General features: G+C 33.4%; 4 protein-coding genes and 1 pseudogene across 4 annotated transcripts; 2 read left to right on the forward strand and 3 right to left on the reverse strand.

Annotated features, from left to right (window-relative positions):
* The first annotated feature begins 21,819 nt into the window (after positions 1-21,819).
* Positions 21,820-23,185, forward strand: LOC133193245 (uncharacterized; annotated as a pseudogene).
* Positions 23,186-28,491: 5,306 nt separating this feature from the next.
* LOC133193246 (uncharacterized) lies at positions 28,492-30,103 on the reverse strand. The gene is made up of 3 exons (XM_061329205.1): positions 30,063-30,103; positions 29,202-29,312; positions 28,492-28,684 (listed from the first exon to the last, which is right to left on the reverse strand). Exons 1-3 carry the CDS (start codon positions 30,101-30,103, stop codon positions 28,492-28,494), a joined length of 345 nt encoding a protein of 114 aa, XP_061185189.1.
* A 240-nt stretch (positions 30,104-30,343) lies between these two features.
* Positions 30,344-95,905, forward strand: LOC133193247 (receptor-type tyrosine-protein phosphatase epsilon-like). Its single transcript, XM_061329206.1, has 29 exons — positions 30,344-30,356; positions 30,582-30,811; positions 32,707-32,953; positions 58,167-58,409; positions 60,388-60,627; positions 75,114-75,248; positions 75,341-75,481; positions 75,633-75,773; positions 75,882-76,022; positions 76,145-76,276; positions 76,621-76,758; positions 77,032-77,152; positions 77,311-77,405; positions 78,039-78,202; positions 78,467-78,554; positions 78,660-78,757; positions 79,079-79,115; positions 79,242-79,339; positions 81,981-82,109; positions 84,612-84,757; positions 89,518-89,653; positions 92,768-92,926; positions 93,184-93,277; positions 93,612-93,682; positions 93,988-94,122; positions 94,690-94,809; positions 94,896-95,044; positions 95,307-95,442; positions 95,677-95,905. The coding sequence occupies exons 1-29, from the start codon at positions 30,344-30,346 to the stop codon at positions 95,746-95,748; spliced, it is 3,849 nt and encodes a 1,282-aa protein (XP_061185190.1). The 3' UTR covers positions 95,749-95,905.
* A 5,845-nt stretch (positions 95,906-101,750) lies between these two features.
* LOC133193248 (uncharacterized protein K02A2.6-like) lies at positions 101,751-102,263 on the reverse strand. The gene has a single exon (XM_061329207.1). The coding sequence runs from the start codon at positions 102,261-102,263 to the stop codon at positions 101,751-101,753; it is 513 nt and encodes a 170-aa protein (XP_061185191.1).
* A 19,761-nt stretch (positions 102,264-122,024) lies between these two features.
* Positions 122,025-128,942, reverse strand: LOC133193250 (serine/threonine-protein phosphatase 6 regulatory ankyrin repeat subunit C-like). Its single transcript, XM_061329208.1, is given in 5 exon segments — positions 122,025-123,519; positions 123,521-123,548; positions 123,551-126,589; positions 128,303-128,438; positions 128,441-128,942. Coding segments are annotated over 5 exon segments (5,172 nt in total). The 5' UTR covers positions 128,915-128,942.
* Positions 128,943-144,179: the final 15,237 nt, after the last annotated feature.

The raw sequence follows: 144,179 nt of genomic DNA on the forward strand, positions 1-144,179 counted from the left end.
TGAATATATTGTTTTAATGTATCAATTTCAACCCCCCAAAAAGGGGAGGGCGAAGTTTATTCCTGTGAATGCATATACATTGTAAAAAAAATCTATTTTCTAACAAAATGCTTGTACACCGTGTAAGCAAGAATATGCTGAAAAGCAATTCATAAGGTTACACAAAAACAATATCGGAACTGTGTGCAGTTAGCATTGGTTAGTATCACTGTTTTGTCCTCGGTAGATCTAGTACATGTATACACAGTGTACATGTAGCTACATGGACTAATCTTGGTCTCCTTAGTAACTGTGTATTGTGTGCGTTCAAGCGGAGAAAGATTTCCTGTCACTGTGTTGGATATAATTTCACACCTTTGTGAAAGACAAAGGTTTTGGATTAAGTCTTATTGCAGCCCGGAGGACCGGGCTGCTCTATACATATAAGTTTAAGTGTTGGTATATGGGGATTGAGGTGGGAGAAGTTATTCAGAATTCAAGGTTTTCTAAACATTAAAAAGATTGTTAATCAGAATGTTCTTTCCCTTTATAAATTACGAGATACACAATATATTTAATTCCATAAAGTGAATCTGTAAAAATATATATGTTTTTCATATTTAATATATAAAGTTGCTTATCATTTACTATCGAAAAAACGACAGGTCCCTTTTTTTAGAACATCGAATTTTACTTATCGCATAAAAACGTTAAAAAAGTACTTTACACAGTCCGTGTTTTATATTCTTTAAGTGAAAGACATTTTTGAAAATAGGTGATGCATGTGTCTGATTTCAAATTATATTTTATGCAGCCAACATTTACTTGAGGAATTGATAAAGTTTAAAAGGGTATCGTTTTTGTTCGATTTTCATCCGACTATAAGTTTTCAAAATATTCTCGACTATCGTCTCCATCATTTAGACGCATGCCATCGAAGCGGTTTGATGATCAAGACTCATTTACATTGTTTACTTTATTTATTTCCCGGGCGACAATTGATGGTTACATCAATGTTTTCTTGTTTTATTTTTGCAACATATTGACAGTTGTTAATATAAAATCATAGACCGGGAGGATTGTGTTTTCCAACCAACCAACCCCCCCCCCCCCCCCCCCTGAGTTCTCCACTGCCGCCTGAACTTCATATTATTTTTTCACTCTCTCGAGAATTTTTCACTCATATGGAGACGCCACCACTTGCCGGTGGAGAGCTGCAAATTTTGTCCTATACTCGGCACTTACGGCCATTGAGCAGTGAGGGGTCTTTTTCGTGCCAGTACCTACTGCGACACGGGACCTCGGTTTATACGGTCTCATCCGAAGGACCGGTCTCCACGTCCCACAGTGGGATTCGAACCCGCGGCGTAAGGATCAACTCCTTACTTCGCGACTCTAGAGCAGACGCTCTAACCACTGCGCCACGCGGGCGAGCTAAGTAAAACTGTAAAACAATATTTCTACTAACCAGTATTTTCAGCTAAGACACGCTTCTGATGACAACGGTTACTTACATGAAGTTACCTGGGTAATGCGTTCAAGCGGAAAGTTCAAATTGAACTATGCTGATTAAAAAAAAAAGCCATGATAATTGATACAAGAGAGAGAGAGAGAGAGAGAGAGAGAGAGAGAGAGAGATTTACTGCACATCCCTAAACATATTTCAGAATATTTAACTTTTCCATTTATCGAATATTTATCGAAACATGTACGCGTTTCATAAAAAAAATAATGATACGGAATTATGGAAACAATGTTTATGCTTATGTCGAATAATTTAATTTATTATTTAAAAAAATATTTTAACACATTGATCAAACAGAATACTTTTGAAAAACAATCCTACACAACTAAACTTCATCTCAGAAAATCTTCGTTAGTAGTTACATTGTATATATTTTTTTTTTAAATAGCATAACCATTTATACTCAAATCCTGCAATACAGACCGAACAAGAAGCAGTTATAGATGTTATACGGTCGTACAGGTAAAATAAATCCCGATGTGCTTGTCAACGGTAAGTCACACCGCCGCGGTCTATACATGTACCTGGTTACAGGTAGGACCGCGATAAACTAACCGCGGGGGTGTATCGCGGAAAGGATTAACACACCGCGGGGGGGGGGGGTATAATGCATAATCCGCGTTGCCCGAACTGTATATTGCTTAAGAAATAAAATATAACTAAGGGAAAAAAAGTTTGTGACTATCTTTTCAGTTAATCACCGTTATTATTACTAACGCATTCCAAAATCAAAACAGAAAATCTTTTTTTCTGTTTTAGGCATTTTGCCCTTAGGTATTGACAAAATCTAACAAAAAACACAGTTTTATAAGATATTTATTCATAAGATTGTGAAAAATCAGCATTTCTCTAATGGAAACACGATCTAGAGTCACAAATAAACTTAAATGTAAATATTTGGAGGAACTATTGACAATTTTGCAAGACTTTACGGGGTAAATTTCCCCCGAAAGAAAATCACTGATTCACATCTTAAACATAGCAAAAACCAACAGGGTAAATTTCCTCTCAAAAAATGACATTGAAACAGTGTACCTACAGTAATTCAAAACAAAAGCAACCATCTTTTAGATAGCAAGACTTTACAGGGTAAATTTCCCCCCAAAGAAAATAACTGATAAAGTATTCACTACTCTTATAAAAAGCGAACATTACACTTCGAAAATCGCAGAACCCTACAGGGTAAATTTCCTCTCAAAAATATGACATTGATTCAGTTTATATACAGTGTTTCAAAGCAAAAGCAACCATCTTGATGATAGCAAGACTTTACGGGGTAAATTTCCCCCCAGAGAAAATCACTATTACAGTATTTATGATTCGCAAACATCGTGAAGATGGCAACAATCTAAAGAGTAATTTTTCTCTCAAAAATGATATTGATGCAGTTTATACACAATATTTCTAAGCAAAACACCAATCTTGTAGATAGCAAGATTTTACGGGGTAAATTTCCCCCCCAAAGAATATCACTGATGCAGTATTCACTACTCTTATAAAAGCGAACATTACACTTTGAAAATTGCAGAACTCTACAGGGTAAATTTCTTCTCAAAAATGACATTGATTCAGTTTATATACAGTGTGTGAAACAAAAGCAACCATCTTGATGATAGCAAGACTTTACGGGGTAAATTTCCTCCAAAAGAAAATCACTAATACAGTATTTATGATTCGTAAACATCGTGAAGATGGCAAAAATCTACGGGGTAATTTTTCTCTCAAAAATGACATTGATCCAGTTTATACACGGTATTTCAAAGCAAAAACACCCAAATTTTAGATAGCAAGACTTTACAGGGTAAATTTCCCCCCGAAGAATATCACTCATACAGAATTTATGCTTCACAATATCTTGGCGGTAACAAAAATCTACAGGGTAAATTTCCTCTTAAAATAGTTATTGATATAGTTTATCTTATAGGTAGAAAAAGCGAACATTACACTTTGAAAATCGCAGAACTCTACAGGGTAAAATTCCTCTCAGAGATGATATTGATACAGTTTATATACAGTAATTAAAAGCAAAAACACCCATCGTTCAGATAGCAAGACTTTACGGGGTAAATTTCCCCCTAAAGAAGGTATCACTGATACAGTATTCACTACTCTTATAAAAAGCGAACATTACACTTTGAAAATCGCAGAACTTTAGAGGGTAAATTTCCTCTCAAAACTGACATTGATTCAGTTTATATACAGTGTTGAAAGCAAAGATAACCATCTTGATGATAGCAAGACTTTACGGGGTAAATTTCCCCCCAAAGAAAATCACTGACACAGTATTTTTGATTCGCAAACATCTATAAGATGGCAACAATCTATAAGGTAATTTTCCTCTTAAAAATGACATTGATACAGTTTATATACAGTATTTCAAAGCAAAAACACCCATCTTTAAGATAGCAAGACTTTACGGGGTAAATTTCCCCCAAAGAAAATCACTGATACAGAATTTATGCTTTGCAATATCTTGGAGGTAGTAAAAATTTACGGGGTAAATTTCCTCTAAAAAATATTACTGATACAGTATACATCATACTTAGAAAAAGCAAACATTAAACTTTGATAATAGCAAGTATGTACGCGGTAAATCCCTCCCTCCCGAAGAGTATCAATAATACAGTTTATATTATTCAAAGCATGAACAAACACTTCAACTCGATGATAGCAAGACTTTACGGGGTAACCCCCCCCCCCCCACACACACACACAAAGAATATCACTGATGCAGTTTATATAATTCACAGAATAAAACAAATATTACTTTTTGAAAAAAGCAGAACTTTTCAAGGTAAATTTCCTCTCATAAAATAAACTAATTCTGTATATATTGTTTACAGAAAAAGCATACATTACATCTTGATGACAAAAAGACTCGGGGTAAATTTCATATCAAAAAATATTAATAATATATTTTTATATTACAAACGATACTTTTATCTAAATATCATGCAAGCTGGAAAAGCTAAATATTAAAGTTAACATAATATTAAACCTTCTTAACATAGAAAAACATATAAAAACAAAAAAAAAAACCTCTGATATCTTTCTTTCTCTGTTAAAGGTATAAGATTGCTTTGTGACCCGTTACACTTTCTTTATTTAAACAGCGTCCTCCTTTACTATCTTTGACCGAAGTTCCACTACTATGCTTTTCTCTTGGTTGATACAATAGACAGATTGTAGAGTGCATCTGGCAACCATATTCTGAACCAATTAATAGTCGACCTATGGATGAAAATTTTAAGTCTCATAAACTTCAATTTTCCAAAGCCTTAGGCATTTATATATGATTTCATGACAGATATGACTGGTTTAATATTGCGCACTAGAGTAAAGAAGCACCTGCCTGCTCCGAATTTTTGTAAAACAGTTTTTCTGTTTATATTGTATGGAAATTGCATTCATCTAAAGATCCCCCCACCACACACTCATATACACACATACATTGATACATGTTTCTGAGAATAATGCTCATTCGTGATATGGGTCTACATCGTAAGATAATCAAAAAAGTTAAATGCACTTACTATAGTATTGTATTTGTATTGTACATGTATTACTGATGCCCTCTAGGTCCATCATGGACGTTTTTTTAAGGGGAAGTGAGAGAGGTAACTGATAGCATATGCAGATAGTTTTACTGCAACCTAAATGTTGATTAAAGTTTAACATTTCAGCTTCAGTTATTTCACGCAATAATTAAAGAAAGTAACCAAGTTCCGAAATCTTTATGCTGCGCAATGGAATTGTAGATCAGGAACGATTTCAAATGCAGATACTGCCTAAAAAGTACATATATCGTGACATATATAAAATTGTATATATACCTTGTTTGTTCAAGATTTGGACTTGAATTTGTAGTTCAGTTCCAGCACAAAGCAGTCTCTTTTGTATCGAATCGTCCATAAAAGTACACTTTTGAGCATTCTTAAAGTACTTGCGTCCACAAAACTGAGAGGTCATCTAGCTTGGTTTCCTTTCCCTAATTTGCTTAGTGTTCTCTGTGACCTTTGGCGTGGATGAGCCAGGGAACAAGGCAAATGAACGCCGGCCAATAATATTTAAATTCCCAACTCACTATTCATCATGTAGCGTATATTACAAGGAAACGGACACATTGCTTTCAAGTAAAATGAATGAATTTATCAATGGGTGGTTGCGAGAAAGAAATTTAGGTGATTTGGTTCTCATCACTTTACTGTTTACTCTTTCGCTGCGTGAATTCCAGATGTTAATCAACCCTTTTATTGGATAGCATTGCGGTCATGTCATAAATCTGACCTAAGTTAAAATAATTTCTACATTTTCTAAGCATCCATATCTTGATCTATAAAAAGCACAGGTTGCCCTCCTTAAAACTTGGTGACATTTTACATATACTGTACTGCAGTTGCATATACATCATCTTTTCATGTGGCAGTTATTATTATTTTACTAGATATGTGGTTTTAAAGATGTTAAAAAATAATGAACAGTTATTCTTTTTTCAGTTGATCTTTCTATATACTGACACAACCTTAGGTTGAAAAAGAGAGAAAAAAAATATAGCTAATGAAAAGCAATATTGATAGAACGTATTATTGACTTTAAAACTCGAATATATTGTACATTATTTTAAAAATTAAAGAAAAAAATATCCAATTTCTAATTACTTTCTATATGCCAGTGTTTACCTTTTCTAGCTGTATTCTTTGCGGAGTATCGGATGTCAAGTGCAAAAATTAATGAAAGAATGATAGACAAAAAATTTTAACATAGGATTTTTTTAAGTACCATAATTACAGTGACGAAATCTATCTACTTCTGTTGTTTATATTTTTATCTTTTACATGTCTTTTTTTCCGAAATTATAACACGTTATATTTTGTATGCATGTGAATATGTGTATGTACAGATTAAGAGAAATGTACATGTATAAAAAAAAAAAAAAACTACAGGTATACATGGTAGAGGCCGTGTTCCATTATTTCCAACAGGCTCATATCGGCAATCGTACATTTGATAAGTAGAAAGAAGAAAAAAGGAATTCCCCGAGTGTTTTTCGAGTATTAATCTCATCTAACTTCTTATGATAACATTTTTTTGTGATTCATTTTAACAATTGAATATTTGAACACTGCACATATAGGCAGAATTATTTATGAAAATTTTCAAAGAACAGAATTGTTACTTAGCAGACATTTTCGACAATCAATTATGTTGGAAATGTCCGAGATGATTGCGATTGTCATAGTCAAGCTAAGGTCATTCTATTTTAGTTCAAAAACATATCCTTTACAATGACTTTCTCTATTCCACGTTACACAAAGCAACCCCGCTCAGCCAAGTATAGATGGCTATCAGATTTTCAACCCATTAGTTCACGATTAATAGCAATGTGTGCTCAGCATGTATGCTTTAGGTACTCGAAGGCAATGATATCGCATTGCCCATCCTGCAGAAGTCGCCATGCAATTTAGTCAATTAATTAGAAGAAAAAAAAATTCTTTTACACTCTATTGCTTAGCATGATATTACAAGATATAAAGAAATACACAAAGAATGCTTCAAGAACTTTTGTATTGTTGAAGATTTGGTCTTGAATTTGTAATTGTTCCATTTAGCGTAAAACAGTCACTTTTGTATCGAATCGTCATAAAAATACTCTTTTGAAACACTCCTTAAATACGTGTGTTCAGAAAACTGAGAGGTCATCTAGCCTGGTTTGTTTTCCCTAATTTGCTTTGTGTTCTCTGTGACCTTGGCGTGGATGAGCCAAGGAAGAAGGAAAACGGACGCCGCGCATATCAATAAGGCCAATAATATTTAAATTACCAACGCACAATCCATCAAGTATGAATGTAGGGTATATTACAAGGAAACGAACAAAATCAACTTTTTAACACAAAAATTAAAATAAACACATTGCTTTAAAGAAAATTATTAAACATATTGAATTGAGTTGATCTGTCCCTCATTATTTTACTGTTTACTTTCCCGCTGCGTGAAGTCCTGTTTATTCAACCCGGGCTTGTATTGGATAGCATTACGGCTGTGTCATAAATCTGACCTTAGGCTGTTATATATTTCTAATTTTCTCAGCAACTAAATCTGTTATCTATCAAACTTAAGGGATTTTGGAAGAAATTCTGTGGATTTTCTCCGGGGTAGCTTTAGACTGAATTTAATCAAAGTGCAATTAACGCTAATCTTTATATTACCTATGAGAGACAAATGATGTCAGCAGTGTTGAGGGAAGGATCCAAAACTTTTACAGATTTTAAAAATTAAAGCTTTAAAACTTAATTTTCAGAGAACAATTTGAGGTCCAATTTTTATTGGGGGGAGGGGAGAGGGGAGGGGGAGGGCATGATTTCAATATCCTACGCGCTCAATAATAATAATAATTTTAAAATGAAACATATAATTATAGGAAATAAACGAGTTAACAATAAACAAAGTAAGACAAAAAGGAAATTAAAATAAATGTTCGAATCTGTAACCCTTAATTCGATGGTAGACGGTATAAGTATGTCATAGGTTACTAATTTTACCCCATTTCATTGACCACGCAAGTAGTGCCAATTAAAAACACAGTTTCCCCCTTAAATATTTCTAATGATGTATACGGGGTGGATTGGCCTGATTTTAAGGCATAGAACGGAAGGAGAGTGTGTTGGGAAAAGAATTAATATTGAAATTTAAATTTTTGAGAAATGTTGCCTTTGAATGCTTAGTAGGAAGGGTGTAAAAAGGTCATGTTTACCTTCTTCTCAAGGGGTAAGTGAAATATGCATCGTATGGGGTACATGTAACTCGCTGTGTCCTAGAGGGACTTGCACACTATGGATTCACCTTAGTTTCAGAAATATTTAAAGGCTATAATAAAAAAAAACCCCGCTATATTCCAAGAAAAAATTAATTAATTCTAAATAAACTTGTAGTAAATTCTACATGCCAAAATATAGAAGAATGCGTGGTAGCAAAATAATTAATCATATCAAAGGAAATAAATGCTAAAATTATCAATGACATCCGAGGAAAAAGAAATCTAAAAGTATTTTTCCCCCTTGGATCCACCTCTCCAAGATTCCGACATCAATTGTCTCGAATCACTCGTAGGGGAATATTACATGTAGTGATTAGCGTTAATAGCACTTGTATTGAGTTCAGCTCACAGCTAAATCGGACGGGATTTCTTGCGAAGCACAAGCTGCCCTCTTTGAATTTGTTGATTTTTTAATGTCACTGAATTTCATTCCATTATACTAAGTTACTTGATTTACATGTATTCAACTGCAATCGCATATGCATAATTCATTCATATGGCAGTAATTATTGCACTGTTGAAAATGTTTGTTTTTTCAAGATGTTTCAAAAATCGTGAACAGTTATTCTTTTCCTATGAAAGTTCATCTATCTATACTGCTACTCCTTTAAGTTATAAAAAGATAGAAAATTAAATTTAAAAAAATAGCTATTAAAAAGGCAATATTGATAGAACTTTATTCCGAACTTTAAAAAAAATGAATTTATGAGTACATCATTTTTAACATAAAAAAAACTATGCATTCTTTGTGTATTTCTTTATATCTTGTAATACCATGCTAAGCAATATAGTGTAAAATATTTTTTTTCTTCTAATTAATTGACTGAATTGCATGGCGCCTTCTGCAGGATGGGGAATGCAATATCATTGCCTTCGAGTACCTAAAGCATACATGCTGAGCACACATTGCTACTAATCGTGAACTAATGGGTTGAAAATCTGATAGCCATCTATACTTGGCTGCGCGGGGTTGTTTCGTGTAACGTGGAATAGAGAAAGTCATTGTAAAGTATACATTTTTGAACTAAAATAGAATGACCTTGACTATGACAATCGCAATCATCTCGGACATTTCCGGTATAGTTGATTGTCGAAAATGTCTACTAAGTAACAATTCTGTTCTTTGAAAATTTTCATAAATAATTCTGCCTATATGTGCAGTGTTTAGATATTCAATTATTAAAATTAATCACAAAAAAATGTTATCATAAGAAGTTAGATAAGATTAATACTCGAAAAATACTCGGGGAATTCCTTTTTTTCTTCTTTCTACTTATCAAATGTACGATTGCCGATGTGAGCCTGTTGGAAATAATGGTACACGGCCTCTACCATGTATACCTCTAGTTTTATTTATTTTTTTTTATACATGTACATTTCTCTTAATCTGTACATACACATATTCACATGTATACAAAATATAACGTGTTATAATTTCGGAAAAAAAGACATGTAAAAGATAAAAATATAATCTACAGATAGATTTCGTCACTGTAATTATGGTACATGAAAAATCTTATGTTTAAACTTTTTGTCTATCATTCTTTCATTAATTTTTGCACTTGACATCCGATACTCCGCAAAGAATACAGCTAGAAAAGGTAAACACTGGCATATAGAAAGTAATTAGAAGGTGGATACTTTTTTCTTTAATTTTTAAAATAATGTACAATATATTCGAGTTTTAAAGTCAATAATACGTTCTATCAATATTGCTTTTCATTAGCTATATTTTTTTCCTCTCATTTTCAACCTAAGTTGTCAGTGTAGAAAGATCAACTGAAAAAAGAATAACTGTTCATTATTTTTTCACATCTTTGTAACCACATATTTAGTAAAATAATAATAACTGCCGCATGAAAAGATGATGTATATGCAACTGCAGTACATTATATGTAAAATGTCACCAAGTTTTAAGGAGGGCAACCTGTGCTTTTTATAGATCAAGATATGGATGCTTAGAAAATGTAGAAATTATTTTAACTTAGGTCAGATTTATGACATGACCGCAATGCTATCCAATAAAAGGGTTGATTAACATCTGGAATTCACGCAGCGAAAGAGTAAACAGTAAAGTGATGAGAAACAAATCACCTAAATTTCTTTCTCGCAACCACCCATTGATGCATTTTCCTTGAAAGCAATGTGTCCGTTTCCTTGTAATATACGCTACATGATGAATAGTGAGTTGGGATTTTAAATATTATAGGCCGTATTGATATGGCCGGCGTTCATTTGCCTTGTTCCCTGGCTCATCCACGGCAAAGGTCACAGAGAACACTAAGCAAATTAGGGAAAGGAAACCAAGCTAGATGACCTCTCAGTTTTGTGGACGCAAGTACTTTAAGAATGCTCAAAAGTGTACTTTTATGGACGATTCGATACAAAAGAGACTGCTTTGTGCTGGAACTGAACTACAAATTCAAGTCCAAATCTTGAACAAACAAGGTATATATACAATTTTATATATGTCACGATATATGTATTTTTTAGGCAGTATCTGCATTTGAAATCGTTCCTGATCTACAATTCCATTGCGCAGCATAAGGATTTCGGAACTTGGTTACTTTCTTTAATTATTGCGTGAAATAACTGAAGCTGAAATGTTAAACTTTAATCAACATTTAGGTTGCAGTAAAACTATCTGCATATGCTATCAGTTACCTCTCTCACTTCCCCTTAAAAAAACGTCCATGATGGACCTAGAGGGCATCAGTAATACATGTACAATACAAAAGCAATACTATAGTAAGTGCATTTAACTTTTTTGATTATCTTACGATGTAGACCCATATCACGAATGAGCATTATTCTCAGAAACATATATAAATGTATTTGTGTATATGAGTGTGTGTTGGGGGGGGGTCTTTAGATGAAAGCAATTTCCATGCAATATAAACAGAAAGACTGTTTTACAAAAATTCGGAGCAGGCAGGTGCTTCTTTACTCTAGTGCGCAATATTAAACCAGTCATATCTGTCATGAAATCATATATAAATGCCTAAGGCTTTGGAAAGTTGTAGTTTATGAGACTTAAAATTTTCATCCATAGGTCGACTATTAATTGGTTCAGAATATGGTTGCCAGATTTCCTTTGGAAAATTTACTATACATTCTGTCGTCTATTGTATCAGCCAAGAGAAAAGCATAGTAGTGGAACTTTGGGACACAAAGAAATCTTATACCTTTAACAGAGAAAGAAAGATGTCAGAGGGTTTTTTTTTATGTTTTTGTATGTTTTTCTATGTTTAGAAGGTTTAATATTATGTTAACTTTAATATTTAGCTTTTCCAGCTTGCGTGATATTTAGATAAAAGTATCGTTTGTAATATAAAAATAATATATTATTAATATTCTTCGATATGAAATTTACCCCGAGTCTTTTTGTCATCAAGATGTATTTGTATGCTTTTTCTGTAAACAATATATACGAAATTAGTTTATTTTATGAGAGGAAATTTACCTTGAAAAGTTCTGCTTTTTTCAAAAGGTACCCCCTACGTACTTGCTATTTTCAAAGTTTAATGTTTGCTTTTTCTTAGTATGATGTAAACTGTATCAGTAATATTTTTAGAGGAAATTTACCCCGTAAATTTTTACTACCTCCAAGATATTGCAAAGCATACATTCTGTATCAGTGATTTTCTTTTGGGGGAAATTTACCCCGTAAAGTCTTGCTATCTTAAGGAAGGGGGTTTTTTGCTTTGAAATACTGTATATAAACTGTATCAATGTCATTTTTAAGAGGAAAATTACCTTATAGACTGTTGCCATCTTATAGATGTTTGCGAATAAAAATACTGTATCAGTGATATTCTTTGGGGGGAAATTTACCCCGTAAAGTCTTGCTATCTGATCGATGGATGTTTTTGCTTTTAATTACTGTATATAAACTGTATCAATATCATCTCTGAGAGGAAATTTACCCTGTAGATTTTTGTTACCGCCAAGATATTGTGAAGCATAAATTCTGTATGAGTGATATTCTTTGGGGGGAAATTTACCCTGTAAAGTCTTGCTATCTAAAATTTGGGTGTTTTTGCTTTGAAATACCGTGTATAAACTGCATCAATGTCACTTTTGAGAGAAAAATTACCCCGTAGATTTTTGCCATCTTCACGATGTTTACGAATCATAAATATTGTATTAGTGATTTTCTTGGGGGGGGGGGGGGGATTTACCCCGTAAAGTCTTGCTATCATCAAGATGGTTGCTTTTGCTTTCATACACTGTATATAAACTGAATCAATGTCATTTTTGAGAGGAAATCTACCCTGTAGAGTTCTGCAATTTTCAAAGCGTAATGTTCGCTTTTATAAGAGTAGTGAATACTGCATCAGTGATATTCTTTGGGGGGAAATTTACCCCGTAAAGTCTTGCTATCTAAAATATGGGTGTTTTTTTGCTATGAAATACCGTGTATAAACTGTATCAATATCATTTTTGAGAGAAAAATTACTCTGTAGATTATTGCCATCTTCACGATGTTTGCGAATCATAAATACTGTATTAGCGATTTTCTTTGGGGGAAATTTACCCCGTAAAGTCTTGCTATCATCAAGATGGTTGCATTTGCTTTCAAACACTGTATATAAACTGAATCAATGTCATTTTTGAGAGGAAATTTACCCTGTAGAGTTCTGCAATTTTCAAAATGTAATGTTTGCTTTTATAAGAGTAGTGAATACTGTATCAGCTACTGATATTCTTTGGGGGGAAATTTACCCCGTAAAATCTTGCTATCTACAAGATTGTTGTTTTGCTTTGAAATATACTGTGTATAAACTGTATCAAAATCATTTTTGAGAGAAAAATTACTCTGTAGATTATTGCCATCTTCACGATGTTTACGAATCATAAATACTGTAATAGTGATTTTCTTTGGGGGGAAATTTACCCCGTAAAGTCTTGCTATCATCAAGATTGTTGCTTTTGCTTTCAAACATTGTAGATAAACTGAACCAATGTCATATTTTTGAGAGGAAATTTACCCTTTAGGGTTCTGCGATTTTCAAAGTGTAATGTTCGCTTTTTATAAGAGTAGTGAATACTGTATTAGTGATATTCTTTGGGGGGGAAATTTACCCCGTAAAGTCTTGCTATCTAAAAAATGGTTGCTTTTGTTTTGAATTACTGTAGGTACACTGCTTCAATCTTATTTTTGAGAGGAAATTTCCCCTTTAGATTTTTGCTATCTTTAAGATGTGAATCAGTGATTTTCTTTCGGGGGAAATTTACCCCGTAAAGTCTTACTAAATTGTCAGTAGTTCCTCCAAATATTTACATTTCAGTTTATCGTGTTTCCATTAGAAAAAAGCTGATTTTTCACAATCTTATGAATAAATATCTTATAAAACTGTGTTTTTTGTTAGATTTTGTCAATACCCGAGGGCAAAATGCCTAAAACAGAAAAAAAGATTTTCTGTTTTAATTTTGGAATACGTTTACTTTTTAAATACAACCTGTCTGAAAAAAAAAGCAATGTATGATAATTTTCAAGATGCCTTGAGAAATAAGAAAATTGATGTTTTGAGGGTTCCGGTAATTGAAGAGAGCAAAGCGAACGTTGAGTAGACAGCTCCGTAGACAACTAGCAATATTTTTGGTATAGTACCCACTTTAAACTTAAAAAGTACTAGATGAAATCCCGCGCAAGCGCGGGTAATTGAATTTATACCACTACCGACAGAAAATATATTGCAGTTTCTACTGACAGCCTACAGGCTTATAGCAGGAAGAAATATTTCGTTCAAAATCCCGCATGTGCGTCTCCAACCCCCACCCCACCCCCTTTTGTAAAAACTTGAAAAAATAACAATTTCATTAATTTATGTTTATTGTGAAACCTGTTATACTATGTTATGGATATTGTAATTCAGATGTTCTTATTTCATTTCCGTCAAGGATAAAAGCAACGAATATGCACATTTTACTGATAAATTGACTGGTTTTTTTTTTTTTTTTTTTTTTTTTTTTTTTTTTTTTTGTTTGTTTTTTTTTTTTTTTTTTTTTGTGGGGGGGGGGGGGCTAAAAATTCACAGGTACTTGGGTATTGGTTTATAAATATGTATGTACCTTATTGATATGTAAAAAATGTACTTTACGTTTTTTATACTTAGTAATAAAATTGCTCACATGAAAAGAGAAAAAAATTAATGAATAAGATCTTGCTCAAATACAATTAAAGCTGTAAAATTTTGTGCTTTAATCAATACATTTCATTTTTTTTCTGAATACAGTCTTTTGTATCAAATACTCGGTCTATTCATAGGGGTTAAAAGCTAATTTTTACACCTGTCAGGTACTTCCGTCTTGGTTTAAATACAGAAATTGTACTTCGGGTTCGTTGCCACAATGCTCTCAGTGAGGAATATATACACATTTTACCAATAAATTTACAGTTGTATTAGGAAAACCTACTACATATATGTAATAGTCTTTCGATATATAAATATATTCACAACTTATAGTGTTATCAATGATTTATCATTATTTCAATGCCCATTCACACATAAGCTTTTTTTTATGTTTCTGCAGCTATAATTATCTCGTTTTTCTTTTTAACATCGGGCTCGATGCTATAAGATGTTCTAGAAGCTTCCGTCAATATTAAGATCGGTGAATGACAAAATTAATTTGCACATTTCCCTTTTTAATTGGTTATCACAACTTATTTCTTTTATGGCATTTTAATCAAGTATTGATTGAATAATTCAGTGATGACGTTTTATTGAAATAAACAAACGATTGCCTGTTGTCAGTTTCATTGAAAATTGCCAGAAACTTAGATCCGCCAACCGGAAACTCCACCGTACTCACGTTTTTGCTATTTCATGGCTGTTTATAGAAAATAAAAGAAGACTTTTAATTTAATGTACTATACTTACAATGCGAGTGAAATCTAAATATAGTTTACGGACATCATATTGTATCTAGTGTATTCTTAGAGGAGTAAGTAAAAACTCAGGTGCATCTGTTTCGGAGTTTATTTGCAAAATTTATTAATTTATAAGTATAGATGTAACAATTTTAGAGTTTACAGAAAGCTATATTGCTGTAAGTCATTATGGTTATTTATTGTTTGTGGGACATAAATTTATGGAGATGTTCGTGTAATGTTCATCAGTGTTGAGTGTAGTACAGTATACATATTACCAGTGCTTTAAAACTCTTTTTCAAAAAATGTCCGGAAGTCAAGGTCCTATCCTAATGAAAATGAAAAACGATACAGCCAAGACCAGGATTATGATACATAGATCAACAATGAAGAAAAAACACGAATTCTTCGATTAGCCTCCGTGACAAATGACCTCTTTGTTTGTTTGTTTGTATGTTGTTTAACGTCCCTCTCGAGAATTTTTCACTCATGTGGAGACGCCACCACTTGCCGATGGAGAGCTACAAATTTTGACCTATACTTGGCACTTACGGCCATTGAGCAGTGAAGGATATCTTTTTCGTGCCAACACCTACTGCGACACGGAACCTCGGTTTATACGGTCTCATCCGAAGGACCGGTCTCCACGTCCCACAGTGGGATTCGAACCCGCGACGTAAGGACCAGCTCCTTACTTCGCGACTCTAGAGCAGACGATCTAACCACTGCGCCACGCGGGCGACTATGACCTCTTTGAATAGCCAACATATACTGAGCAAAATAAGTTTAGCAATTAAAGATATTTAATGTAACACATAGCAAAAAAAATAGACACAGCATTTATAATGAAATTGAAATGTGAAATTGTCATCACAAAACAAAAAAAAAGGCAAATGTTATCGACAATCTTGTGCTGCTTTGTAAGAAATAGCGTGAAAGTGATAACGGATACGGGTTGTAAAGTCACATTTAATTTCAGTATTTTGTATGACCTCCATGTGCAGCAAAAACAGCCACACAACGGCGTCTCATGTTCCTTATAAGGTTTGGTATCTCAAGCATGGTGACCTGTTTCCACTCACGCTGCAGGGCAAGGGTCAGTTTCGCTACGTTGTTGACGTTATCTCGCTGTCTTAAACGACGACCAAGAATGTCCCAAACGTGTTCAATTGGGGACAAATCTGGCGATCTCGCGGGCCAATCCAAGATCTCAACATTATTCTGATGAAGGACATCTTGTGTGTGTCGTGCGGTGTGCGGACGGGCCTTGTCTTCCTGGAAAATGCTCGCATTTCCTCGAAGCAGGAAGGGAACAACAACAGGAACGACGATCTCGTCACAGTATCTCTGAGAATTCAATGTTCCATTTATTGTCACAAGGTCAGTTTTACCCTGTTGGCTTATTCCACCCCAAACCATTACACTTCCGCCACCGTAACGGTCACGTTGGATGATGTTTTCGGGGTCATATCTCTCATTTCTGCGTCTCCAAACACGAATTCTTCCATCTGCAAAATCGACGTTAAAACGTGTCTCATCCGTAAGCAATAGTTCGTTCCATTGTCGTTGAATCCAGTGAGTGTTGGCTCATGCGAGGCGGGATTGTCGACGACGTTGAATTAGTGGTACTGCTGTGAGAGGTCTTCGAGCTCGAAGATTTGCTGAATGTAGCCGGTTTCTTATACTTTGTCCACATAATCTCACTCCAGTTGGACGGCGTAATTCGTCTGCAACTGTAGGAGCAGCCATGAAACGGTTACGTCTCAAAGTTGTAACAATGAAACGATCTTGTCTAATCGTCGTTTTTCCTGGACGTCCTGAGCGCTGCCGGTCAATAACATCGGTTTATAAGTCGACATATGGTGGACGGATGCACATGAAAGTGTTCAGCGACATCTTTTTGTAAGCAACCAGCGGTTAGCATCCCTATAGGCCTTTGACGTTCAATTTCGGAAAGTCCTGGTCGTTTCCCCATTTGACATTTTTGCAATTTCTCACCGGTTTTCTTTAACTAGCGTGCTCGAAAGGTTTTTCCAGTAAAAAAAAAATCATCCCGGACCGTGTGCGTTCTAGCATAACCTATTGTATTGTTGAATTGTGACAACGTTGGACGACACGATTTCCGCGCGTCAAATTTAAAAAAACAAGTTTGTCTTTTGTTACCTTTATCTCTATTGATTTCAAGTAGAAACAAAATAAAACAATTAAGAAAAATATTTTAAAATTATACCTATGGAAAAACAATTGCTAAACTTATTTTGCTCAGTATATAAACGATCTTCTCGAAAACCCCAGAATCGAGGCTGCGTGGTATTTTAATGTGCACATCTATGGTCAAGTGGGGAATGAAAAGGTTGTGTTTGACATTTTTGATGATATTGAGGAAAAAATAAACTTCAAAGTCGACCAAGAGTGAGACCTCTAATCTGGAAATTATTACGCACGGGCTCTGTATATATTATAATATTCAGATAAACAACCGGTTGTGAGCTATAGTCAGTGGTATGAAATTAGCCAAAGCAATCTTCTACAGACATTACTGTGACGCGAAATATTTTATTTTCTTTTTCTTTCATGTTTTCTTTCTCTTACTTTCTTTTCCGTTCCCTTTTTTATGGTATGTTTTCAGAATAAGAATGGTAACAAACATTTATACAGAATGAATTCCAGTTGGTGTCTATAATCTATGTAGGTACTCTTTTTTATGGAAGTTAAAATATTAATAGATTATCACATGTCCTTCAAAATGGAGGGCCAGTTTATGATTTATCCCTCCACATAAAATCCGCCAGGAAACTGGTCGACTACATATATGTAGACATACAAGGTCAAATTCAAATACGCAACGGTACTACGTGCCCGGTCAAATAAAAGTCAAACACGTTTCTTTGAATTGAAAAATGGACTTCGGTATTCATTATTTTCATGAGTATCATGCTTTATAAATATAGAACCAGACCACAGGAATTATTAAAATACATGCGGGATGTACGAATAGCGGCATCCCGATCCCCCGGCTGGTTTAAATACGATGAACAGTTTCCTTTACTCAAAAGCCAAACATAATTCTTCCTTGGGACAAATTAACCGCGAGTTGTGGTTATTATATATCACAAACAACAGTCTAACACGGGCTCCAGCCCTCAAGGCAATGTTAGTTTATCTAGTACCCAAATCCCAGCCACACAAACCATTTTATCTTCTAGTACTAATGCTACTCAATACTGCCATTATTATAATGCGGGTTAATTATGCAGGTTTTACCCAAATTGTAGGTTCAACCACGCATGCAACTCGTGTGGCGGAAGACATTCAGGTGCAAGAGCATTAAACAGTTGTAGCCTTGTCGCATCAACTGGTTCACTGGGAAAACCCAAGTTTATGTCCACATACTGTTTAATTACTTACATAATTATAAAGGAAAAAGGGTTATTTAAACGGTTTTAAAATTGTTTCAACTTACAGTAAAATAGCCCCCCGATTTTACAGGGAGGCAAACAGTCTTAAAAAGTATTTATCAACATACAAATATTGCACAAGAAAAGAAAAACAAAGAAGTTTCCTTCGAAGGGGTCATTCACATTTTCCCTCTTTATGGATTTCACCTTTGGGTTTTGTCCCCCCTAAAAGATGGTGACTACCGTCTGATCCATCACTGATCATGCCCAGAATTTAATTCCATAAATCATTTCATTATATACCCAAATGTGAATCATTCAAGTTTAATGTTGATTTCACGCAATCACGTGACGAGGTGATCCGACATTCCGGATCACCACACCGTGGTTTTTTTGAATTCGTATTATCTCTCCCTGAAACTGATTACGTAGTACAAAGTATACATACAGGACAAGCAGTGACTTCAGATTTCACTCTTTATCCCTTGAAAAAAGACTTGATGCTTTCACGTCTCATCAAATTTAACGACAAACCTGAATTCTAACCGTCTTGGAAAGCAACCTTAAAATCTGTTATGAGAGACTTTGACTTTCTTATCAAATTCACTAGTCTATCAACAGAACAACAGATTATCAGCATTAAAGCCGCAAGTGCGAGCAATCCAGTGCATGGACATGAGAGAATTTTGCAAAGATTAGAGGAGAGATTTGGTTGTCCTGAAATAGTAGAATCTGCGTTAAAAACGAAACTGAACTCATTTGCTCCTATTACATCAAAAGACTATCGTCGTCTCTATGACTTCTCTGATATTTTGGATGAAATCCTAAATGTAGCTGCAAAAGAAGATATCCGTTACTAGTCATTACTTGCATACTTCGATGCGTCGACAGGAGTGACATTTATCGTCATGAAGCTTCCATAACAACTTCAAGAAAAATGGACCAATACAGCAGTGAAATACATAAGTGAACATCATGTTGTGTTTCCCCCATTTCATGTGTTTGTAAACTTTATTCGTGAGCAAAGCCATATCAAGAACAAACCCAGTTTTGCTTATACAGAGAAACTTAAACATGCAGAAACACTGTGACAAAAATTTCAAGCAGGAAAACAGCTGTGTCTCGACAACCACAGATTCTTCGTTACTCGGGAAAAGAAAACCAGTGTCCACTACATAAGACAAACCATTCCTTAGAACGATGCAGAACTTTCAGAACAAAACCATTTGATGACCAGAGGAAGATCCTGAAAGATAAAAAATTGTATTTTAGATGTTGTTGAAAAGATCATGAACAAGAAGAGTGTCATTCTGATGTGCAGTGTGGAGAATGTGGAAGCAAACACACATCCCCATTACATGTGACCAGGACAATAGTTAAAGGTCAACTGAAAAGATTTTTCACGTTCATTTAATTTACCCCTTGTTATCTTCAAGTAAATCACAGAATTTAAAGGATATTAGTTATTCGGTTATATGTTAATGTATTTCCGATATATTTACGGTAAAAGTTGTCACACCTGAAATCTGACCTAAAATATTGTGCGAGTTATGCCCCTTGACTCGAATCCGCCATATTGAAACTACAGACGCTGAAACGTCATGCTTCAGACGATAGGGGATTGAAAAATAAAATATGGTGCTGTGTGAAGCACCAAACTGTAATATCCGATACGGACAGGGTGTGTCTATGTTTGCTTTCCCCGAGGATCCCAAATTATGGCCTTTAATGGAAACATTAATTATTGGCCATCCAAACATTCAAAGCTTTCCGAGCGGCATTTACCACAGACTGTTTTATAATTGAGTCTTCCAGAGCGCAATGCATGGGGGTATAGTCGACTCCAGTTTAAAAAAATGCCATATCTAGCATGTTTGACTATACTCTATTGAATACTATAGCCATTAAAGGCCATAAAAGGAAAACAACAGATGTAGATGTGTCCTATGTACCAAAACAAGGCGGGGCATCGAAAGTTCTGGAGAAAAGTGCACTCACAGAAGTTTTTTTTTTTAAGTTTTGAAATGGATTACGGAATTTTAATGCATCCATATTTTTTTAAATAATAAGTCTTGGTGTAGAAAGTAGATTAGTCCAAATTTGTCTAAATAACGATACCTGCATGAATTACATATATAATGAAAACATACAGTGTTGATAATGAACTTTACTCTTGCCCTATGAGGCCTTGGTGAATAAACGAATTGAAATATATCTATATCTATATATATATATATATATATATATATATATATATATATATATATATATATATATATATATATAACGTTACCCGTACTGAAAAAATTATCACTATATGGTAAACTTTAATAACATTTGTAATCTTAATCAGGCTCAGAACCTTAATGAAGATGCAGAGATTATTCTTACTCCTCCTAGCCAGTTTCAGGACAGCCCAGAGACTCTAAACACAAAAGCAAGCTGTCAAAGTGGAGCAAACTCAATGACTTTTGAAATGTCTATACAGACTACTTACGGGTTGGTGGTAAGTTTTGTTTCATTTGTATTGATTTGCTATTGATTGAAACAGAACATTTTGAATTTATCAATTTATAATAGAGATAATATTTTAATTAAATAATAATTTTCAAAAGTCTCATTTTGATTTTACTTCATGAATTTTAGAAACGCAGGCATTTCTCTATACAGACAGAGATTCAACCCGGTACAATATCCACTGGTACCAAAACTGAAATACTGTTTTCATTGAATGCACCTGAGGACCTTGATGAGAGCTTCGAGTCACTGGTCAGCACAGTATTGTATTTGAAGAATGTTTAGACCAGCTTCTCCAGATTTGTTCAATGTGTGGACAGAAGTGTGACATTAAGAAAACCATAGTTGGAACTCTGTTGATTGTGACCAGGGTATGTATCTGTGGGGAGACTTTCACATGGGGATCACAACCCTTCACTGGATCAATTCTACTGGAAACTTGGTCTTATCAGCAGCAATTCTGATTAGTAGCAGTAGCACAAATCAAAGTTTGACCATGTTTCAACATGCTAATATATCCTGTTTCTCAGAGAGAACTTATCACAACATCCAACAGCATTTTCTTGTACCAGCTGTTGAAAGGGCTTGGTAAGCACATCAAGATGCAATATTTGATGTAATAAGACAACAAAATGTATCTGTAGTTGTTGGGGGAGATGCTAGATGTTGTTCACGAGGACACACAGCTAAATATGGATCATATAGTTTGATGAATCTGGAGCTGAGACAGATACTTGATATTAAACTAGTTCAATTAAGTAGAATGCGAAACCTTTTATTGTTATTTTTTACTTTACTGCTCTTGCATGCATATATTTATTGCCCAAAAGTAAAAATATTGACATTCAACACTGAATACTGAATATCATGCCATGTTTAAAATGAGTTTAAGTTTTCAAAACAATATATCCTTAACTTTTTAAGAGCAATGAAGTCAGAAGTTCATATTTGATGGAAATGGAAGGTTTGGCGAGGTGCCTTAAGAGAGTGGAAAAGGAGGGAGTAGTTATTAGTGACCTTGTTACTGACAGACATCCCCAGATTAAAGCTTACATGAGAAAAGAAAGAAGTAACATCAGCCATTGGTTTGATGTGTGGCATATGGCCAAAGGTAAACTCAGTTTACATGATGAATTATTGTTTTATACAATTCATTAATGCATTAGGTACATGTATTCCTCATTAAAGTTATATACCTGAATAGCTATATATACTTATCATTTAAAAATTATTTGTTTTTTGTAGGGGTGTTTAAAAAGTTGGAATCTATGGGAAGAAAAAGAAGTACAAGCAAGTGGGTGATTGGGCCCGGTCAGTTTCAACCACCTGTAATGGTGTGCGGCATCTAGTGAATGAGGTGGTGAATTGGTGTCTGTGAAATGGTTGTCTATCCTCAACCATATCACTGCTGTTCATGAGGGTCATGGAAACCGATTCCCCAATTGCTTACATGGTGACCTGGAGGATTGGAGATTGGATCAAGAAAGGTAACTACATAAGCATGGGCTTGAAAAAGAAAATCTTTTTGAGCCTCTACTTTGCATACATACGGTATAAATATACGACATATATATTCTACAATACATAAATGTATGAAAGTCTGTACATTGTTATGAAGCAATATTGATCTAAACTACAAAAATGTATCCTTATTTCAGGTAGTCTAGCTTTCCAGGAGATGGAAAAAGTTGTTAAGGGCAGACTGTTGGTGCAAGACATTAAGAAACCCTCCCCTGCAGAGCAAACTTCAGCACTTGAAGCCTGCCACAATGTAGTGTGTCATTTTGAACCTGAATCCTTGCATTTTTTTAATGCTACAATGAAGGCCCGGTAAGTATTTTTTCTTTTATTCAAAACTCAAATGCTAATAACTTTCTTCATGATTTTAATCATAAATCACGAATTCCACTGTTCTTCTCTTTTCCAGACTATACATTGCAGCCCTGCACTTCAATGAAAACTCCAGCCGGGATCAAGCTGTAAACAAAAGTGGAGAGCTAATATATTCTGTGTCACATCCAGAAGGCAGAAATGGAGCTGGCATTCCATGCTTACTTTGTAGAGAATCTAAATGATATAAAGAATTAATTTAATAATTCAGTTGTTTAAAATTCGTTGTCGCGACCACCTGTTTTACTTTTCGTTTTCATTCCAGGCAAGGACAATCCGGAACAAGCAAAACATACTTACATATACAATGTATACATATAACGTCTAAATCTTAGAAAGTGTGTTGTAAAAGGGTATAATTGAAATGTTATTGTGGTTGATGATTTTTTATAAAGACATCTTATGTGGATTTTAAGGCAAAAACCTAACGTCTCTAGGTTGTATAGCTAACTCTAAATATAGACGTCGTCATTGTTTACATTAACAACGTACAGTGACGTGCCAAAAGTTTTCTCCATATTTTGGTATTTCGTTTGATATTTCACTATAAACAATACCGTTGTTTAATCAAGCATTTATAAAAAAAATATTAAGAAATTTCATAGTAAAAGAAAACAGCGCTCAGATGTAATATATCTCAAATTTACGTCTGTAAAAATACATGTACTGGAAAGTTTACATTTTTCAATGCAAAGGTGATTTTTTAAAATATTTTAGCACTAACCACCCTTTTTCCGAAAGCTTTATTTGTACAAGAATATACCTAGTATAAATGAAAATCCTTGAATTAAATTCATATACATATTATACATCAGTTAGAAATCCATTTATTATGATTTTTTGTCTTTTCAAAAATACAACTGAAGTGATACTTAGTTGAGAACAGTAGAGTATATAAATATATATGTTCCTAAAAACAATGAAAAAATGAGGGTAAATTGAAGGAGAAAGAGTAAGGGGGAATTAAATTTACCTATAAAGTTTTCCTTTAGAAAATTTAAGATGAAAATAATAAATGACTAAAATTATACCCATTATAATGGAAACTTCTGAATGCGACAATTTCATGTAGTTTTAAGAAATTCTAAAATGCTGAAAAAAATATATATTAATAATATTATATATTCATATTATCTTTATTTGCACAAGTCTTTGAATTCTAACTCAGTCATTACACCCTCCCCCTTTTTGGATAGTAAAAACTCTCCAAAATATAAATCCATTGACTCTTACTTAATCAAAATATATTGATAATAAAAATATCTTCTTATATTATATAGTTATATAATTTGATACTCATTTGTAGGAGGGGGCGCCTGGCTGTCCCGTTTAGGTTATTGTCATTCTTGATATTCTTAATTTTAGCAAATAAAATATACAAAATATTGTATATTTAATTTCATTTGCAAAAATAAAGTTAACCAGGAAGGACACTATTTATAAGCTTATGTATCATACTGAAAATCTCAGAAATAGGGGAAGTAAAACTACTGGGGATCTGCAGGTGCCCCGAACGACCCTTGCTTTTGAAATCCCCTATCGCCACCAACTCAGGTGATGTACTTTCCAGGAAGATATTTTCCATTTAAGAGAGAGATGAAAATAGTTAGCATTATAAAATTTATAATCCACAAATACATACAGACATAATTTTTACCATAGCAAATGTTCATTGAAGTGTCCCCCATCTTTTTGTTGCAGTGCAGTTAAATAAAAAAAAATGGTACTGTAAAAAGTTATCCCCCCCCTCCACGAAATAACATTTTCGATAGTGTACATTTTTTTTTTGCTCGTCAAGTTTCTTTCGGGTAAGTTGAAAAGTTGAAAAAAAAATTCTCAGGCTGCCGTCCCCCCCCCCCCTCCCCTACACACACTTTCAAAAACAATGCTACGTCACAAAAATACTCAGATTTCAAATTATAATTTCTTGGTGTTGTTTGTCCCCAAATGACCAACAGTCAGGCTCTAAATCTGAAACCACCAGAGGAATAAATTCAACATGAACCTGATTGATACATGTACGTGTATTAATGTTGAGGAGTATTGATACTATAAACTTTAATGTTCCATCTCCATTCGAGGTCGATGTATAAAAGATGGACTCGTGTTGCATAGTAGATCTAATTTATTCTAAAAAGATTTTTATGCCCCGCCATGAACAGGGCCGGGGCATATAGTGTTTGTCCTGTCCGTCTTCCGTCCTACCGTCCTTCCGTCTGTCCTTCCGTCACACTTTGCGTTAAGCTCTGTTCAAAGAAACTATCCAAGATATTTTTTATCAAACTTCATGTGCTGATAGATATTGATGAGAGCTATGCAACTGCATCACCATTTCTTGACCTTGACCTTTCTTTTGACCTTGACTTCACTTTTCTTAAATTAGTTTTTAGCTCAGTTTTAAAGATGCCATTCAAGATAGTGCTATCAAACTTCATATGCTGATACATACTGATGAGAGCTATTCAACTGCATCAATATTTTTTGACCTTGACCTTTCCTTTGACCTTGACCTACTTTTCTTTAATTAGTGTTTAGATCAGTTTTAAAGAAACCATAATATTTTTATCAAACTTCATATACTTATACATACTGATGTAACCTTATCAACTGCATCAACAATTTTTGACCTTGACCTGTCCTTGACCTCACTTTTCTTAAATTAGTGTCAAACTTCATATGCTGATACATACTAATGTAAGCTATTCATCTGCATCAATATTTTTTCACCTTGACCTTTCCTCTGACATTGACCTCACTTTTCTCAATTTGTGTTTAAATGTTGCATTACTAATATACCCTCGGCGGGGCATTCATGTCCTATGGACATATTTCTAGTTTGTTAATAGCATCAACGAATATAGACTTGACAATTTATAACTTTAACATCATTTGTGACAAAAAGACTGTATTCTTTTTTCTTTGGCTCTTAATTGAAAATTCATTTGTTTTTCCTTAAACTTCATGTACATGTTAATTAATTTAAAATGCCGTTACTTTTTTTCTGTACACAAACAATTTCAACTATGATGAATATGTAACTAAGTTTGCGCCATTCGTGTCAATAATGCTGTATACAAGGGTTGTTAAAAAAGTCTTTGGACAATGGTGTTTTTATTTGTTATGAAATTCAAAATACAAAAGTCAGATTAGTATTTTTTATTAATTATAAAAATCAAAGTCAGATTAGTTATTTTTTTTCATTGTTGAAAATCACTGATGAAGTTAGGAAGATGATTTTGATTTATTCTTCGTTAGTTGACACCTTTGTCAGTGGTCCAGATTCAAAGATCAATTTGTAAGGTCATCGTATATTAAAAGAAAATACTGGTGACAATGATGAAGGCATGTCACCTAGAGCCTCTGACTCTAACCTATAATATGTTTTTACTATAAACAAACCTTGGAGTTTAGAATTTTAGGATTCTAAAGTCAATGATCTTTACTAGATATTTCTTAAGTTGCAGACACATAGTATCGATTTAAATAAAAAAGGGGGGTCAAAATCAAACTCGAAAATCCTATCTGGTGGGGGACGACTTCTCAACTTCCTCCACAATCATTTTTTTTCATACATTACCACTTAACTCCGATTTTAACTAAGCTGCAACAAACAGTGGGGGGGGGGGGGGGGGGCTAATAGCCTTTCAGTGAACACTCTCAATAGTAAAAGGTAATGACTAAAAAAGGGGGGACAACCCCCCACCCACCCACCCCCCGATACGTCGTGCCTGAGTTGTTAGTAATACATGTATCATTAAATCCTGATTATATACATGTAATTCCTGTCCATTTTTTTGGTTGCCCATTGTTGTATTTTGCATGAATAATTTAATATTGTTTTCAATTGTTGTTTTTAATCTCGAAAAGGGCGATTTTTGGTATTTTAATATTATAATTTGAACCTAAGTGCAAATAGGTCAAAATTAATGCTAAAGAAAGTTATATTTTACTGTTCTTGTTTGTTAATAAAATTAAATTTCAATGATCTTTTTGCATTGTCTATCTTTTATTTAACGTTCCGGGGAAAAAATTAAAAACAAAATTGTGGAGAAAAACGGACTGCACAGTAAGCAAGCAATTTTGACTGCAGATATGATATTCAGATGAATCGACACTATGGAGGTCATAAATTCTTTCAATTAAAACGTTCTTTTTGTGCAATATTTTCTTTGAAGTAAATAAACAATGTAATGTACGTAAAAAGTTTAACATCTTTTACATATAAAATACAATGGTACAAAAAAGTTTTTTTTTTAAATATAAAGCAAAATTGACGGCATCAATGACGTCATAGTGCTCAAAGCGGTTAAATGCAATAAAGTACATTCCCATCTTCAGAGGGTTATTGCAACTAAACTATAAAAGATAGATAAGAATTGTTAATATATTTATAAAGTGTACATTCTCAAGTCATTTCTTTATGATTATTTTTAATTTTCAAAGAAGGGCCAAATTGCACTACTAATGTACCTGGCTCTTTATTTCTCTGTTTATTTAAAGATTATGCAATGGTTTTGATGCAAGAAGTGATCAAAGTGAGATTGGAGTTTGGTTCGTACAGTGCGTTCAGAAAGAGACGCGTTAGCCTGCCATGGTGAACTGCTCTGCTCCAACTGCATCCTCATACCAATATGTCCCAAAATCAGAACTTGTGGAGCGCCATATCTGTTGGTTTAATAAAAAATGTTAGCTTACCATACAATCATGAACAAAGTGCTCAAATGTAAATAACTTTCTAAACTTGTAAACATCAATAATTTCCTAAGCTTGTAAAAATAAAATTATGTCTTTTGGGTCATGAATACAGGGATAATGAAGTTGCTTGTTTATATTACAATCCTTTAAAAAGATTCCATTGGGTTTTTTCCCCAAATATGTGTACCTAGGACATTACTGTTGGATACCTAAACCCACTATTGCTGAAATGGAAAAGCAGTTCTAATCTTTGTTACTTCACATGATGGCAAGATTTTCCTGTTGTTTTTCCCCAAACATTGCTATATCCATCGCACAAATCGTCGATATGTTAGATGCCTGTAAACACTAAGAACAGAAAAAAAAAATAAAAAATAATCAGAACTAACAACACTTGCACAGTTAGATTCAGTGATTTTTTTGTTTTTGTTTTTGTTTTAAATAAACTATTATTTGAAAAGTATAATCTATAATACATGTCTTTACAGTTGCAGTACCAGGTACACCCCCCCCCCCCTTCCACACACAAACATTCATGCTTACACGTAAACAATTGCTTAATTTTATTCCAAATCTTTTGACATAAAATCATGATCATTAAAAAGATGGCAATTAAAATATTTTCTAGAATTATAAAGTATATCTGTCATTATTTCTGACAGTATTAAATATTCCTTTCAATCAGAATGACCAGAGGTATTTACATGCATGTAATAGTACTTCTTTATTTGTATTATCAAGATTAAATTTTAAAAAAAAAACCTACTTTTGTACTAATTCATTTTCTTCAAGTGGGTCAATGTTCTTCTAGATATTCATAAAAGGATGTCTCTAAAACCCATCTGTTGAGACAGTTTGCTGCAAAACCCTCATGTTCTGTGATGCAGGTCTCTCCTCTCTCTTCCAACCTTGACTCAATAGCAGCATAAAAAAGGCAACATTTGCATTCTTTTGCAGTTGGCATAGTAATACAATTTTTACAGGAACACCTGCATCCCAAAATCAAAGAAGTAACCACCCATACTTGCAATTTTTTAGCATTCATGTAAATAAAGTATACTTTTCATGAATATAACGATATAAATCATATTTCATATATAATACCTAGTAGTAAATGTCATCCGATTTAACAATTAAATTTCTTTAAATTCATACTATCTTTTATATCTCCATAGGCTTTGAAACCCTAATTTTTTTTTAAATTTATTCTCGTCCTTCACCAGCTGTCCTATTGAGTTTACATGTAGGACCTATACCAATATGTACATGAAGTACTAAATCCTAAATTCAGTATACTTAAAATGTACCTCTAAATACAAGGTTCTTAAACTTTTTTATGCTTTTTTAACTTTTTTATGCTGATCATTTCATATAATTTTAGTTACTACTTTGTTAAAATACATGTATGACTTTTTACCAGTGCATGTCTGACGGCAGTCGTTAAGAGATTTCATCATCACTATGGACGCTGCCTTGTGCCCGACTGCCCCGAGTCACTTTCATCGTCATTGTCTTGTTGTTTCTTGTCTTTTAATTGGCTCGTATTGATACGGCTGCACAGTCAGTTTAAGGGTTGAATCTATTTCAGGTATACTTTCGTGCCACAGGCACTTGTTTCTGTAGTAAATTTTTGACCCACATAGTATAATAATAACACAAGGTATCCAACTCCGTATTACACGGAGTACCCCCCTCCCTCAGAATCGCACTCATTTACAATTTCAGAGGACATGCACTGGCAAACTGTTTATACCTATGTCTTCTACGATAATTTATCTACACAACCATATATAGCATGCGTGTCTTTATTTTCTTTTATCCCCGTAAACAGCGTCAAAACTCTGATCGCCGAGTGGAAAAGTCGAACTCAACCATGAAATGGTATGTGCTAATCCCGGGCAGAGATTTTGATTGGCTAAAAATCTGTTTTTTAAAATTACATCGGAAAAATATCGTAGTGCTTTAAAGGAAATTGAGAGGTAAACAAATTGTATTTATTCACTGCAATATTTAAACACTGGAATTGAATTTTTAAACTCACTCATTCTTTAATTTTGCTCTCTGCCCGGGATTAGCACATACCATTTCATGGTTGAGTTCGACTTTTCCACTCGGCGATCAGAGTTTTGACGCTGTTTACGGGGATAAAAGAAAACGCATGCTACATGCATATATGGTTGTGTAGATAAATTATCGTAGAAGACATAGGTATAAACAGTTTGCCAGTGCATGTCCTCTGAAATTGTAAATGAGTGCGATTCCGAGGGAGGGGGGTACTCCGTGTAATACGAAGTTGGATACCTTGTGTTATTATACTATATAGGTCAAAAATTTATTACAGAAACAAGTGCTGCTTGTGTTTCGTACGTGTCACTTTCGTTAGACTTGTACATTATGGGCGTCGCCATGTTCCACTAAAGGGCAGATAACTCGTATCGGACCGTTTTACCTGAGCTTCGGATTTGAGAAATTTTTACCTGTTTTTCAACGGGGTAAAAAAAATAATCATTATTTAGGTATCAACTTCCTAAATAAGTAGTTTAAACAGACTCTGAGAACCTTTTCAGTTCACCTTTAAGACTTCATACCCTTTAAGAAACTATGGCGGGGAGAATTTCACTGAGAGACAAGTTTTAGACTCTGAAAACATGATCAACCTAGGTGTGAATTCTTAGTGTACACAAGTCTGTGGACAAGCATTTGGAGGAAAGTCTTGTGCTAAAACCATTCTAGTGCATGTGTACCCAAGACACTGTTCGCAAAAATCTGTGAAAATTTATGAAGTGATTGATGACCAGTCAGACAGAACACTTGCTAAACCAGAACTCTTTGATCTTATGGACACTCATGGAAATATGACAAATTATTTGTTAACATCTTGTTCAGGAAAAGTTAAAAGGTCAGGACGTAAAGTTCATGGATTAGTTGTCGAGTCATTAGATGGACAAAACTGTACAGATATACCTACCATCATTGAGTGTGATGAAATTCCTGAAGTCAGAGAGGAAATTTCTACCCCAGACATAGCCCTACATTATAAACATTTGCATGACATTGCTGATCACATATCTCCAATTGATCCTAATGCAGAAATCCTGTTACTGATGGGAAGGGATGTAACCAAAGCACATCACGTTTAAGACCAACGCATTGGATTTGGAAATCAATACTATGCCCAAAAACTGTCCCTTAGTTGGACTATCATTGGTTAGACTTGTTTGGGAAAAACCCATAAACCAGATGTCATTTATGTCATGAAAACTTGTGTTCTACCTGATGGCCGTCCAACTCTGATGCTACCTTGCAACAGTAACTTACAGGCCAAGGAAAAATCCTAAATGAAACCTCAACAAACATGTGTACAAAGACTGAAATTGGTGAAAGTGTTTTTCAAAGAGAGAGAGAGAAAAAAAAAATGATATAAAAAGGGGGGCACTTTCTATGGATGATCATATCCTGATGGACATTGGCAAGCTCCACTTCCTTTTTGTAAGGACCGTCAAAGACTAATAAACAACTATGATCAAGCTAGTAAGAGAGCAAAATAGTTAGATTACACTTTGCAGAAGTATTCTACAAAAAAAACATTTTGTGGAATTTATGGATGCATTGTTCAAGAATCATCATGCAGAAATAGCACCGTCTCTACAGAATGGAGAAGAGTGTTGGTACTTACCATTGTTTGGAGTTTACAAACCAAAGAAACCAAGCAAAATTCGAGTCGTGTTTGATTCCTCAGCAAAATGCACAATCTTATCGCAAAACTTCAACATGTAGCACATTCATTTAAACAAAGAGACAGTAAATGTTCTGGTTGGCATATCAGGGGTTGACAAATTCCATTGGCCAACGCCTGGGACTAGTGAATTTTGGGGATGGGCAAGTGAATTTTTATTAACCACTTGTCCGAGGGCAAGTGACTTTTTCAAAAAAAAAAAATAAGTATTAGTTTTAAGTGGAAATTGGCACTTGTACTAATCACTTTTTGTCTTCCTATTTTCATAGTTTATGGTGGGGCAAGTTAAAATTCAGGTAGGGCAAGTGCATTTTTACAATGTACTTGCCCATGGGCAAGTACTTGAAAAATCTATTTGTCAGCCCCTGCATGTGTGTGAAGATTCAAGAACTGTGGAAAATTTCGACAGAGCAGAAAACCTAATCATCAAAATTGTGCAGAATGAAGTGTATTTAGAAGAAATTCAGTGCATATTGAAAGAAAAACCTCTACCAGTAACCTAGATAGTAACATTTTACCTCTTTCACCATTCTTGGATAAAGATGGAATACTGGGAGTCGGTGGACGTCTCAACAAAAATTCTTTACCAATCAATGAGAAAGTCCAGTGATAATACCCAGAAGACATATGGCCTTGTTGATTGTTCGTTACTCTCATGAACTCTGTAAACATCAAGGTCGCCACTTAACAGCAGGAGCGATTCGTAGTGCTGGATTCTGGATAATAGGAGCCAGAAAATTAGTTTCATCCATACTTCACAACTGTGTCAAATGCAGAAAATTACGTGGAAAGCTATTGTGTCAAAAAATGTCAGACCTTCCCGCTGATCGTTTGGATCCTAGTCCACTTTCACTTACATTGGCCTAGATACGTTTGGTCCATGGGAGGTAGTTACTCGTCGGACACATGGAGGATCTGCAAACTCGAAAAGATGGGTGATCTTATTTACCTGCCTTACAACTAGAGGAAGTCACATTGAAGTTGAGGAGGAGTTAAGCTCTTCATCATTTATCAATGCCTTTAAGCGGTTTGAAGCCATTCGAGGAAAAGTTACCCAAATTCATTCAGATCAAGAAACCAATTCCGTGGGTGCTATGAACTGAAAATCGCTTCAACTGGACTCACCTTAGAAGATGGTAAAATCAAAAACTTCCTTTATGAGTGTGGAACTACTTGGAAGTTTAATCCACCCCGGCCCACTCTTCGCATATGGGTGGCGCATGGGAACGCCTCATTGGAATAGTAAGACATGTGATTGATGCAGTTATGTTATAGATACCAGCTAGATCTCTAACTCATGATATTCTGACGATATTTACGGCAGAAGTTTCAGCATTCGTAAATGCGAGACCATTAGTCCCTTTATCGGAAGATGAAGATGAACAATGCCATCTAATCCCTTCCATGATACTTACCCAGAAAACTCCTGTGATCGTCGACTTTCCTGTTGACAAGATGAACAAGGCCAGTGGAAACACGTACAGCATATGGCAGATTTATTCTGGACGCGCTGGAGAAAAGAGTATCTTCATACTTTACAGATTCTTCTAAAGTGGACGCGTAGTGAAAGAAACATTACACAAGGTGACAGCTTGTTACTTCGCGATAAAGATGTTTATCGTAACCTTTGGCCTATGGGTGTCATTGTGAAAGTGTTTTCCAGTGATGACGGAAAAGTTCGTAAGCTGAAATTCGTGTCGTGAAACGCGGTTGCCAGTCGTCAACATTCATTCGTCCAGTTACAGAGATGGTGTTGCTACTGTCCAATGACATTGGTAATTGAATATGTGATGTTAGAAACATCAGACGGGGAGTGTGCTGTCACAGTTCTTATTTTTCATTTATTTTGATCTGATTTTTGTTTAGTTATACGGTATGAAATATTTGTATTATTTAACAGATATCATATTGAGTTATCCTTCTTTGTAAATTTTTGAATTATCTTCCCTAAGTGGAAATCTTTTGTGTCAGGAGTTATCTCCCTCATTATCTCGTGCACGTTTTCATTCAGTCTGCCATTAAAGTTCCATCCGTGATGATGTATATGTAACATTCTTCATACCTTCTTATGATTTATGGCCTATTACCATGCAAGTTTTTTTTTTTAGGAAACTTTGTAACTTTATACTTATTATTTATAAAGTTGATTGGTAATTATTTATAGAATATTTGTGTATTGAAAACTTTTTTACCTCACTCGCTCACTCACTATTCGACACTTCTCATTTTGATATGAATTCGCTCTTCTAATAAATATGGAATCAATTTCATCATGGGTTCTTCAGGGATCAAGTGTGAGACAACATACCCGCTGTGATATATTGTAATCAGTCATGCGCGCATACGTACGTAAATATAACAGCATTTACGTCTGTATCAGTCTGATAAATGGTTTTTCTCTGTATATACTAACATGCACTTACATGTAAACGTATATCTGATTATTAATCCCGTTGTTATGGGACTCATATATTATCTAAGCATAGTACTGCAGTTACATGTTTATGCATTGTCGTAATCACGGAATACCTTAATTCAGCTTTTCCCTACAAATGTATGAAATTGACGTATCTAAACTTTTTTATGAGCACGTTTCTTAAAATTAAAATAGGTGCACTTTTTTCTTATTTGCAATATCTGTAAATTCTTTTTCTTACATAAATATTTAGGCCTGTCATTTACTTAGACTATGCATTGCATTTTTAAATCTACTCCATGCTCAATTTGTAGGTTAAAACTGTATTTTCAACCTTTCTCTCATTTTCACAACATAATGCATTTAATCGAGGACACTCTCTTTGCGGCTGTTTTTAGTTGTATATATTAATATGCCCCTGCCGCGCTGACTATGAGGAGTTGATTAAATCAACTCCCAAAATAATCCAATTTTTCAAAAATCAGAAACATCAAAACGTATGACTTTTCAACATTTTATACAACCATTCTTCATGAAAAAATTGAAACTTTGCTTTTTGATATAGATAATTGATTCTGCAATAAAAAAGGAGGTAGAAAATATTCTTTTCTTGTGATTGGTCATCAACAAAATTATTTTGTTAAAAGTCATTCTATTCTACACACAAGTACTCTTAAGTTGATATTAAAGAGATGCTGGAAATCTTCATTGACACTTATGTAGTCTTCGGAAACTATGTCTTCCAAAAAAACCAAAAATGTGGAAATTCGATAGGCACTGATTATGCTCCTTTATAAGCTGACCTGTTTTCATATTTCTATAATTTAATTCTGGTTATAACGCAGTATTTGATTGAATAAAAAAAATACGTTGTATCATATAAATTGGGTTGCCTACGTCACAATGACTTGCGTCAAAAAAATATAGATCCGCCCGGCGTTAATTTAAATTTTGTACAATTTGAAGTCATTTTCTAAGGGGAATCATCTTTTTTCTTACACTAAATGAATGAAAATTAAATTATAAGGAATGAAATTAATAGCTACCCAATTTATACGGTATTAAGTGGGTTGGAACAGTTTACGCTTTTTTATAAACCGCTTTGCGTTTTATAAAGCGTAAACTGCCCCAACCCGCTTGATACCGTATAAACTGGGTAGCTATGAAATTCATTAATTGAAGCAGAATTTATTTAAAAACAAGAGAAAAAAGAATGGAAGTAACTATTGTTAATTGATATGTCGAAATAGAGAGTAAAACAAGTGGAATGTAAACACATTTCCTAAATTATTAAATAATAATAAATAAGGGGGTTTAAGTAAGTACATGTACATGTAAATACGGAGAACACAAGGTAAATATAATTATCATACTTAAGGTAGTCCGATCCTCAGGTTCTAAAAATCAGATTTTCAGTAATTGAAAATGCTCTCAAAAATGGCTTTGATTTCACAGAGTAACGTGTATTTACCAATAGTATTTCTTAAAAGTTCGTCATTAACGTATCATATTATGTAGGGAAAATCATCAAATCTCAAATATACGAGGGGTGATCAATAAGGTTGCGAACTATTTCCATATTTACAAAACCAGAATGAAAGTTGGCACACATATAGTCATAAAGATGTTTAATAAATAGCAGATGGTGCGTAATGTTTTGCTCCTTGTTTGTGACCTCACAATGTGAAAATGACGTCAATATGTAGAAGACTTGTGACAAAAATGGCTGAATAAGTCGTACTCGAGCAATGAGCAGCTGTAAATTTTAACGTATATCTTTGAAATTTGTTTGCAGGAAGCAATAATAAATTGTACAAGGTTTATGAAGACAAAGGACTTCTCAGAAGTTCAATCGTTAATTTAAGAGAAGGAAGGGAGATGGTTAAAAATGATGTTCGTTTTGGTGCCCAATGAAAGTAAGCTTTGAAAGCTATGTGTCCTTAGTTGAGCAATTTTGTTATGAAAGATCACCAAGTTACAGTTAGAAAAATATTTGAATATCTTAACAATAAAATAATTATTAAATCTCTAAAATATCATTTACTTTAGACTTTAAACATATCAGATACATGTATGATATAGAGAAAGTGTCCATACTTGATCCAGAATGGATAAACGACGCTCCCAATACAGAGGACTCGGGTTGTGATGGTCACCGTGCTCATTCTGGGAAGGGATGTCCTTATCCACCCATCCTATAGCTGACATTTGGCAATTTATGACAAATCAACTTGTAAATAATAAAAAAACAACCTTCATGGTAAGAAATATAAGACTCTGAAAATCTTTTAGCTTCTGTATATAGTACGCTACGGAGCATTTCACGTGACCACCTATATCATGTGATTCGCGCATTTGCAGTAACGGTAGAAGACGTGCATTAAAATTGGAGGGGATTACTTAAAAAAATTATAAACCCCGAAGCCTAATTCTATTTATTTCTTGGAAGTAATTCAATTAGTTCGCGAACTTTTTCATCACCCTTTGTATTTTCAGTAAATACGAATAAAGCACCACCTATGCACTGTCTAATTGAAAATTGATCAACAAATATATATTTGGATTCAATACTATAGGTATCCAGGCATTTGGACAAATTCGCATGATTGAACAAACAAAAATTTCAAAACAATGAGTATTTACTCATTTCCGTGAATCAAACTACTGTAAATATTTGTGCATCATGTAAACTTATTGTTTAAGGTTTATCTTTATTATACCCGCACTTTCTAAAGGAAGTTCGGGTATATTGTTGTTACTCATGTCTGTCCGTCCGTCCGTCTGTCACACTCTTCTTTCTCAAACTCCTCTTACATTTTACACAGTAGCCTAATCATCTTTTGGGAGATGGTTGGTGGTGTCATGTAGATGTGCAGTAAGGTTTCGGAATTTTCATTTCCCCCCCCCCCCCGGGGGCCTTTTTTTTTTTTTTTTTAATATTTAACATATTTAAAACCCTGGTTCCCAGAAATTCCCTTATATTTTAGGCACTAGCCTTTAAACAGGATCATTTGGAAGATGATTGATTTTGTCCTGTGGATGTGTAAAATGGTTTCAAAATTTGCATTTCCATTGGATGGCAAAATGGAGCAGGAAAAAATGGCCCCTCCCTAACCATGGGGTCATGATTTGTACAAACTTGAATCTACACTTCTTGGGAATGTTTCCATATTAATCACACTTTTGTTGTTCTTGAAAAAAAGAATTTTGAAGATTTTTTTCCTTTTATTCCTAAATTAAATTTTGATCTCTTATTGTTGCCTGACCCTATCCTTGGAGGTCATGATTTGAAACTAGAAAATATGTCCATAGGACATAAATGCACCGCCGAATGCATATTTCTAATGCAACATGAAAATTTTTATGAGTGTATGAAGTTTGATGAGAATATCTTGAACAGTTTCTTTAAAATTGAAACTAAATTCTAAAAAAAATGGATATAGATGATAAATTCTCACCAAATTATGTATAAGTGCAAGCTTACATAAAAATATCTTAGATTGTTTCTTTAAAACTAAGCAAAATACAAATTAAAGAGAAGGGAGGTCAAGGTCACAGGAAAGTGCAAGGTGAAAAAGTTTTTGATGCAGTTGAATAGCTCTCACTAATACAGATCAGCATATTAGGTTTGATAAAACTATCTTGAATGATTTATATGAAACTGAGCTTAATACTTATTTGAGAAAAAGGAGGTCAAGGTCAAAGGAAGGATTGAGGTCAAAATGTTGATGATGCAGTTGAAAAGCTTACATCAGTATTTATTTACTATTAGCATATGAAGTTTGATAAAAATATCATAAGTGGTTTATTTAAAATGTAGATAAACACTAATTTAAAAAAGTGAGGTCAAGGTCAAAGGAAAAGTCAAGGTAAAAAAAGTTGATGCAATTGATAGCTCTCAGCAGTATATATCAGCATATGAAGTTTGATAAATATATCTTGAATTGTTTATTCAAAACTGATCTAGACACTAATTTAAGAAAAGTGAATTCAAGGTCAAAGGAAAGGTCAAGGTCCAAACAGTTGATGCAGTTGAAAAGCTTACATCAATATATATCAGGATATGACGTTTGATTGAAGTCGGACATGACAGACACTATATGCCTCGGCCATATTCATAGCAGGGCATAAAAAACTTGAATCTACAATATATGAGGATGTTTCCATATCAAAATGATTAACAAGCAAATTCAAAGAATTGTGATCCCCTGCTTTCCATGTCCTAGTGGATGGGATGCCATTATTTATGACATATTGTTTCAAATATGCACACCCTATCATATGTCATTCAAAAGTAATCACCAAAAACAGGGAATTATTTAATCTTAGACTAATTATAAATCCTGGATTTTCAGAAAATTTTGAAATCAGGTGTAGTGCCTGAAAACTAACTTAGTTTTGATTGAAATATCAGTTTTCACTGTAGTAGATACTGTCTAAATGGGTAAGTGTGTATATAAGAAGCTAATATAATTGAATTATTGTTTATTTTTATTCATTCATGTTTTTATTGTGTTCCAATTTCATATTTTTATTGTTTATTTTCAGTCATAATTATTATTTCTAGGGTAAATGTCTTTTATACAGTGTATCTGGTGTTCTAGACTAAGTGTTGTATCTGTAGAAAATAATGACGCATGCGCAGATGGGGGTTAGTCGATGCCTGGCATCAAAAATCGACTAACCCCCATCTGCGCATGCGTCATTATTTTCTCGCTAAATTCTGCAGTTTTCTGCAATCAAACGGCGATATTAAAATAATCCATCGAATGTCCGTCATTATATTATCCTACGGCTCTACTGTTATCACAAAACGTTCCTTCCGAGTTGTAGATATCCATTAAACATTGCCAACAACGCACGGCTTCATAGTCCCCATGAATGAAGACCCGACTATTTAAAGAAATGACTCGCAGCAAACGAAAATACATACCGATGCGTATTCAGCACGACAACTGCAAACACCTACATATGTTTTCACAACCGTAACAACTTCTAAATCCAACGAAACGCCAGAAAAACGCAGCGATGTAAACACTACCAAATTCACAGCAGCTTCCTAATGCATACAACCACTACTCGACGTCACAGTCGTAAAATACGACGTCACAGGTACACTCTTTTCCCGAACTTTTCTAAAGCAAAATGGCGATTAAGCATTGTACGTAATATATGGCATACTGTCTTTGTTGTTCAGCACACGTACTTTTAATTGTTTGCAAAAAGTTCTCCTTTAACCAGGTAATTAAATATCACAAGTGGAAAGGAAACTGGGATGTCTTTAGTACAAAAATCGGTCTTTGAAAATTGAAGATCCATGATCCGCCCACTTGTTTCACCTCCAGCTAAGAGGTGCATATTTAGTGTGCAAATTAATCGAGAGTTTTCAAGCCATTGTGACGTCACCCTCAATAATTTGTAACAGATCAGTGAAATCTTACAAATGAATCAATTAAAAAAAACATAATAAAGAGTTAAACTGTGGAAATCATTAGTTTGAAGTCTTGTGTACTATAAAACAAATTATTACTGATTAATCAGGTGTAAGGCACAACGATTCTCCACAAGGCAGCATTGATATAGTAGTACTTGATGTAAATGAAATACAATATGTTTGTTAGTACATGTACATGTAAATATACTGTAGATAATCCGTTTATTTGAGATACCCCAACTGCCCCTGAAATAATTTGTATTGAACCCTTTTATCGATTGATTTGTGTATGATCAAGAACTAACGAGAAGTGGGTTGACTGGAACGGGGGGGGGGGGATTGGAACGGGGGGGGGGCGACTTCTTATCGTTTATACAGGTGCCTTAGCAAATAGCAAATGGATTTCTGTTAAAACATCTATAAATCCCCAGCGATTTTATATGATATTGGATAACGATCCCCTTTTTTATATTAAATATTAAAAAAAAATTCTAGATACCTACCCCCACCAGGAAAAATGCTCCCCTATACTCGGTGAAATTCGTAAGTTTCTCTATTAAAATATCGAAAGCCACAAATGCTTTTGTTCACACTTTATTTATAGAGTCTTATACAAACAAAATTAAGATGTATTATAAGAATTTTTAGTGTGTTTCTGTGTGTATTTGTGTAAGGGGGGGGGGGATGTAGGGGTGTTTGCGGACATCCTCCCCAACATCCCCTTTAAATCCTCCATTAAGCACAGGTGCAAGAGACATTTCTATAAATATTTACCGTTGGTTCAGCCGAGATATATGGATATAAAACCGCTTTTTATAATTTTTAACTAGTCTTTATAGATTATAAGTTCGACTAAAATCTTAGCTATATTGTCACTTGCCGAAAAATCGAAGTATATGGAATGAGTAAGATATATGTTACTGTCGACGTATTTTAAATACTTGTATGATATCCCCCCAATATACTATTAGTCGCTCCATTCTTTCCCTATAATTTCTAGTAGATCTGTCATTAACGGGGAAAAATTCTTCAAATATACAGATTCGGTGTAATACATGTAGCACATTTCCATCAAAACTCTTGTGCTACACATATCTATTTCATTATGAATAGCAATATAGAGATATAACATGCTCATCAGTTTTACCAGAGCTATTATCCCTGCCAGGCCACCTGTGAAGGAAATGTCACTCAGAATTGCCGAGGAAAAGAAGGTCCGGGGGGGGGGGGGATACCAAACACTGCTCAAGGAAGTGCTGCGCTTTTATTTCCGTTAAATGACTCGTGACTTAAATGACTTCCATTGCTCAATTTCTATCGTCTAAGAGAGCAGTTCTTCTACATTAAAAAAAATAACATTGAAAACATTTTGAAGTTTAAATCTTTGTTTACGATATTTGTTTCAGAAAAGCTTATATATATTTTTTATCAAGTGAAAACTCGATCACTAAAAGATACTTTCATAAATCTATTAGTCTGTCAAATGGTCTGTCTAGGTGCTAGCCGCGAGTGTTTTATTTTGTTCTTCGCAAGTTAGATTCCTTCAAGAATCATTTTAATAATTATCAAAAACACCATGAGAATATTTTGTCGACCTATACTGAATAACCCATTCAACAAAAATTAAAAAAGGGGGAAGGGGGGGGGGGGTTACAGTACTTGTATTTGCAGAAGTTGCATGTTAAGTTATATATTATTATTCTAATAACTGTCATCCTCATCGGAAAGTCTAAAACGAATTAAATAAAAGTACATGTAATTACTTAACATGTCTTTGCCTCCTGAATTTTGTAAAGACAAAAATTTAAGAGATTACACACACATTTCGTCCTCCTTTGAGTCTTTGACTCGCGCATCAAGCCTCGGCTTTCGGTTAAATGAAATATAGTGATACTGTGTTTTGTATATTTTTATATGATACCATTTTAATTTACTAAGTATGTAAAATTAGAAAATCATGTTACAGAAATCTATGGTAACGTATTATGTATGCATCTCAATACATGTACCTGCAATTCCATCTGTATTTTTAAAAGAAATGAAGTGTCTGATGAGACTGCAGCTTTACTGTTGTGTACTTAAGGGCATTAGCAAGGTTCCTGGCTATTGTATAGAAGTCTCTTCAGCAGATTTAAAGGTACTTAATTAGAACAACCCCCCCCCCCCCAACCTCCAACCCCCCCGAAATAAGTTTTGCAAGTTTTGGTATTTTTCTTTTATTTCTTTTCTTTTTTCGGGGAAAGGGGGATGCTTGTCAAAATTTTTCAGACGTCATCAATTATCTCCCCCCCCCCCCCATTTGTTGAAAAACGATGCTTCGTGCTTGGTTTATTCCTCATGATGTCAGTAAATCATTTGTGAATTCTTTTGAATGAATTTGTTTTCTTTGTGCAATCCAGATAAAAAGTTTTGAAGTCATGGATTTTGTGGCCACAAACATGAATTAATGCTTTAACCTTTGTTTGTAAGAATAAGCATATAGTTACTCGGACGATCGTCCCTCTCCCCCTTTTTTTAAACACATGATCAATCCACTGTGAAAAGTATGCTTGATAATATTTTCACACAAAACGTCATATATCTAATGTACTGTCATTTCATTTTTAAGTGAATATGCTTAATGCCCTTCATTTTCCAGCCCCACAAATACACAAATAAAGCAGCTGAGGATTTTTTTTTCTTTTGAAAGTAAAGATAATATTTGAATATCCTGTGAACTCCAGTTTAATGAATTACAAACACAAATATTAGCATTTGTTTATTATTTTAACCAGTGATTAGATACATGTGCTTCGTTTTGAGTTAGTCGTTAGGGTGGCGCAGTGGTTAGAACGTCTGCTCTAGAGTTGCAGAGTATGTAGTTGATCCTTACGTCGCGGGTTCGAATCCACTACGGGACGTGGAGACCAGTCCTTCGAATAAGATTATATAAACCGAGGTCCCATGTCGCAGTAGGTGCTGGCACGAAAAAGATCTTTTACTGCTCAATGGCCCTGAGTGCCTGGTATAGATCAGAATTTGCAGCTCTCCACCGGCAATTAAGTGGTGGCGTCTCCATATGAGTGAAAAATTCTTGAGAGGGACGTGAAACAACATACAAACAAACATACAGACAGACATTTTGAGTTATGTATCCAAACTATTTAGATTTGAATGCATGCTTGTTAAATGAGATTGAATGTGCCAACAATCCTAACTATGAAACTCAGAAGAATTTACTAGAGGAATATTTTTCCCCCGACGAACTTACATGTAGATGGTGGCATAATGCTTTTGTACCGTCTGTCCTTCTATCTGTCTCTATCTGCAAAAACTTCAATTGAAATTTGAACTGCTTAGTTAAGCTCTCCATTTTTCACATATTGATGCCGTTTTAAGTGCTATTACCTTACCTCTCCTTGATTAGCCCAATTTTGTGTTTACATTAAGAGGGCTGGGTGGTTGTGGCCATTTTTAGACTATATTGATCTCCTTTAGAAGGAGAGCTCCATATAAAGATATACAAAAATGATTAAATTTTAACAACTAAAATGTACGAAATTTTCCTTTGCCAAATGATAGTTGACGGCTTAAGATATCATATCTGTAAAATAAAGTTATATCTGACGGTTAATTTGTTGACCCCCCATCCTCCTTAAAGTACTGAATGTATGCATTTATTTATTTAAAATAATTTGAAGTGTACTTTGCGTTCTCACCATCGGTAACATTTGAGGAAAATACAGCGAAAATACAACACCATCAAAGTGCAAGTGTGTTCATTTTAGGCATTACCGTGAATTTTAGAATATCTTTTTCTTTGTTTTTTATGAAAAACACTTAGTCTTCCTTTTGTCGATCCAATATCGCTCTTAAAATAGTAAGAACTATATAGATGGGTAGATTTTTGAAAGATGAATTGACGCTAAACATAAAAAAACTGAATTAAAATGTTCTTGCTGCCATTTTGCCAATTACAGTTGGAGAAGGAAACAAAGAAAGAAATTGGCAGCAATCTTTCAACGTGTGATCATCATACTACCCTGGATCTATGTTACGTGATGATACCAATATTAATGATTACTACTGAAATGTGATGTATCAAAAATAAATTATCGTGGTGTAACAACAAATTTTACTACATATTTTCTCTTTATATTATTTTTTTGTGATCGGTTCGCTAGCAACTACGTTATTCTTTTTTTTCTGGAATACGCATGCTCGACCTCACGGTAGGGCATCCTGGGAATAAAACTGTATATAAACTGTACCATGACAATTTCGTTTCATTATCTGTAAAAGATTCGTGCTTTGTTGTTTAACCTGTACATACATGTAAATGTACGAAAAGTAACAGTTACTTAAGTCTTATAATGCAAAGACTGAAGATATCGGTTAATTCTAAAATTATGATAAATATATAGCTTTTCTTAACTACTTTCCGACACGCTCGGATAACAACCTCGGATATGCATGCTTGCCGAGCTTGCCGGAAAGACCCGAGAAGATGCGATTGCTACAAAACAGTACCACACTGCATGGAATATTTTAAACTAGGTGCTCATTGTTCTACTGATCTCTTATTTTTCACCTTAAAATTTAAAATATAGTAAACTACAGAATGCTTATAAAATGACTAATGAGTAATGCCATTGCCGATGTGAAGCCCACTCTAGATTCACCTTTCTGAATTGACCCCCCCCCCCCCAGTTCATCACTATGCCTTTTTTATTTACAATTAATGGATTCAGCAACTTAAACCAATGGTTCAGATATCTACTTGTGTGTTTTATGATGGCCACAGCGCTAGGTCAACTTTCTTTTTAAAGGATTTGCTTCATTCTATGTTACGGCAAATATAAGCAATAACGCTTACATTATACGACGAACTACTTTATTTGATATTATGCACTGACAGCTTAATTATAAATCTATCGTTAGCATTTACTGAGATTTTAATTTTTGGCAATTACTTTGAGATGCAATATTTATCATGTCTATGCAGTAAAATAAAGCTAAAGTCCCCAAACACAAAACACCTATTTCGAAGGGGGACGGGAGGTTGTACATTAGTACATTTCTTTTTCAACTGCAGGCGTTTGCGAGTGCTCGATCTTAATGCTGCAACAAAACGGGGGAGAATACAGGAAGCATTTAAATAAAGATTTACAACAGTGAAAAACTATACTTAGACCCCCCCCCCCACCAGGTATTCTACGGGGCTGCATTGTCAATAAAAAGAAATCTCTCTTTTTATGCATCAGCTGAAACGAGACATTTAAAAATAGCATATAAAGACAACAGGTTTACATTATCGATAATATTTAATCTACATTAGTATCAACAAAATTAAGGACCCTCTCTACACTAAACAAAAATGTTTTTTGGACATTGAGAAAATTATATTGTATAAATGTGTAAATATTGAGCTTATTTATATCACTTTCAACAAAGGGTGCCTGGCTTTTACCCCCAGGAAAAAGGTTCAAAGTCAACAAAGTTTTGATGAACAGAAATCACTGTTGTTTACCTAAGTGGGGAAAAAGCATGCATATGAGGTTTTCAATTAATTCATTTTGGCCTATCAAAATTTCAAGAATGCTGGAATTGATTAGAAATTGATTGATAAACTGTAAATTTCAACTTATTTTATTTTAGATCTAAGGGCAGATAACTCTAACTACATAAAAATACCACAGAATCAGAACTCTTTAGTGTGCAGTGTATAGAGGGTTCTTAAGGAATTGTAAACCTCCATGTAAAGTGTTAACTGTTGTTCGAAGAAGAAATAATACTGTGCATATTATAAAAGCATCACTCCAGTCTAACAATTTTCTCAGCAAAAAAAAGAACAATTATATGATTTTGCTTACATAATGTTACCTTCACTATCATTATTTATTTTATTTTTTCCAAAATATTTTATCAAAATGTGACATGATGTATTTCCTATACAATATTGCCACGCGATTGCGAGTTTGAAAATCCAGCACTGCATTCTAGTACTACAAGTCGAGCCTGTGAACATCGACCAGGAAAATCATCAATGCAGGGACGCTATATGGAGAGACAGGATTTATATTTAGAAGGATTAATTTATGTGAAATATAAACAAATTATATTTCTTACATGATGGTATGCTTTAAAACGTGTGATCATTTTCTGAGGTTAGGAGAATGAGGGGGCTACTCCAACAGAAAAAAAATCTCAAATTTTTTGGAGTAGCCAAGAATAAGCGAACAACCTATTTGGGAGCGGGTGTTAGGACATGTAAATGACTCATTCGATCACATTTTACCAGGTGTCCTAAGTGTCTGAGTTTTTTTTTTAAACGGGGGGGGGGTCATTTTGGTTTACTTTGCTATTTAAATTTTATATCCCAGAAAATATCCGAGGGTGGAGTTGGACACTCCAGATATCCCTCTAAATCTGCGCAATAATAGTTTGTCCGAAAAGAGTCCTTGTATGGACAATTTCATTCAAAGGCTTACAGCCCCTTTCCATTCCCATGTTGTTGAATTATGATATATAATAGTATGTTTATTCACCAGTCAAGGGCCCTCAGAGGGCAAACACAATTATTACAATAAGATCACATTTAATTAAATAATATTAAAATATCGTAATATGGTAGAATATTAACCATGTTATATTTAACATGTAGGTATAAATGGAAGATTACAATACCACAAATAAGATATACTCGTGAAAATGCAAGATTTGTAACATATCCACAATTGTCTGAAACTAGGACAAAAATATTGAGAAGGTAGAAAACCACATGACGCTAAAGAAAATGATAATAATAATAGATTAGCAGTATACTAGGCCTACATGTATTATATAGTGATCGAGCTGCGCAATTTATTGCCTGACGCCACGTGCGTCAGGCAGTATAAGGATTAATTTTTTCAAGATCCGAAACTAAGCGATCATTCTTTCTGGAAGCTGATTTACACTGGAATTTGTTACCTGCATTTAAACAAATACAGTTTGCTGAGGAAATAATCGTATTACTGATGCAAAATAATGATGTGTTTAATTCCTTCAGTTTTTTGGCATGTACATGTTTATTCTTTGCAATTCTTTGTACTGGCATGTACGTGTAACATTTTTTCTGCGTTTCTAAACTACTGGATCAGTCCATTTGCCTTCTACAAAAGGGGTGACACAATCATTTCGCGCCAAATTTCACATGTAAATTATCTTCGCGCCTTTTTCTTGGATTGTTCTATTGAATGGGTGTAATAATTTCTATGGAAATAAATAATGTTTATTCTTTTAACCTGATTCTAAAGTTTCAGATTTTTTATTAACAGTAAATTTTATCTCATTTTTAAAAGAACACATTGTATATGGGCAGGCAACACTAAACCAATGGATTTCCTGATTATTCTTAGTACTATTTATCCCATAAGTGAACTAGTCCAATCATAAGCAAACTCCCTCGACCTACATGTAGTAAATGGAACATCCCTTCTTGATTCAGTCTGTTTCCCACCTTTACTTTCAATATTACATTTATTAATAATGTACGTTACAAGGTTAGGTTTTTAAAAAAGCTTAGGAAAGTCAGTCATTAGCATATTATTTCATGCTTTGTGATGAACAAGGATAGTGACAATAGTAGGTCAGCACCCATAGAGGAATGGGCTTAACTCCCGTAAGGTTCTAAGCAAAAAATCGGCAAAATGAGGAAGACATCATGATCTGTACTACTTTTCATTTAAGCACGTTATTATGATTATGAGAAAGGTCCTGAAATCGATTGAAAAGAAAAACTAAACAATTTTAAAACTGCACATAAAGATGCATTTTTAAACGCATTTATAATACATGTACATGTATATGGTGAGACCATCAGGGCGTGAGTTTCGTCCGGGGGGGGGGGTTAGTATCTTGTTTTGCTCTAGCTATAAAGTGTACAGTCCATTTACTTTGAGTTCTAGAGCAGCATTGAAGCATTTTTGTCTCAAACACTTCAAGAAAAGGGAGTTAAAACTGTTCGTAATTTTCTTCGACGTCGAGAACGACGGAAAACAGACCAGTCTAGAAAAAGAGGCTGTCTCATCAATCTATCACTGACCAGAGAAGTGCGCCCTTTAGTTAGAGAGTACATGTAATATGAATTTCTTTAGAATCATCTAACTATTTTCCCCAAAATTATAATCTACGCTATCGCACTTAAAGTTAGAGTTTCATCCCAACGTAACTTGTCAGCCCGTGGGCTAACTAATAAATGATTGAATAGCGGTATGTCTTAGATATTCGTTGATCTGCAGTATTTGGTTATGAGATTTGAGAAAGTCAATTGTACATCTTGTGTAATGAAGTATCGCAACTATGTCGCTCCTTGATGACGGAAACGTTTAGCACCTCTCTTGCTCATACGTTCCATAGATATTGATTGATTAGTCAGGCAAGCTTTTTGAAAAGCTATTACTTGTTATCCATAAGCTAAGGCAGCATCCGACATCGATTCCAATGCAAATTACGTCACTTCCGTTTCGCACAGAATTATCTCACTCACCCACAAACAAACAAGCAACTCCATTGCGAGGGGATAAAAAATACACAGAAAAGTCGAACTAGTGTAAAAATCTATCATAAAGATGCACTTTTCTACATGGGAAGAAATTCTGTGGATTTTCTCTGGTGTAGCTGCATGTAGACTGAATTCAATCAAAGCGCAATTAACGCTGGCTTACGCTTACCTTTATATTATCCGAGACAAATGATGTCAACAGTGTTGAGGGAAGGATCCAAAACTTTTACAGATATAAAATTAAAGCTTTGAATTTTATTTTTAAAGAATAATATGACGCCTTAAATTTTTTTTGCGGGGAGGGGGGGGGGGTGGCATAATTTCAATATTTTATGTGCTCAATAATAATAATAATAATAATAATACATTTAAAATGAAACATATAATTATAGAAAATAAAAGAGTAAACAATAAACAAAGTTAAATAAAAAGGAAATTAAAATAAATGTTGGAATTTGTATGTAACCCTTAATTTGATTTTAGAAAGTATAAGTATGCCACAGGTTACTAATTTTACCCCATTTCATTGACCACGCAAAGCGCAGGGTTTTTTCCCGTAAATATGTCTCGTACGGATTCGTACGGAGTGGGATGGACTGATTTTAGGGCATAAATAGGAAGGCGAGTGTCTGGGGAAAAGAATTAAAATTTCAAATATTGAGAAATGTTGCCTTTGAACGTATGAAGGGTGTAAATAGGCCATGTTTACCTTCTTCTCAATGGGTAAATGAAATATGCAGGGTATTGGGGTAACTCACAGTGTCTTAGAAAAACTTGCACACTGTGGACTCTCCCTAGATTCAGAAATATTTTAAGGCAATAATAAAAAATAAAAAAAAAACACTAAATTCCAAGGTACATCAGACAAGCCACTAAAAAAAATATTTAATTTTATTCTTAGATCCACCACTACTAGATTCGCAGTACAGTTAAGGTGAGCAATGGAAATATCACCAATTTTTTGTGATTAAAAATATATTCATAATCAGGATGGCGATTTTTTTTAGTACATTACTTATATCGGACAATTGTAATTATGGTTGATAACTACATATTGAGGAGGATTAGATTTTTTATTTAGACTTGACACGTGATGCGGCAGTCACGTGATTTAAGCACGTTTACTTGCAGTATTGAGGTCACCTTTGAATCTCACTAGTGCAAGGGCATAACCAAGTTAAAATTCTAAGTTTAGTTTAAAAATATTTTCAACACGCATTGTAGTTTCTGAAAAGTGCTGCTATCCTACCTAGATTCTGCTATTTCATTTTTAAAATCGTATTTGTATGACCGAATGCTGTATTTATTGCTGGTCAATGGCATTAAATATAGATATAATTAAATTATTTTCAAGATTTCATCAGGATCGCAGCACTTTTCAGATACCTTAATACTTCTAGAGTTGATTTGTAAAAGCTTACTATGATCCATTGAGTGTATGCCCTTGCACTAGATCGATTTATTAAGACCCTCACATTACCCTCTGATGTACTTGCATACAAATATACGGCAGTGTCAATTAAATAGGAAATATACGAAAAAATATACGAAAAATATTTTAATAAAATCGTAAAGAAGACATTAAATCCAAGTTAATGGCCTATGAAATATCTGTAAATAATATTTTATTTAAGTAAAGAATACATTTTTCGTTGAAAAAATATTACTTGATCCGCCTCTAACTGCATACAAACTGCGTCAAGTTTTACGAAATGACGTCACATCGACAAGTGCATTGCGATCAGTGACTTATTTATACCTTGTTATGTGGGATTTAACCAACGACAAAACAGCATGTTATAGTAAGTTTTGATGTAGTTTGATGGTCTCCTAAAGATTAAAATAGTAAATCACCTCATTTTGTGGTATTTTTAAGAATTGTTGGTTTTGTATGATGTCATAGTTAATTTTTCCCGTACAAATTAGGCTCCGCCCCCTTTTTGTAGCCTTAACTGTGCTGCGTTCTGCCATAAATGCTTTTTTTTGGGGGGGGGGGGTGCTCTATATATAGAGAATGCTCTATATATTTTTGCTTTATATATTTTTGAGGTCTTTTTGATGCTTTGCATCAATTTAACTTATTCAATATTTTTTTTTTTTTTTTTTTTTTGGAGCCAATACAAATATATATATATTTTGATGATGAAAATAATAAAAAATAAAAATATTTGGACTGAGTACTCGATCCGTTTTTCGCCGGGGGGGAGGGTATTCTGTCTTTAAAAAAATACGTTTGTAAAGTACAAGAAAAGAGGACACGGGGTGGATTAATCTGACTGGTATATTCAAATACTATTATTATTATATTTATGACGCAGTATTTTTTCTCTGTTCCCCGTCATTGCAAGTTTAAGAGTAATGTCACAAAGGTTTGGGAATTTGTTTATGGTACAGAAGAATTCAAACTAATGTTTTTCCACAGTTTAACTCTTTATCACTATTTTTTTTTATTGATTCATTTGTAAGATTTCACTAATCTGTTACAAATTATTGAGGGTGACGTCACAATGGCTTGAAAACTCTCGATTTGCACACTAAATATGCACCTCTTAGCTGGAGGTGAAACAAGTGGGCGGATCATGGATCTTCAATTTTCAAAGACCGATTTCTGTACTAAAGACATCCCAGTTTCCTTTCCACTTGTGATATTTAATTACCTGGTTAAAGGAGAACTTTTTGCAAACAATTAAAAGTACGTGTGCTGAACAACAAAGATAGTATGCCTTATAATACGTACAATGCTTAATCGCCATTTTGCTTTAGAAAAGTTCAGGAAAAGAGTGTACCTGTGACGTCGTATTTTACGACTGTGACGTCGAGTAGTGGTTGTATGCATTAGGAAGCTGCTGTAAATTTGGTAGTGTTTACATCGCTGCGTTTTTCTGGGCGTTTCGTTGTATTTAAAAGTTGTTACGGTTGTGAAAACATATGTAGGACAAGTGTTTGCAGTTGTCGTGCTGAATACGCATCGGTATGTATTTTCGTTTGCTGCGAGTCATTTCTTTAGTCGGGTCTTCATTCATGGGGACTATGAAGCCGTGCGTTGTTGGCAATGTTTAATGGATATCTACAACTCGGAAGGAACGTTTTGAGATAACAGTGGAGTCGTAGGATAATATAATGACGGACATTCGATGGATTATTTTAATATCGCCGTTTGATTGCAGAAAACTGCAGAATTTAGCGAGAAAATAATGACGCATGCGCAGATGGGGGTTAGTCGATTTTTGATGCCAGGCATCGACTAACCCCCATCTGCACATGCGTCATTATTTTCTACAGATACAACACTAGAACACCAGATACACTGTATAAAAGACATTTACCCTAGAAATAATAATTATGACTGAAAATAAACAATAAAAATATGAAATTGGAACACAATAAAAACATGAATGAATAAAAATAAAGAATAATTCAATCATATTAGCTTCTTATATACACACTTACCCATTTAGACAGTATCTACTACAGTGAAAACTGACAAAGTTAGTTTTCAGGCACTACACCTGATTTCAAAATTTTCTGAAAATCCAGGATTTATAATTAGTCTAAGATTAAATAATTCCCTGTTCAAAGTTAAAACTTTTGAGAATTAGGTAAAACATCAAGGTCAAGGGGTAAAAAATCATAGCATAACATATTGTTACATGTAATGTACATGTCAAATATGAAAGTCCTATCTCTTCTCAATCAAAAGTTATAAGGAAATATAACATTTTTGAAAAGTAGGTTAAACTTCATGGTTAATGTCACAGAGTTGAAAGTCATGATATATATTTAGAGAGGTCTTGTCACAGGTAATATACAATCATGTATAATATGAATGCCCTATCTTTTCTCTTTCAAAATGATCAGTTTGAAATAATGTTAAATTTTTGGAAAAGTAGGTCAAACGTCAAGGTCATGGGTTCAAAAATCATAGTATGTTTAGAAAGTTCTTGTAGGTAATGTACATGTGAAATATGAAATCCCTATCTCTTATTATTCAAAAGTTATGACCAAGGTTAAATTTATTGTGACAAACGGACAGACTGACAGACAAATGAGTTTTAATGTCCCCTGGGTCCCTTTCGCGAAAACGGATGACAATAATGCCCTTATTGTTCTTGAGAAGAAGATTTATGATGGAAAAAATCCCCTACTTTTTTCTATGTAAATCATTGGATCCTCATATGTGGCCCCACCCTACCCCAGTGGGTCATAATTTGAACAAATTTTAATCTACACTAAGACTATGTAAAGAAAGTTTCAACTTTTTGGGCCCAGTCAGTGGTTCTTGATAAGACTTAGACTTTTTTAAATGATACCACCAAATTTTCACTAATTCTTGATTATCCCCCCCTTGAAAGAGGTTGTGACCCTTCACTTGAACAAACTTGAATCCCCTTTACCCGAAGATGCTTTGCAGCAGGGTTGGTTGAAATTGGCCCAGCGGTTCTAGTGAAGAAGACAAAAATGTGAAAAGTTTACTGGCGGACAGATGGATGACAAAGATCAGAAAACCAGAAAAACTCAAGTGAGCTAAAAACTTATGATCACAAGTACTTTGAAAGAGTTACAGTATTTGAAAAGCAGTTTTTTTTTCATGCATTGTTTTCAGAAGCTGAAAAGGTATGACTTCTATCCATGTTGAAAAAAACTTTCAGAAAACAGTATGATTAAAAATAGTTAATCAAGGTGCTTTGAGTAGCAAAATAAGCTAAACCGGTATAGCTAATTCAACCACAGAGCTTAGTCAATTTTAAAATGCACAACCTTTTCAGCTCTTAGTCATTCTTAAAATATTTATATCATTAATTTCTGATTCAAGGGAGAACTAGAGATATGACCAGAAGTATATCTGTTGACTAATAAACATGTACATATATATTGTGTTTTTTAAGTCATTAATGTTTGTTTGTTGTTAAATGTCCTTCTCGGGAATTTTTCACTCATATGGAGATACCACCACTTAAAAATAATGAAGACGTACAAGTCGGATTTGAGGTTAACGTTCATTATAGGAGTTTTCAACAATTAAGACCTAAAGAGATAACTCCTTCCCCTCACCCCTTCCCCTGTTTGTTCATGAAACTAATACTTTGTTTTGACAAAAAATGTGAATATATACAAATAGTTTAATGGTCCATCTCTTTGAATGATTTTCATTCCTAATTCTACATGGGTTGACCCAAATTCATGAATGAAATGTCAAGCAATCTTATCATTGATGCACTTTTATTTAATTTGATGTAGTCATATTGTGAACATTTCCAGTTCATTAATAGAGTAGGGATGACCTCCAGGGGTTCATAACCTTAAACCATTAGATGTACACAACATAATAACACAAGAAACAAAATTATGTATAGTGAAATGGAAAAGTTTTCTATTATTTTGAAGTCAGATGATCATTTGTCATTTCAGGGACAGAGAGCGGCTAGGGAGATTGGATCCCCCCCCCCTCCCCGGAATTTGCAGAGTTATTTAAATAGGACTATATACTGATTTTCAGGAGCAAATAAAAAATGACTTTGGATGCCCTCCCCCCTTTAAAAATATGGACCCCACCATCATTGTGTTTATTTTGTTTGTTTGTTTTGTTTTTTTTCCTGGAAAAAATTCCTGGATCTGTGCCTGTAACTGAATGTAATGTCGACAACGGGAGATAACTCTTCAGAATGTGAAATTCGTCTATTGTGGCATCCGATGATCTTTGATCCTTTGATCCTTTTTAAACTTTTACTTAGCCATTTACATTTCGGTTATTTTACCCCCCCCCCCCCGGAATTTGCAGAGTTATTTAAATTTTACTTAGCCATTTGCATTTCGGTTATTTTACCCCCCCCCCCCCGGAATTTGCAGAGTTATTTAAATAGGACTATTTACTTAGCCATTTGCATTTCGGTTATTTACCCCCCCCCCCCCCGGAATTTGCAGAGTTATTTAAATTTTACTTAGCCATTTGCATTTTGGCCATTTGCATTTCGGTTATTTTACCCCCCCCCCCCCCGGAATTTGCAGAGTTATTTAAATTTTACTTAGCCATTTGCATTTCGGTTATTTTACCCCCACCCCCCCCCCCCCGGAATTTGCAGAGTTATTTAAATAGGACTATTTACTTAGCCATTTGCATTTCGGTTATTTTACCCCCCCCCCCCCGGAATTTGCAGAGTTATTTAAATTTTACTTAGCCATTTGCATTTCGGTTATTTTACCCCCCCCCCCCGGAATTTGCAGAGTTATTTAAATAGGACTATATACTTAATCAATACTTAATACCAATCAATACTTAAACTTGTACTTACCGACTGTCATAGGTCCTGTCAACTTTATGAAATATAATCCAATTAAAACACAAAATGAATTAATTTCTACTGATATACATGTAATGATGTTTACACCACACTGCACCATGTGCAATGATACCGGTAAAACTAGTGCTAGTAGGGTGACGCAAGCCCAATGTGATGTAGAAATTTTCAAAAGGTGTTCACTCACATGTACAGAATAAGAACAAATTTTAAATTATCATAACAAACGATGTTTTAACTTAACTTTGCCATCTAGGCCTATTTCCAAAAACAGGCAATTTGTGTGTGTGTGTGTATGTTTGGGGGGGGTGGGGTGACAAAATTGATTGGGTATGGCTTTTCAAGGAGGTTTTTGCCTAATCAAATACTAAATAAAAAGTTTGCACATTTTGATAAATTCATCAAAAACGCTATTACTAAAATAATATTATTTGTGATTGAGAAAATAAATTTAAAAATTCCAATTATGGGCCAAAAATTTATACCCCCCTTTTATCAAAACCTAATTTACATCATTAATTAAATTCTGCTATTTCAGACTGGTAATGAATTAAGTAAAGGAAATACCAATAAGAAGCTCACGTGGTCACCTGAGCATTTTATGCTCGAATTGACGAATTCATGTACATGTACTGTGTAAATTATAGAATTATTTTGTCTTTTTCCTTGGTAAGCCCAATATGAAGGAGTGTGCATTTAGAGGCAAACACCATAGTGCGGGTATTACTGTCTCATGACAGCATCTAGTTAAATCTGTCAGTATAACTGATAGACTCATGCATCTCAAATATGCCTCACACAAGGCCAGGAATAATGTTTATTTCTATGAAATGCAGTTTTCAGTTGCTAAAGTTAAAAGTTAAGCGGAATTCAATCTTTAAAAAATACCAGTTTATTTTTTCAAAGTGCTAATTTCTCTGAAACCTATGCGCGCCGGTGACGTTAAACATAGAATTAACTTTGCACGGCCTTATATAATACATTTTGTGTTACCATTGCAACATCATAGATCAATTATAATTTCATATCATGCTAATAAACATTTGTACCTCATTCTAAATGAAAGTCGTTCCTAGCTGAGGATCGGATATCCTTAAATACAAGCAAAAACTGGTTATATATAATTTACGAAACCAGGGATATTTAAATAAAATATCAAAACTGCAACACATGTATCTATCAGTAGAAAAATTTGTTCAGAATTACTTTTAGTAGTTCAACCAAATGTATACCGTTTAAATACTGTCTGGTATGGCAGTCACACAGCAAGGAATTTAAAAAAAAACTTACCTCCTACCGTTCAATTACCATTCTCGCACTTACCATTTTTACTGATTTCAGTCATTATATGACACATTTCATGTGTAACGTTTATATCTTATTTAAAGTTTTCGCGTATCACGTTCCTTTGGGTTATCATCTTTTGTGTCTTTCACTGATCTTATAAACTTATTTCAATCCAATTTATGTCCCATTTAGTAGTGGGGCGTAAAAGGTGGTATTTGATACAAGAAGTATGAAGGACATATAAGTATACAACGTTGAAGAAATTTTAACCGGGAATTCAGAAGGAAAATCCTAATATTCAAATGGTGAAAATGGCGGGCAGGTGGTCGGATGCCAAAAGGGTACTGTACCCCTTTTGCCCAGAAAACTTTCACGACAAAAGGAAACAACATTTGCCAATGGAAAAATTGATTATTCAAATGAAAAATAGATGTACCAATTTGTTCACACAAAGAAGCTCGGGCTTGCTGTCACATCGACAGCTTTTTTCTTGTTGTTCATTGCCTTATTAGGGGGTTAGAGTGGTTTATTGAAATGTAAAGAAAAGAAGTTTTTATAATTCTCATTGGAAGATACAAAAGCTACAACAATAATTTAATTTGAAAAATGATTCTTGTTGCACAAACATTATGTAAATGTAATGTATCTTAAGGACTCAAAAATTATCACCCTGGTTTCGAAATGGTTAAAGGGCACCCATTTGAAATAAGTGACCATTCTCTGCTTAATTCCTTGCTTGTGTTTTCTTCCTATCACTCATTTGAAAAATAAATAAGCAGACGATTCTCTTTTTTTCATTCGAACACGGGTAAGTATTTTTGTACATCTTTAGCAAAAATGGTCTTCCATATTAAAATTATACTTAAAATACATTCGTTGACTTCCCGATAATACATTTCGTTCTGGATAGCAAATGTAATGGATTCTGTTTGTGATGCCGTTTTTAGGATTTTAGTATTTATCCATGGAGTTGTTCTGTCGTTTGGCTATGGTAAGTTAAATAAGTTTATTTATATATTTATTTTCCTACTGAATATAGAGCCCTTCTGTAAAATTATGAGAATGATTTGTACATTCTCATACCAATTAACCCACAGTAATGTATTCCGAATAAAATATTACCCGGTACATAAATCTACATATATCTATAAAGACCCCTGACATAGATTTCAAAAATATACAATTTTCATAATTATAGGGGGCATCAAACCAAAAGACGATGCGAGGTCAAACAAAATAGTTGGCGCCTGGGCAGATACTTGATGTAATAGAGGAGTTAAAAGAGATCTGGAATTGCTTGAAATACTTCATATTGATATAGGATGGGCAATCAAGAATTTTTTTTTTAATTTTTTTTTTCAAAATGGATAAGATATTATCTTTATCTCCAGAACTATATAAAATTAACAATAAATAATAAATTTGAAAAAAAAAGTTAGTTGTAAAAGCAGGGATGTCTCCATTTCTAAATGTGTTTTGTTTGTGTTACGTTTCTACGAGAATTTCCCTCTCATATGGGGATGCCATTGGAAGGCAGAAAATAAAGAACTCTAATCGGTTATGACGAGAATTGATTGAGAAAGAGAGGATCGTGTTTCGAACCAACATCTATTGCAAAAGGGTACCCTACAAGTTTAACTAAGCAGTCCTCTTTAGCCTATCACTACAGAAGGCTTAGGTAGGGCGTTACCGGTCGAGATGGGGATCACAATACTCCCTTACGAATTCACCGATGTGGTTTCCTGATTTTTTTTTTCACACTAAAGCATTTTGTTTTGGGAATGCCTACTACTCTCTTGATAAAAAAAAAAATTATTTACTTCTGTCACAAATGTATTCACAACATGCACAAATCATCCTATTTAAGATTTTGAACCTGGTGCAAATGATTCACACTATGCCTATTTATACTAGAAAGTCGTTGAGTCAAACATTCATCTCAATTATATTTACATCCACTCAATATTTTCACCTTTTTCCGCATGAGAACCACTTTTATTACTCATTCTATTTACGCTTAACTAGTTCTAAGTGGTTTTTCAATACACCTGTATGAAAGATATCCTCAGCTGTGTGCTTTTCTAGCAATGAATTTACTATACGATTAATTATATAGGCATTAATATGATAAACAACTGTCATCAGTACAATAGACTGATTTACGATGAAGGGGTTTACGTCATTAATTCGAAACTGTACAGGTAGCCAAATGAGCGTTTAATTTTTTTATGATTTTGAGTTCAGCTGGAATAATCCAGATTATACATGAATAAAAGTGGATATCCTTAATTGATAAACTGTCATTCATCGTCTTAATATTATAAAAATGAAAGAATTTTTTTTTATGTAATGATTTCAAAATAAATTCTGCTTTACAAGAATACTATAACAGTTCACCTAATTAAGGAGAACAATTTATGCCCATTGAATTTCAACAGATTTTTGGAAGACCTATAGTCTCCAAAGCCTACATACTTTTCGTAAATGAGGAATTTTATCATCTTTTGAAAATTTAACTACGTAAGTGGGGAATCAGAATGATATGTTGTTTATGACGTCACAATCTAATTTATCATAAAAATAAAATAAAAATAATCTATACAGAGTACATGTACAAGAATACTGATCCAGAAGACTAAGTACAATAACCTTAGCATTATTCAAAATTTGCAAAAAAAAAAAAAAAAGTTAAAAAAATCATTTCCATTTATTCGCACAAGATCAGTTGATTTTGAATAAAAGTGATTCAACTAACAAAATGATTTCTTTTTTTTTAAGATGATTTGTCTTATAATAAAGCCTCCAGTCAAATTTTAACCAGCCCTTGTCTTCGTCCAGCAATATGCGGAAGTTTGTCTGTTGCAAGAAACGCAGTTGACAGAAACTCATCAACATGTGCTCTGACAACTGTTATCGGGGGGACTTCCCCAAACACAAGTGTCTGGTGGAGAGTTGATCTTGGAGATATCTACAGTATTCACAGTATCAGGATACAATTTAAAGACTATGGCAAGAACTACGGTACATGATTTATAACATAAGCTTTACCTTATTACATTTTCAATAGTGAAATACTGTAATTTATATACATGTAGATATGTATATGAATTTTCACAAACATAACTTATTTTGGAAAAAACAGAGATACCTTTATTTTTGGTAAAACTTTATTCACTACAGAAATCAATGAAAAACGGATTTTAAAAAATCCCCGCACCGTGAAACAAAAAAAAACTTTTTTTAAGAGGTATTATAAAGTGTTATTAAGCAAACTCATGCCAAAGCTTTTGTTCTTTCATAAGGGGAGATATACGTTTACCTTGCAAAGTACAGCAAAAATGGTCATTTTAGGACTAATTGTGAGAAATAATTTACATATGTTAACTTTTCAAAATTGACTTCGAAGCAGGCGACAGAACATTACTATCGTTTGCAATTCTTTAATCAGTGTATCCGCAGCTATAGTGCAACTTCTACGAAAATACGCTTTATGAACTCAGTTTAAAAGAGTCTTTGTAAAAGAAAAAAAACTCGGCACTGCGAAAGTTTAATATTACTGTCATTATTTTAACTCTTAATTGTCTACGGATTTTCCGTTCATCCGATCATGAAACGGTGGTTGCGACCGGTCAACGGGGGATGTTTATTGCTGCATGGCATCTGATCCCTCCTCTGTTTTCACAGGCTGTATTGGCTCTGCTCACAGTTGGTATTTTTAAAATCGACTTTTCAACATGATCAGTGTTTGTTATCTTTATATTTCATACAATGTCCTTCAGGATTTTTTTTTATTTACGGAAAACATCTTTGAGATTCACACAGTCAAAAAAAAAAAAAAAGAACACACAAATGGGACAGTAAGAAATCAACCAACGGGCTTTCTCTTGTTATAAAAGCCAACCTTTTGTTCGTGTTACCAAAAATTGTGGGCAATGGCATTCTTTTAATAAGGGTATACAAAGAATAGGGAACATATTTAAATATGAAAATCAGAAAACATTGTGTACAGAGTGATACTTAAATTTACCATGCCTTTCTATCAATGAGCACAACCCTGCTCCTGACATGTTAAGAGTAGAAGTACTTGTGACAGATCTTGAAGATTCTATCCATCGATACCACAGTACGATAATGTTCCCCAGTTGACAAAGATATTTAGTCACAAATTTCATCATTGCACGCCAGCTGCTCTGGGGGTCACTAACATTCAACAAGACCGCAGCATCCAGTTACAGCATCTACATGACCGGTTCAACACTGCTGAATTAACAGCTTGAAACCCCTTAAAAGTTACAATCATCAAAAGATCAGCTCATCAACAGCCCGGAGTCTGCTTGAAAAGGGGCATTTCTATTAGTCAACCTTTCTAAGGTCCTTTTCTCAAACAACGCCATCGCAAGCAACGCTAGGCAGGGGCTGAAAACAAACTCTGATTCTGAGAACTTATAACTGTTACTTTTGTTTCTGCTTTGATTGTTAATTCTAAATATGAAATGTTTTGAACTTATTCTATGCTGCTTTTTGTATGATTGGTCAGTATAATTCCTATCATCTTTAATTACCTTTCTTGTCAATTGCAAAGTTATAAGATATGAAAAATACTAAATTGTACAATGTCTTTCGGAGAAATAGAAGATACTAATCAATAATTTTAATGGCTAATTTTTCTCTTATAACTTCCTGCCATCATATCACAATTTTACATGAAATTGTTATGATAAAAAAGGTTAGGCTTTTCTTATCATTGTTCCGTATGAGGTGCACAGCGTACAGCACTGTTGCTGATATCCTTAAGAATAATATTGAGATATATCTTTTATCGATAGACGACATCACATTCTATGAATACTTGAGTACTTTTGCACTGGCTGCAATCACACTGTACTAATAATAAATCTATTAAATAACGAGTTCAAGAGTTGCTAGTAGATTTTCTTTACGCAGATATAAACTACGCTAAATTAACATCAATTCATTGTCTTTCAAATATTCTTTTCAGTAATGAGACAAAGGGGACGGTTTGCAGGATTCTCCATTTATCTTTCAAACTCAACCAATAAAAAAAACTGGGTTCTTTGTTACAAGGACGGACCTGAGTTACCCCCTTTGGATTTCAACACCACTTGCTGGAAACGTGGACGATACGTCATTTATTATAATGAAAGATTGAAGGATGTTAAATATCCCGATGGTTACGAAACTCAGAGTTTTACTGGGTTATGTGAAGTAATAGTGCATGGTAAGTAACATTATGAGTACGTGCAAAATTGTTGGAAGACAAAGGGTATGTTAAAAGTTCGGATACATTATAGTTTATCTATCATACACTCTTGATATAGCTTCACGCCTGACATTTTAGGCAGCCAAAAACCTCTTTTAGTATATGAACGGTCTTATCATGTACACGTTATGTGTAATAATGTTTTGAAATTGTGATCAAAGCCCAGTACATTCTAAACTTAGGGACTCAACATGTGTAGTTTCTAATGACATTTTGTTATTTGAAATTTGAGAATATTCTCTAAGAATATTGTGATTGTGATTCTAATCTAGAGTAATAACGTTTGACTTGCAAAATGTACAATAAGGTTCTAGATGCTTCAAGAAAATTGAGACTGATTTTCCAAAAGCGATATCGATCCAATCATTTTGAAAGCTTTAAGCAGGTTTGAATGCAAGTAGAATTTATTTTTATGTTGAACACTTCTTGAGATTTAGCACTCTGTAATTTTGTAATAAGACATCGTAACTGACCAAAATACGTGCCAATATGTTTGGTACATATTGTCCTATTCTGCAGGGAAAAGAAGGCTCATTGGCACTTATTGTCCTTCGTGTCAATATCTACCGATGGACGATAAATATTTGCAGTGACAATATGCAACATCACAAGGCTTCACCTATTGCAAAGGTGCCATGTTTGCAGACACAAGTTGAGAATGTTCTCGGAAATTAATATAATTGTTAATGAATCTTTAATCATTTATCAAATTGGGCGCGGTGGGAGGAATATCAGCCCAAAAGATTTGCGAAGCAACAAAAAAAAAAAAAAATTAAACAAACCCCTAAATAATGATAATATATGATAATAATAATAATAATAAAACATGATTTGTTTGTGGAACACTGATGCCCCCGTATGGCAGCTTATGGCGAAAGTTAAAGTTTCTCAAATGCAAGTCACACTCAATGAAAGACTTCGCACTAACCGTTGAAAAGTTCTGGCGAAGGTTAAAGTTTTAGGGGTTTTTTTGAAAAGTAAGACCAAGGTACTCATGATCAAGGGAAGGTCTTGTCATATGAAATAAATATGTGATATACATGTATGAAAACCCTAGCACCAACTGTTCAAAAGTTACGGATAAGATTAATTTTTTTTCAAAAGTAGGTCAAACTCCAAGGTCAGGGTCAAAATTGTTGGTATCCTATGGAAGGTATTGTCACAAGGAATACATCTCTTAGAAATGAAAGCCCTAGAACTAATCGGTCAACAGTTATTGCCAGTGTTAAACTTTTTAAAAGTGAGTCAAACTCCAAGGTCAAAGAGTCAAAATTCTTGGTATCCAGTGGAAGGTCTTGTCTCAAGGAATACAGATAGGGAGATGAAAGCCCTAGCTCTATCTTTTCTAAAGTTATTGCTAAGGTTAACTTTTGTAAAATTTTGCAAAAGTGGGCCCTAATCAAAGGACAATAGGTCTAATATGTTGGTACCAGAAGAAAGGTCTTGTTACCTGAAAAAAAACACATGTAAAATATGAAAGCCATAGTTCCAAGTTTTTGCGGACAATCAAACAGATAGGCAAACGGACGGAAGGACAGGGCAAAAACTTCGATTACAGGGGCATAAAAACTCTTTCAGGTGGGGAGTGTTCTCCCTCTTTCTCAGTGTTGAAATTCAGAATTATTTTCTATGGGTCCAAAGGACCCACAGATAAAGGGACTACGCGAGTCCCAAAAATAATACCATTAAATATTTTGGGAAAATAAACTTTTACAGGTTCGCTCTCTGGGTTCGCTTCGGGTTCGCTTGGGGTCCGCTAGTGCTGACCCCGAGCGAACCCGGAGCGCACCCGTAGCGAATCCGCAGCGAACCCAGAGCGGTCCCAGAGCGAACGCTGAAAGCGAACCCCAAATTCAGTAGCGGTCCGAGAAAGCGAACGCGCGTTCGGTGTTGCGTAACATAGCTGTCAATCAGGATTAGCGATTAACTCATCAGCGCGTCGACCAATCAACATACCAAACAGGTCTTTCAATCAGGATAAGTGATAAAGTGCGTTGACCATCAGCGCATCGACCAGTCAACATGCCAGTTTGTACTCTAAACATTGTACAAGCAAAGCGTGTGAATGTACAGTGTAAAAATATTTTTAATATGATTTTTAAACATGATTTTACATTTATATATTTTAATTCCCCAGACAACATGTAATATTTACACATCTATTTTCATTATTTTTTATTTTTAAAATCTATTAATACATTATATATTTTTATTATCCAGGTAGCATGTTAGAAGTATAGTTACATATTTATTTTCTTTATATTTTTAAAATCCATTAATATATAAATATACATTGCGTAAATTTGTCAGACAATAAGTACTTTAATTCATAATAGAAAAAAAAGAAGATAATGGATATAACAATTGCTACTAAAAAAAAAAAGAATAAAAAAAACTGGTCTTCGACAAATTATAGAATTTTATTATCTCAAGATACAGTATAGGAACATGTATGTGCTTTAATTTAATTATTTTTTTATTTATTATTTCAATTTATATGTACGTTTTAATTTATCCAGATCAACATCGAAATTATCGATCTTAATAATTGATCATGAAAAAAAATTAAATGTACATTGTACAGTATAAATATGCATTATGTCAATACGTAAATTGGAGAAAAAAATCTCATTTTTTTAAAGTACTATGATATTTTTTTTTTCTTAATCTTTTACCAAAATTTAATAAATAGCTTGATTTAAATACTTGTATATAGGGAAAGATTATTTTGTCAATTTTAATTATCCTACATGTAGACTTTATTGTATGTTCTTGAATTTTTGTAACTACTTGCAAGACAGTCAAAAACAAAACAAAACAAAACAAAAAAGAAAAAAAAAACGCAAAAATGCTTATCACTTTCTTTCGCGTCGATATATATAATTATACAGGTTTACATGTTCACGAACCTCTTACATGTACTACATGTAATTTTCGAAATACTTTATATGGGTATAAAAAAAAATACTAGACGGGTACGTTTTTTACTTGTGCATGAAAAGTACATGCACGTAATTCCAACATTAGTAAATTGAACTTGCAAATATACCTTAATACGAAACGTACATATATTTTTTCATTACATAGGTACCTGTATTTGAACTTTGTAATTGTCATAATTATTTAATTTTAACACTTTAATAATTATAGTTTCAAAGTGAAGCCACGGTCATCACGTGTCGGTAATCATCCACCTGTTTCGAAGATATTGCGGGTGCTAAGAGCAATTGCTGGAAATTAGTAAAATAGCTTTACGAGAGAGAGAGAGAGAGAACACTGTATATTATTTGAGATTAAAATCGCTACAACCGGCCCATAGAAAACAATTCGAGTACGGAGAGGGGTTGGGGCTCAAAAAAAAAACAAAACAAAAAAACAAACAAAAAAAAAAAAAACGTTTTTATCATAATTTCATCTACTTAGTCATGCGAGTTTACAGTTATTGAATTCTTGTTTTGTTTGTTTTCTTTCTTGTTTTTATTTATTTTTATGCATTTAGAATTTTGTTTGTTAACATGCCGCTCCAGTATGTACATGTATGCATGTATGTAGTGGGGGGGGGGGGGGGGGGTCATGAACCAGTAAGGAGCACAAACTATTCAAATGATCATTTACATGTATTTGAAAACAACTTAAAAAAAATAATATATTCTTATCAGTGGACCAGTTATTAGTTTTTGTTTGTTTGTTTGTTTTGCTTTTTTGATTGTTGTTTTTTTTTATAAGTCCTCCGTTAAACTCGCCTTATAAAACAATGACTTATAGCACGGAAGTAAATTATAAATGATCTGTAAATAGAAAATCAAGTTACACTGTATGAGAATTTTTAGCGATTATCACGACCTACATATACATGTAATGGACGACAACCTAGCTTAAATATAAACTGCCAAAAATGAAAACTTAGCATTTTACGTGTACAGTATGTCTCAGCTATTTCATAGATAAGATCATAATTCAGTTGTTTGTCTTTCAAACATTTAAATTACGATTTAGCAATTTCAATTACAATTGGAAGTTCCAACTTATCTTAAAACGCATGAATAATGTAAACAAATGAATTTGAAATCTTTCGTTTTTTTTATTAAGATACTCTTATCAATTTCACTCCATCCGATACATCGGAAATAAATTTAACACCTTTTCTTCTTTTTCTTTCGAGATATACTTAGCTTGTAAGTTAAGAAAAATGAAAGTGATAATTCTACGTCGAATGTACGGTGGAATTCTTGAAAATTATCAACGTTCTCCATATTTTCACTTACATGTACATGTTTCGATCGCCATAAAAACAGTAATGATCGATTTCACTACTGTATTTGAAATATACAAGGGGCGGGACTTACTGGCGGCAAGATTAAAGCGGGGTCCGCTTCACGCATGAGTGCGTAAAGCGAACCCGGGAAGCGAACGCCGGGTTCGCTCTAGCGGACCCAGAGCTGACCCCGAGTGAACGCAGAGCGAACCCGAAGCGCACCCAGAACGGTCCCAAAATTTTTGAAAGCGGACCCGCTGCGGACCCGGGCGAACCCAGGAAGCGAACCCGGGGTGCGCTTTGGGTTCGCTCTGGTGTTAGGTTGTGTCCAGTCGGTACTGTATCTAAGATGTCTAAGATTGCAATGGGAAACAGGGCTGACACCCTATTAGGTGCTGTATGAATTTCAGCCGTTAAAAACAAGTAAGAAAAGAAGAGTTTGCGTTGGCGACATTAACTCTGTTGAAATCACTTGTGGATTTGATTCGTTTTCCTACTGAGATGTTATATTTTTCGTAAATAGAATATAATATACACACCAATTAGTGCAGACAGTATCAAGAAATGATGTAAGCCTTTACAGAAAAATTGAGAACAGATTAAAACTGAAAATTTTGATTTATTTCAATTTTTGTCCGTTGTCATGACAAGATACGAAAATTCAGTCCCTTGTCATCGGTCCGTTGTCGCTACTGTATTGTATACACTAAGTTCTTATGCTGTTTTAGGTATCGTTAAGCATGCCATCAAAAGGAAGGGTGTGACGGTACATACGGGGGGTGCTCAAAAAAGTTCGCGAACTATCTCTATATTTTCAAAACCACGATTCAGATCAGAATGAAATTTGGCACACATATAGTCATACATGTGTTCTATATATAGCAGTTTTATGTAATGTTTTGCTCCATGTTTGTGACGTCACAATGTGAAAATGACGTCATAAGGTAGGTTACTTGTGACAAAAAATGATTGACTCAGTCGTACTCGAGCAACGAACGGCTGTAAAGTTTAATATGTATCTTGGAAATTCCTTTGCAGTAGCATATAATACTTTGTACAAAGTTTATGAAGACAAAAGACTTGCCAGGAGTTCAATCATTAATTGGATTGATTGTTTTAGTGAAAGAAGGGAGATGGTTGAAAATGATGTTTGTTCTCTTGCCCAGTGAAAGCAAGTTGGGGAAGAGATGTGTCCTCAGTTGAGCAATTTAATATGAAAGACCGCCAAGTTACAGTTAGAAAAATAGTTGAATATCTTAACAATAATACAGTTATTAAATCCCTAAAATAACGTTTACTTTAGACTTTAATCATATCAGATATAATAAAAAGAAGGCGCCATGCCTTATATCCACATTGGATAAACGACGCTCCCTAGACAGAAGACTCGGGTTGCGATGGTCACCATGCTCATTCTGGGAAAGGATATCCTTATCCATACATCCTTTTGCCGAGATTTGGCCATTTTTGACAAGTTGACTGTTCTCGTTGTAAAAAATAACTTGCATGGTAAGAACTATAAGACTCGGAAAAATCTTTTACATCCTGTGAACGGAACGCTTCGGAGCATGTCACGTGACAGCCTGTATCACGTGATTCGCGCATGGGGAGAACGGTGACAGATGTGCACTTAAATTGGAGAGGACTACTTTAAAAAATGATGAACACTAAAACCTAATTTCATTTCTTTTACGGAAGTTATTCAATTAGTTCGCGAACTTTTTGATCACCCCTCGTATTGTCGTTTTGTACATATTGTCGTCGGCGACAAAATGTACCTACCCTGACTGCACATATCGTTGTCCATCGATACATATTGTAGCCGGCGACAATTTGTACCGAGACGAGCCTTTTTCCTCCTGCGTAATGGAAGACAAAATGTACAGTCAAGCATCGGCACGTTTTGTCGTCGGCGACAATATGCACTGTGACCATTGGCACATTTTGTCGCCGATATATTGTGTTGAATATTTACTAAGGTCGTGAAGAGAGAGAGAGAGAGATTGACACACATACACAGAGAGAGAGAGAGAGAGCTAGACAGACAGAAGGATAGACAAAGTGTTTGGTTGATAAATAAGTAAACAAGTTGTATTTATTTAGCATTATACGCAATACTGTAGGAAGAAATGGTGTTGCTCAGAAAATTGTGTCCAGCATTGGTTTACATGACTATGATATGTCAAAATACCGTAATTCTTGAGATATCTGAAAAAAATCAGTCTATTCTTTTTTTCTGGTAAAATATACATGGATATGAGATTGAAAGTTATTTGTTCCGTAGAAATGTTATCTGGAATTCTTTTTTTTTTTTTTTTTTTTTTTTTTGCTTAATTCTCATACGAGTGCCGATATAATTGGTGTAGGGGTTGACATATTTTACCTCACCTGAACTGATAGCTCTAGTGGGCTTTTATGATCACATTTCTTGTGTCGTCCGTCTGTCTGTCTTTTCACATTTTCAGCTTCTTTTCAGGAACTACTGGCCAATTTCAATTGAACTTACCAGAAAGCAAACGTGGATAAAGGGAGTCAAGTTTGTTCAAATTAATGGTCATGACCTCTTTCAAGAAAGTACATGTATAGTGAAAATTTTGTAACATCTTTAAATAATTTTCTCAAGAACCATTGTGTCAGAAAAGTTGAAACTTATGTGAAAGCTTTATTATAAAGTGTAGATTCATTTTTATTCAGATCATGTCTAGGAAAGGGTGGGGCTACAATAGGTGATCAAAATTTTAATAGAATATTTAAGAATGATTCTTTCAAAATTTTCTTCTCAAGAACTTCTGGATCAGAAGAGATGATACTTATGTGAAAGTACATACATGAATTGTACTTTTAATTTTTCAGATTCTGACACGAAAAAGATCCCACACTTTTCAATGGCCCTGATCATGAGTTCCGAGAATAGGTCTAAATTTTTGGCCCTCCACCGGCAAGTGGGATATTAAAACAACAAACAAACAAACAGAAACAAAATCAATTTTGTTCAAATCATGACCCCCATAGGTAGGGTGGGGGCACAATTGGTGATAAAAGTTTTCCGTTGGAATATATGGTATACAAAAACTAAAAATCTTCTCAAGAATCAAAGGCAGATTTGCACCGGCACACCCCCCCACCCCCCCATCCCTATCCCACCCTGCCCCCTCAATTTGATTTTTTTCATTTTCTTTGCTTTTGTAAATTCTTTTTTTTAACCTGTATATACTCTCAATTTTGTCCACAAGTAAAATTTCATGATTAAATAATATATACTTAACTTATACAGTAACACTCCTTCACACACAATCGATTTTTTTTGGCTTGTCAAAAAAAAGAAAATCTGAAACGCAACCCCCCCCCTTTTTCCACGTTCTGAAATATTAAGAACAGCGGTAGGCCCGTGATTAGCGATGTTTATATGGAAGAATCCTCAAGTAGTGTAGATTCAAGTGTCTTTTAATCATGACCCCCGGGCCTAGGTTGGGGCCACAAAGGGCGATCAAAGTTTTAAACAGGAATATATAGGAAAATTCTTTAAACTTTTTCTTCTCAACAACAGCAAAGCAATGATTAGTCATATCTATATGGAAACATTGCCGTGCATTGTCATGCGACATGTACTAATGGACGACAATATGCTCAGTGAGTGTATGTACACATTGTCGCCGGCGACAATATGAACAGGACGACAAAATGTACCGTAACAATTACGCTCACGCTGCATGAATAGCATACGAGATACGTCAATGTGATTTACACACCAATTATATTTCAAATCCACCAAAAACAAGACGCTCACCTGAGCACTTTGGTTCGGAAATAGCAGAAATCAGCTCGGTATTCAAAAGTTTAAGTATTAAAAGGGGGAGGGGTATGATTTGCATGAACAAACTTGATAACCATTTGTTTAACTATGATCGCCTGTTTGGCCCCTCTGTGGGATCATGATTTGAACAAATTTGAATCTACATTACCTGAGGATGCTTTTATTTTAAGATGACCAATTACGTTTTTGCTGTTCTTGAGAATAAGATTTTTTAATGATTTCCCCTATGTATTCCTATGTTAAACTTTGATTTGAATAAACTTGAATCTACACTACCTGAGGATGCTTCCATATAAATATGACCAATTATGGCTTTGCTGTTCTTGAGAAGAAGAGTTTTAAAGATTTTTCCTATATTATCCTATGTAAAATTTTGATAGCCCACTGTAGCCCCATCCCCCCCCCCCCCGGTGTCATGATTTGAACAAACTTGAATCTACATAACCTGAGGATGCTTCCACATAAGTTTCATATTATGTCTTGCCCGATTTTCTTTTTCGTCGGCCGACCAATTTTATGCATGTCAGTCGGATCAAGTTATTGTTTTTTTTTTGCGTCTGTGGCCGATTCAATTGAAGCACTCATTGAAAAGTCCGTCCACCAACCTTCAATCATCGGCCGACCATCGGCATACAGTTTTTAAAGTCGGTCGTCAGTCGGTCGACATTTAGGAATTGAGTTTTCGTACAACTGTCGGCCGAAGATGAGAATCAAACTGCGGCCTAAAAAAAGGTATCGGTGTTCCTAGGAATTAATGTGACTACTCTGCGTCGCCCGATACTAGTGTCGGTCGATCATGTTTTTTTCAGCCGACGATACGAAAATATTTTGGTCGCCCGACTATCGGCTTTAATGTGACCTAAGCATAACGTTTTAATTTTGTTATACTGATGATATATAAGGAATTGTATATGTTTGCATACTAGCTAGGATGCAGGTTCCTAAGAGAAAATAAATTGAAAATAAAAACATCGCTGAATAGTTAGCACGTTGGTGTGAGCTGCTTTAAGACGACCCCGAGATTCAAATATATTTGTAATATGCTTTGTATTTTATAAAATAAAGCATATATTTGATCATTTCTTTTGCATTTTATTGATTTACTTACATATTAAGAAAAATGACACCGGACCAGATAAACTTAACAAGTACTGACAACCGACTTTTTCCTTATAAATTGCGATTTCTTAAAACATGCTACATGTAGCTACAAAAGGCTGTCAGTTGCCTAATACATTGAAAATGAAGTTTCTCTTCATATTTTAAAATGAAAGAACCATTTCGATGAATTAAATAAGAAATATATAATTTTCCAGCTCACGATCATGGCTTCATACATGGGCATGTGATCGCCAACCAAAACTCCTCAAAATGTATTGTGGATATCAAATACATAAATCTTTGTATGAAATTAAAATTTGTCAGAAACGTTAAAATTTAGGCATTATGTATAAATTCTTGTATCTTTTACATGACACCGGACGGATTTTATCATAACCTCACCTATATGTTCAGGACAACGAACCAGTTTTAGTGCTTAACTTTAAAGGTTTCTGACAACGGTACTGTCTAGGAACTTAACGTGTTCCTGGCCGTGATTTAGTCATACTATTCGTGAGTCCTTCAGTTTGTACGTCGGCGCAGGACCGACGGGCGGAAGCTAATTTCGAACACTGCTCTTTCTTCAACAAAAAGGCGAGGGAAGCAGGTACATTGTACCTTTAACAAAGTATGCGCCCTGAAGTGAAAGGACTAATATCTTTCAAAGTCTGTTAAATATTTATCTTTATTTTCATAAAATAATGTATATTATCAGTTAATCTATCATTATTTTACTAAAAAACAAAACGTAAAATGCTTTTTTTAAGGAGTTTTCTTGTGGACTACTCTTGTGCTGAAGAATTTCAAACAGGAAACTATACAGATTTGCTTACTTTAATTTTAAATAGCTTTTTAACATAAAAAAAACAAGATGTGTTTTTTAAACACTGATGCCCCCATATGGCATCTCATGGCAAAGGTTAAAGTTTCTCGAATGCAAGTCCAACTCCAAGGCCATGAGATAAAAATTGTAGTAACCCATGATAGGTCTTGTCTCAGGAAATATAACTCTGAAATATGAAAGCCCTAGCACCAACCTTTGAAAAGCTGTGACAAAGGTTAAAGTTTTTTGAAAAGTAAATCAAACCATTAAACAGTTATGATTAGCAAAGGTGCCTCTTCTAAAATTGTAAATTTCATGACCCCTGGGTCAGGGTTTCTGATGTTAAGGCGGGGCTCTAATGATTATATAGGGAAAATGCATTAATTCTTTGAGAATCTTCTGCTTCTGGGTTTTAAGCTGATGATCTAAGTGCATGGTTTTCAAGACCAAGGATGCCTCTTACAAAATTGTGAATTTCATGGCCCCTGGGTCAGGGGTTCTTTTGTTGGGCGGGGATCTTTTGATTATATATCAAAAATGCATTAATGCTCTGAGAATCTTCTCTTCAGACCCTGAGTATAGCTAACAAATTTAATGCAGTAATATAAATTTAAATGTATAAATATAAATAAATGTGTTTTTTATCTGCTCCTGGGTTACTAGGGGGCAAACAGAGTACAAAATAGTAATAAGTGAAGCGAAAGACAGTTACTCCCCTTTGCTTAGTTGTATAAATCAAGAAATTCTTGTATATCATTTGATCAAAAGGTTATTTGACTGAATGAGATTACAAGAACGAATGTTTAATAATTAAAAAAAAGTACAAATGAATGCTTAATTTAAATGAGCAAAGCATGCTCAAAGTCGAATTCTTGCCTGAAAGCAATATAAAAAAATTGACATAAAGATTATTTATGGAGCAAAATACCCAATTAGACAGAGTATGTGCAAACTGCGGTGTCTTGTTTGACAGTTGGCGAGTATCTGTCATGTAAAGTCATAGAGAACTGGCAGGGGACAATTTTCAGTTTTTCCGTTTTACCAACTTTATACGGACAATGTAGAACAAAGACGAGAAACTGTTAAAACCTTCATTAAATACATGTAGTTCACTATAGACATTTTCATATTTAATGTATAACGTAAACATGTGTAGGCAACTACATTGCTTTTTTACTTTGACTTATTTAATAGTTTCCTCTATGAGTATTGTGACGTCATTACATTCTTGTTGACGTTACCACCATAACGTCATAAGTTTAAATTGTTGAAAACGTCTGAAGAAAACAATGAAAGCGCTTAGGTTTTGACAACAAGTGTTGCCTTTTTATTTTATTTTTTATGTTGATAACCGGACACTGTGATATTTCTTTCGTTTTTTGGTTGGATATATAGAAAGCACTACAAAAACTGTATATCCTAAGTGTCGGATCTACTAAATAGATACATGGTCAAGGATGGAAATTTATATAAAGCACTAAAAATGACCAACGACACGAACAATAGAAATTGTCAAACAATTTCTCCTGTTCGTGTCGTTGGTCATTTTTAGTGCTTTATATATATATATATATATATATATATATATATATATATATATATATATATATATATATATATATATATATATATATATATATATATATATATATATACAACTCGTTACTAAAATGAATAAGTATTTTGATGTAGCATTTATAACGATATTTAGATTACATGTATATTCTCAAGGTTAAGTTTAGAATTATTTATTTTCATTCATGCAAAGATTTGACATCTCAATGAGGATAAAAACACACTAGCAGATAGATTTTCTCTTAATTTAAATTTTTGGATAAAAAACAAACCTTTGAGTCTTAAAAATTCTATAAAAGAATAAAAACTTTTGTCTGATCAGACATGGTCAAAGCCAAGGAGATCTGTTTGCATCAATTTTACTTTTTCTTGACACCTTGTCCTACATACGGTGTTTCAATGGATCTGTATTTGTTCTACTTTCATTTACAAAATTATATCTAATATTTTGTAAACATCATCATACTTCCGTTTTTCTTGCAGTGATGCTTTTGTCCCCCGCTTTCGCGAAAGCGAGAAGACAATAAATCTCATTCGTCTGTCTGTCAGTCTGACCGTCTGTCAGTCTGTCCGTCACAAAAACTTTAACCTCGGTCATAACTTCTGAATAAGAAGAGATAGGACTTTCATATTTCACATGTTCAGTACCTGCAACAAGACCTTTCCAAATATACTCTGAATTTTAACTCCTTGACCTTGAAGTTTGACCTTCTTTTCAAAAATGTTAATATTACTTTAGATTGTTCATAACGTTTGAATAAGAAAAAGGGGCTTTCATATTATACATGTGTATTACCTGTGACAAGACCTTTTTAAATATACTATGATCTTTCCAGATATACTATGATTTTTGACCCAGTGACCTTGACCTTGAAGTTTGACATACTTTAAAAAAAAATGTATCTTTGCTTTTAACTTTTGATTGAGAAGATATAGGGTTTTCGTATTTGACATGTGCATTATCTGTGTCAAGACCTTTCCAAATATATTATAATTTTTGACACTTTGACCCTAAATATTAATCAGGTTTTGGGTAATGCTAAATGTAATGGTAATGCATTGCAATGTATTACTTGAACTCAAAGAAATGCTAGTAATGTGTAATGCCAAAATATTTGCATTACATGTAATAGTAATGTAATGCGTTAATTACTTTCTCAAATCTAGAGTAATGCAGGCATTATATAGCATAACAAAGCATTATTTTGTATATACCTATTTTAAAAATTTTAAATGGACATGGAAATTATTGTTTAGACTTTTCAAATGATAAAAATGAATTTAAAAAAGTTAACCTGTTTGAATAAAATCTCTGTATCTATTTGCACTATCTACAATTACACTTACAAATACACTTAATTTATATTCTGTTTAAAGTACAATTACCAAACATTCTAAATTTTAATACTTAAATTAGATATTTAATTTCATAGAATTTATTTAGAAGGGTTTTTAAGAAATTACTTTAAAAAAAAAATAATTCCGGTATGAGGTACACTAATTAATGTACACTGTAAACTGATAATCGCCATCATTTGAATAGAGTATTATCAAAATACATAATGCCTTTAGGGTTTAACAATTAAAACAATGTTTTGTTTTGAAAGGGCTCAAAAACCAGTACCTTTTTCCTGAATGTGTTTATAAAACATTACAAGAGCTGGTCAAGTTTGAGCTAACCATGACAATTCCAAGAGGTATAGAAGACAGGCATTCTACTATTAGCAGAGCAAAATGTACATATTGCCAAAACCTTTTTTTATCAAGTTTGTCAGTGCATTTAATTTTTTTATAAGGTTTACTAGATCTAAACAGTCTATGTCAAATCACACAAAAAGTGCATACTGTATATACATGTTTTTATCTTATTGGCAATTGAAAAGATTGAACTTCTCATGAATAATAAAAAGAAATTAAGTTATTTACACTGTAATAAATACAAGTATTTGAAATCTGTGTTTTGAATATCATATTTTTTAAATTAAGAATGTTAAATTTGAATTCACATTCATCAAGTTTAGTTTTGAAGGGGTGTGCATGTTCACAAGTTTTGTATTTCTATTTTTGAAAACCCACAAAAGTAATGGTAACCGTAATGCATTACCTTATTAAAATAATGATAATGTAATGCATTACTTTAAGAAATTAGAGTAATGGTAATTTTATGCCCAAATTCTTGAAGAAATGGTCATATAATGCATACCTTTACAATGTAATTCGCCCAAGCCTGATATTGACCTACTTTTTGAAAATTTAGACTTGTTTTATATTGGCCATAAAATGTGAATAAGAAAAGAAAGGTCTCTCATATTAGATATGTACATTACCTGTGACAAGGTGTTCTCGAGCATGCTATGATTTAATTTACCCCTTGACTTTAACCTTCATATTTGCCGTTATTTTTATTTTTTTTTTTCAATTTGGTGATTGCTTTTAAATGACATATGATAGGGTATTTATATTTGACAAGTGCATTAACTGTGTCAAAATGTATCCAAATGTGCTGTGATATATGACCCTGTGACCTTGACCTTCAAGTTTGACTTAATTTTCAAACTTTTTATTAGTGTTGCTAACTTTTGAATTTTCAAACATTTCATTAGTGTTGCTAGCATTCATATTTGACATGTTCATTATTTGGTAAAAGCATTTCCAAATGTACTTTTTTTTAACCCCATGACCTTGAAGTTTGACATAAATATCAAAAAATTTAACATTGTTAATAACTTTTGATTTAGAGAAGATATTGCATTTACCTTTCATATGTGCATAACCTGTTACAAGACTTTTCAAGGGAGGGGGGGGGTGCACAATTCTTTGGATTTGCTTGTTACATTTTAATTTTGAAAGTTTTGCAGTATTAAAAATACTTTTAGGTTGTAAAAGTGGAACATATGGTAATTTGTGTAACATACATTGCTCTGAAAAATGTCAAGAGAACAAATGTGACATCATAAACGGAACATGTCTAGGATGTATACCTGGACGGATGGGACAGTTCTGTCAAATACGTAAGGTATTTTTACACTGATTCAGTAGTTAACTTCATTTTCATCTGCATGCTTTCAAATCCTTTAACGTATATTTATACATGCATTTCCAGCATGTGGTAGTGGATCATATGGTCAAGACTGCAAACTTCGGTGTTCAGAACATTGTCAGGATGGTCTTACCTGTAACCAAGTGACTGGAATATGTGATAAAGGTTGTGCTTCCGGATGGACACGACCAATGTGTAATGAATGTAAGTTTTCTGAATTTATCCATGCTTACTCAGCTTTGTATTGAGATAAAATTAGTCAAAAAAATAATTTAGTACATATTTTAATGGACTCACATTTTAACTTGTTTTCATCGTTACATGTAATTCTGTCTTTGTTGACCCTCAAATTCAGCATGCAGTGATGGACATTATGGACCAAACTGTGCTTCCAACTGCAGTGGACATTGTTTAAATGGAAGCACTTGTAACAAGGAAACAGGGCATTGCGACTTAGGATGTTCACCTGGATACGTTGGAGATTTGTGTGATAGAGGTATGTATAATTTTTAAATTTGATCACCTCATACATTTCAAATATACCAGTTTCCAATATAATGATTTCGCCAAAAACGAAATATTTCTTTATGTTTGTTTCCAATAGCATGTAAACAAGGCTGGTTTGGTGACAAATGTACTCAGCGTTGTAGTGGACACTGCACCAATGAGAAAACGTGTAACAATGTAGATGGATATTGTCCTAATGGCTGTCAAAATGGCTATCTTGGGAATATGTGCAACAAATGTAATGTAGAATTTTGATATCTGTTAATTAACAAACATTTAATGCGTACATTACTTTACAGTACTTATTTCTTTTCTTTTCTACTCTATAATTACTAAATTTCAACAAATGTTTCATTAAAGCTTGCGCGGCAGGTTTCTACGGTGCAAACTGCTCCAAAAAATGCTCTCAGAATTGTAAAGAAAAATGTTATCATACCGATGGATCCTGTTCGTGTAAAATTGGTTGGATGGGTTCCCCAGATTGCACTTCAGGTAAATAAATGTTTGTGTTTTCTAAATGTATTTCTTGGGCGTTGATTTAGTTGAAATTTAGTAAAAAAAAAAAAAAAATATCAGCATCTTAATATTCGAAAAGCACTTTGATTTTTCATTCATTGCAAACATAGCATAAAATTGGAAGTTTTATTTTACTCGTTTTTATACGAACTTGGGAACCAGATTTTCGACTTTAGATATCTTTAATTCACAAGTAGTTTAAAACATCTGAATCAATAATGAATGCATGTTGTTTCTAAACTCGATATGCAGGTAGTAAATTTATTTCAAGTTTCATTATGTTCCATGGACATAAACTGAGCATAATTTTACAATTTTAGAATGCCCTCAGAATAGGTATGGTGTGGGCTGTATTGATTTCTGCAGCCCAAATTGTGCTAATGAAAGTTGTGATAGATTTAATGGAAGTTGTAAAGAAGGATGCAAAGAACAATATTTTGGAGAAAAATGTAGTGAAAGTAAGTATAGAAATATGAGGTTTTCCTGTTTATCCTCTCAAAAGCTTGAATAACGGTTATAATTACATTCAGCAGTCTTCACCGTCATGGAAATCTGATTCATGAAATATTATTAAGTAAACGCGCTTGAAGTTTTTGATAGTGCTTTACATGTATCATAACTGAGCCAATAAAAACTATGACGCATATTAAGCAAAGTATGTTTTATGATAAACGACGTTCTTGCAAAAGTGTTTAAAGCAGTGTTTTATGTCTTTTTACATTATTTTGAAGAAGAGGGAACTTTTCGCCTTCAGTCTGAAAGTACGACTGCGCAACCACTTACCATTGGTGCGGTTTTAGGGGCATTTGCCGTTGTTATCATCCTAATTGCATTGCTTGCTCTATTTATGAGGTATTTTTTTCTGAATTTTTTTGTGAAATACAGAAATAAAACAGTTAAAAGTAACTTGTAATTTGCAAGGAAAAGCATAAAGTTGCAATTATACAGATTTTTTATGGTATTTAAAATGGTTCATAAATTTTACACGTATTTGTGTCTATATTTCATAGATTACGACAAAGGATACACAAGGGAACCAGCAATGCTTCTGTATCGATACAAATGTCCACAGTAACATTCCAAAATCAACAAACTGCAGGTGCAGGTAAAACTCCTTTATTCATTTGAAGTTTATTGAAATTTTATTTATTTACAAAAAAATAATAATAAAATTGTTCTTGTAGAAAAACTTATTAATTGGACTTTCTGCCCCTCTGAAATTTGGCTTGAAAATAATATTACATTGCAAAAACCTTATAAAAATATTTCTTAATGTAAGCAAATAACAGTTACCTTGCAAATGAAATATAAGATACCGTGGAATCATCATCGTTCGTGGGGGATCAATGTTCGTGGATTTCGTGGGTAACCGTTACCCACGAATTTACATCCCCACGAACAACTATTTTGTTAACGTACTGATTAATTAGATATACCAAATAAACGAGCTGCCCACGAAATTACATATCCACGAACCAATACAATTTTGCTTGCCCACGAACATTGACCCCCTCGAATTTTAATGATTCCACAGTACACGACTTTCGATAAAATTAGTGACACTATGTTTTTTTTTAAATATTGAGCCTTTCTTTAGTCAGATAAAAATGAAAAATAGAAAAAAAAAATATGCATACATCAATAGCTATAAAGCAATATTTACAGTATACATCAAAGTTGATTTTTTCCCTTCAGAGGCAGGTAAGTTTTATATATTAAATTACAATTTCTTGTTTAGCAACAAAGAAAAGTAAAGAACGAAATAATCGTCAATTACATAATGTCGAAGAGAAAACTAAGAGAGGTCCTCCTACAAATAAAACCATTCTCACAAGGAATCTACAGGCCATCATAGCAAAAATGTCTGCTGCTGAAAACGCTGGATTCAAACACGAATACCATGTATGATAAATATGTAATATCAAAAAATATAAAGTTGTTTATTTTTATTATTTACAATTTGAAATAAAAATATATCTATGCTTTGTACATGTTAGAATCAAACAATTAAATTTTAAAAGATATATATGTTACATCTTTTAACTAATGATGATTTTGTTCATTGATGTTGTGACATGTAAGCAATATTTGAAAAACTTCGAACAATACATGTATGTATATATACTTCGATATTTTCCATGTAAAATATTTTCCTGAATTTTATAGGAAATTCCTAGAGGTGAATTGCTTCCCTGTGAAGAAGCTAAGAAACTTGAAAATAAACCTAAAAATAGATACACGACTACATTTCCATGTAAGAATTACAACTACAGTATACAGTGTTAATATAAAAACATGTTTTCCCCTTTATTTCCAAAAAAGAATAAAAATATATTGTCTTTTTCATATTGTTCTATAGATGATCACTCTCGAGTTGTATTGAAAACCGTATCTCCAAATGAAAGTGACTACGTCAATGCTAATTATATTGAGGGAAGTATAACTATAATAATAAACGTTTTAAAAACTAAAATGAATATGTACATAAATCTTTGTTGAGAAAGAGAAAAGAAAACGAATTTTCGTTGGCTTATGCTTGGGTAATGTGCCTTGTCTTGTGTTAAAACCAGTAGCGATACAATTTTTTCACCATGAAAAATTTTTTTCCCAATAAACAGATTTTAATCCCTCGTATCATAATGCTTATATATAAAGTATTTGTTTTTTTTTATCATTAATGTTTCATCTGGTATGCTTAAGATGTAATGTTTTGAAATGAATTTTTATCTTGCTAGTTAATTTTGAATGCCTTTTTATTTACAATTTTTACTTTAATAGGATACGCAGAGTAATCTAAAGTATATTGCAACTCAAGGTAACTTTATTTATGGATGAAAATATAATCACCAATAAAACTAAAACATATCTCCCTTATTGTTCTAAATTTTTAGAAATTTGCGTGATGTTGCTATTACAATATATATATAAAATCATGTTTCAGGCCCAAAACCAAAAACAGTTGTTGACTTTTGGAGGATGATGTGGCAGGAATGTGTAACCGTAATTGTTTGTCTGGCCAATCTTAAAGAAGGGACAAAGGTTTGATGATCAGTAATAAATAGTAATTTAATTACTTTTACGATTTGTCTTATGTATCGGTTTCATTGAAGTAATCTTCATTACTTCCTGTTTGTGCGTACATGTATATAGGAAAAAAAATGCTTTTTCATTTCACTTCAAGTTGTGTTATAACAGGAACTTTATGTCTGTAATGTATAAGTAAAATTCAAAGCATATTCATAAAATATAATTTGTATAAAAAAGAGCCCCTTTGAAAAAAAGGTAGCAGCTTAATAATTCTTCTCAAAAACTGTTTTTAAAAAAAATCCGTCACCTGAGTCAGTCAAATGAACTTCGTCTGCTTTGGTCTGTCATCATGCATTGTCGTTACTCCCTGAAACCTAAGGGTTTCAAAAACATAAAACAACGCTACAATCTGCAGAAATTTTCTTCCCTCTACATGGCATTTAGAAACAAACTGTTGACATGACATTAATTATCAGAAAGCACTTTACTAAAAATTGTAGATGCTATTAGCCCTGGATTTAAGACTAGGTCTCAAGAGTGTGGTTAAAATTTGCCATTCATCAAAAATGCATTACCAGTTAATCTTGCAGGCAAACTGATTGCATAATAATAATGTGTGCTTGACCTCTCAACAAAATTTCTAACATCCTTGGCATCTGTGTCGATGACGGGTTGGGTTTAATTTTGTCTTGCATTGAAAAAACACATTACATCCATAAAATTTTTCTCTTTTTATGAGAATTCATCGAGAAATCTGCTATCATGATTATTTTAAACTCTGACCCTCTATACGGTAAATTCATATCTACCTAGCTGAAGGATCAGGGCAATGAGTCAAAGTTAGTCATATATTGAAAATGTTCACATAATCATGTTCCCTTTGTCTAGTTCTTAGGTCCAAATACATGGTACTTGATATAATTAATTTTATAAAAGAATAAAATGTTTTTGAAAACATCTTTTAGTAATGTCATTAAACAGATAACCTGTTAATTATAAATAACTTCATATTTCTGAGAAAAGTAAAATTCATGGGCCTCTGATCCATAGTTCAGCCCTAGATGTCTAAATTGGTGGAATTAAAAAATATTATATTGTAGGAAGTCTTCAAAGCAAATTCTTTAAATATTTATTAGAAGCAGATTATCTTCTACAATCGTAGGTATACAAGTAACCAATTGTCAACATTTGTTTTTAAACATTTAAACAGTTTTTATATTTTGCTCATATCTTAATGTTAAAATGTTTTCTTTTATTTTATATCCATGTAGGTAATGAAGTTTATTATACAGTGTACCTAATCTTTACCCATAAATCTTTTAGTGCACTCTGATTGTATATAATATTGATCATATGATATATGATAATGATTAAAGAGCCCTAATCAAACTTTTGTTTTATCATTTAGACTTGAGACACATCTTAATCAGGTGAACATCGATGCCTATGGGCCTCTTATTATTTTGTATAACTTTGAGACCAAATATATACACACTATGGTATAACGCTTCCAGCAACTGATTCTATTTGATTTTTCCAAAATGTCAATCTATTGAAATTTAACTTAAAATATATCCTTTTTCTGAGTGAAAAGTTCCCAATAAATTAATTATCTTTAAAAGTAAATGTACTGGAAAGTACACAGGATGATTAACAAAATAAAGGTGCTCACTACATTAAATATTTATTCTTTGAAAAAAAAAATTCTAATATAAAAAGATTTAAATTTAATTTTCAGCTACTTAAGAATCTCTAGCTCTTACAGTTGTGTTAAAGATGAAAAGACTTTAAGACTTCTTTCTAGGTAGATGTAGCAGCATCTCAATTCATTAACTTTTCCAAATATTGTTATGTAGTGTATCTTGTTCTCCAAACCTACCAATTCATTTCATTCGACTTCAAAATTTCCAAAGTATTTTTTTTTTTTCGTTTTTTTTTAAAAATTAAGTTTCTATAGTGTGTAATGATTAAGTACACTTAATACGTTAATATTTTTATTTACTGATGAAATTACACTCTAGAATTTATTATAAATATTGAAGTCTTATTGTCTCTTAAATTAGAATGTTGTGACTTTTTGGGGAAACACACTAATATGTAAAAGTTACATTTAATTTCTTATATAATATCAAAACATTACATGCAAAACTTGCAGTGAGATGCGAAGACGACGAAAAGTTATCATTTGAAAAGTCCAATTAAACAATACAATTGTGAGTAAAGTAAAACACTGATCTCCGAAAAGAGGTGTGATCAGTATCAGGAGAAAATGAATGAAATTAGTTTGAAAGTAATAATGAAATTACCTTCATTAACTATGGTTAATAGTAGAAACTTTGAACGTTAGTTTTCTTTTGTATATTTTTGTTAAGGATCGCTCTAGCTGCGATAAAGTTAAGACAGAAGATCATGGTTTATGCGTCTTTAGATTGGAAAAAAAACTAATTCATTATTATTTTTTAAAATATATATTAGAATATGCCTAATATACTTGTACGAGAAATATTTAAATGTTCTAAAGTACAATTTGCTTCATTATTTCATAGGCCTTATTAGCACCATTTTGCAATTTTGATTAGTGTTTATGTCATATTTCATAGGAATTTATGGGAGATGGCTGTGGTTAATCAACATGATCTTATTTTTCTTGTAGATTAAATGCACACAATATTGGCCGAATATTAACGACAAAATGCAGCATGGTATTTATATAATAAGAAATCTGGAAGAGAAAATATACGCTAATTACACGTCAAGACGCTTCAAAGTGTACAACAGTCTGGTAAGAAGGAATTATATTAATTACAAACCTTAAGTTAGAACTATACGGACAGCGAATTGATTTTTTTTGTTTGCAGATTCCATTCGTGTACGAGTAGAAACCTTGCTGTTATTCTTTGATGTTAAATGCTTATGCTTGTAACTCTAGAGATTTTTTTTCTAATCATGCTTGACATATTTACCGAACAGAAAGAAGACTATGTACACGTTTTTCTTTATTTATTGATTTTTTCCATTTATATTTTTTTACTGCTATGTATTGAACATATATTTGTATTAATTTTAATGTACATAAAAATGCTAACAATCAAATATACAATGTGCATATTGAGAGCAAAACTTGCAGTTTACTTTCCTCTGAATCAACAAAAAATGTATTTACCGACAAATTAGTAAACGCATTCTCATAAACAGGTTATCTGGTACAAGGCCTTTCTTGGATAGGCCTACAGTTGAAATTATTTTAGCTGTTACACATGATGAAATCTAAAAAAAAAAAATCCCAAAATGATTGCAAAACACATATGCTCTAAATATAAGGAACACACTCAGAAAAAAAGAACTGAAATTATTTTTTTTAATATCGAAGCAAAAAGACAGCATCCGAAATGTGATCTTATTCAAGCAAAAGTGAAATCAACATACCTATTTGAACGGTTGTCATACTTTCTGCGATGTGACCCTCCCTTGAAGTTCTTATATAAATTCCCTCGATTGACGAATTAATTCATTGACCTCATATGCATTTATTCCCCGTATTATGGCGGGGTTTGATGCAAATAGACAAATATCCACTGTCTGCTCCATATTGCGTTATGTTGATTCAGCTTGTAGGCGTTAATATAACACAACTGGAGTAAAAGATAGCAATAATTTGAATGATCGACATCGCATCAATAATGCCCGGTCAAAAAAATGTTGTGCACGCTAACACAGGTCTTATATACTCCGTGCTGAAGGGAAAATGCCATCTTACGATAAATGCGCATGCTCATAATTATTCTTATTTGGTTTAATGTAAATAGACTCAAAACTTCCATAAAAGCATATAGATCTGCAATTCCAATTAGGTTATACTTAAAATGTGTCTTTTTCTGCATTGTTTTTTTTTGGCATTATACATGTCATCAGCTCAAAAATATGAATTTAACGTTTTCTTTCAAACAATTGTATATGTGTGCCTGTATGCAGGATTTTAAGCATTGAAAAATGTTAAATTCTTGTCTTTAGTTCATAAATTCTGGTCTGCATTCAAGATCAGAGCAGCTGAGATTATCAAATTCTATGAAACGCACAGTATGGACCAGTCTTATTATTCTATTCATTAGGCGCTAGCATATTCTTCAATATCACAGTTCCCTGTAGAGCTACCAAGCTACTACAATCTTGAAATCACCAATGCATATTAGAATTGAACATAAAAATTGAATAACATTATCAAAAGAGTAATACAGATATGAAAGAGAAAAATCGAAATAACATTATTATATGAGTAATACGTGAATGAAAAAGATGGGTGTTCGGGAGGTAATTATGATCCAAGGAATGTATAATTAATCAAAATTATTCATTTGAAAAATCAAGCTCAAGTTTTTGAATAGACTTAATACAGTTGTGTGCAACGTTTCAAAAAATGTATGACTTAAAAAGAAACATTACGGAAAGCATTAATAATTTTGCTTCTAATACCTTAGGGGCTGCATTGAAGTAAATGTCTACACTGATGAATTTATTTATTTATTTGTTTTTTTCTGTTTCAAAAATATCATGAAGATCCATGTTTTAACTAGAGTAGTCTTTCATAAAATACATTATGACATCACTCTTTCATATTTTTTTTAATAAACAACAAAAACAATTTTACAATAGCAAAGACATGTCTTTTTTTCTGTTCGGTGTGTATATGCATGTGTGTTTTCCCTTCCAACTATACTTGAAATTGAAAATGTTCTTACCCTCATATTTATTTGTCCATCTAGCTGTCTAAGTGTCTGTCCACAGAAAAAGGAGGGATGAGAATTTTGAGATGGATTTTGGAGTTTTCAGTATCTAAAAAAGTAAATGAATAATCTTTAGTGGAATTATTGAGGGGAAATTTGACCACCTGTAGCACACATCTATCAAGGATTCCTTTTTTGTTTTTATCAATAGTATATTTTATAACTGAATCTCACACAGTTACATTGTAAAAAAAAATTTAAAAAGTTATCAAATACTTAGATGGTTGGCGGAAGCATCTTTTCTTTTGGCATTAATCGTTTTATTAATGTTAATTGGCATTTATTGCCTCTGTAACTACAATTATTTGCATTAAAAAGAAGAGCATGTTTTTTTTTAAATCGTCTTAAAAAGAAAAAAAACAGCTTATCGATGTATTTACAGCTAGAAAGCTGGATTACAAGGTATCATTTGTATATGATGACAAATAGAAAGCAATTTATAAACCACGTAAAGAACCAACAGAAAAAAAAATCCACGTAACTTTCTTATTTCTTAATTGAAGGAAAGAAAAGACCGTGAGATGCTGATGTTTCACTACACAAGATGGCCAGACCATGGGGTTCCTGATCCACTAAATCTTGTTGTGTTCCATCGTCACGTGATGAAAACGTCACCACAAAATGGGAAATATACATTGGTGCACTGCAGGTTATATTGTGATATCTAATTATTGAATTTCATTTCATTTATAGGTTCTCTCTCTCTCTCTCTCACTCATCGTTTAAAAATTCGTTCTGTGAACGTGCTCTTGCGAACCTAATCCATTGTAAGACAGGAACCCGATAATGGAATATAACTATTAGCAGGGTTCTCCATCATTTCAAATTTAACTGTGACGCAAGACGTACGCGAAATTCAAAAGTCCGTGGTTTTTTCGCGACCCAATTCGAGAAGTAACCACTGAATAAATTGAAAAACACAGAGCTTTTCTGAATCACTAGATAATTTCTGTAAAATATTTTACAAATTGAAAAATTTTAATGATAACTAAAAACAATTGAGGGATATCGAATTTAACTTAAGGTAAAAGAAAAATTGAAACGTTACCGTTATATAAGTGTTTTGTGACACCCCCCCCCCCTTTTCAACACACTTACCTGCAACCTACTTATAAATAAACAATTAGAAGCTAATAGAATCTGAAATAACAAGTTTAAAGTCTGAACCTGTTTTTTTTAAATAATTTTGTTTACAAAATGTAAATTTTACACATTCAGTTTTAGGACAGAGGAATTTCTGGTTGGTCTCACAATCAGGCTTTCATCTATAACTTTGCATTTTTGGTTTCTGTTGACTAAGGTGTCTTAAAACTGGTGAATTATAAAACACATTAGCTGTTTTGAGTCATAAAATAATATTTTGATGGATTTATTATTCATTTTTCAACTTTACAGAGATACGTGATTACGATACACGTAGAATGTTTGACTCCTATTGTGAAAGCAATTTTAAGGACGTGGTTATTTTTAGAAAACCTAAGTAGTTTTAAAAATCAGAATTAAAAAAATCATTAGCAATTACCGAGAAGTGCGAAATGAATGCTTTGTCTTTTTTCATTCATGCGTAAATTCCAACGAGTCCTAGAAGATAATTGATTGTGCAAGCCAAACTATGGACCTTAATTAGAGTAAAATAGCGGTTAAGCATAAGATAAGCAGTTTGTAATTTGGAGATTCATTTTTAAGTTTATGAATTTATTCATTATTCTCATGATTAACTGTGACGATCTCAATGTGGTGCTACATGTAATATCCAACTGTGGCGGAAGTATGCGCTGATTTTTTTTACTGTGTCGCTAGAAAATTTAACTGTAGCGGGGCAACCATGTTAAATTGCCCATTGATATTCCTGTTTTTAGACAGGAAAAGCTATTAATGATCTGATGCCACCCAATTTGTTGTATAGTTGTTGGTCATTAACGTCTAGAGTCCGTAAAGCATCCACTTGAGTATGAAACCGGTGTCACAGACCCCAAAGCGTTTCTTTTTATTTGAGGTTCACTGGGATATATCGGATTGACATATTTAAAAAATCTATTATTAACTGACAAAACGTCGTCCATATAATGGAATGATGAATTGAAAGTAACAGTAACACTTTTCTTCTACATCTCATGTAGAAGGTTTTGAATAAGTTCTGATTAATACCAATAGAAGAACAAGTCGGATGATAAAGGAGCAAAATGAGTGCGCATATTATATATTCCACCTTCTCCAAGAACTTCATAGATATTTTCAGAGAAGGATTACGCTAAGGAAGAACGTAAACATAAAAAGATAATTGAACTCTAAATTGGCCTCTCAGAAACCAAATTTCGGATGAAACCGTATAAACCGAGGTCCCGTGTCGCAGTGGGTGCTGGCACGAAAAATATGCCTTACTGCTCAATGGCCCTGAGTGCCGAGCAAAGGTCAAAATTTGCAGCTCTCCACCGGCAAGTGGTGGTGTCTCCGTATGAATGAAATCTCGAGGGGTGACGTTAAACAACAAACAAGCAGAAACCAAATTTGCAAAATATAGAGACATTACTGTTCTACTGGTAATTAGTAAAGAGATGTTCCGTTCATACAGCAAAATAAGTTGATACAATCTTAGAGATGGGCCTTAAGGTAATTTTTTTCATAGGGTCTAAATCAAAAACTCAAAGCGTCAAATTCCTACTTGTTCTTCTTGCAGGGGAAGATGATCGAACTATGTTTCAAAATCTTGGATAAAAGTCAAATTAAATAAAACTGGAAGTTAAAATTCATGTATGTCATTCAAATCGAAAAGCATTACCTTAAATAAATGTTGAGAAGTTCACTCTTATGCATATCTACTCATGAGCAAATCTGCTTCAGAGTGCAAAAGTATTACGCATTTTTGTGTGATTTTCTTTCCACTATGAGTAAATCCATATATTATCTACTGTTCTATTATTTATTTACTATGATTCCAAAAGAATGGTTTCATACTTCATGAAGAAAGGGGATTCCTTCAAATGTATAGGGCAATTTGATTACAATGCTTATAATTACAATTGGGCTTATAATTATAACAAAGGCCACAAGTGGTTCTAAGTGATGTGCTTGAAAAAAAAAAATGATTAAAATATGGTTGAAGAAATTAAGAATTGAAGAAGAGACTGATCTTTTCATCAGAAGAAGGTTCTGTAAAATGCTTTATCAAGAAAAGCATAGATTGACCTCTTAGCAGGCTTTGTTTGCTTTCACACAGCATTTCCTTTCCCATATGAATATTCAATGTTGCACCTGGCCCTGACTTGGTGTAAATATGCTTACAGGTGTATTTTTTGCATATATGCAAGTGCGTTTATACAGCAAGATAGCCAAATAAGTATATTAAAATACATATGCTAATTATTACATATGAGTAAAGACCGACATAATAACAAGGCTTAAGTATCTCATGATGAAGTGACGAGTCTTGGTCCTACCCAAAGGTCAAGTATTCGAAAGGTCAGTGTGATCGAGATTGGACCTAAAATAGAATGTTTTGTTTTAAGATAAGTAGAACGAATTACAATAGGACGCCGATGTGGTAACTTTGTATTACACAAGCATACCTTGCTAATATACATCATCGTATTAGTTATGTACTCAAAGACGTCTAAAAAATACACGGAATGCTGTACACTATTTTATGATTGTTTACAAGACCTCAATGTATCTAATTCTTGCATGAGAGCGCTAATTCGACAAAAAATTGCATATTTGATACAGTAGAAAACTGGAGCTACATGTACGTATTCCTTTGTAATTTTATTTATATCTTCTTCGCCATCTTTTAATTTTGTACAGCTTATAGTTAAGATACAATCAATTAATTAGGTGTGTTTAATTTGGAAGGGAAAGACATCATACTAAATCATTTTAATAAAAGTATTGCAGAAAATTATATAAAACATAAAGAGCAAAGCTATTTTTTAAAAGCTATTCTTAAATTCAAACATATTTAGAACTATATTCAGTCCTTTTTATTACTACAGTAAAACTATAAACAGCACACACGAGTATTGCGAAGTCAGCTTATTAAAAACTGACGATATTCATCGAATAGTAGAAGCAACGCAATATTACTTTTTTAAAACTGGATATAACGATTTATTTTTATATGTTGGAATGCAATCTTAAAAATCCCTGACAAATTTTTTTACTGTATTTTATTCAATATCTCACAGTATTTACTATACACCTATTTTTGCAAAAGTAATGCTTTGAGCAAAAGATATTCTATTGAAATTCTCAACCAATCAGCGTTCGCCTTATTTATTAGTATTCAGGCACATGCGCGTTATATATCGGATTATTCTATGGTAAATGTGACACAAAAAGGCGAGCCAACCAGTAGTATTTATCAAATCAGACCAGTGCCGGACTAGTTCTGTGTGAAAAAATGCAAATTCTCCAAGGAGAGAAAAAATGACTTGTACTTGAAAATTGCATTAACATTGCTAAGCATATCTATCTTTGAAAATTTATCTAAAAAAACATGAATATTTTATTGCATATTTCAAGGTTCACTTTTTAATCATGTATTTTCTTCCTAATGAATCTACTGAAAATTTTACGCCATACACACTGTTTGTCACCAAGTAAAATTGTTAATTTTAGAATAGTACAATGAAGTGATCTATCTCTACAAATATCGGAGATGTCATTTTGATTCTAATCATATATTTCGAATTATACTCATGTTCATTCCAAAGCTTGGATCACTAAGCAAATTTTATAATAAAATAGATGGAATTGAATTCAATTGCTGGTATATTTAACATTCAATAGATTAATTAATTTCATATTGACATTTTCTGGTTTTAATTTGATGAAAGAAAATTAAACTTTTTAAGGCTGAAGAACTGTTGAAGATCTGTATTCCTCTTTCGTTTTGCTTTTAAAATTTGTCTCTCTACTACATTAAGTACATAGTGAATACAATATTTTTCTACGTAAACAAAAGGCTGGTTTCATATTGCACATTACCGTTCGTTGCTTATTTTAAGTCCAAGAGCCCTTTATGCAAAAAAAGAGTTAAATATATAATGACTTTTTAAACATAGTCTATCGCTGGGTTTTATGGGGTTTTTTTCTGGAAGGTTTTACAACAATTGTTATTTCATTGTTTTATGCTAAATGAAAATATGGAATACGTTGTCGTTCTAATCAAAACGAAAGGTTCACGACGAATATGACCGGCTTACGGGGGATAATTACTCCCCTTTGGCACCTCATCCCAGCTCTGATGTTTTCTTGGTGTCAGTACCCTGATCACTATTTGTAGTCTTTACTGTATTTTCTATATTGATGCTGTTCTTAATCTTCACCTTTAATGTTAAACAAAAAAAGAACCATTGGAAAGTGATTTTGATGTAGCTTTAATGTAATATTCGCATGATGTACTTTTTATAGTGCTGGAATTGGAAGAACCGGAACATACATAGCTTTAGACGCCCTCTATCGAGAAGGGGAGAGAAATGGCTGTGTTAATGTACCAATGTATGTCAGGACCATGAGAAAAGACAGAATGAACATGATACAAGGCGATGTATGTTTATGCTTTTCCCCCTTGAATTTCATTTGAAAACGAGACGGCTTTAAATTTGTAATTTACATTTTTTTTTTTTTTTTTTTTTTTTTTTTTTTTTTTTTTTTTTTTTTTTTTACAAATTTAAAAGTCCCAGTCTCATATAAAATTTGATATAAAAAAAAAATGGTAATCATTTCTGAAGATCATTTTTAAGTTGTTACTGCCATTAGATTTCCCGTCAACAATTTTATTGATAATTTAGCGTAAACAATTAAAAATTAAGAGACGCTTCTATGGTTGTTTTAACTTCCTGTACATGCAGTGATATGTACAATACTTTCCGCATACTATATCTAATCACAACAGGGAGGTAATATTTTTCTTCTTATATGACATGATTAAGCCTCTTGTAAACAAAAAGCTTTTTTTACATAAACGTATTATGTAATATTTTTTTCAAATAGTTTAAAACAGATTGAAGTAATATTTCCCTTTAATTCACTTGTCATAATGAGTAGTAAACGTAACTAGCTAGAAAGATTTCCTTATACTAGCCAGATAAAATTCTTATGTTGAATTTCCTCTAAAACCCTTCCTCAATTGAATAAAAAAAGAGTTAAAGGTTAATAATCTTTTCCAATCGTATCCTTCTAAACATGCAAAGAACCTTCCGTGTGTTAACTGTTCAAACATGTCCTTGTTGGTAAAGCTGTCTCGAAAGAAGAATTACACCATTCTTTTTTTAATGTCTTGGCAGCAATAATTTTTTTAAAAAGATAATCCCATTTTAAAACTTAATTTAAGAAGAAAGGATAGTTTATACAAAAACGTTATTTTTTAGAAGTTGATTTTTTTAAGGAAAGACAATCTGTACGTTCTTTTGCCTTAGTTAACAACTCTGTGTAAATGGTATATGACCTACATTAGAATCCTAAAAAAAATCATATACTTTTTTCATATAAGAATCAGTAAGCTGCATCCCGCAGCATATCGGAAGCAAATGTAGTTCTTCTAACGAATTACAAGTAGTCAAATCCTTTGTCAACAGGTTTTTTTGTAAAATAAGTATTTTAGTAAACATTTAAAGTATACAAAAAAGGTCTAGAAAAGACACAGAACTATAATGTTAGTAATGCCTGTAAACGAAACAAATTATGGTGTTAATGAGTTAGATTTTCTATGCTGAAATGCAATATACCATTTTTTTTTTTTTTTTTTTTTTTTTTTTTTTGCCATTTCCAGTCTTAATGCTATTTTAATTTTTAATTACCATTTGCTCTCAATAGGTAAATAAGCATAGGATCAGTATATTTAGTAAACTAAATATGTTATGATGCATGGTAAAATTGATATTTACAAAAAAAAAACATTCAAGATATTAAGAAACAAGAAGCCCAGGGGCCACTTCGCTCACCTGAGCACTCTGGCTAGGAAAAAGCAGAAATCAGTCCAGTCTTGAAAAGTTTAAATATAAAAGTGGTTGGAAAGGGGGGGGGGTGATTTGAACTAACTTGAATCTATACTTCATAGGGATGCTTTTGAATTAGTATGACCAATAATGACTTTCCGTTGTTAAGAAGAAATTTTTTATTGATAAATCCTTTGTATAACTATGATTATGGCTCTCTATTCTCCTGAGGGTTCATCATATGAAGAAATTTGATTTTACATTACCTGAGGATACTTCCATTTTAATATGACTAATCATGGCTTTGCTGTTCTTGAGAAGAAGATTTTTAAAGAATTTTTTCCTAAGTATTTCTATGTAAAACTGATCGCCCATTGTGGCTCAACCTACCCACTGGGGTCATGATTTTAACAAACTTGAATCTACACTACCTGAGTATGCTTTCATATAAATATGACTAATCATGGGATTGCTGTTCTTGAAAAGAAGATTTTTAAAGATTTTTTCCTATGTATTCCTATGTAAAACTTTGATCGCCCATTGTGGCCCCACCCAACCCCTTGTGGTCATGATTTTAACAAACTTGATTCTACACTACCTGAGGATGCTTCAATATAAGTTTTATATTTTCAAGCAAAGTGTTTCTTGAGAAGATGTTTAAATGATGCCATTAATTTTTCACAAATTCATAATTTTCTTCCCTTGGAAGAAGGCGTGGCCCTTCATTTGAACAAACTTGAATCCCCTTTTCACAACGATACTTTGTGGAAAGTTTGGTTGAAATTGGCCCAGTGGTTCCTGAAAAGAAGATGAAATTGTGAAAAAGTTAACGACAACGCCAACGATGCCGACAACGACAGACAACGAACAAATTTTGATCAGAATAGCTCACTTGAGCCTTCGGCTCTGGTGAGCTTAAAGACGGGAAAAATGTCAATGAATTGGAACATTCAATTTAATATTTCCTCTCTTATATTTATCGAAAAAATGCTATTATTGTCCACCTTTTTTCACAGAAGGGCAAGAAAACCTTATAGTTTCATAAACAGTCATTTTATTTCATTGGCCGGGTGTTATTTAAGAAATAAGGAATCATTTTTAAACATCTATCGGAATAAAAATACGGGTTGGTCGCGTGATCAAATTCCATAAAGCCCGAAGGGCTTTATGGTAAATTTGATCAGTACCAACCCGTTTTTATATCCCGATAGATGTTTTAAAATGATACCTTTTTACTTGTATTTACATTTGTGACTTCTTTATAATATATATTTGCCAGAGGATAATCTTTAACGCATGCATGTTTTATTTTTCAAAACTCGACGCCATAAGTTTGATCCATTGAATGTGCGTCAACCCTTTATGAGTCACTGAGAAATTACGTCAAACATTTATGACCTGAGGAGCTTTTGTTTATACAGATACGCGTTGCTTAAATAGTGTTATATAAAAAAAATTGCAAATGTTAATATTTCAAAATACAGAATGGTACCTCATGAAAAAGAAACAGCATTTATGGGTGATATTGTATGGCAAGAGACCCAATTACCTGACAAGGGCTGATATCATTAAAAGCGAAATAGTGTATGCTCGCGCTGTTCACCATAGATTTTTAAATTTACATGTTAGTTTAGTTGAGTATAACAGGATTTTAAAATGTTTATGTTTACATGAAAGATTAGATTTTATTCTTCATTATAAAATTACAACTTCTTTTCCATCAGGACCAGTACAGAGTCGTTTATCTCGCCTTGTGTGAATCGTTCAGTGGTAGATCCAAATGTTTGACAGCTGAGAAACTCTCACAACAATCGCAAGATAGATCCTGCTACACAAATTGTGGGGAAGTTACACATGCAACTTCCTTGTCGTCAGAGTTCCAGGTAGATTTATCGTTACTTAGCAAAACACAATGCACCGTTTCTTCATTTTGTAATCAAATCAAAAATAATTAATATGATTAATATACGGTATTACCTATCGAAATGATTCACAATTTAATAATAGTTGTATTTCTTCACATCCAACTTTAGATGATATCAGTAATCATAAAAAAAATCAATGTAGAAATCTGTCATAAGTAAAATTTACTTTAATTTAGTTGTACAGTGAGTACACGAGTTTATTCCTAATTTTGTAGACTCTACAGTCTCTTCGGATAAAATATGCAGAGAAGGATTACGAATCTGGACATACAAACATATCAGCCAATTATACAGAGAGTGTTTTGCCGGGTAATCTTTAATATTCTCTACATCAATTTCTAATTCCATGTATTTTCGTCATATTGGAATTTCTGTAGCAATATCTAGATGGAAGAAAAATAGTAAAATTTATAATCTTTGTAAATTTCTTGAGTTTTTTGTACAATCGACTAAAAATGCAGAGGTCGATATGCAGGACATAAAATTCTTTTCTTTCTTTCTTTTTTTTACATCAATTCTTTGTTGTCTAGTACATGGTGTAGGTCGAAATATTTGAATAAAGAACATCCTGCAAATAATTAACATTGTAAATTTCTTCAAACTTTTCCTAAATATTTTAACCATTTTAAAACACGGATTTCAGTGGAAAAGTTCATGTGCTATCTGTCCTATACAAAGGGAAGGAACAACTACTACAACTCTGTTCTTCTACAGGTCTGATATTTATAAGTATACCATGATAATATCCTAAAGTGTAATGCTTTCCTAGTAACATGATTTAAAATTATGTCTTCCATATGCATTGAATGGTTTATCTAAAAGATGAGACGAAAGATTTCTCACTTAAAGAGGGTAATGATTCCTCAATATGTGCTTATTAAACGATAAATATAACGGATTTTTGTACACATATAAAATAATTTTTAATTTTTTAAATATTAAATCCAGCTTAATTTGTTCTCTGTGATTACTCATGATCATGAATATACTCGTTCTTAAAAAAAGGACTTTTTTTCTAGTCTTTCACTGAAAATGACTGTCTAATCAGCGCTCAGTACCCACTTCCTGACTACACTGAAGACCTTTTGAGACTCATGAGAGATTTTGATGCTCGTGTTGTGGTTTTCCTAGGTCCTTTGAAAGAAATAAAATCTGTAAGATAAACATATCTGTAATTGAAAGAAGTAGTAAGAAAATAATATAAGTACTTTTGATTTAAGAGATGAATTTAATTTTTTGAGAATTCATGAGGACATGAACTACGACGCTTCACGCCGGCATATTTCATGAAGCGCGTTAATGCTTCATGTTAAATATGCAGGCGTGAAGCATTGTAGTTCATGTACCTCAGGAATTCTCAAAATTTAAATTTATATCTTACATTTTCATTATATTTCTGATGACTTGACACACATTTTTGTCATTCAACGATCATTTTTGAAAAAAAAAATGCACTTTTTTTTTACTCCAATCACATCACAATGGAAATATTCTTACTCATCCCATGGTAACTCATGAGAACATGAACTTTTTCTTATTTGCAAAGAATCTTAAGGAAAAATGTATGGAAATGTAAATATTTTGATATTAAAGTACAGTAGATACAAAAGCTTAAGAAAACCTGTAAGTGATATCATTTCACCAAAAACGGATTGCATGTAATCTCCTGACATTCTTGCTTAAAACAATCAAATAAAATTTCTTTCATTTTTTTTTTCCAGTCATCCCTTTGGGTTCCATCAAAATCCGAAAATAAAACAGTGGGCAGTTTTGTACTTAATCTAGCAACATCAACAAATTCGATAAACTTTACAACCCGGAATATAGTTTTGCAGCCAAAGGTTTGTTCTGTTTATATATCATAGTTCTTTCTTACTTTGTATACGAAAGGTCATATGTTACATGAAACACAATTTCAATGTTGTAGGGAGGCAGCGACATGACACTAACTGTAATGGAATGCAAGACCTGGAAAGAGGGAAGGTTTCTTACCGACAAAAGAGTCTTACTTGACGTGGTCAAAGAGGCAAAATCAGAGAAAGATAAGCAAGAGGGAAAAATACTTGTTTTGTCCAGGTAGGTCTCAGTTCTGTGTATCTTCTGACAATTGTTTCATTATATTCTGATGAAAATCTATCCATGATACATGTATCAGTGACATTTTGACGTTATACACTGTAGCAATGAATTCCAGCTTTGTTTTATTGACGTCAATATGGTAATCAGCTTGCACAGAGAATGTCTTTACATTAAAGTAATTTTCAAAACGCTTTGCAAACGCACATGAATTTTTTGTTAATATTTTTTTTTCATGTTCTTCATTACATTTATCTGCTAGTGATGGAGCCACACGTTGTGGAGCATTTGCTGTTGTCTATAACGCTCTGGAACAACTCTCGATGGATAAGGAAGTGGACATCTTCACCATCACACGACAACTTCAGATACGTAGACCGGAGTTTGTATCTACTTTGGTGGGTGCTTTTACACTCGAAGTACGCGTTAGATTGAACCGTAGATTATTGTGATCTTTTCAAACCTTTACAATATTTTCCTCCTGCATTTTACTTGCGTTATTTATCTCGAATGCAAGGTTCAATCATTAAATGCTTGATAACATGTTTTGATTTTGAATATGCATATCATTTATGGTAATCCCATACTGAATAATTTTTTTTTAGATGTAACATTTTATTTTCTGTTTTTAGGAGGAGTACCAGCTTTGTTATGATGTCGTTGCAGAATACATGCAGAATGACAGTGTTTACGCGAATTGCTAGACAAAGGGAGGAAACTTTCATAACTTAGCACATAATATCTTTAACATTCAATGTTTTTTAATCATACGGTGAACCTTTGTGATTAATGTAAAAACTTTTGACTTATGAAATCATAAGAAACAATATATATTCACTAATTTTTCGAGACTTTTTCATTAAAGTTATAAGCTTCTATGAACTGCTTTTTAATGAGTTTTGTTTTTTATTCAGTTTTAATTATTTACTGTATCACTTTGTCTTTCGGAGTTTTGTTAAAATAACATTAATTTTGTGAAATATTTTTTTAATGTTTTTGTCTTATTTCAATTGTCATTATAATCAATTGTAAACGTGTAATTTTTCAGTTTGTAATATGTAACACATCATCTACGTTATATTTGTTGTGTAATGTAATCACTTAATATAGGTTTCTAACACTCATCATGAAATACCTAGGTGGCAATTAACAGAATATGTTTCTCCAATCAAGCTTATTTTTTAAATACTAATTATCTGTTTCATGTTTATTGTTCAACTTGTAATTTTGTTTTTGCCGTATATACATAAAACATGTTTTCATTAATTTTGTTTCTGTATTTTCTTTCTTTGTTTGTTGTTGCTTAATGTCCCTCTCGAGAATTTTTCACTTATATGGAGACGCCACAAATTGCCTGTGGAAAGCTGCAAATTTTGAGTTTCTATATTTTGTTATTTTGTCGCTTTACATGTATGTTTTACTCAAGACAAATTTTCACGTGAACTATTCAGTTAAACAATTATGCATCTCCCATCTGTCTGACTTTTGTTAACTTTTCAGATTTTCGACTTCTCTAGAGACAGTGAGTAAACATTTAGGAGATTTGCATCCAAATATCTTTTCATGAGGGAAATTTAATTTTTTGATAATAGCCATCCCTCTTCAGAGGAGAGAAAATAAAAAAAAAATAAAAAAAGGAGTGTTGGTGTATTACAAAATTTCCTCAAGATCCACTAGATAAGGAAAGGTAAAGTATATGTGGAAACCCCATACTGAGAGTAAATTTAAATTGGTTCAAACCAAGATTCCATAGCTAGAGTGAGGCAAACTAGGGGAATGCAACTTTACATAAGAATATTTATGAAAAAAATATTTTTTTTTTCAAGATCAACAGGGTCGTGATTAGTAATATCAAAATTATTAAGTACTATTTCTCCTCCGTGTCTTCAGGAATATTAAATTTCTTCTGAAAGTATTCTGCAGAGCTGGTCTCTTCATAGCTTTACACGCACTGTTGGTCATAGGTTTCTGAATACGGGAAAACCAACTATGACGTCACAGTTCACCGACTCTAAAATCACATACTTTCGTGGGATCAAATTTTCGTGGTTTAAGGACAAAATAATGGTTCCCCTGGATCTGATTGCGTGGCCAAGGGATTGCTTAGTTGTTATATGTTTGAAATTATACTTTTTGTGGAGGAAAAGAATTCGTATGTCTCTTCATACCTCGAAAACAACGGAAATTAACCCCCCCCCCCCAACGAAAATAAGTGATTCCATTATATTTCCATTTCTTATTGTTTTCTCTGTGATAACTCTTTTAATGTTAGTTGAGTTGATTTCTTGATAATTCTTCCGGAATGCAAATTTGGCCAAGCGAAAGGTCAGGAGCTAAGAAGGCCTAATATGCATGTAATTCTCGTGCGGTTGTCTTTGTGTCTAACGCTAAGGAGCACTCGACACACCTCGGCCGATTCGTACCTCATCTAACCTCGGCTGTATCATGTAAACCTCCATAGAATCGGAGCTACTTTATACGCAATATGGCTGCGCCATAAAATAACACTTGCACAGTGTGCTGAATTCGATCCGTTAACAAATATGTGATTATGTAAAGATACTAGGTGCATGTTTCTTGGTAAGTGTTATTGTTAGTGTTACCTAAATGCTTTTGAAAATTTTTATTGTATGACAGATGCATGTTTATTATCGTTTTCAAAGCGTTACGTTTTCCCCAAGCGGTAAACAGGCAGCCTTATCACAAATGTTAAGCGGAGACGTATATCAAGTTTCCTCGTACAGCCGAGGTTTGATGAAGGTGACGGAATCAGCCGAGGTTTGTCGAATGGCTAAGGAGGTCTAATGTGCATGTAAATCTGTCTTTGTTTTTGACGTCAGTGGGCGGGGGCTATTGAAATTGACATGTGAGACCTCCTTTTATTTAAATCTATTAGTCTATATTTTTAAAATCTAAATTTACAATTTTATTTCACATTGAAATGGAAATATAAGGAATCACTGTCTAGTTAGTAGAGTATGCCAGGGACATCAACGATAGTTGGAAACGTGGGATAATTTATGCATAAAGGGCTTCGCAAATTATCCAATGTTTCCAACCTTCGTTGATGCCCTGGCATACTCTACTTACTAGACAGTGATTCCTCAAGTACCCTAAACAGTAAAATAGACATGTATCTACATAAAACTTCTGATATCAAACATTAAAAAATACTGTGTTCCCTGTTTTACTAAATACCTCACCATACGTTGATTATTACCTGTTTTAACGTAATAATACTGTTCGTGTATTCACCTTGCATGCTCTTGCTGTACTAACAGATAGTGTATGACGTCACCGACTTGTTGAACGCGAAGAATAGGAAAACAGAGGGTTGGACTATTTTTCATAAGAAAAAGTAATGTTTATCGCAAATCAGCGCATAAAACTGACCTCCGAATGAATCCATTTTCGAAAGCATTTCATTTTTTTTTTTTTTTTTAAAAGAAAATCTGAAATTATTAGAGGATCAACAACTTTTTGTGAATAATTAGATGTAAATATTCTTATCATTCTTTAAAATCCTTTATTATCGCTTCGCTATTTGTGGCTTTACGTAGGAATACATTATATTGTTTTCAGAATGACCCATTAACTAAACATTGTTTATGAGAATAATGTATACAAAATACATTAATGATATGGACAAATAAAAACAACATTCAATAATTATAATTCAAGGCTTTATAAATGATGTCATTTTAGCTTTGTATTTTAATACACTGATAACTTACTGTCAAATAACAAGGAGGGCCGCCATGATAGTTACTTATTTTATAATAGAACAACTAACATACTAAACAAATACGGATAAATTCCGGATATAAAATAAACACATCTTAGTATGTGACATCCCTCTTTTTCTAAATTGACAAGCATTCTGAGAGTATTGGATTAGCAATACTAGTCCCCTATAACTACCGGCAAGTGTACATGTAATCTGGTTCTCACTAAAAATTGAAAATGCCATAATTCCTTCAAAAATGAAGTGGAACGAAATGCAAACTTGAACTATAACTCATCAAGGTAAAGTCACACACCAAAAATCAGCTCAATATCTGCAAGCGTTTAGAAAAAAAAAATTGCGGAAAACCCTGAAAAATTGAAATGGTCGTAATTCCGTCAAAAATCAATGAGGGGAACGAAATGCAAACTTGATCTCTAACTCATCAAGATACACTCACATACCAAAAATCAGCTCAATATCTGCAAGCGTTTAGAAAAAAACCCAAGTGGGACAGACTGACAAACAGACAGAGGGACAGACAGACGGACGGACGGACAGACTCAGAAGAAACCTATAGTCCCCTCCGGTTTCACCGGTAGGGGACTAAAAATTATAATGCGTTAATTAAATCTTAGGAGAAGATAGCAAAAATGAATGATGGTATTTAGAAAAAATATGGACATAACAGTTGCCTTGTTCAAATTAAATAAAAAAAAAAATGAAAATTGACTAGAGGTTACAAATGACTAGAAAATTATGTACGAAATTTACATAATAATAAAATTCCTACAGCTCTCTTTTCTCAACAATACAAAGAATTAACCAAGTCATTCAACATAATCATTTAGCCTTTTTGTTGGCTTAACGTCTCTGCCAGAGCACGTACAATGGGGTGGTACGGGTTGGCTGTTCGTTTTGGTAGTGTTACGGATGTCTACGTCACGCTCATCTAAATGACCATGTAAAGTTTCAGGATTAACACGGAAATATTCAATGCGGTTATCATTTCCATTAGGCAGAGTTTGAAAAGCACGATAGCGAGTTGTCCGTAAATGTTTTCGGTTTCGTCTCAACTTCCTTTCCCTCTGATGCTTGAACAACATACGATCTAGGTGAAGAGTGACGTTCGAGAACTTGTCCAGGTTTCCAACTTCCTACTGTGTATATGAATACCGGGTCGACAGCTCTAAGAGGTTCTAATCCTTGTCCTGCGAGTTTGTCATGATGGATCTTGGTTTTCAGTTGACGATTTTTTTAGCATCTATTTGATTTCTTTGGCGTCAATTCCAAGTGACTTTATAATTGTGCAGAGATTGGTAGGGATTTTTCAGTCGCCGGTTAAGGAAAAATTGTGCTGGTGATCATCCAATGTCCAAAGGAGTGTTTCGATAGTCCAGTAGAGCTTTGAATGGGTCTGTAGACTTCATGATGAGCCTTTTCACTGTCTGTACCATCAGTTCTGCCTGGCCATTTGATTGGGCAAAGTGTGGACCGCTTGTGACATGTTTGAATCCAAACTACGTCGAGAAAGCTTTGAAATCCATAGATGAGAAGTGGGACCGGTTATCGGATATTATTTCATCAATGAACCTGTATCTTGAAATAAGTCCTTTCAAGCAGGAGATACATGTAGTTGGTTTGCTCGATAAGTTGGCTAGCTTTATTACTTCAGGCCATTTCGAGTAGTCAACAACAAGCAGGTAATGGTGATTTTCATATTCAAACAGATCAGAAGCAATTTTTTGACTAAGGTCGGTCAGGTATGTCAGGTACCAGCATATGCTCCTTGGCATTGATATTCTGATGTTGTGCGCATAGTCCACAAGACTTGACACGGTCCTCAATGTCCACTGACATCCCTATCCAGAATAGAACATCTCGAGCACGAGCTTTGCATTTGACTATGCCAAGATGTGATTCGTGAATTGTATCCAGCATTGCATTCTGGAGTGATTTTTGTACAATTAGTTTACTTAACTTGTAAAGAAGTCCATCCATGACAGATATATCATCTCTAAATGTCCAAAAAGGTCTTAACTTGTGGGAAACATCACTTTTCTCCTTCGGCCATCCATCCAATATGGCGTCTTGTAGATCCTGAAGATGATCATCCTTTTGAGGTTTCCTTCTGGGATTTTTCATATATATCCTGGGATATCGGTAAATGAGAAATGAGATGAATCTTATTAACGTTGATATCAGGTACGAGTACTTTTTTGGTCTCAGGTAAGAACGATCTGCTAAGATGGTCCGCCAGAAACATATTCTTTCCAGGTTTGTATCTCGCTTTAAGATCATATTTTTCTAGTGAGATCAGGAGTCGTTGAAGTCTCGGTGGTGTCTAATGCAGTGGTTTGTGACAAATTGACTGCAAAGGTTTGTGGTCAGTTTCTATGAGCACTTGCCGTCCATAAACATATTTGTGAAATTTGTTGCATATATACACGATAGCAAGCGTTTCCTTCTCGATTTGAGAGTATTTCTGTTGTGTTGGTGTTAAAGCTCTTGACGCATAAGCAACTGGTCTGTGGTTTTGTATCAGTATGGCTCCTTTTCCTTTAGAGCTAGCATCAACACTTAGGGTAAGAGGCTTGTTTTGGTCATAGTACTGTAAAATCGGTGCATTGCAAGCCATCTCCTTTAGCTTCTTAAAGCTGGTTTCTTTTTATTCATCCCAATGCCAATCAATGTCTTTTTCGAGCAATGCTCTAAGTGGTGCGCTGACTGAAGATAACTGAAGCAAGAACTTGCTCAGGTATTAAATAAAACCTATGAAAGTTTGGAGTTCCTTCAGACAGGTAGGTTTTAACATGTTGTTGACAGCTCGGACTTTTTCTGGGTCAGGTTTGATTCCTTTAGCTGTAAGTCGGCGTCCAACTTAAGTGACTTCTGATTTTCTAAACTCACATTTTTTGCACTGAGTTTCAGGTTGTACTATTTTGCTCTCTCCAGAACTTTCTTAAGTCTTGTGTCATGCTCTTATTGATTGGTTCCCCACGCCAGAATGTCATCAATGATTGCTTCTGCTCCGTCAATATTAGAAACCATTTTCGAGATTACTTTCTGAAAAACTTCTGGCGCAGACTTGATTCCATAAGGTAAACGTGTAAATCTATATCTGCCAAAGGAAGTGTTAAATGTACATAATTTTGAGCTATTTTCATCCAGTCTCAGCTGCCAGAATCCACTAGTAGCGTTGAGTTTCGAAAATACTTTTTTTGCGTTTGGCATCTGTGATATAACTTCCTCCACAGTTTTCAGTGGATAGTGTTCAAGAAGGATTGCCTTGTTCAGTTCTCTTGGGTCGATGCAAATTCTGATTTTGCCATTCGGTTTAATGACAGTGACCATCGAGTTCGCCCAGTCGGTAGGTTCTTCTTGCTTGACCACAACACCCAGTTCAGTCATGCGATTTAGCTCTGCCTTGACTTTGTCCTCGATAGCAATAGGAATTTTCCTGGGATAGTGTTTCCTCGTATAGTGTGCATACATGTACCAAGTAAGCAACCTAGGCCTTTGAACAGATGTCCATAGCTCTTGACTATGTAATCTGGAAGTAGTTCACTAGGGATCATGTTGTGAATGCCTTGTAACATTTGCATTTCCTGACAGGTTTAAGCTCCTAGAATAGCTTGCACATCACTTTTGACTATGTAAAGGTTCACACTAAAGTTTTGACCTCTATAACGACAGGTAAGAGAAGTGACACCATAGGTTTTATGAGATGTCCGGAAAAAGATCTCAGTGGAACTTCCTGTTTCTCGATCTGTGCTTCAGGACATATAGCCTTTAATGTTGATGTAGAGATGACATTGCACTTGGCACTGGTGTTCAATTGAAACTTCACAGGAACGTTATAGACCTGAATTGTTTCCGTCCACTCATCTACCGTAAGGGAGTTTACTGTTTCTTGTGTAGCAATATAGAGTTCAGAATCCCTTTCTGAGTTAGTGTCAGTGTAATAGGGTGATATTTTCAATATATTTATGATTAATAAATGATACTAAAGGTATATTGTGTTTCTTGTTGTTTTATGAGTATTTCACTTGATCATCATCTACATCATCATCATTTTGTATATATTTAGTTGAAACACAATTGGATACACATTCCTGTATTGCCCTATTCTCCCTTGGTTCTTTTATTGTGCTATTCATTGATCATTAGTTGACTTCTTCAATTAATGACTTTTTGGTATTTAATGCCTATGGCTATTTTACCTAGGTGGTCATTTTCAGACATGTGATACATGTCATGTGGTTTGAAGAACCAATAGATTTACTATATATATTTTCCCACTTTTGGTGAACTGCCTTTGTTCATTAGAAAGTTAGATTCCTTAGAGGAAAGTTCTTATAATATATAATTATGCAGTGACTGTATCTATGTGAAGTCTGCCATATTTGAATTATCCTGACTGACCTGAAAGATGTACTGACAGATAGTAAGTGCACTCTATATTTTATTATCTTGATTAATATCTGATTTAATATTTCTGTAAATTAACTTATTTATGCATTTTCTATCATTCATGAGTAAATTCAATTGATTTGATCATCAAGTTTATTTCTTTTACTTTTATCATTCAACCTTAGTAATTAGAAATATCAGTTATCAATTTCATTGATGGGATCTGATTATTGATTCTGAAGTTATATAGTTAAATTATTATTTACAGTTGATATGTAGTATACCCGAGACTTGATTCAGGCAGCTTATTGAGTTTAAGCCTTGTTCCATAAACAGGTGATTAATTGATAAGCATATGAAATATAATACTTTTATCATAGATAAATGTAATGTGAAATAGTTGCATTGAAATGTATATATTTATGGAGTAATATTGTATATGCATAATATTCATTATCAGAATTAATGTTTTTAATATATTTTTAATGCAGTCAAGGGAAATAAATTGTGAAGTACTTTAAACTTTAAGAAGATAGCAAGAGTTATCCTTCTTGTATCATACATATTCCCTTGCAAGTTTATTGTTGATTTTTTATGCTCAATATTGTTTATTCCTATTACAGGGCTTAAAACTATAACTACAACTATTATATTATCATTGAGTCCATCCATATCAACACTGAAGTATTTAATAATAAATGATGAACCCATAAGTGGTGTGTTATTCTTCACTAAAGGCCACTACTACATCAACATCAACTGTGTTAAGTTTTCTTAGTTTTGGCTCTTGGGGCTTAGCTGCAGCAGACAACATGCATACAGAAGCAAAGTGTTTTCTTTTCTTGTCGTTGTTACACAATTTTCCAAATGCAGGGCATTTTTTCGGTTGACGGATTCCACAACAGTTTCTGCATGGTTTGTGTAAAAGTTTGCTGTTTTTCTTATTTTGAGAGGGTCCCTTGCTGAAATTTCCAGATTTCCCGCGCGAAATTGTTTGTTTATGTTTCACAGACAAGGCATTGACTGTTTTGTCTTCACCTGCGCGAGTCGTACATTTCAGCTGAGCCTCAGATAGCTCATGTGTTCTTGAATAGTTTATAGCGTTTTCTATTGTCAGCTTTGAACCTTCATTGATACATTTTTGTCTCACCTTATGATCTTTCGTTCCAAAAACGATTGCATCCCGAATCATATCGGTTCTTTGTAATCACAGTCTTTGACTAACAGTTTAAGATCAGTCAGATATTCCTCAAACGTATCTGTTTCTTCCTGTACTCTGCTTAGGAATTTGTAACTAGAGTAGATTTTGTTTGATTTTGGTTTCACGTGTTTTTCTACCTTTTCATACAAAACATCAAGTTTTTTTCGCGTCGTCCTCTGAAAGATTCCACGTCATGGAATATATATCCCTACCTTTGTCACCGATCCAAATCATTAGGCAATTGCATTTCTGTGCCTCTGAAGATTTGGTTAAGGGTCTAGCAAACCAAAATTGAAATTAATTGTTGTTTAAAGGATTTCCAAGCAGTATCTACGTCAGTGGAATTCCATTCCATTTTCGGGTTAACGCCTTGTAATCCCTCCATAATGCTGATGATGAGTTAGCACGGATGTCCTTACAACTTTTTAGATTGTTTTCCGTGGCCGATGGCTTTATTTTAAGGCGATAGTCATCGATTATTCTGACACCATGTCAAATAACAAGAAGGCCGTCATGATAGTTACTGATTTCAATAATAATAATAAAACAATTAACATACAAAACAAAGACGGATAACTTCCGGATATAAAATAAACAAATCTTAGGTATGTGACACTCATATACGAAATACAAACTCAGGGTTAAATAAGACACCAAGATATTGAACGCCCAATTTCTCTAGACTTCTTATATTTTTTTTTATTGTAGACTATTTATAAGCTATTTAATAATAAGGTTTATTAAGATATCAGTTGTATTATTAATAATTTATCCTTTACTGAATAAAGTATAAGTAAATAAATTTATGAAAGAGTAAAATATTCTGTGTCAGTAATATATATTTGGGTTAATATTACCAGATTGATAAAGTATTTATATACTAATAGTCACTTTATCTTGTAACTTTGTATGCATTAGTGTGCATTGCATTATATATACTCTTCAAAAAAAAAGAAACGCATAACAGGAACAATACTCTGAAAAAAATAGGATAGTTTTGTCAGCATTTTTTTTTTTGATGGATGTGATTTATTCCAGTAAATTGCGTTATTTTTTTATCGCAATTGTTAATTGTACATTTATTCTACAAATCTGACAGACAAAAAGACCTGATTTTGCAAAATGCTAAAAAAAAGATTTTTCGCAATTTTCATTTGTTGGTTTCTGGTGCAACTCCTTCAGGCACAAAAGGGCTATCAAAAGCTGGGGTTCTCGATATTTTGATTCTGGTTTTATCTGAAAATTGACGCTATCTAAAAATGCTGCATCTGAATGTTGCATACCACAAAAAGGAAAATGGGCGACTGGAAGCAGGTGTACCACAGTCTACAATTGCAAGAGGTTTTAATGATACGCCGCACATCACCATACCTAACCAATAAAACATATACCATTAACATGGAACACCCGATGTTCGCCAAAAATTTGGCGGACCACGCGTGACATCAGCAGCAGAGGATCGCTTCAGTGGTTTATGTCATTTTCATAAATGTTTCACAATAACGTCATCAACGGCATTAGGTATCCCTGAACTGCACAGAACATCTAACAAGACCATTTGCAGTTGATTACGGAAATCTGCAATTATTGCTAGAGGATTATTTATGTCATTGTTCTGACCGAACACCACCTCAAATATCAACTTCAAAGATCTCAGATTAATAGAGTATGGCCACAGCAACACCGCTGAACATTTTGGTTTAACTACTAGTCCAGAATATTTATTGCAAAAACTGGTGTAAGTTTAAGAGTGCATAAGCTTCGTAATGAACGTTTAATAGAAAACTGCCTCGAGGACGTTGATAGATTTGGTGGTGGTAGTGTAATGAGATATTAAATGGTATTACATAAAAGTAAGACTGATTTGGTTCATGTTCAAAGGACTTTAATGGAAAAAGCCACTTTAACGATGTTCTACCTGCAAATGCCTTTCCAGTATTGCAGCATCCTGCAGCCGTATTTTAATATGACAATACACAGCCAAACACGGCTCGCTTGACAATCATATTCTTGCAAAACAACAGAAACCTGTTTCTTCTGTGGTCATCTAAATCGCCAGATTTAAACCCAATTGAGCATGCAATTGACAAAATGGATTGGCATAATTTGCCAAATACAATCGCATCCCCAGACTCTGCAACGGCTGACCAAATCGGAGGCGAGTATTCTTAAACAGTTTTTATTACATTCATTTGTTTCAATTAGATGTCGTTTTAGGCTATCATTTGTGTCTGTGGTGGGTATACCAGATATTGATCTTTATCGACCTTGAACTGTCTTTGATTTTAAAATTCTTGAGTAATTATAACATTTAGATCGCAAACCTATTGTTTACCACATTTCTTTATTATCAATGCAACATTTTACTAAATAATCTTTATGTTCAATGTTTCACTAAAATTCCACTATGCGTCTCTTTTTTTTTTTTGAAGAAAATATTTTAAATTTTAAAGTGGCGAACATATTGTATATGTGGCATTCTGATCTGCCATCTACTTTTTTTAGTCGAGTTTTGCAGCTAGTTATAAACAACTATACCGGACCAAAACTGCACAAGTAGCAGCGTTAAAAAACACTATCGCACTAACACAACTTCCTAAACACGTCATCACGATATTGCATTCTTAAACAAACGCCGGCGCGCTATAACACAACACGCCGCTGCACTATTACAATATTGAATGTGCAATTAGTTGCTTTTTAGCGCAATGGCTTTTTGTGTAACCCAGTTTCAGACAACTGTGGATATTTAACACATCTTACATTTTAACAAGTATCATAAATGTTTTATTGCACATTTTCTATTTCTGCTTCCATTTCAGAAATGATTGATATTTCAGAATATTATGATATTTAGAAATGATTGTGTAAGCCTCCTGAGAACCCCTGAATTTTGATTGGTGAATAAACACATAATATAAAACTGCATAAAATATAAGCTTCAAAATGTATTTACATGTACTATATCAAACGCAAACAAAACTTGCATGTTTCACAATAACTTATGCCACATTTATTGCATAATTTTAAAATTTTAAATTTAAATGTAACTCATGCTATAATCGTAAAACAGTTGGAACAATTCCCCTGTAGAGAGATCATCTCGCTAGAGCGTGATTATCCCTCTCTAGTGGAAGAATAAATATTACCATAAACAGGTGTTTCGTTGTTTTGTTTACAAAATAATAAACAAGATGTGTTTGTGAAACACTGATGTCCCCGTATGGCAGCTAATGGTGAAGGTTAAAGTTTCTCAAATGCAAGTCAAAATCCAGGCCAAAAGATAGAAAATGTTAAATTTGAAAGCCCTAGCTGCAACTGTTCAAAAGTTATGGCGAAGGTTAAAGTTTTTCAAAAGTAGGTCAAACTCCTATGTCAAGGTCAAAGTTGTTGGTATCCAAATGAAGGTCTTGTCACAAGGATTACATATGTGAAGTATGAAAGCCCTAGCACCAACCATTCAAAAATTATGGCCAAAGTTAAAGTTTTTCAAAAGTAGGCCAAACTCCTATGTCAAGCTCAAAGGGTCAAAATGGTTGGTATTCAAATGAAGGTGATGTCACAAGGATTACCTATGTGAAGTATGAAAGAAAGCCCTAGCATCAACCACTCAAAAGTTATGGCCAAGGTAAAGTTTTTCAAAAGTAGGTCAAGGTCAAAAGGTCAAAGTGGTTGGTATCCAAAGGAAGGTCTTGTCACAGGGGTTACATATGTGAAGTGTGAAAGCCCTAGCTCTAACCGTTCAAAAGTTATGGCCAAAGTTAAAGTTTTTCAAAAGTAGGTAAAACTCCTAGGTCAAGGTCAAAGGGTCAAAGTGGTTGGTATCCAAAGGAAGGTCTTGTCAAAAAGAATACACATGTGAAGTTTGAAACCCCAAGCACCAACTGTTCAGAAGTTATGGCCAAGGTTAAAGTCTCATAAAATTTTGCAAAAGTGGGTCAAACTCCAAGGTCAAGGTCAAAAGGTCAAATATGATGGTACCCAAAGAAAGCTCTTGTCACAAGGAATACACCTGTGAAATATGAAAGTCATAGCTCCAACCAATCAAAAGTTATGGGCAAGGTTAAAGTTGACAACAGACAAACAGATAAACAGACAAACAGACAGACAGGACAAAAACAATATACCCCCGGGATCTTTCGATCCAGGGGCATAAAAATCTCATGCTTTTTTTAAAATCCAGGAGAATGTTGCATTGAAGCTTGAATTTCCTACATAAAAGCCATATTTTGTATATAATAAATGAGCCGTCCTATATTTGTAATTATGGTATAATTTTGATGGTGTTGAGAAATAAAAATACTCCACCAAAGAAATAAAAAAAAATGATTATTGTCAAATGTATTGCACCTTGAATTTTACATTGAAGTCTATGGGCAATGCATGTTTTATTAAGATATTGTAAAAAGTATTTTGAATTTCATAAAAAAAGCTCTTGGTGAAAATATGCATAAACTTTCTCTTTATTAAAATATGAAATAAAATTAATCATTTACCACATATATTTTGACGAAATTAAAATTTTCTTCTTTGCATCAAGGGCAGATAACTCTTTAAAACTTTAAAAGTGCAAAATGACCAGCTTCTTATATGTTATAAGCAGGGTTCTCCATCATTTTTAATTTAACTGTGCTGCAAGATATATCAGAAATGCTTATATTCGTCGTCATTTCGCGACCGAATTCGCGAAGAAACCACGAAATGAATTGAAAAACACACAGCTCCTATGAAACAATGGTTTAATACAAAAATTACAGTAATAAATTGGCAAAATGATTGATAAATTCAATAACAAAACAATTAATCAATAACGATTAAACATAGTGTAAAACAAAAATCAGGATTTTTTCCAAAACATATGTATATACTGTGAAAAAGCCCCCCCCCCCCTCAAAAAAAAAAAACAAAAACATATACGTACTTATGAGTAAACAAATATTAGCTTATAGAATTTGAAATTAATAGTACCAGTAATAATAAGTTTTAAGCATATAACTCTAAATCAAAAAAATAATTTTGTTTACAAAAGGTAAATTATACACCTACAGTGTTCATTACAGGACAGCGGAAATTCTGGTGGGTCACACAATCACGTTTACATCAGATATATTTGTAATTATTGGTCTGAAATCTGAAGTATCTTAAAACTTGTGAATTAAAAACATTTCAGCAGTTTAAGCAGTTTAGAGTCATAAAAGTATATTTTGGTATTTATATAATTTTTCAACAGTACAAAAATACATGATTAGTAACGATACACGTGCGATGTTTTAACTCGCAGTGCCAATGCAATTTTAGAGACGTGGTTATCTGTAGAAATATTAAAGCCTGAATTAATTGATATTTAAAATTGCATTTGTAATTATCGTGAAGTGTGAAAAAATGGCTTTTTTCTTTTTATTCATGTGTCCAGTGAGGTCTAGAAGATAATTGTTTGTGCAAGCCAAACAACGAGCCCCTAATTATAATTAGAATAAATTAACAGTTCAGCAATAGAAACTGAAAAACGTTACATAATTTAGAGGTTCATTTGATCTATAAAATATATTTCTCGTACTGACGATTTTACTGTGGCGCTAATATTTTAACTGTGGCGGAACTATGGCGCTGATTTTTTTAACTGTGGCGCTACAGAATTTAACTGTGGCGGGGCCGCCACGTTAAACGCCCCATGAAGAACTCTGGTTATAAGTCTAACCGATATTGACATAGTACAAAATGTTGATATATGGTAACCTTGGACTTGCAGTAATATGTGAGCAAACTAGGATCCTACCTGCTGGAGAAAATTCGTATACAAGAATCAAACTCACACATAACAGAGGATAAAAGACTGCTACAAATCATTATTGACCCCTCCTTCTTCACGTTTTCAGAGATTGCTTCCAGGAACAATAAAATACAGGGATTTATAGAGAACCTGACCCGCAGCATGGTATTAATTTTGCTCTACACTGTCATAGAGCAAAAGTTATTAAAAACTGTCCACAGTCTACAACCAATAGACCTTAAAAAATCTTTTTTTAGTCCTGTTCTTTTTTCTTTAGGTAGGAGTATGTAAATACATGTAGTGTTAAAATAATTTTTATATGGAAAGCTAAGTTACATGTACTGTACAGTGTGTAAAGCCTTTTTTAAATCAAATTTTAGTTCGTCTATCACTTCTAATTTTATTTTTATTGCACAGTATTAGAATAGGTTTTACTAACTACTTTTCATCACTTTACTCTTTTAAATTTTAATTTTATGTCTTTTTATGATACTACCTTCTCGGGTGCTACTTACACACAGGATGGAATTCCTATACTGAACTGAACTGAACTAAGGCGTGATATTCTCGACGCATAATAACCGTCTGTCAAATGCATGGTGATCTAGATTTTCATTGGTTGTCTTAGCTCATCAAATATTCATAGAAACATATTCAAGCACAAAACAGTTTAATATGAATCATTTTTTATAACACAAACAGAGAAAACAAAAATGCGAAATTGTTGAGTATTCATTGCTTTCCACTTGTTGTGTTAGTTCGAGGAAGAAGGCCCTAAGTGTTTGTATTTCAATGATACAAATTCTTAACGTTTTTTTTCCCGGTGGCAATGAACAGATCCACGTTTGAGGACACTTGCGCTGGAATCATGTTGGGATCCTGCATACATGTAACAAGTGTAAATTTTAATAGTGCATCAGATACTTTCCAATACAGAGGTTGTATAGGAGAACCCAGACCCGTAGATTTTTTTTTCCAAAAAAAAGGGGGGCTTCCAAAAAATTTGACCAAAATAATAAATAAAAAGTGCCCAAGAGAATAAACGCTTTTAAAGGTACGCATTTATTTAGAAAGAAGATTTACTTACACTATGTGAAATACTTCGTAATTAACTTTTTATTATTCCTACAATGAAAATTATAATTATATTTTTATTGTTTGAACAAGGCGGGCCGTCACGTAAAAGCGATGATATGCATGTTATAAATGGCTTCCTGTAAGTCGAGTCATACTTGAAGGCCACCCATCAGACTATTTAAATTAAATTTGTTGTGAATTGAAAATGGTAAATGTTGATAGCTTTTTCCATGCATTTGTATTTGAACTTTCGGTATAAATCTAAAGATATCTAGTCACATAACCTACCTACAGTATTTGTTCCTTGCAGGGGGGATCTACCGTCTCTCGCCGCCGAAAATTTGTTGGTTTTTTTCCCCAAAATAACAAGTACAGTCATAGTCTGAGAGCAATACAATAGTATGATCTAATTTTTTTTTTCAAATGAGTTATTTATGTAGGACGAGAAACTGAAATTTACACTGTTTTTTTTTATGTTTTTGTTTCATTCACTGGTAAAATATACAAAAGAATAAATATAGAGAAGATCCTGCAAACATTGACGAGTGTAACAATGAGCTCACGAAATGATACTTCTGCTCCCACATGTGTATAATGATTAAGTCCATTTGTTGCTATGGGAAAGTCCAAATACCTGTCCGATAGAAAGATAAATTAGGAGGTCACAATTTAAAAAAGAATCTGTAAAAGTATCATTACATTTTATTTAGTGGTATAAGAGGAATTGCTGATAATAGATGGGTATCCCAAGTCGTAATGTATGGACGGACAACTTTATAGACTGACGAACTGACGGACACCTCATCACTATATACCCCCCCCCCCCCCCGCGCTTTTCAAACGAGGTTATTAAAAAAATAAGGCAAAAGATATACGTAAATCTGCAATAAGCAAATTTACTCCTACTGATATTTATCACTTGCTGTCCTCCATAGAAAGTCTAATCAATTTTGCATGATCTTATTCAAATTTCCAAGGTATGCAGCAGTTGACGCAATATTTTAAAGCAAATATACTGAGATGCGACAATAAATATTTAACAAATGGGTTGACATGCTTCCGGATTTTCCTTTTATGGTAGTTAACACGTTTACAGATGGAATCAGAATATAAATCTCGGGTTTCCGAGATGTATTTTCTCTCGCTAGATAGGGATAATCTGGCGAGATGATCTCTCTACAGGGGAATTGTTCCAAACCTGTTAAACCCTATCGATGTGTATTTTTAGGTTAAAGATCGTGCAAAGTCATAAACCCATTATATGCTACAAGCGAAGCGTTGTCCGCCATATTTCTATCCTTTGCAATAGTTAAAATTCCAAATATATGTGTTCGATCCCAGTCACGGGTCATTGCACACGTTTCCAGAAGCCAGAGTGTGCAAATCCTAACCAAAGTCAAACCTATACTGTCTTGCACTAAATTTTACAAACTAAATGTGACATGATGGGGAAAAATGAATGAAAATATTTGAATTTTCACAAAATGAGCCAAAAAGTAAGTAAGTAAGAAGTAAGTAAAATTTTGTGCAAAATTTCTCGAAAGTACAAGATTTCAAATAACACCGTATAATACAAAAACTATTTACATTGCTTACCAGACGTATGCAGACAATACAAGCTTGATCAGTTGAAAAGATCATACGATAAGTAGGGCTAAAACAAAAGTAATATAACTTGGAAATGTTTTATCCGAAGTATTATCTTTCGCGTACTCCATTGCAGTACACACACCCTGAAAATAACACAGATTTTGTCAAACCGGACTGTCCGGTTTTCTATAAATAGAATCTACACACACTTCGGTGCCATTTAGGGACCTGTCAATATGTTATTCTACATGCGTATCTTAGTGGTATACAACATTATGCATTTGCGAAAATTCAATTTTAACCTGGTGCATGGTAGTCGTTTATGACACAAACCAAATGAATGTACATGCATGTACGTATATGCAAAAATGATTTTTTAATACAATAGTGAATAACATAAATGCATGAAAGGCTAAAAGAATCAACTTGCTTATGAAATAATGCTCTGTTTTAGTTTAATTTTTTTAGCAGCCAATCAATTATTAGTCTAAAGTAGGGGCGTAGCATCTTTTTTGAAAGGGGGAACCAGAGAAAAAAAATCAACTGAAAAAAATATTGAAAAGAAAAGGGGGGTTGGGGGGTGTTAGGTTCCAACTTTTTTATCAGTACCAAATTTTTGTCACACACTAGTCTTCTACATTAACTACTTTACCCCTATTTTAGTTATTTTTATATACAACAACAAAAAGTTGGGGGTGGGGGCATTCGGCCTCTCATTGGGCATTCTCAACAGCAAAAAGTTATGTTTGGCAAAATGTGATACTAGGTGCCTGTAAAGTATTTATATATTAAAAATTGTTGTAGTCAGGAAAAGGAGAGTTGAGATATACCATACAAAAACACTTTTTTAAGCATGTATATAGATAAATTTATTGTATTATTTCTATAGTACGTGATATTTTTTTATGCAAGTACTTTCTAGGTTTTATCAGAGTGTAGAGAAGTGAGAAGTATTTTAACAACCCGTCCCTTGAAGGAAGACATTACACTGATTACTCGTTGTACAAAAATACGAGCCCCTTACACACACAAATTAGGATTTTCAAGTTTGGGCTTTTCATGCTGGTTAATTTTTTAATGCCGTCTCCTTTAAAAAAAAAAAAAAAAAAAAAAAAAAAAAGATGTGTTTGTGAAATACTGATGCCCCCGTATGGCAGCTTATGGTGAAGGTTAAAGTTTCTCAAATGCAAGTCAAAATCCAGGCCAAAAATAGAAAATGTTAAATTTGAAAGCCCTAGCTGCAACTGTTCAAAAGTTATGGTGAAGGTTAAAGTTTTTTAAAAGTAAGTAAAACATCAAGGTCAAGGTCAAAGTTGTTGGGATCCAAAGGAAGGTCTTGACACAAGGATAACATTTGTAAAGTATGAAAGCCCTAGCACCAACCATTCAAAAGTTATGGCCAAGGTTAAAGTTTTTCAAAAGTAAGTCAAACTCCTATGTCAAGGTCAAAGTGGTTGGTATCCAAAGGAAGGTCTTGTCACAAGGATTACATATGTGAAGTATGAAAGCCCTAGCACCAACCATTCAAAAATTATGGCCAAAGTTAAAGTTTTTCAATAGTAGGTAAAACTCCTAGGTCAAGGTCAAAAGGTCAAAGTGGTTGGTATCCAAAGGAAGGTTTTGTCAAAAAAAAAAATACACATGTGAAGTTTGAAACCCCAAGCACCAACTGTTCAGAAGTTATGGCCAAGGTTAAAGTCTCATAAAATTTTGCAAAAGTGGGTCAAACTCCAAGGTCAAGGTCAAAAGGTCAAATATGATGATACCCAAAGAAAGCTCTTGTCACAAGGAATACACCTGTGAAATATGAAAGTCATAGCTCCAACCAATCAAAAGTTATGGGCAAGGTTAAAGTTGACAACAGACAAACAGATAAACAGACAAACAGATAAACAAACAAACAGACAGACAGGACAAAAACAATATACCGCCGGGATCTTTCGATCCGGGGGCATACTAAAAAAACGTTGCTAAAGGCCTGTGATGCCTTTTCATAGGAGAGTTTATGGCGAATATGAAGAAAATATAAAAGTGCTCAATGACATAATTAAACAACCCCCCTTCTCTCTCTGTATGTGTATGTGTTTTAATAGCGATTCTCTGTAACCACTTAAACTTCTTTGCCACGCATGGTCACCGATTTTGATGAAACTTTGCCCATTATTAGAACTTAACACCAGAAACGTATATCAAATAAAATTTCGTTGCTATGTGTCTTGGTTGCCATGGTAACAGCCAGAAAAGTTTGAAAAATTGAGACTTTCAGCTTCTTTGAATCTTTCTTAAACCTTAACAAAGACTAAGAAAAACAAACAAACCATTCTCACAAAAACATGACACCTTGTTGTCACTAATGTTATAAAGAAACTATTTAGAATTTATCTCTAAGTAAGTGGTAACCATGGGTACATTTGGAATACATTTTAGAGGCTGAAAAATGCTGAAAAACGCTCAATGGTGTTACATGATCAAACTCAATCAAAAACCTAAGAATAACAATAAAAATATTTGACCATAAGTAATTAGGTATTGGCAATATTATTCTAAAAATAACTTTCATGGTTGCCATGGTAACACAGTGTTACCATGCAAAATATGTTGTTAAGATTGGGTTAATGCTACTCTCTTGAGGAAAAACAATTAAATTCATGACTGGCAGATATAGATCCTTAGGACCTTGCAACACCGACAACATAAGAAAAACTGGGATTATTTGTTATTTTGCAGTGTAACCATGGAAACAACGTACCAGTTGTTTAAAGTGATTTTTTTTTTTTTTTTTTTTTTTTTTTTTTTTTTTTGCTGCCTTAGGAATTTACTTACCTTTTTAATCAAGAAGCGTACTATATGACTCACCTTGAATAGTACTTATCTGGTAGAAGTAAAGTTGAATATCTAATACTGATAAAGTTTGTTGAAAAATACACCACCGTTGCTATGGTTACCAAGAAGGAAAAATGTTCGATTTTGTTATTTCATATCAATATTAAATCCTATGTGCCAGCTTTTTGCATCTTGTTAGAGATTGGGTGGTAGTCAAACTTGAAAGTCAGGTTAGTTGTTCATGAATATCAATTATAAAAGTTTTGGGAATCTACATACAAGGGTATGTATCCAAGGAAACAGAATAGTTTTCAGATTTTTATGCATATTTTTCGGCTAATTTCCATAGCAACGCTCTATTTGAAGAATTGAATTTTTTTGAAATGTTAAAATTAGGGTCACACCAACGCCTTTAAAAATTGATCATCAGTTATATAGAAATATGCTTTTTAAAAAGATAGGATAAGATTAAAACACTAAGAGAGTAAATTTAAAATCCCCTCGTTGTATTAAAACCATGACAACCATTGCCAACCTATAAGAAATATCATATTTCGTCCTTGGTATATGTTACAATTATCATTTGTCTATTATTTGCTTGCATTTTTTTATTCTTAAGTGTATGACTTTATAAAATTAAATAAATAAAATTATTACTTTTGAATACTTTGTTCCCATAGTAACGTATGTAATAGTTAATTTACCAAACACGTTTGTCATGCAAGATATCAGGCCTTCAACTTTCAGAAACAGCCATTGCCACTTGTTTGCTTTGCTGCAAACGTTAACTGTGGGACTCTGAACATGCTGAAAATGCCATTTTTCAAACTTTAAGACATGTTGCCATGGTAACCATGACACGTAGCAACCAATTTTTGCCTGATGTGAGTTTACGCCATCAAAGACTTTTATCATAGAGAGTTTGGAGAAATTCTGAAACTATGCGTGCTACAGCTCCTATATAAAAGTTCAAGTCATTAGAGAGAATGGCTCTTAACACCTATTGATAACATTTCTTATTTAACAAGCGTAAATAAAACAAAGACTAAGATGCATAATTTGAAAGTGTTAACGGTGTATGTACATCATAGAAAGATGTATGAAATACTAATCTACAAGCGTATCATAGATTACATTCGGTATCACCTCGGTTGACAATAGTTTTCTTGGGGTGAAAATTTTCAATGTTAATGGGGGGGGGGGGTGAAAAGGTTTTATGCCAAAGTATGCAAGACTTGCTTCCTTCCTCCTATCATCTTTTTTCTGATGCCGATGATAAGTCTTTACTTCGCTTTGTATTTTTACCTTGAAACTCTTCACGAGGATGCTCAAAATCTTCTGGAAAATCTTACTTTTGTGTATTCAGCTCAAAACAATGAAAAATAATACACTGTTTACTTCAGACTGGCTAGGTACAATATAAATCAGTTTATATATACACTTCTTCCCTCATTTGAATATTTTTTTAATTTTCTTGGGTTCGGAAATACTTTTACATGGGACGAAATATACACTCCTTGTATAGTAATTTACTACCACCCTTTAAATTCAACATTACAATGCATGTACATATGACACTTGTTTTTACTCTGCATTTTTAAAATGGTAGGATTTTTTATATTGATACGCCTAAACATCAACTAATTTTGACACTATTGCGGTTCTGGAACGGAAATGTCCAAACTGTGTTAAAATAGTTTTTAATTACTATTCTTAACCATGTAACAAATGATCGAGTGGCCAGGAGGCAAGTAAATCCATCTCATTTGAAATTTGAAAAATCTTATTTATAGGAAATGTGTACATATAACATAAACATGTATAATTTTACTTTTATTGTTTACAAAGATGCAGTTAAACGTTAACGGAAATTATCAAAAAAAATGGAGACTTTCAGAGAGCTAGATCCCTCTGACTTTTTTTTTTCTTGGAAAAAAGGCGGATTGTTATCGCTCGTTTTTTTTTTAACATTACTTGACTAGAAATTTATAGTCGCAGATATTTTAACATTACTTGACTAGAAATTTATAGTCGTAGATATTTTAAAATTCTTTTTTTTTCTTTTGTAGACAAAAAATTTGTAAGTTAGGAACTAATTGGAAACGTACAGTACCACACTGAATGCAGACAAACTTAGGCAAAAGAAAATTCTATGTAATCCCATGCATTGTTGCATAATTGCACCGAGTACTTATTTCCTTTGGTTTTGATTTCCATATTATCTAAAACCAATTAGATTTGTTATTGCCTCCCTTTTTCTCAAAGACAACTTTAAGGAAGCTCTAAACACTAACAAAAAGTTCTTTTGGACTTGGAAAAAAAATATACCATATAAAGGTGGGCATGTTGAGTCTATTTAATTCATGTTCAACATAGGGTACCTGCCTTATTTTCGCAGGAAAAATGTTCAAAGACAGTGGACTATTCGTGAGCAGAAATAACTGTTGTTTACTTACAATGGGAAAATTAATGGAAAATATGAATTCATTTACTTATTCTCGGTGTAATATAATGCTAGGAATATTCTGTTCTATTACAAATTGTGTAATTAACTGTAAATGACCGTTTTTTCTATCTTACTTCTATATTAAGGGCAGATCACTCTAACTGCATAAAACTACCCTATAAGTAGAACTCTTTAGTGTGCAGTGTTTAGAGCTTTCTTTAAAACATTCATGTATTCATGCTTGAATAAATTATACACATGCGTGTGTGTGTCAGTGTTTAACTACATGTACGAGGGGTTATCAAAAAGTTCGTGGACTAGCGTCATAAAATTAAAACCACTTAAGATACATCAATGAATTTTTAAACATTAAATAAGCATCTTCTTTTCTATCCGTAAAATAAACTATAAATCATAAGTTTTATTTTTGAGTGAATCGTAAATGTTTTTGTAAGCAATGGTATGTCAAGGCGGCGCAACCTCGAACATGACGTATTTTCTACCTGAGTGTAACTGAGAAAAACTCTTCTAATATGAGCATTTGTCATCCGAAATTCCCATTATTTCACTCATGTGATATGATATAATTTTTCCGTAAAAGTTGCAATTTTTACCTGATTCTATATATTCTATGAAATTTTATCGTAAATTTGATAGGGAATGTCCAAACAATATAGGGGTTAAAAATGACGTCGAAGGGGGGTAGGGTGTCATTTTACAACATTCTATAAAGTTTCAGCCCCTGGAAAACCTGACATAGACCTAGAAAATGTTTAAACAGGCTACAGAGAAATAAAATACATCCAGAGTACTTGTGTTTAAATACCAAGACAGATTCAGCAAGAAAAGAGACACACGGTTAATGTCGATTTGTAGTCAGGGTGTCCAAAGTCAGACACGTCGAAAAGTGACGTTGATCATTGGTTGACATTGAACACCGGCAAGAAAATTATGCTGGCAAATCAAGCGAGGATCTTTTTCTATGTATAGATTTAATATTTACAATATTAATGCATTGAAATCAGGTGTTCATAACACTGTAAAGTCATATAAACAAGACGGGTTTAGGTCTTTACTTTACTCAAGAGAATCTCATTAAGATAAGTGTATTGAGGCAGAGGGAGCGGGCATAGAGAAATAGTGACGTTGTCGGACGTCATAAAAATAAACGGCGACAGCGCCGGGTGATCATATAATGCTCTTTTTATTTAATGATAATTTGGCAAATTATCAACATATCAAGTTGAAATTTCCAACACTTCTTCAACTTTTGTTGTTTTATGTTCCCTACAAATTTTGTAATCATCAACTACATAGTATTAATTTTATCGCATCAGTCCACGAACTTTTTGATAACCCCTCGTATGAAGAGTTTGGATTCAAACTTTTTTTTTCTTAGAAATATTTTTTTAAAATGTTTTTGATACTCATCAACAGATCTAGAAATACATGTATTGAGTTACTGGTGATACATATTCTATTTTTGATATATTTTCTCCAACTAATAACGGATCCCTGGATGGACACCGAGGTATGAAAAGATCTTACTATTTATAGATAACCGGACAGTCTATTTTCACAGATCATTGTTGTTTTCATGTGGCAGGGGCGTGTGCAGTGTGTTAGTGTAGACGAACGACAAAACTTTGGATAAAATATTCCCACTTTTATACTTGATTTTTTTCTGTTTTACTTGCCGTACGATCCTTACTATTTATCAAGCTTGAATTGTCTGCGTTTGGTAAGCAATGTAAAACGCTCAACCCTATATTTTCAGGGCTTAAATTTCACTTGCTTGTAAAATTGACGTTTTATTTTATTCGTCAATTTACGTTTTTTAAATGTTTTTTTAAAAGATAATTGAATCAATTTCACATGTAGCTTGTAAAATTTAGTGTAAGACAGTGCAGATTTGACTTTGGATAGGATTTGCACACTCGGGCTTCTGGAAACGTGTGCAACGAAGTACGGGATCGATCACATTAAAGCTGAACATGACTCGTAAATAGGCATACGCCATTTTCGATATTACTATCTACCATATCAGCACTGGGGTATACTCTTCGCATTCGTTACACCTGACTGCTTTGGTGTCACGGGTGTCGGCGTGGAATGGCGACACGTGTTCGTAGTGGTTATTGCGGTCTTTTGTATACTGCACTGACCTTTGCAACTGTTGTAAGTTTCTTTAGTATCTTACTCTCCTGTATAGAAGTACACAGTTATTTTTTCTCACTACCGAGTGCTGTATAGTTTACGTCCGTCTACACAGGTTTTGACTGATTACACTGAAAAGTGACTAAGTCAGCAGCTTTATATAGGGGTCCTCAGATATAGCGAGAGACCAAAAGAAAATGGCGGACAAATTCTTTTAACGAATCATGTTCAGCTTTAATAGGAATTGTAACTATCGCAGAGGATAGAAATATGACGGAAACCGCTTCGCTTGTAGCGTCTAATAGGTTGATGACTTTGCACAATAGCTTTACCTCAATAAAAGCAATTTTGCACAAAAATTTATTTCTTATATACCTTCCTTTTTCAACAATGAGGAAAAAGACATACTAGTATGTCCTTTAAAATGTGTACATATTAGTGAATACATGAAATTTAATCCCCACGAACCAATAAATTATATACAATCCAGGAAAATTGGTCCCAGCGAGTTTTGATGAACCCACAGTATATTACAGTATGTTGTAAAGACCCATCAAATATCTTATGCAGTCATCTAAACCCCTTATTTACATCAAAATAAATAATTATTACCAAGCTCACAGACAAAAAAAAAACAAAACAAAACAAAACAAAATCCTGCAGAAATGCAGGACAGTTTCATAAATGTATATTAAACGACGGGCTGTCTCCTTGCGGCCCGTAATAAAAGTGGTTTATGTGGCCGCAGGACTTTGCTCTCTTTAAACACGAACACGAAATTTCAAGAGACTGAAATTTTGATAACTCCCACTTTTAAATAAAATAACACCAGTACATAAAAAGAAAGCCCAATGAAATTAAAGTGTAAGTAAGCTTAATATATCGCTGTAAATCATTTTTTATTCAAGAGAACTTTATTTTTACGTCTACTTGCAAATATTTAATTTTAGCGTATAAAAGTATTATTAAATGTTATAAAGAACAATAACACGAAATCGAAAAAAAAAAAATACTTTTCAGTACAATACATCTATCTTGCTTTAAGGTACAAAGTATCCATCTCGTGAAAATAAGTTGTCACAGAAAATTTGGCGATTAATAGTAATCACTAAAATTAAAAAAAAAAGTTTTAAAAATTATCGATCTACACAAATTTTTAAAAACAATTCATATCTGTGAACAGGACATAAAACACGGACCCCTAGGAACTCAAAAGGTGGAATCAGATGTCAAACATGAGTAAACAACCACTTCTGAGCGGTCACACTCGCCGTGAGCCCTATGTGTCGATCAGATAGAGGGAACGTTCCTCTGTCAAACTAAGTATAAAACCAAAAATCTATCACTTGGTATAAAACATGTCTGCCAAAATACGACCCAATGAAAGGTTATATTTGCTAATATTTGCTATAAATATCATTATAACGACAATAGAATTTTACAAATCATCCAAATATGAAACAAAAGTGGCAGATTCTGTGGTGTCTTTTATTTCAAGTTTACCAGGATATGTCGAGTTGACATATGAATGAAAGTAACTATTGTTCATTGATAATACGTCGTCGATATATCTGAATGTAGGACTGAAAGCCACAGCAAGTGTTTTCTTCTTCTCATGTGGACGTTTTTGAATAACTGCAGTAAATTCTTTGTGAAAGCATCATGCTCATTTTTGCAAGCTATAGTAAAAGACTAAATAAACATTTGCATATCTTAGAAATAATGTGAACGCTCTTAGTATTGAGAAATCAATCGAAAGTACTGACACCATCGTCGACGTCAGTATATCAATTCAGCACCATTTTGTTGTAAAAGTTGAACAATACTGTCATGACCATGTAAGAATGTAATGTACAGTGGACTCTTATTGTCTTTATTGCATAAATTAACACAAGCATCATTTTTTAATAATAATTGGACTGTGCTGTGATGTCCATTTTCACAGGCTATGTAGAGTGGACTAGTTCCATCGTTGTCACATAAATTGATGTTTGCACCGTTGTTCAATAAATGATTCACAATGCTCTCATGACCATTGAAACATGCTATGTACAGCGGACTGCAGTTACCTTTATTGCATAAATTTACATCAGCACCTGAATTCAGTAGAAGTTCGATTGTGCTGCAATGTAAGTTTTCACAAGCTATCCAAAGAGGACTGACTCCATCTTTATCACATAAATTGATGTCGGCACCGTTGTTCAGTAACAGTTGTACCATGCTTTCATCTCCATTTCGACAAGCCATATAAAGAGGACTGAAGCGATCATCATCACATGAATTGATGCTGGCGCCATTGCTCAGTAACAGTTGCACTATTCTGTTATGCCCATATTGGCAAGCAATATGGAGAGGACTGTAATTGTGTTTATTACATAAATTTACGTCAGCCCCACTGTTTAAGAACAACTGAACTATGATATCATAACCATTTAGACAGGCTTTGAAGAGAGGACTTTCACCATTATTATCACAAAGATTGATTTCAGTGCTGTTTTTCAGTAACAGTTGAACTGTGCTGTTGTGTCCGTTCTCACAAGCAATATGTAGAGGACTGTATTTGAATTTATTGCATAAATTTACATCAGCTCCGCTGCTTAGGAACAATTGAACTATAAAATCATGTCCATTTCGACAGGCTTTGAATAGAGGACTTTCGCCATCATTATCACAAAGATTGATTTCAGTGCTGTTTTTCAGTAACAGTTGAACTGTGCTGTTGTGTCCGTTCTCACAAGCAATATGGAGAGGACTGTTATTGTGTTTATTGCATAAATTTACATCAGCTTCACTGTTTAGGAACAACTGAACTATGATATCATGGCCATTTCGACAGGCTTTAAAGAGTGGACTTTCTCCATCATTATCACAAAGATTGATTTCAGCGCCGTTGTTAAGTAAAAACTGCGCACCACTACTCAATAGCAGTTTGACAATGTGGTCGTGTCCATTTAGAGAGGCAATATTCAGAGGGCTGTTTCCATCATTATCACATAAATTAACACCAGCGTTATTGTGAAGTAATAGTTGGACTATCTTAACATTTCCGTTCTGACAGGCTATATAAAGAGGACTGCAGCCGTCTATATCACATAAATTCACATTCGCGCCGTTGTTCAGTAACAATTGAACTGTACTATCATGGCCAGTTCGACAGGCTTTGTGTAGAGGACTGTCTCCATTATCGTCGCAAAAATTGATTTCATTGCCTTTGACTAATAAAAGTTTAGCACCACTGTTCTTTAAAAGTTTGACAATGCTGTCGTGTCCATTTTGACAAGCTACCCACAGAGGACTGTCTCCATTCTTATTGCATAAATTGATATTGGCGCCATTGTTCAGTAATAGTTGTACCGTGCTATCATGTCCATATTCACAAGCTTTCCACAGAGGACTGATACCATCTTCGTCACTAAAATTGACATTGGCGCCATTGTTCAGTAACTCCTGTACTGTGCTATCATGTCCATATTTAGAAGATATCCATAGAGGACTGACTCCATTCTTATTGCATAAATTGACATTGGCATCATTGTTCAGTAACTCTTGTACCGTGTTATCACACCCATTTTCAGACGCTTCCCACAGAGGACTGACACCGTTTTCGTCACATAAATTGACATTGGCGCCATTGGTTAGTAATATTTGTATCAAACTGTCATGTTCATATTGACAAGCTATCCATAGAGGACTGACTCCATTCTTATTGCATAAATTGACATTGGCGCCATTGTTCAGTAATTCTTGTACCATTCTATCATGTCCATATTGACAAGCTTTATAAAGAGGACTGACTCCTTTTCTATTGCATAAATTGAAATCGGCACCGTTGTTCAGTAACATTTGTACAGTGCTATCATGTCCATATTGACAAGCAATCAACAGAGGACTAACCCCATTCTCATTGCATAAATTGACATTGGCACCATTGTTCAGCAACTCTTGTACCGTGTTATCACACCCATTTTCAGACGCTTCCCACAGAGGACTGACACCGTTTTCGTCACATAAATTGACATTCGCGCCATTGTTTAGTAATAGTTGTATAGTATTATTATGTCTATATTGACAAGCTTTAATAAGAGGACTGAGTCCACTCTGGTTGCATGAATTGATGTCGGCACCGTTGTTTAGTAACACTTCTACCGTGCTTTCATATCCAGGTTGACAAGCTATACACAGAGGACTGATTCCATTCTTAGTGCATAAATTGACATTCGCGCCATTGTTCAATAACTCTTGTACCGTGCTATGACGCCCATTTTGAGATGCTTTCCACAGAGGACTGACTCCATAACTATTGCATGAATTGACATTGGCGCCATTCTTCAGTAGAACCAGAACCGTGCTATCATGTCCATTTTCACAAGCTATCAAAAGAGGACTCATTTCATTTTCGTCACACAAATCGATATCTGACCCATTGTTAAGTAACACTTGAACAGTTTTGTCATGTCCATTTTCACATGCTATCCATAGTGGACTGATTCTGTCCCGATCGCATTGATTGATGCCAGCGCCATTGTTCAGTAACAATTGTACCGTGCTGGCATATCCCTTTTGGCAAGCTATCCACAGAGGATGTTTTCCATCGTCGCCACATAAATTGATTTTGGCGCCATTGTTCAATAAGCAAGAAATAGTTTTATTACGTCTTTCTCCTCCATCTGTCTCCTTTCCAGCCTCTCTTAAATGTTCTTCATCATTTCCTGCTGCCAAGATTAACGGAGTCCAAATATCACCAGCACTTAACATGTTGACGTCAGCACCGAGTCTGATTATCTCTGGAATAATTTCAAAGTTATGGAAGACCGAAGCAATGTGGATTGGATAAAATAATCCCCAAATTTCTTTTATGGCCGTTTTTTTGTATTCATGGCTCAGACTATCTAATAAGTTTAATCCTCCATTAGCACACACGGCAGAAAATACTAAAATATTCTGTAATGCTTTTTTGTCTATGTTTCTCATAAAAAATAGAGAAATTTCATCATGACAAAATGCTATAAATCCAATTAAGGGACATATTTCACCTCTCCAATCAAGAAAAAAAAGTCTTGATACGCTATAATCACGCAACGGTTTTTCTTTTAACTCTGACTTATCTATTAAAAATTTGATATCTAAAAAAATGTTTGCCAGATTTTCTGATGAATTAACATTGTCCTTAAATTTTTTGATCACACTTTCATTTCTTAAACATTGGTTAAGAACAACATCTACAAAATGTTCTGTTTGCATGTCCATGATAAACCTGTCCACAAGATCACCAATGTACTCTTCAGGCAGGTAAACAGTGAAGGGATCGCGGTCTTTCTCTTCTGTATCGTCTTCTATTCTCATCCGTCGTCGCAGAAAACCACTGTCTGCGTACTGTGTTGCCTCTTGAGGACAATTAATACCAAACACCAATGTTGTTATCTCCATAATAAAGTCGTGAAGGAATTGGAAAACATGCCCGACACATTTCACATAAGATCCTTTAAGTTCTTGGAAAGTACTGCGAAAGACCGAAATATTTGTGTTTTCTTTTAATTCACACATTCCTAAAATGTCTTTATATTTCTTCTTGGAATCATCATTCCTTACAATTGTTTCTATTTTCAAATTGTTTTTAAAAGCTACAATTAAAATAAGAGCGCAGAATTTCTTCTTGTCTTTGCTCTTCCAAATTTCAATTTCTTTTTTAATGAACCTGTACGGATATTTGAAGAAGTCAAGCCCATTTTCCTTGTAATTTGACTTAGAAAAAAGCTTACAAAGCAATGGGAAGTATGCTTCTGTTTTGATAATTTCAAAAATAATTTCTTCAGAAAGCTCTAGACTCTGTGTGTATTGATTTAGGATTGCTCTTTTCTCTACATCAGTCAGTCGATTTTCTTCGTTGTCAATTTCTACTATGGTAGATTCCTCAAATAAAATACCCTTCACTCTCTTATCATAAAAAACGCATCTTCTACAGGACACCAGTATTTTAACCTTCTTTAAGCAAGTCTCTATTGTATTTTGATAAATTTTCCATGATGTATACAACATTTTATCAAACGATTCTTTACCTAATGGATCATTGAGTACAAAAAGAGTCTCCTTTTCTGTCGAATACAAATTTAACTTCTCTTTAATTTCTCTAACTTCATCCACTGGTATGACATTACTTCCCCGATCTTTATACTTGAGTGCAATATGTTGAATAATCGCCGATTTGCCAGATCCAGAATTTCCAACAACTGTAACTAGGTTATGACTTTTAAGCTTTTCTTCGACGACTCCACTTGCTTTTGTAGGAATAAAAGCAGTGTTCTCTTCTCGCCAGTCTTTGAGAATCTCATCTATCATTGGTAGTCCTAAAAAAAAAAATGTCTTTCACATTAATGAAAACAGTCAATGCCAGATGGTGGCGTATAGAATAACCAGTATTCTCAAGAGCCTTTATTCATGATTAGTAGCTGCTACGAAATCAGTTTGTTCTTCCTTATTTTTACGACTGAGAAAACATCCTGCATATATACATAAAAAAAAGTGAAAAATATTTACAATTAAAAAACCGGCAACATTCGCCAATACTGGTAAGTAAATAAAAAATGTTTTCTCATTTTTCTATCATATTTCTAACGTTTTCACAAAATCAGTTTTCAAAAAACTATAATATAAGCAAATGAAAAAGCCCATGGGCCTTGAAGGAACCTTGAGTATCTGGCTATGACTTCGTCTGGTCATGGCTTTTGGCATATATGTCAAATAGTTACAGTTCGATGGCTCTTTTACTATTTTCATCGGGATTATCCCAGAGTTCAGGATTAAAGAAGATAAGGTAATATTAAAAAACGTATAAAAAATATATCATCTACTTACCGGTCGCCCGCGTGGAGCATTGGTTAGAGCGTCTGCTCTAGAGTTGCGAAGTAAGGAGTTGATCCTTACGTCGCGGGTTCGAATCCCACTGTGGGACGTTGAGACCGCTCCTTCGGACGAGACCGTATAAACTAAGGTCCCGTGTCGCAGTAGGTGCTGGCACGAAAAAGATAACTCACTGCTCAATGGCCGTAAGTGCCGAGTATAGAACAAAGTTTGCAGCTCTCCACCGGCAAGTGGTGGCGTCTTCATATGAGTGAAAAATTTTCGTGAGGGACGTTAAACAACAAACAAAAACAAATCTACTTACCTTATCTAAATTTTAATGCTAGCATGAAAACAGTTTTCCTGCTAAATAATCGCTAATACATATGATTTGCTATGCTGCACCTCTTGACACTTTTGCATAACAAATATAGTCTCATCCTGTGACCTTAACCTGAATGCGTTGGAAGAAATATAATATAGATTTTGTAGAAGGCGTGTGGCTCATATGATTAACATCAATCAATCGATTTACCTTATAAAAATTCAAAGGTGTATCTTATTTTAATAGATGGCCAACTTACTTCACTACTATGGGACTTTTTCCCTGAGTCAATTCGACCAAGGACCATGGAATTGTTTTTGTATCAATTTTGGAAGGGAACTCTTTGTTCAAATTCATCATAAAAATATATCAAAATGTAATATTGATTTAAATGTATGACATAACAACCCTACCCTATCATAAGTTTCAATTTATAGAATTGTGATCAGTTTAATCAGACTCACTCAAACAACATGATTAACAAAGGATTGCACATATAAGAAAATCTGATCATTAAATCTGAAAATAAGGAACAGTTATACGTGTAAAGATTAAATCTGATCCTCAGACACTCTAGGGGTGGGATCAGGGGCAAGGAGGAGTAAGCATCCTTTCATTGTTGACTGGTCACATCCGCCGTGTCCTCTTTATCAAGGTTAGAACAAAATTATGGTTGCAACAACCATATCAATATGGGAAAAAAACTACACAATGTCAACCTGTCACGCCTGTGAGATGTAGAAAAGGAGTATTTAAAACTAATTCTGATTTTAAAAAAAACACGCAAGAAGTGTATTTTTATTTGCGGATGAGTTAACCTTCACTGTTTCCCCATTGATAACATATACATTGTGGACATTCTTTTTCTCTTAGGATTCGGATTTTGAATTCATACCTTGCAAATGTAATTCCAAAGAAGACATCTTTTCCATAAGATCAGTATTATTTTTATAATCGGCTTCAAGTTTTTCAATTATAGCCTTTTCATTTTCTTCTTCTAAGGCCTGTCTTTGAATTGTACTCAGTCCAGACATTTCTTTGTGTACGTTTGCAGTCTTTGGCAGATATCAGTTATGATTGACCACGTGTCATTAAACTCTGTCTGTGAGGTAGAAGCCGAGCTTATGTGTCCAAACATGTTGTTTCTTATCAACCTTATCCTCTCAACGTCATCGCCGATCGTTACTTCTCCTACTGTCGGCATTGTGTTCCCACCCCAACCTTTTGTTGGAAATGGGATCTTTGCACATATGTTTCTAATCAGCGTATATAATAAGGTTATATCAAACTCTTTGTATCCTTTCTTTTTGGCCTGTTTAAGTCGAAGTTCTTGGTCTGGGCGTAATTTTTTATACACGTCGGTTAATTTCTTCACTTTGCTATATACGAGTCCAGGAGGTACTTCCATTTCTAAAATATCTCTGTATGCCTGTGTCAATTCTTCGTTTATCGCCATCCCGAGTTTAGCAAACCTAGAACGGTTACCAGGAGTTGGTGCAGAAGCCATTCTTTTAATTTTTAGTAGACCATTTCATAATCTGAAATATTTGAAATTATCATTCAGTATTTTATCAATTCTTAAGTCCTGTAAAACAATAAATGAATAAATTTTATTTATATGTTATAGCAAAATTTTGTTCTTCTCAAAAAAAAAAAAAATAAAAATTTCAGCCGATTCAAAAAGTTAATTGCTTTCTTGGATAAAAGTATTATACAGCTATCGAATTCTATACTTTAAAAGGCCTCAAAATCTAAAAATGGCAGGGAAGCCATTAAAGAATTTGAACCTTACAATCATTCAGTTGATACTTTTAATTACCAAGGATCTTTTTCTACTTTGTTTCATAGCTTTGTAAAATGAACATATGATCCATATATGTATTCAATAACTTTATAAGTTCTCAAATAACATTATTAAAATGATCTCTGTTAGCATTGTGATGTCAATCCGACTCAAGCTATTTTAAATAAAACTTCTGATTTCTCTGCCTTGATCGTTCCTGCAATGCTTTACAAAAACATTGATACTATTGGACACTAGCCATGTTTCGGGATTTTTAGCAGCTTAGACAATTGATTTCTTCATTTTACATAAAATCTGAGAAAAATTTTAATTTACTTTGTAATGCAATATAATGTCTATCTCACTTTTAGCAATTTCAAGCACTGTTTTCCTGTTTTCCAGTCATATCTCTGTCATGTAAAATCAAATATCACATTACTGTAGATTAGGATTTATCATGCTCCAAAACTTCCGTGTCACCATACATAAATTCAACCCTCTTAGTTTTCTGAGTGTACATTCTATCAACCAACTTTTCAATCATTCTATCAAACGGATTTCACAGTTTACTCCATACATGTACTCGTCAACTCGTCAAAATTTTGAATGGTCAAGTATTTACTGCTGATATCATTTGAAATTGTTTAAAAATTGGAAAAAATTATCATGTGTTGCATCTTATTGTTATAAGTAAATTAAAGCTATATGAAGTTGTTATTTTTTTTTCATTCGATGTTTATTGTGTCGGATTTCATTTATTACAAAGTTCATCAGACAATTGACAAAAATATTAGTTATTCCGGTAAGAGTCTAAGCTAAAGATAACAAGAGTAAGAAAAAAGATTGCAAGCAAAATTGTGATCACAATCTGGGAAAGTACAATTTTTGTTTACGTTAATTCAGACTTTTTACCTGAAATATTATATTTGTTTGAATAAATATCCTAAAAGAAAACAAGAAGGATATGGTATGAATTTAATTGAACACAATTAAAATCATTGTCCTCTTAATATTCAAAACAGAAGACCACTTTTTGCCTTGGAAAAATTTTATACCTCTGTTTCTTTGATAAACAGGCCTAACAGCTACTTATCGAAACCGTGTTTTTGTTTTAAATGTTACTGATATAGTTTACATGTAATTCTTTTATTTTTGTCTGGTTCTATTTAATGTAGCATCAGATGCTTACATGTAATCTAAATAAACAACTTGAATAAAAAGGAAAACTTCAGTATTTGCAACAAAAAATAGTACGTCATAATGAAATCATATGGTTGGTCACATAAACCATTTAAAATATATTACAACATCGACACACTTTCTTTAATATGAAAGATAATGAACAGTAATCATATTCAAAAGTCCAACAATACAAATCATAGGCAGAACAAAACATGGACCTCTGAAAACAGAGGTGGGATCAGGTGCCAAACATCTCCTATAGAAGTTACACCCAACATGTGACCAACTAACCATCTAATCCTAACCCCTCTGTGACCTCTGACCTAGAAAAAGTTTGTACTCAAAAACATTCTTTTAAATTCTGTAAAGCGAACAATGTGTAATTTCACATCAAATACTTCAAATTATCAATTTTACCGTTATTGCCATTGAACAAAGAAATAAAACAGAAAAACAAAACAAACATATATTGCAAGTTTACTCTCATTGCCTATATTTTTAGTTTCATTTCATTGATTCATAATCAACATTGTTTTTTTTTTTACCCAGAGAAGTAATTTTCAAAGTATTTGTACCTTTTGTTACATTTTTTTCCGTTTATACCGCCAATCTGTGAGGAGGTACAAATGTTTTCTATAAACCTTGATTGTACTATTCCATATGCAACTTATATTATTTTTTACCGTTTTTTTTTTTTTAATTTATAATCACACTTACTAGATTTGTATGTACGAAAGTTTATAATTTTCTTAAAACACATTTTATGGATAGGTGGTTGAATATTTTTTTGCCTTATTGGAAGAAAAATCAGTATTCATGCTAATATCTTTTAAAAAAATTCATATCAAGCAATACATGTAAATAAATTGGTATTTTCGGATCGTTTTAAAAATTACCAATAGTCATTAGGTAGGTTAAAAGCATTCCTGACTGTTGTTTAATCCTATTTATACGATGAATAAAATAGAAACAGCACAGAAGCCCTTCCCTATACACCGTTGCTTTGAGCACAACATGAGGATAACCGGAAGATGAGTTCATAATATAGTATTATAATGATTTCTAATTACGTTTTAGTTAAATATTTGTAAAGTGCAGCAGAACGAATTGCAAACTTACCAGGAAGAAATGTATTAAAATAAATCTTCCTACCTGGTATTGAACTTTTATATTCTTTCTGTCCTTTTACTTTGTAGGTGTAAAGTGTTAAATCAACACATTTCCAATTAGGAAAAGAGAAACATAAAGCTTAAATTTACTCTTATGTGTCTGTTGTGAAATTTTGCCTAACTCCTTTTTAGGTTAACACAATTTCACTGTTTTCCTGTTTTTTAGTCAAATATTTGTCACGTGATTCATACAAAAAGATGCATGTAGATATTGTTTTCTTTCAGTCTCATTCTTTTCAATTTTTTTGTTTGATCAAAAAATTCTAATATATATTAATCATTTAACCGATGTTTCGATCGATATTTTAAATTAAACAATCAAATAGATATTTTCATGGCATGACATTTGACTCATGACTACAAACTATTGTTCACTGCTGAACCGTATTCTCAAATAGCAAGCTGAAACATATTTAAGAATAAAAACAAAAAAAAACTCGTTAATTAACATTGTGGTTAATGAAAAAGAATGCTGAAAAAAGTTTAAGCTAAATTTTAGTTGAATAACTTGAATTCCAATTTCGGGATGTTCAAAGTTTGTTAAGGAGAATTTAGATGTTAATTTTTTCTAAAATGTTACAATTTGGCTGAATGAAATATAAAGGATATGAATGATTTAACCCTTCACCTCCCTACCCTACCCCGGAACAAAGATACAGAATAGACAAGGACACATTACTAGTTTAATTGAATGTCATTAAAACTTTATTTTTTTACTTTTTTTTAACATCAGAACAATATTTAGGATGACAGTCCCTTTTTTCATTGGAAAATTTAAGTCCCCTTAGTTCTTTGTCTTTAAAAAAAAAAACAAGCATACCATCTATTTATCAACATTGAGGTTTGGTATTTAGATCATAGTAGTTTGGTTAACATGCTATTTATTTAATTTATTAATACGCGGTATTTTTGCAGTCAAATTCACAGAGGAGCAATTACTCATTATAATTACAAAAGATCATGATAGCTGAATTGCTGAATCATGTCTCAAAAGTAAAATACTTATTCCTTGTCTAAAGTTTTACATTATAGATGAAAATTGTTAACTCAACACAGTGCAAAGTAAAGTGAATTTTAAAACTAAAACTTAATTTTACTTTGATGTGTCTGTTGTGATATTTTTCCTTGTTTTGCTAACATAATTTCAAGCACGGTTTTCCTGTTTATCAATTATATATCTGTCACTTGATTCATACAATAGTTGATTGTAGATTTTGTTTTTGTCAGTCTCAACGCTTCGTGTCACTATCTTTAATTTGAAGTCTTTGTTTGAATAGGAATTTCAACAGTTAATCAATAAACGATCTATAACCCACTACCCCCCACCACACACACACACAAACTTAAAAAAATAATAAACATAACTAAGATTTCAAAGGAGACGAATTATATCATATACTTGTATCAGTATCTGAAAGTTGTAAGTTTTAAACCCCGATATTTTTAAATATAACATTATACACACACATGTACATTGACTTACAAAGGTGATTCTGGTTTGGTTTGTCATACACTCGAATTATATACCACCTCTACAAACAAATGTCATGACGTTTCTCAGATGATCAAAGTACAAGTAGATTTTTGAATTTTAAAAATGTCAGAATAATGAGAATATATTTCAGTATCTAAGGGAAATAAATCTGAAAACAAAATAGTGCCTTTACTTTTTCAAGATTATACATCAATAAATGATTACGTCAATAAATGATATTTGATTCACGGTGCCATCATAGTTTTAGAGACGTGGTTTAAAAGTAAAGACATGTAATTTATTGGTATTAAGAGTACAACTAGCAATTGTATATAGTAATATGGAGGTTAGTCTTTGATGTCTAGCGATGATCTACAGGAAATTATCGACAATACAAGGTTAAGCCAGACAATAATTCCTAGTTTATAATTAACTGCTCTGAATTGAAAATTGAGAAGCGATAGATTTGTTCTGTTAGAGAGATTTTTGGTTCCTGATTTTCTTGATAATAATGGAAAATCTTACTCTCTAAGTTTAACAACCTTATACTTACAATAAATTCAATAAAGTGGATTATAATTCTTAAAATGAATTATAAAAATATTAAGAATGTCTTTGTTGAACAGCAAAGAAAAATAATTTGAATTTAAAAAGCAACTAAAAAAATGTAACTCTGTTAAGACACTGATACTTTCTAGCCCTTCTATTGCAAAACCAATCACAATGTTAATTAGTAAATGATTGGAACAATGTGAATTTCAAACAAAACAAAAAACAAAAATTTAAAAAAGGCACATCTTGTACCACATCATAAGAAAAGCAGTCAGTTGGAAGTTGGTAACCATGGAGCTGTAAACATTCAACCAGCAATTTCAAAGACTTTTGAGAGAGCTATATTTACACAGTTAGCAAAGTTCTTTGAAAATATATTTAACCCCTTTTTATCAGCTTTAAGGCCAGACTATGGATGTAATACTGTTTTAATGAAAATTATTGAAAACTAGGAAAAAAAGGCCATTATTGATTATAAATATATTGCTGCAGTTTTTAATGATCTGTAAAAGGTCTTTGCTTACCACATGACTTGCTGCTGATGAAAACGAAAATGTATGGCCTTTTAGACAGACTCTGCTTTATCATTAGTACGCAGCTATCTGTCGGATAGGACACAATGTGTTAGAGTAGGGAGTATTTTTCAACACATATAAAGATATATATTTATACGGGTGTACCCCAAGGTTTTATTTTAGGCTATGTGCTTTAACTATTTGTCCTTTTTTGCATATGTTTGAATATGGCTGTAAAATTTTAGTTGACTACGCGGGTATGTTAAGGTAGAACCTATGTCGGAAAAGTCTTGCCACAAGATTTTCAAACTTTTCGAAATGATAAATTAGCACTCATTTATCAATCAGTTAAAAATATATGGTATGTTTCCTTGTTATTAAATGTAGTGCAGCCTGTGCAACTTGGAATGATAATTTTTCACTGCAACTGCATATTTCCAGCCATTTTTAGAGGTACTGGTCGTAAAGAGAATATAGAAAATCACAAAAAACACTTCTTCAAACATCGTCGTTTATAGACTTGATTAACTGAACCGTATTAAGTAGTATTATTAAAGAATAAATTCTTTTTTTTTCAATTGACATAAAAGTTTAAGTCCACATTTCAACGAATATACATGTAGGCAAATGTGCTCAATATTTTTTTAGTCAATTTACCACCTAAATTTATAAATATTTTTCAAAAGTCTTTGTTAGAATGTTTTCAATCTTTAATATGATGAAGAACATACCTAAATAATTACAAAAAAAGTGATTAATATATATATCTTTCCCCGTAAACGAATGAGAGACACTCTATTTACCGGTATCAATACTTCTTTTGTTGACATTTTTGCACTTACACAGGATTAAATTATTAAACTGATTGTTTTGAGGTTACGTTCAGATTAACAATGTGAATATTTATCAAAAAATGTACTTTTTTTTTAACATCAGAACAATATTTAAGATGATAGTCTCTTTTTTAATTTGGAAAATTTAAGTCCCCTTAGTTCTTTGTCTTTAAAAAAAAACAAGCATACCATCTATTTATCAACATTGAGGTTTGGTATTTAGATCATAGTAGTTTGGTTAACATGCTATTTATTTAATTTATTAATACGCAGTATTTTTGCAGTCAAATTCACAGAGGAGCCATTACTCATTATAATTATAAAAGATCATGATTGCTGAATTGCTGAATCATGTCTCAAAAGTAAAATACTTATTCCTTGTCTAAAGTTTTACATTATAGATGAAAATTGTTAACTCAACACAGTGCAAAGTTAAATGAATTTTAAAACTAAAACTTAATTTTACTTTGATGTGTCTGTTGTGATATTTTTCCTTGTTTTGCTAACATAATTTCAAGCACGGTTTTCCTGTTTATCAATTATATATCTGTCACTTGATTCATACAATAGTTGATTGTAGATTTTGTTTTTGTCAGTCTCAACGCTTCGTGTCACTATCTTTAATTTGAAGTCTTTGTTTGAATAGGAATTTCAACAGTTAATCAATAAACGATCTATAACCCACTACCCCCCCCTCACACACACACACACAAACTTAAAAAAATAATAAACATAACTAAGATTTCAAAGGAGACGAATTATATCATATACTTGTATCAGTATCTGAAAGTTGTAAGTTTTAAACCCCGATATTTTTAAATATAACATTATACACATACATGTACATTGACTTACAAAGGTGATTCTGGTTTGGTTTGTCATACACTCGAATTATATACCACCTTTACAAACAAATGTCATGACGTTTCTTAGATGATCAAAGTACAAGTAGATTTTTGAATTTTAAAAATGTCAGAATAATGAGAATATATTTCTAGAGGGTGCCTGTTATGTTTTCCAGATAAGATAATGAGATAAGTTGATGAAAAGAGGAGAAGCACGTTCTTCATAACTGCATTTCAGAACTAAATCACAAACTGGCTCTTGTGCATACATATAGAAAATCAGTATCTAAGGGAAATAAATCTGAAAACAAAATAGTGCCTTTACTTTATCAAGATTATACATACAATAAATGATTACGAATCGATATTTGATTCACAGTGCCATCATAGTTTTAGAGACGTGGTTTAAAAGTAAAGACATGTAATTTATTGGTATTAAGAGTACAACTAGCAATTGTATATAGTAATATAGAGGTTAGTCTTTGATGTCTAGCGATGATCTACAGGAAATTATCGACAATACAAGGTTAAGCCAGACAATAATTCCTAGTTTATAATTAATTGCTCTGAATTGAAAATTGAGAAGCGATAGATTTGTTCTGTTAGAGAGATTTTTAAGAAGATAATATTTTAGGGAAACATATTCGTTATTATACACCAACCATTATGAATAATTATTGGTAACAAATAGTTATGAAAGGGAATGCACGTCATTTCATGGTAGACATTACAACATTTACACACAATTTTTAACAGATCTTTGACTCAGACACATTTCATCAAGATATTGTATTATTTAGATTTCTTAGGATTTTTAATTTCCTTCAAAATAGTTGCATGCCATTCACATTATAACAATTGTGTAATTTCATTACATGAGACAGTCTTGGAGAAAGTATGGGAAAGAGTAATATTAAATTATGACGTCATAATGGATCTAGCACCAAAAAGACGGTCTAAACTCATTTACTTGATATGACGTCAAACGACGTAGGTTCTACGTTAAGGCTACAGCCAAATATTCTATTTGTCTAAACAATTTGGCGTCATAGTAAGCTATATGAAGTAAACTTTAGAGGTAACGATTTCTTAAAATCTATATTTATAGATGGATTTGAGGTCCATGCAAAAGCTTAATATGAACAAAATTTTCTCGTTTCTGGGTGGTATAAATAGCTATGTGTTTGTCAAGGAGGTTAAATACCAAACCCATGACGTCAAGACTGTCGATTGAAAGTTACTGAGTGAAAATGAAACGTAACGAGAATTCATGTAAACAAACATATGAAATGGGATTTTAAAAGCATTTAACGTGAATAGCATGTTTGATTCATGCGGAATTAAAGCTTATGAATAAGGTATGCTGATTTATTTTTACAATTTCTTCGTATAATGAAGGCAGACAGTGTTTTTACATCCCGATCTGCCTTTCCTCTGTCGTTCGTAACAACAAAGATGTAAAAGTTCAACACTACGCCGCATACGTTGAAACATAATTTTTGTTTCTATCGAAAGCTCCTATTCTATAGTTCTTTGAAAGTGCTGCTAGAAACGCGTGGTTAACGGGTATAAACGAATTTTTTTCGATCTTGTGTACAAAATGTAAAATTTGTGGTAGGGTTTCATCCGAAAGTGTGGAATAATAGCATCTATTAATTTAAAGAATAAATGCGCTTATTTTATGAGGAAAACTTAGTTTCTGCTATTTGAGTTGGGTTAGCTAGAAAATAATTAGATCGGGATCGGAATATCTCAAATTTCTCCTTTTTGCCCTGGATCCAAAAAACGAAAGGTACACGAATTTTGTAGCAGACAGTATTTTGAAAAAAATATACTTTCAATCACAGTTTTTCTCAAATCCCAACCCATCCCATTCCCAAAGGTAAAGAGTAAAGGTAGAATTTTGCATCATGAGTTAAACAAAAATTTAAGAAGTTTTGTCTGCTGTTGAGTTTTCTCTATCATTTCAGGTTTCGCCTAGAGGATTCACTTCACTTGAAGATTTCCGTCGTGGCATTCCACTGGCCTGACTTTGTATACTGTGACTTTTAATTGTGTTCAGCCTCGCGTGAAGAATTCCAGCATGGCATTCCATTGAAATTATGGTGTTTTGGTTTTTTTGCCCGTTGTGTCATCTCATGTTTCAGTTTGCGCCGAGCCATTCAACTGATGCTATAATTCATTGTGCTGCTGCTGCTTAAAACAAACTTATTTACTTTGAAAATGTGTGCTGCTTAAAACAAATTCATGACTGGTCTGCTTTGCTTGCTTAAAACAAACTCAGTTACTGTGCAAAATGTGCACTGCTTTCAACAATTTCATGCATTGCTTTGCTTGCTAAAATATGTTGAGTAAAGTTCGCGGTTAACCTGGAACGATAACTCTATACATACAGTACCCGCAACGTTATTCTTTACAGGATACACGATACGATAGGATACACGCACGATACGATAGGATAAATGCACGATACGATAGGATACACGCACGATTGGACGGGATACACGCACGATAGGATAAACGCAAATCACGATAAACGCAAAACACGATAAACGCAAAATACGATAAACGCAAAACACGATAGAACTGATAAACGATCTTCACGATAGGATAAACGCAAAACCTGATAGGATTGTTTCAAAATGCGGAACGTTTTTTGACAAGACGAATAGATTCTTTTGTTTGATATACTGCAGCATGTTAATTTTAATACTTGCAAAGCTGCAAATCTAAATGATAATAATATTTAAAGTATTATGAAAAAAACACTTGGGGTCACTATGGTAAGTTTATATAACCTGTTTATTTATTTATTTTTTGACAATAATTAAGTGGATTGTAGATAAATGTAGACTTTAATTATTTTAGATCATTTTACTCAATGGTGAACATTTCCGATTATTTGTGTAAATGTCGAAATTCTTATTAAGGTTGAACTATGAATCTTTTAATTACAGAGGTTGCTCAAAAATTCCGTAGATAAGTGTTGTTTCTCACAGGTACGATAAATTTATGAAACTCTAGAAATAGATTTATTATTTATACAAGAAATATATACCTAAGAAATTTATCTACAAATACTTAGTATTTTCACGGAAAAAAATCTATGCAGTGAATTAAATATTTGTATTCAATGTCTGATGCTTAAAGTCTGTGATGTATCCAAAAATCACAATATAAAAATAAAGGGTAAAAAAATGGTTATAACAAAATTAATAAATTTGTCGTTATAGATCTATCATCAACTACTACCTCCCCCCCCCTTCCGGAAAAAAAAATCAGGGTAGAAATCTAAATAAATGCTAATATAATAGCGCCCTTCATTAATACATGTAAATTATGTCATGACTTTTTGTTTGCTCGCGCAAACATTTCCGTGTAGATAAACCAAAATGAAATAATTAACTTCCTACATTTTGTTTGTGTAACGGTGTTACGTGTATAAATACGGTGTTACGTGTATAAATATTTTCAGTCAACAGAATTTGTATCTGCTACAACTACGTGTATGCTAAGCTGTCATAAATGTGGACATTTATATATCAGATACTTAAAACCTCGTATTAATTAACGAACATTGAATTATTGCATACTTTTTTGTTTTAAATACATAAGATCAAAATAAATAAATAAATATAAACAAAGTGAAATGCAACTTTTCGGACTAAATAATCATAAATTATTGCCATTAGACTTTGTGTTAACTGTTACTTAAAAACATAATATTTAATATAGGTCTAAGTCGGCAAATAATTAATACCTTATAGATTATGACAGTCTTAATCCCATATGAGGGATATTCGCAGGGCGGGGGTTTGAAGGTACATAACCAATTAAAAAATGAACTAAACAAGATCAGACCAAATAGCCAAAAATAATACCGACTTCTTAAATAAAGTCAAGTATGGAATGAAATCGATTAATAATAATACAGTCCGGTGTATTTATTCGTCTTGCGTAATCACGGCGGAACCAGGCGATCTCTTTTGTTTTATTTTCACCTGTCTTTCATTCCGAAAAAAAAAAAATAATAATATAAAAATAATGTGAGGTAAATTTCGTAGTTTAGAATGTAAGAATTATTTCAGCCTTATCTTCGATCAATAAAAATTATCAGAGAATTATTTCTAATTGTATTTACACAGAAAACCCGATGATCCGTAAGTTCATGTACATGTACCATAAGCATTAAAAACCCATAAATTGTACAATTATCTTATTTTCTTCGAATAAAATCTTTAATTTTCTATTAAGTGTTGTGCATACAAGTTATGAACAGAATCCTAAAATTAAGTAGATGCATTTCATTAGAACCGGGCAGTATTCAAGATAGGTAAATACTTGACATTACAGATGCGAGAGCAGCGCAGGTATGTTGACGGTGAATACACACGGGCCGAGGTGTCGTTTAGGGGGAAAAGGGGGAGGGGTGTCTTGACCAGACAGGAAGACAGTGTACTGATTAGAGAAGTACATGTAGGTGTCAGTTTTCTAGTAAGGAAAGCTCTTTGATTTTTCACTCAGATATACGCTATATTTCCAGTTCATTTCCACGCGGAAATAGGTAAGCTGTTGAAAGTAATCATGGTTTTTTCCGGTAAATATTTTTTTTCTTCTAAATTTACTAATGCCAGTAAGAAATATAAATGAAAAACTTCTATCTAATAGTAAATATCATGGTATGATGAATTGGATAGAGCATTTTCATGCATTTTATTTTGTAATTTGTATTCTTTATTAAGACAAATCAAGGAATTTAGATTAATAAATAGTGATAAAAAATAAATACAAAAATTGAGGATACGGACAAAATCAGTGTAAATGTCATCATGATCATTGTCTTATGCTTTATGAATCATTTGATATCAAAACATTAAATAATTGCACATACATGCTGATCAGAGGCATAAACACATAACAATTTTATCAGACAATGCCTCGGGAAAAAATGAATATCGCAACTAAAAAAAAGATTCATTAGACCCGTGCTTATAATTTTTTTGGTACACATACATCCTACCTTTCCGGAAAGCTTCCTCTAGTGACTCTGACTATTTTAGGAAAATTATAATTCTAATTTTGACAAAAGAAAAAAAATATTCCTACAATTCGATAAATTAAAAAGAGACCAAGAGATCGATTATTACATTTCCGAAAATATGGTTTAAATTTCGATTAACGCTCTCTGCTTGACCATTATAAAACATTTTATTTATTTATTCATTTTTATTTATTTATTTATTTATTTTATTCTTTTACTTCTACACTTTCTTTTAATGATGGAAAAACTATTAAGGTATACATGTAAAACTTTCTTTTCCTCTTCTCAGTTGAAGTAATCGTAATTAAGTTAACAAAACGAAAAATAAACTCGGGGTATCTCGGAAGTTTCTTCCGAAGGTAAAGATAAAAAGCGAGGGTTTCCGAATGTACACGTTAAACGCAAAACACGATACACGATTGAACCTGATAAACGATCTTCATGATAAACGCAAAACACGATAAACGCAAAACACGATATAAAACGCAAAACCTGATAAACGCAAAACACGATACGATAGGATACACGCACGATACGATAGGATACACGCACGATAGGATAGGATAAACGCACGATAGGACACGATAGAATTGTAAAGAATAACGTTGCGGGTACTGTATATATATATATATATATATATATATATATATATATATATATATATATATATATATATATATATATATATATATATATTACATTTGAAAAGAATTTTATATGAGAGAAAGGTACTAATAAATTTTGATTTTAATTTTTCATTTTGATGAGACATACATTAACTTGGAATTTAACCAAATTAAAGAAAGAATATAACATATTTCTAAAAATGAAGTATTCAATCTGGAAAGTTCAATGAAACGATACAAATTTGAGCAGAGCAAACACGGACCTAAAAATTTAGAGGTGGGATCAGGTGCCATAGAGGCGTGAGCATCCCCTGCCGACCGGTCACACCCGCTGCGTGCTCCCTGTCATGATCGGGAAAAAAAGGGAAAATCCGTAGACAGTTCAGTGCACAAATAATGACTTAACAATCAGTATGAAAAACGTCAGTCAGCATTTGACTCAATGATAGGTTTGATTCGAGTTGAAGGCCACAGCAATTGTTTTCTTCTTCTCAAGTAGAACTTTTTGAATAAATTCTGCTTCATATAAATACAAAAATAGGTCTGCTAATAAGGGCGCGCAATTGGAACCCATGGAAATTCCAACAGATTGTTTGAAGACCTGATCTCCAAAAACTACATAGATATTGTCAATCAGAAACTCAAGCATCTTTTTAAAATCAACTTCAGAGTACTTATGTGTACAATCAGAGTGCTTTTTAAAAAAATAATTTTGTAAATGACCAATGACAAGTTAAGTATATTTACGATTTCATTTTTATTGCAAAAGCAGCTGTCTATGAAGTCAAAAAGCCTGGATTCCAATTTATAGTGGGGAATGGTTGTATAAAGTGTTGAAAAGTCGTAAAAGTTTTAATGCTATTGATTTTAGTAAAATTTTGTGATTTCAAATTTTCCAAAAGTTCTTTGAATTTTTTAAGTATCCACATCTGATTTACATCACTTCTCGAATATACTGTTGTACAATAATCCTGAAGTTTCTCCTTCATTACAGTAAATATTTTAGTGAGGAGTATAGAAAGAGGCTTGGTAGAACATTTACTGGAACCCATTATGTACATGTATCTTTGTTTGTAAGGATTTTTATGAAGTTAAGGAATCCAGTAAATGTATGGTAATTCAAATTCATTTTGATTGTTGGGAATATTAAAAATATCTAAAACGGATATATGATTTTGAAGAATGTCCTCCTCAGAAAGGGAGGTATGGGTGTAAGTTGGATTTCCACTTAATTCATTTCTGAATTATTAAAGACAGAAGGATAAATAGTTTACATACAGCCCCTCAATCGCTAAATGCGAGATTTCAACATAAATTTGATGCTCTTAATCCATTCTGACAAAGTTTCAAGGTCTTCTTTTTCGTGTTTGACCCATCGTTTGGCGTAATCTTCCAGGAAATTCATAATATTTCAAATGCTGACTGACGTTTTTCATACAAATTGTTAGGCCATTATTTACACACTGAATTGTCGACAGATTTTTCCGTTATTTCCCGATCATGACAAGGAGCACACGGCGGGTGCGACCGGTCGGCAGGGGATGCTCACTCCTCCATGGCACCTGATCCCACCTCTGATGTTTGGAGGTCCGTGTTTGCTCTGCTCCTATTTTGTATTGTTTAATGGACTTTTGAGCTTGAATACTGTTCGTTATCTTCATATATTTCATTTATAAAATTTTGACGCCAGTTGAAAGAACGGGGTTCCCTAAATTTTGACCCTTTTGAAATAATGGATTTAACCTCCTCATTATTAACTGTTTACATCACCAGTAATGACGTGTCCACCAGGACTATAGTTGTAGGGTGAAGAAGAACATGAACACTTGGAAGGATTATGTATCAGATGTTCGATACCTAGGCATTGTAGATTTTTTTTTGGTAATTAAAAAGTTTGGAAGCAATAGTCGATGTATATTTATAAGAAATATAAGGTGATGACTTCAACTTGAAATATGGTGGAATACAAGACTGGACCCTTTTGTGATTAAGAATATTATTAGTATTAACTGCGTCGATTCCTTTGTTTGCAAATTGAAGGAACAAACGGGTTGTCTGAGCAGTATTATCTGCCATAAAACGTGGCGGTTTAAAAAGCCTATGGTTTGCAATATCCATAATCACAGATCCGAGCCTGCATTCTGGTGTCGAAGAATCCAAATATAGAGTTTCCTTCACCTTTTCAAATAAACCATATAGAACTTTTAAAGAGACAGAGTAAAGTTTTGTGCAAATGTGATGAAGACCTAACTGTGTATTTACATAAGGTAGTAGTGAATCAAAAGAAACATCGTGTATAATAGGTTTATTGTATAATCGATGTCCATGACTACGCTTACGTCTCTGTGTATTGTTAAAAAGTCGCATCACATTCACATTGCTAAACTGTGGACTTGAAAGATTCCCAATGCTATCAACATTGTCATTGCTTCCATATGGAAAGGCTGCGCCTAGTTTTCTAATCAAGTATTCTTCTCGTTATCTACGGAGAGGTGTACCCAATGATGGACTGTTAATTAGTATGATAATTTTTTTTTATTGGTAAGTATTTATGGCAATGATACTGGAGAGATTTCGAATCAATCCTCTGTACTTTTTTCCGTGTCTATTTTGATACAGAGCGCATATCTACACAAAAAGAATTTTTTTTATGTTTATGTTGTAGTCTAACTTTCAACATTTCAAAACTTATTAGTCTGTCAATTTGTAATCGGTTAACCGGTTACTCGGTCGGAACGATGGTAATCGGTTA

This window comes from Saccostrea echinata, unplaced genomic scaffold (genome assembly GCF_033153115.1).
Source record: "Saccostrea echinata isolate AGI-Se365-2 ecotype Australia unplaced genomic scaffold, CSIRO_AGI_Sech_v1 ptg000027l, whole genome shotgun sequence".
Lineage (NCBI taxonomy): Eukaryota > Metazoa > Mollusca > Bivalvia > Ostreida > Ostreidae > Saccostrea > Saccostrea echinata.

Excerpts from the sequence above, each read along its gene's own strand:
- LOC133193246 (XM_061329205.1), bottom strand. The coding sequence starts at position 30,103 with ATGGCGACGCCCATAATGTACAAGTCTAACGAAAGTGACAC. Across the intron at positions 29,313-30,062 it reads AAGTCTAACGAAAGTGACAC|AAACAAGTGCCTGTGGCACG; the intron begins GTACGAAACACA and ends AATTTACTACAG. Across the intron at positions 28,685-29,201 it reads CAAGAAACAACAAGACAATG|GTGTTCCTGTAAAAATTGTA; the intron begins ACGATGAAAGTG and ends TTTGGGATGCAG.
- LOC133193247 (XM_061329206.1), top strand. Across the intron at positions 60,628-75,113 it reads ATGTGAAGTAATAGTGCATG|GTTGTAAAAGTGGAACATAT; the intron begins GTAAGTAACATT and ends AAATACTTTTAG. Across the intron at positions 77,153-77,310 it reads TTGCTTGCTCTATTTATGAG|ATTACGACAAAGGATACACA; the intron begins GTATTTTTTTCT and ends TATATTTCATAG.
- LOC133193248 (XM_061329207.1), bottom strand. The coding sequence starts at position 102,263 with ATGTATGCACACTATACGAGGAAACACTATCCCAGGAAAATTCCTATT.